At 42.7% G+C, this 144,179-nt stretch overlaps 3 protein-coding genes and 1 non-coding gene across 6 annotated transcripts in view; 2 read left to right on the top strand and 2 right to left on the bottom strand.

Annotated features, from left to right (window-relative positions):
* Positions 1–5,772: 5,772 nt before the first annotated feature.
* BST1 (bone marrow stromal cell antigen 1) lies at positions 5,773–19,839 on the bottom strand. The gene is made up of 8 exons (XM_032773940.2): positions 19,509–19,839; positions 14,719–14,848; positions 13,299–13,434; positions 12,658–12,740; positions 11,925–12,001; positions 8,304–8,396; positions 6,991–7,077; positions 5,773–5,845 (listed from the first exon to the last, which is right to left on the bottom strand). The coding sequence occupies exons 1-8, from the start codon at positions 19,685–19,687 to the stop codon at positions 5,782–5,784; spliced, it is 849 nt and encodes a 282-aa protein (XP_032629831.1). The 5' UTR covers positions 19,688–19,839; the 3' UTR covers positions 5,773–5,781.
* Positions 19,840–25,250: 5,411 nt separating this feature from the next.
* Positions 25,251–79,806, top strand: FBXL5 (F-box and leucine rich repeat protein 5). 2 transcript variants are annotated; one of them, XM_032773935.2, is made up of 11 exons: positions 25,251–25,566; positions 37,391–37,606; positions 41,299–41,394; positions 42,922–43,087; positions 46,523–46,705; positions 48,978–49,103; positions 56,587–56,735; positions 56,929–57,011; positions 65,809–66,531; positions 70,695–70,843; positions 78,689–79,806. In XM_032773935.2, the coding sequence occupies exons 1-11, from the start codon at positions 25,483–25,485 to the stop codon at positions 78,763–78,765; spliced, it is 2,052 nt and encodes a 683-aa protein (XP_032629826.1). In that variant the 5' UTR covers positions 25,251–25,482; the 3' UTR covers positions 78,766–79,806. The 2 variants fall into 2 exon arrangements, with proteins under 2 accessions (XP_032629826.1, XP_032629827.1); XM_032773936.2 differs by having other exon boundaries at positions 25,405–25,566; positions 56,590–56,735.
* On the top strand, positions 77,658–77,800 carry LOC116821069 (U4 spliceosomal RNA). The gene has a single exon (XR_004372817.1). It is a non-coding gene; the product is annotated as a U4 spliceosomal RNA (small nuclear RNA).
* A 26,725-nt stretch (positions 79,807–106,531) lies between the features above and the next one.
* Positions 106,532–144,179, bottom strand: part of CC2D2A (coiled-coil and C2 domain containing 2A) — a 143,414-nt gene continuing 105,766 nt past the window's right edge. Inside the window, exons 20-33 of one of the 2 annotated variants that reach the window (XM_032773944.2) lie at positions 140,305–140,410; positions 139,323–139,432; positions 139,076–139,172; positions 135,615–135,713; positions 128,937–129,113; positions 124,680–124,700; positions 123,136–123,339; positions 121,393–121,482; positions 118,602–118,715; positions 116,244–116,378; positions 112,369–112,491; positions 110,395–110,453; positions 109,658–109,835; positions 106,532–107,993 (exon numbers count right to left, since the gene is read on the bottom strand). In XM_032773944.2, the coding sequence (XP_032629835.2) occupies positions 107,805–107,993; positions 109,658–109,835; positions 110,395–110,453; positions 112,369–112,491; positions 116,244–116,378; positions 118,602–118,715; positions 121,393–121,482; positions 123,136–123,339; positions 124,680–124,700; positions 128,937–129,113; positions 135,615–135,713; positions 139,076–139,172; positions 139,323–139,432; positions 140,305–140,410 (1,702 nt within the window). In that variant the 3' untranslated portion in view covers positions 106,532–107,804. The remainder of the gene's footprint in view (positions 107,994–109,657; positions 109,836–110,394; positions 110,454–112,368; positions 112,492–116,243; positions 116,379–118,601; positions 118,716–121,392; positions 121,483–123,135; positions 123,340–124,679; positions 124,701–128,936; positions 129,114–135,614; positions 135,714–139,075; positions 139,173–139,322; positions 139,433–140,304; positions 140,411–144,179) is intronic. The other variant, XM_075066578.1, reaches the window with a different exon arrangement.

Consider the following 144,179-nt stretch of genomic DNA (forward strand, 5'->3'; position numbering starts at 1 on the left):
TCAGAATGCCTATGTGACAGGGATTTTGAGTGCAGAATAAAGCCACCTAAATCACTTTACCTGACCGCTGTGCTGAGGTTATTTCCTACACAACACTTAAATCATCTGTTCAGCTGCTTTATGGCACTGAGCCACTGTAAAAGAGGCTGCAGTAGAGCCTGTAATAAAGACCTGAATATCTAGTTTCAATGTTTATTCTTTAAGTGTAAAAATGTTAGTTGTGCTCTTGACTGGAATGTGTCTTTAATAGTGAAACAACAATTTCTGTACAAGCTATTTGTTGAATTAAATTATCAGCATATTTAATAATTGGGATCTATTCACAGAATTAACAATCTGGAAAGGTACTCAGAAAAAATTTCAAATAGCCTAGGCATTCAAACAAATCACAGTCAGCTTGGTGGATCTTCTGCAGGGGGGACAAGCTAAGATTACTGTTGCAGATTTTTAAGTTACTGCTCTATGGGGGTATCTTTTTGGTTTGATTTCTAATAAATAAATAAATTTTAAAAAAATTAACAGAGATATACCTATCTCCTAGAACTGGAAGGGACCCTGAAGGGTCATTGAGTCCAGCCCCCTGCCTTCACTAGCAGGACCAAGTACTGATTTTGCCCCAGATCCCTAAGTGGCCCCCTCAAGGACTGAATTCACAACCCTGGGTTTAGCAGGCCAATGCTCAAACCACTGAGCTATCCCTCCCCTCTCATTTTAGCCTACTCGTATCTCAAGTGGAACAGCAACTGGGCAGTCATCACCACTCAGCGTGTCATATGGGATGCCCTTGTTCCTAGTCATCACCAGTGGTGAGAGCTGTGGGGACTATGCAGTGATGTGGAGGAAGCCCATTGTGGTGGGCGTTGAAGCCAAGGGCACAGGCTGTGGTGAAGCTGCCACAGGTGTGGAACTCAGTGGTAGTAGCAAATATTCAAATGAGAACCTAGAAGGATAAAGCGGAGAAGGTTCCATGTGAACAGCAGTTGAGCATGTGTCAGGATTTCAGAATGATCACACACAGCTGAATATAAAAGAAGGTGTAGAAAGCTTAGGAAGGATGTAACAAGGAGGGAAGTAAGACCTATTCTTGCAAGGCAAATTAGTGGGAGTAGAGGCTCTCAGTAACATGCAGAATCAGGGCCAGCACAAAGAAGGTGTTAATACAGACATGTTCAGATACTGTGGTGATTGTGGTCATATAAGTATTGAGACAGATAGAAGGGAACAGGTGGCTGGTCTATGCTTGCAGTGACAGGTAGTACTGAAGAGATGGTATGCTCAGCCCTTAGGTGAAAAGAACAAGACACTAACTGTTTCCAAAAGGTTTCCTATCCAGATTTCCTCAGTTAAGGAATGTGCCCACAACACAAGACTTTGAATAATATGGTCTAAACCCATGAAGAAGAGAGAAATGACTGGAGGATAGCTAATGTGATGCCAGTTTTAAATAAAAGGCTCCAGAGGCAATCCTGGCAATTACAGGCCAGTAAGCCTAACTTCAGTACTAGGCAAATTGGTTGAAATTGTAGTAAAAAACAAAATTTTCAGACACAGAGATGAACTTGATATGATGGGGAAGAGTCAATGTGGTTTTTGTAAAGAGAAATCATGCCTCACCAATCTACTAGAATTCTTTGTGGGGGTTAACAAGCATGTGGACAAGGGTGATCCAAGGGATATAGCATACTTAAGACTTTCACCAAAGGCTCACCTCACCAAAGGCTCTTAAGCAAAGGAAGCAGTCATGGGATAAGAGAGAAGGTCCTCTCATGGATCAGTAACTGGTTAAAAGATAGGAAACAAAGGATAGGCATAAATGGTCAGTTTGCAGAATGGAGAGAGGTGGTGTACTCCCTGGGTCTGTACTGGGACCTGTACTGTTCAAAAAATAAAATATCCATAAATGATCTGTAAAAAGGTGTAAACAGTGAAATGGCAAAATCTGCAGATGATACAAAACTACTCAAGATAGTCAAGTCCAAAGCAGACTGGAAAGAGTTAAAGGGATCTCACAAAACTGAGTGACTGGGCAACAAAATCACAGATGAAATTCTATATTGATAAATGAAGTTCAACAAGGACAAGTGCAAAGTCCTGCACTTAGGACAGAAAAACCCCATGCACTGCACTGCTACAGGCTGGGGACTGTTTGGCTTAGTAGCAGTGCTGAAGAAAAGGATCTTGGGGTTACGGTAGATGGAAAGTTGAACATGAGCCTACAGTGTGCTCTTGTAGCCAAAAAGGCTAATAGCATACTGGGCTGTATTAGTAGGAGTGTTGCCAGCATGATCGAGGGATATAATGATTATTCCCTCTCATTCGCATGTGAGGGACCGCAATCTGGAATATTGTGTCCAAGTTTATTGGGACGCACACTACAAAAGGAAGTGGCATGAGGATCCAGCGGAGCAACAATGATTAGAGGACTAGAGCACATGACTTTGAGAGATGACTGAGGAACTGGGCTTATTTAGCTGCAGAGAGAAGACTAGGGGGATTGTGATAGACCTCAATCACTTGAAGGGATGCTCCAAGGAGGAGGGACTAGCTGTCTTCAGTGGTGAGGAGACAGAACAAGGAGCAATGGTTTGAGTTGCAGCTGCGGAAGTCGAGGCTGGGATATCTAGAAAAAACTTTCTAGACTAGGAGAGTGTGAAGTATTGGAAATGCAGAGTTACCTAGGGAGGTGATAGAATCTCCATCTTTAGAGCTATTTAAAGTCCGGCTAGACCGCACCCTGGCTGGGATTATTTAGGGAAAATGGTCCTGCCTTTAGCAGGGGGTTGGACTAGATGACCTCGTGAGGTCCCTTCCAACCTTTTGATTCTATGATTCTATGAAATGCAAAGTAATGCACATTGGAAAACATAATCCCAACTATACATATAAATGATGGGGTCTAAATTAGCTGTTACCACTCAAGAAAGAGATCTTGGAGTCATCGTGGATAGTTCTCTGAAAACATCCACTCAATATGCAACGGCAGTAAAAAAAGTGAACAGAATGTTGGGAATCATTAGGAAAGGGATAGATAACAAGACAGAAAATATCGTATTGCTTCCATATAAATCCATGGTAAGCCCACATCTTGACTACTGCATGCAGATGTGGTCTCCCCATCTCAAAAAAGATATATTAGAATTGGAAAAGGTACAGAAAAGGGCAACATAAATTATTAGAGGTATGGACCAGCTTCTATCTGAGGAGAAATTAATAAGACTGGGACCTTTCTGCTTGGAAGAGAGATGACTAAGAGGAGATATGATAGAGGTCTTTAAAATCATGACTGCTGTGGAGAAATTAAATAAGGAAGTGTTATTTATTTCTTCTCTTAACACAAGAACCAGGGCCGCCCAAAGAACTCAGGGGGCCTGGGGTCTTCGGCGGCGGGGGGCCCCCGCTTCGTTGGTAATTCGGTGGCGGGGGGGGTACTTCTGCTCCGGGACCCGCCACTGATGTGCCCCAAAGACCCGCGGTGGGGCCCCCCCACCGCCGAATTACCGCCGAAGCAGGACCCGCCGCTGAAGTGCAGCCAGGTCTTCGGCGGAAATTCGGCAGCAGGGGATCCCCACAACGGGTCTTCGGGGCACTTTGGCAGCGGGTCTCGCTTCAACAAAAATTCGGCGATGGGGGGGTCACGGAAGGACCCCACCCCACTGCCGAAGACCCGGAAGGGAAGAAGTTCCAGGGGCCTAGGGCCTGCGAGAGTTTTTTGGGGCCCCCGGAGCGAGTGAAGGCCCCCACTCCAGGAGCCCCGAAAAACTCTTGTGGAGGCCCCTGTGGGGCCCAGGACCCGGGGAAATTGCTCCACTTGCCCCCCTTTCTGGGCGGCCCTGACAAGAACTAAGGGTCACCAAATGAAATTAACAGGCAGCAGGTTTAAAGCAAACAAAAGGAAGTATTTGCTCACACAACCCATAGTCAACCTGTGGAACTCTACCAGATGTTGTGAAGGCCACGACTATAACAGAGTTAAAAAAAGAACTAGATAAGTTCATGGGAGATAAGTCCATTAATGGCTATTAGCCACGATAGGCAGGGATGCAAAACCATCTCAGAAGAGTCCCTAGAATCTGTTTGCCAGAAGGTGGGAATAGGCAATGGGATGGATCAGTTGAGCTTGTTTTGTTCATTCCCTCTGAAGCACCTGGCATTGGCACCGTCAAAAGACAGGATACTAGGCTAGATGGACCACTGGTCTGACCCAGTCTAGCAATTCTTAAATCATCCATTAAGAACTCAGAGCATCCAAAAGAAAAGCCCTGTTAAGCTCAGATTTCTCCAGCTAGCTAATATTGTCAGTTTGTTCAGAAAATTACTGGCTTTTTGGGGCTGTGGGTTTCACAAGTTGGGTAGAGACTGACAATCACAATTTATTTTCCACTTAGGAGCAAAAACTTTGGCAATCACTCAGAGAATAAGAAATCCATTTCTTTTAAATTACATCAGCTCATACGATATTACAACCCTATACAGCAATAAATAAATGTCTCTGTAAGCTTGGAACAGGTTGGTTTCATGATCTGGTTCCTCAATACAATCTGCTCAGATTGATGTGAGCATTTGCTGTCTCTCAAATGCTGTTTTCACATACTCAGTGGTTGGTGCCAGGACATAATTTTGGATGATGGAACCAAAGGGAACACTCTTGCGACTGTCACATGCCGAGACAGGGAAAAGCTATCCAACAGAGAACACTGCTGGAGCAGAACACCACTACCAGTTTCTCTAAGAAACAGGAGCTTTAAATATGAATCTTATATCAAAGGCACGTGGAAGCACTATCCCTGCAATCTCATGCGTATCCTTCTCTTCCTTGTGCTGAGTGAAGTGCTCTTGGAATACCTATTCAGTGCAGGAGAGGGTAGAGTGTGCCCAACCCAGAAGCAATAGCATTCTTCTGCTGCCTGATGGTGGGAGAGCCATGTGATGTTGAACACTAGATGATCCTATGTACTCTGTGCTTGATGCACAAACCCAATTTCTGTATATTATATATTTGTTCTAGGCCAATGGATTATCACTACAAAATATAGGTCACTTAGGAGATATGGCCTTCTTAATCACCTGAGCTCAAATTCAGCACTAGATATTTGTTTTTTTCCTTTCAACCTCAGGAGTTTCTGTGTTGGGGAACATTTTTGTAGTTAATACAAAGAATTCTTCTCCCCACCCCTTGGGTTAAATTTATCTATGATGTACTTTGCTAGACTTACAGCAAAGATGAATGTGTCTACTTATGCTTAAGTTTCCATATGTTTCTCATAAAAGTGTATTGGTGAAATATAAGATCTCTGAATGTTTGGATATGAATACTGTTAACTTTCAATTCCCAATTTCAAGGAGGTACATTGTACATAATTGGACAGGTGCTGTTATTTAGATTTGCAGTCTTATATTTGATTTATGATCTCAATTTTATTGGAGAAAGTTAGAAATGCAAAATTTGCTTTCCATGAACAATGAGTATTTGCAAGAGATACTTGATTCTATGCTCATGCAATCAGTGGATAGCAATATACCATGTGGTCTGTGTGTTCAATCAAAACTAATCAACACTGCTTTAATTATGAATATCAGATACTTGCAACTAAGTATTTTGTGCACAATTTATAGAGCAGGAATTGTTTCTTGAATAATTTCAAAATAATATCTTTCAATACAGCTGTCATGGACAAATTGCAATCAGTAGGACAGGTGAAATCTGTTGAATAAATTATTTGTGAATTATTCATTTGGCTCTAATGGCGTAGAAATTGGATTGATTTTATTTACCATGTTTACTTACAAAACAATGGAACAATCAGAGTGATTAAGATAATCCAGGCACTTTAACAGCAGTACAGATCTGTAATGAAATTATTTTATTTAGCATCACTCAGTAAGAAAACTAAGCAAAATAAAAGAAGAAGTGAAACAAATTGAATGATGTTATAAAATGAAAAGATGCACAATTTGGATGCCTAAACCTTCCCTTTTTAATGGTATTTAATTTAGAATGAAGCTCTGGGTATCACAGTAAGTACAGCTACCATAAGTAATTCTGCAGACATGAGAAGGGAATATTAACGTATAACTGTTGTTCAGATTTTAATTTCCTGTTTGAGCTGATAGCTCTAAGTGGAAGGGACCATGCCGTCTTCTGTGTCTGATACTGAGTGAGGACACTGTTGCATTTAATAACAAAATTACAAACTGTATGATTGCCATATCAATGGAGGCAGGGCCGGTGCAAGGATGTTTGGCGCCCTAGGCAAAACTTCTATCTTGCACCCTCCCCTCCTTCCCCCCGCCCTGAGGTACCCCCCCATGCACAAAGAAGGGGTTAATACAGACATGTTCAGATACTGTGGTGAACCACCCCCCCTTCGCTCTGAGGCACACGACCCCCCCCACTCGCCCAGCCCCGCCCCAGCTCACCCCTGCTCCATGCACAAGCACGAGCACCCCGAGCACGCCATGGCTGCTTCACTTCTCCCGCCTCCCAGGCTTGCAGCACCACTCAGCTTAGGTGCCACAAGCCTGGGAGGCGGAAGAAGTGAAGCAGCCATGGGGTGCTCAGGGAGGAGGCGGGGCAGGGGTGAGCTGGGGTGAGGAGTTCCCCTGCGTGCCACCCCCGCCCCCCTTACTTGCTGCAGGTGGCCCTCCCCGCGCTTCCCTGCCCCAGCTCCCTCTGCCTAAGTACCGGCAGCGACCGGGGCGGCCGAAGATCCGGCCGCTGCAGTCGCTGCCGAAGAAAATGGTGCCCCCCAAATCCTAGCACCCTAGGCGACCGCCTAGGTTGCCTAAATGGTTGCACTGGCCCTGAATGGAGGTGTCCTGAGATGGCTGAGGAAGGTGGCATTATCACTTCCAGAAGTCAATTTCTTACTAAAGCTACACCATAGTATATTAGTGAGTCTGCAGTATGGGAATACTCATGGGTAGAAGTAGGTTAAAATTTCTGAAAAACCCTAGCAAATACCTCATATTTATTAAAGAAATTCCACTTACTTGTAATTGTCAATGCAGGTGATGTCATAACCCATGGTTTTGAGTCGTTCTTCTAATATTTGTACACTGCCTCTCCCACAGGAATCCCTGTAAAAAGAGATTTGTTAACAAAGTCTTTTATTAGTTAACTGTTTATTTTGCTAATTTCAATTTAGTGTCAATTGCTATGGCAGCTAGGGCTTTAATTGCAGAACCTTAATGTTCTACAACTAGAGCAGATTTTTTAAGGGAATATAATAGTAGTTTATAGGAGAATTTCAGCAAGCTGGCTAGACTGGTATCTTGCAGCCAAACAGCAATTCCCTAGAAAAACAAGTCTACCACCAGCTGCCTGTTGGACTAATACAAATATAGGGGGCCTGATTCTCCAGTACGTTGTATGTTGTACACTCATTTATACCTGTGCAATGTGGATGTAAAATGCTACCAAATCAGAATTCACCATACACTTGCATCAGTGGCAGTGTTTTATATTTACTGCACAACAACTGGAACTTTGGCCACAGCCCCTTTGGACTCCACAGGCTGTACTTGAGTCCTTCCTCAATCACTTAGAACCCCTGCTGTTGGACATGAACATTCAGATCTAAACTCCAATAACGAGTGCTTCCCTGACCACCTTAACTCCTGTGGCTGGATAAAAATTTACTTCAATTAACTAACAAAACAGTAATGGCTGATCAGGAGTTTTGGTCCAAATAAGCTTCTTGAAAAGTGCTGATGAATATTTAAATCTCCCAGGATTGCAGAATCAGGCTGGAAATCTCCCAAGTTCAGGCTCTCAGAACTACTAGTAGTTCTTGTTGTTGGATTGATCACAAGTACTATGAGAAGAGACCTTCTTATGGCATTTCACCACTTTCTAATTTCCAGAACCATGGACTGTAGAGAGGTGTAAAACTGAAAAATAATGCACTGGGGACACTGAAAAGACATTTTTCAAATCTCAGAGTTTGATCTGGGATTTAGATAGTTCTTATTTAGTCTAACCTGTATTCGCCTTGCCCTCACTTAAGCCTTCTTCCATAACATCATCTTACACAGACCTACTGACTCAGCAGATTTAGGGCTTTACATTATTTTTGATTGTGCCTAATTCTGGTCACATCAACTTTATATTTTAAAAAGACTGTACACCCTCCAAGGAAGGCACTGTAGTTTCTTTTGTGTTTGGAATGCAACAAACACATTTTGAGTGTTACTGAAACGTAATAATAATAGAGAAAAATAAAGTGAAAGCTGTAAAACAGATTCAAAACAGGAAAAACAAGATTAGGGTTTGGTTTATTTTTTTTTAAAGACCTATAACTTACAAGTCAGGTCCCCCAATGTCATCCATGACCCAGATTTCAATTCGTGCAATTCTGTCTTTTTGGAAGTTAGGCACTTCATAGTCTGCAAAAAAACTGGTTAAAGAAAACAAATATTTAAAAGAACATAGAACAGAAAAGATCTTTCTCCTTCTCAGTAACCAGGGCTATGATTCTGTTCCCATTGATTTCAATGGGAGAGCTGGGTCCAGGTCATTTGTACCTATTGTTTCTTTTGGGCTCATTATCAGAGATAGAACCAAGATACAAAATTCTGATTCCAATTTTGAGTATTCCCAAAGTTTATGGGTGTATGGATCCTAAGTTTGTTTTACTGATTGTTGCTCTTAGCAGGATGGAGCAGGAATAAAACCCTATTAATAAAGATGTGAGTGGAATAAGGATTTAAAATGCAGCACTTATAACAAACCGCTAGGTATTTAGTAAAAAACAAAAGCAAAAAACCCTACAAGAGCAGCCTTTCTTCAGGCACAGCATGGGATTTGTTTTTTAAAATAGAAGGAAGAGTAACAACCACAAGACAAATATATTAGTAGATATAAAATCACAGCAGTAAGTCAAAAGGGTATAAAATAACTAGCATGGGAACAACTAAGACCATAGGGGTTTTGGGGTTTTTTTTTTTTTTTTTTTTTAAATCTGTCCATTCTGACATTTGGAAGAATCCTCCATAGGCAGGTTTGTTGTTTGTTAAATACTGTAATATCCAAAAGTCCAGGTATAGGAGGGCCAAATTCTCTGCTGAAATAATTCCACTGAAGTCAACGGAGTTACACCAACTGATCTCACATCTGACCAGGAGTATGTAAATAGTGAAATATTAAACCAGATTTTCCGTTTTACATATAATCAGCCTTACTGCTGCAAGGTTAAGGTCTATTGTTTTAGGGAGTGATTTATCAGAGCAGTTTGAGTCATTAAGATGGGATCATTTTTTACTGGCAAAGAGTAGAGGACGTTATCTGTATTTATGTTGTGTGACTTTCCTGTCATAAGTTCTGAGAACTTTTGTACCAGAAAAAAGGTCTTCTATATTCTTGTGTCTAAGTCTTTGTGACTGCCAGTTGTACTATCGAAGGCATATCCAAAAATAATTTCAATTAAACTGATGATGGTCTAATGAAAAAAAGTCTTTAAATAGAATAATAAAACCAAAAAGTGTGAGTTTAGAGGTCTCCAAATCTAGTGGAGGGTGTCAAATCAAAAGGAACCATTTAACATATTGCATTAAAATGTGTTCTAAGGCATCGCTCTTAAAAAAACAAAACAAAAATTTATAAATTAAAGATTTGGACCTGATTTTGAATGAAGTCTCATCCGAGCTTTCTTGTTCATGCATGTAATTATGCTAGGGCAAATAATGATGGGTGCAGTTATGTGCAGGAGAAACTGATGTAACTTAGATCATATAAGTTAGATGTCTAATTGCTTGATATAAAGGCAGCTGAATGATAATGTGTTGTGCCTGCGTAACTCTGCCAAAAAAAAAAAATTACCTGTGACTATTTGCATCTACAGTTGTTTTTTGAAAATCTGGCCCACTGTCTTTTGAAATATAGTTTGTCTTGACAGAAGAGAGCAAGGATTCTACAGGAATTTTTTTGAAGTATTTTGATTTCTATACTATACCAGCTATATAGCCTAGAACAGAAGAAATTTTAGGCCACAATAGACCACTATGATTATCTTATCTGAAATCCTGCAGAATACAGATCACAGCATTTCACATAGTAATTCCTGCAGTGGAGAGAATTATTTTTACATACTACATAAGTGAACACTATTACACTCAATGACCTGTGGTTGAACTCCTGCATATCTTTTAGAAAGACATTCAGTATTGATTAAAGACTGCAAGCAATGAAGATTTTGCTTCTTTCCTTGATAGTCTGTTCCAAAGGTTAAACTGAGAGTATTATGTTGGACAAGAATGGCTGTTTTAATCACTATTAAATTAATCACAACATACTGTTTCAAAAAGAAATAGATTTAATTTGGGCCAAGGGAAGTCACCTGCTCTAATCATCATTCAAATATGAGCTGTATTCCCTGTGCCAAACTATAGAATCAGACTGTCACTTGGACCTCAGAATTTGCTAAAACATCTCTCTATTTATCAAAAGTCTCTATTCCTTTTCCTCATGATTTGTGAATTACCTAATATTGGAGAGCAAATGAATCAGGCCTTGTGTATAGCAACACAAGCAGCTACTTGGCACCTGTTGTTTTTTTTTGTGGAGTCTCCCTGTGTTTTGTTTTCTCATTTAGGCCTAACTAAGCAAAGAACTTAAGCTTTGTCAAGTTCCACTTCAGTGAAAAATAAACAAGTGTGTAAAAGTTAAGCATGTGCTTTGCTGAACTGACATCTTGACAAGTGTGGCATTCCATCTCCAGGGAATCAATGGTCCCAGAGAGTCAAAGCTGTTAATGTGACTGTTACTTTACAGCATCAAGAGTTCTAAACAGGATTTGGGATTCCAAGGATAGATATCTCAGCCCGCTTAGTCTCATGGCAACAGTCATCTTTAAAAACCTTTAAAAACAAAAAAGGGGAGAAAAAATAGTAAAGATAGAAAATCCAGTTCCTGTCTTTGATGCTGACTCTTGCTAGCCATCTCACTGTTGGAGAAACACAAATGCAGCACACAATCTTATCAGCCACTTGGAGACTTGGCAAACTTGTACCAGAATAGGGCTGTTTAAGGCATTACTTTTAGCTACCTTGATGGTCACAGCTTCAGAAGAGTGTGGCAAAAGATGCATTTGTCTTGGCTGCTAACCTAGACTCTTTTTAAACAGAAGGCAAAAAGAGAGAAATAGGAAAGAGAAGGCGAGGAAGGAAAAAAAACACTTGAGGGAGGAGAGGAGAGCAAGAAACCAAGTTTCACATTCCATGTGGTGTTCAGGGTTTAGCGGAAATTGATGAAGTTGCTGAAGTATCTAATATGGGTCTCTCTCTGTTCTGGTCAGGTCAGGACAGCGCTCTCTGATCAGGGTGATGCAGGCCCAATAGTGTAACAGTAGATTCCTGGGATCTCATGAGACAATGGGGGTGGCAGCCATGATAGTTGAACTTTCTCCTTTCAGTCTACATGTCCTCTTGCATTTTGATCTCTTTCTCCCAAAGTCTCCTTTAAGGACCGTAAAAGGGGGTGATGGGTGGAATCACCCTTCTATGTCATTATTTTGTCTTCCAGTTAGGCCTACTTTCTGACACGGCAATTTTCATCCATTAATTTCTGATTTCATTCTTCTCTTATTTACTCATCATAATCTCAATACAGTCCTTGGGTGGTATCAGTAGACGTTTTTGTTTGGACTAATTCAGTGTTTTTGCTTTTATAAACAATGTTGTATTACAGTCGAGTTTTACTTCTGTTGCCTTTGACAAATTAGAATACAGGACTCTGCACAACCAAGCACCCAAGGGTTTTGTAAAATTTTACTCCAGGTCTAGTTAAAAAAAAAAAAAATTGGCTTTGAGGCCACAGACTTCTGAAAATTATTCACTTCCACATCTTTGTGTGGTACAATAGCCGAATGTTGATTTTTTTCTCAATCAAACCCTAAAATATTAACACAATATTATTTTATTTCTCTTACCCTTTGACTGGATAGGCACCCCCTATCGCAGAACCATTCAGCATAACGTATATTACCCCAGAGCTCTGCTTTGCATACTGCAATAGATAACAGAAGATTATTCTCTATAATATCCCCTGTAGATTTTTATATACAGATTGGTGCTTTAGCTAAACAGTCAGGGCCAGTGGCAGGGCCATAAGTGAAAATGCCCAAGTTGCAAAACCACCATCAAAACTGGTTCCCTAGCTGGCAGTTGCAGTAGAGAGGACTAGAACTTAATGGCTATAAAAGGTGATCTGTCTTCTCAACCCTAGAAGTGGTCCCTCCACGGCAAGGTTGGTGCAAGAGGCTTCACATGGTCTGTGCTCCAAGTCAAATCACTGAGCTGGGGGATGCAGGCCAATCAGCACCTGTCCCTACAGCTGGCCAATAGGTGCCATAGACTATAAGGGGGGGTGTAGGGGAAGAGGGAGGAGCTGCACAGTATCCCTCATCGAGTGTCTCCCTCTCTTGCTGCTGGAGCTGTCCTCTTTCACTTCTTCCAACCACTGAGGTGGGTGAGTAGGTGGCATTTTGAACACACCTTATGTTTTTCCTCCTTACATCACACCTTTAAGTTCTAGTCAATACAAGGCCTTAAGGGTATGCCTATGCTAGAGGTAAAAACTCCAGAAAAAAATCTTTTTGGCCCTACTAAAGCTTTCTGAACTATCCATGGACATGCTTAATGAATGTAAACTGTATGATTTACAGTGATTGATGCAATCTTCCAGAAAGATTCTACTGCATTATTTTCACACTCTTCTGTGTTAGGGCAGGAATCATAATTAAATCCTGTGGGAAGAAACACAGTGCTCATTATTAAAGATATGATGACAGGTAGGAAAAGAAAATCCAAAGTGGCTTTAAAATATATATTATATGTGTTTTTTGTTCTAGGTTCTGCATGGTTGGAGAACCAATAGGATATACATCAATGACAGTGCTGCACCATTTCTCTCCTCCTTTTCACTAGCCTTTACATTTTGTACAAACAATGACATGCTATGGTCTCAAAGCACAGTCTGTGGAAACTGCTCTAACTCATGTCATGAAACTGGTCTGGTGCACAGAAAACCCCAGGATCCGGGAAATGAAAAGGTGATGTAAATCCACCATTGCAACACCTCCCTCCAAATTTCAGAGTGTATGCTTCAACTGCAGCTAAAGTGTAAATGTCTATACAGTACAAGCCAGTAGAGAATCAGGACACTCACCCACATAACCAGGAGTAACTCCCTTGAAGTATGAGAGCAGAATCAGACCCATATCTCCAATACAAGCAATCACTATCTTTTTAGCCCCACCATGAATTTATAACAAACTTTTTATTATTATCATTTCTTGTCTGACCAGTATCGTTTGCTTGTCCACACCAGTTCAGGAAATCTCCAAATGAACCAATTAAAGTATCACACAAAGGCAAGTAGCGACGAGTTCTATCAGAATAGCTGGTGACCAGCAGATGGTTATTTTCCCAGAACAGAGACTAAGGAAAGAAAACAAAACAAAAAAACTGTCTTTTGGATGTGTGTGCATGATGCAATCACTGTTGCGTGGCTGGGAAAACATTTTAAATCCTGTTTTGAAATTATTTCTAAATATTTCAGAATCTCACAGATGGCTTGTTCTAATCAAACTAATATCAATTATATACTTCAACTATTAAAATTATAGGGACAAAGTTTGCACTCACAATAGTGTAAATCTGGCATAACTTGACAGTGGATTTTTGGGGGGGGATTTACATCACCGTGAGAACAGAGCTTGAGCCATAAAAAGACTCAAGGCCTCTAGAATTTGCTTGACTTGAGCTGACAGGTTTAGGAAAAGTTAGGCATATAGACACTAAGAACCTGTGTATATGGAGACTTAGTGTGCAGCAAGCCAGGGTGTGAAACTACAGTGCACTAAGTGACCATGTGGACCCTGCTGCCATGCACTGAAAGTAGCACTATGGAACTTCTAGTGTGTGGCGGCAGGGTCCACATGACCACTTTGTGTGTGGCAGGCTGGCATGCTGTAGATTTACTCCCCAACTTGCTGCGCACAAGTTGCCATGCAGACAAGCCCTAAATACAAGTAAAATAAAACTAAGGTCTGATCTACATTATAAAGTTAGATTGGCTTAACTACATGCCTTGTGCAATGTAATTGTCGACCTAAGCCCTGATGCAGACACCAATAAATTGTGGGAAAATTCTTCTGTTGACCTAGCTATTGCTTCTCAGAGAGGTGGATTTACTACAGCAATAGAAGAACCTCTCCTGTCCTTGTAATTTCTATACCACAGTGGTGCAGCTGTGCCACTGTAGGGTTTCTAGTATAAACATACCCTTTGCAATGGTGACATTGAAATTAGAGAGCTCACTTGACAGAGCTGAATTAAGATATTTACTCTTAAACATGCATAAGATAGGTTTTGAGGTTGGTTTAATTAAAGTGCTTTGAGGGCTTTTATACATTTTCAGCTGTTTAACTGGACACATACTTATCTGTAATAGTGCTGACCAGCTTAAAATCGTAATTATTTGGCTGCAAGTTCAGTATTGTAGCAACTAATTCTAAACCATATTACATCGCTCTGACACTTCATTGCTGTAGGATCAAGGACTAAAACACTTGTTCTCAACCTTTTGGTCTGCAACCCACAAAGTGGTCAGAAAATCATTGCATGGTCCACCATATCAAATCTGGTCAATTTTGGAATGCTAAGTCAGGGGAGACATGATAGCTGATCATTAACATACAGTTGATCATTAACATACAGTACCTTGTTAGGTGGAATTGTGTGCAGTGCCAAGTTAATAAATAACTCATAGTCTGATGGTAAAATGTTGCAAGGATCCTTATTAATAAAAGCCTTTTTGAAAGCTTCCCATATCTCTGTACAGTTCTTCTCACTGTAATAATTAAAACAAACGGTAATATTATTTTGCCATGGCAGACCAGCAATATGTGCTTTGTTCACAACCTCCCACAATCCCCAAAAGGAAATAAAACTAAGATTATTAAAGTGGGAGGAAGTTTGTGATAAACTAATGAAATCATTAGCCCATCAACTAGTATCTAAAACATGAGAATTTGGACTAGGATTATTCAGCTAGACTTTTACAATAATTCAGCAAATACCATGGATGGCATAGTATTCATAATGAGACTTGCTATGCAGTTCTGTAGAGCTGGGATTTATTACTTAGAAATGTTCTAACCCCACAAGAAGCATTTGTAGCAGAGTTTGGCCACAGCGATCAAAATCTCTAAGTGACCCTATATTACAACTGAAACATAGGATTCAAGGAGCTCATTATCCCTTTTTCTGCTAGATCAAAGACCCCTCTACTATAAGAAATCGCTTCCCTATGTAGGTACTTGTAGACTATAATCAAGTCACCACTTAACATCTTCACTGACTTCAACAGGAATTTAAGTTTAGAAGTAAATGCCTGAACAATTCATTTACTGCATATTTTTCTTTTCATTGCTTGTTATCTCATGTTTGAGCAGCATGTAATACAAAATCAAAAGTATTATTCTGCTCCCCTACTGAAGATATTTTAATTAGCAAATACTTGTTGAAACTATGGAGTTGGGTGGAGACAGCACATAGATAAGGGTGATTCCTGGCAAACTTAATACAGACAGCAACAAGTTATACAGGATTTATTTTGTAGTAGTCAGCTAAAGAATGAGAAGTAATCTACACTGCTAGCCAATGGAATGTATAGAACCATGTGTATATGTATTACAGAAGTGTGTGTATGCATGAATATAGCATTTGCTTGTTAGAAACCTCCATTATAGTGACATGAGACTTTCAGTATAATCCCTTATTTTCACACGTTCATAACGTTCCAAAAAATTCTCCTTTTTTGGCTGAAATTTTTCCATGCTTGGTCTTAATCTGAAGGTAATTTGTGTAAATGTTTGAGCAAAATCTATACATCCATTTATGAGTTATGTGAGAATGGAAAAAAATGAGGCAGAGCAGAGGCAGGGGCTTTGGGGAAAGAGGTGGGGTCGGGGCTTTGAGGAAGGGGTGGAGTGGGAGCAGGGCTGGGGCACAGCAGGTGTGGGAAGAGGCAGGGCCATAGGGAAGAGGCGGAGCAGGCGCTGGAGCAGCACTCAGCTGCGTAGAGCACCAGGAAATCTGACGCCCCAAATTTCCTGGTGCCTGACGCTGCTGCATATGGATAGGGACGGCCTGTCATTATGGCTCTATAGGATGGAATATCATTTAAATTACATTTAAAAAAACCCTACATTAAAAGAATGTTAAGGTTACAAAGTCAAGCACTCAAAAAATGCCTGTGTAATTTTAATTCAGCCCCTTTGTGCATACGCATTATGATAAAATCTTATCTGTTTTTTTCCTACTCTTTTTTTTCCACAGGGCCTCTGCCTTATTAGTACACAGGCTGGATGATGCTCTGGGAATGAATCAGAGCTTTGTAGTAAATGAAGCTGTTGCCTGTAGGACCCCTGCCTAATGTGATACATAAATTGGGAGTTGCGTACTGCTGGAGATTACAGGAAGAGAAAGGATGGTCTATTTAAAGAAGCTGAATGCCACAGAGGAGAATTAGATTCGATACTGACTGTGCCACAGAGTTACTATGTGATGCTGGGCACCCTTAATTCTGGCATTTCCTCACTTTTGAGTGCTTGATTTGCACCTTAATATTGTTTTAATGTCATTCTGGGATACATATATGTATATATTTTGTGGGGGGGGGGGGATCCAAGACACTAAGACAGCATTACAGATAACATAAGTCTGTTAAAGTTGCAGTTCATAAAATATAACATTTCAATGTGCAGTTTCATAAAACATTGTTCAAAAATGTTTACCAGACTAGTTTTAATCAGATGGGGTAAAATTTTCAAAAGTGCCTTAGTCCCACTCGCACTATGTTAACTCTAATTTTTTAAATATAATTTGGTGGATATGAAAAGGAAGAGGAGAGAAGATTGAAGATTCAGTAGGGGCAATTAGTCATTTGAAACTCAAATTAAACAAAGTCTTAAACTTCTGAAAAGTTTTATTAGAAGACTGACTATTGCTACAGAAAAAAAGCCCAAATATACAGTATTAGCATTCATTAAGGCCCAAGACAGAGGGCACAGAACTCTACCCATGCAGTAAACTAAATTCTACTTTTATTAATACCTATGAATAGCATGAAATCAAAAGGTCATATCACAACACAATGTAGTTCTATAGTTGATACACTGCACTGCAACACTAACCAAAATCTAGATTATGGCACATTTCTCATTTTGTTCAGTTAACAGCATTCATTATCAATTAAAGAAATAACAAGCTCAACCTAGGCAAAAGTTTCTTATTGCATTACTCGGATAAGTTATTCTATCTGTTTTCCAGCAGGCTGCAGAGGCTTTCAAATTACAACCTTGGAATCTGTGTCTCTTAAAGAATTCTCAGCTGGATATTAAGGTAGAAATTCTTAGATGTTACTACGTCCAGGCATTTAATACCAAGAGTAGTTGCAGGTACAAGATGAAGTAGCTGGCTGATACAAGATTGGATCCTCCAGTTCTTAAAATTGGTCTTGGGTATTAGGTGCATGGGTTTTTCCCTCTGGATTCAGTCTTGGATTGTGAAACCAATGGGCAACAGCTTATGTCCTAAATAATTCTCTTAAGGTACAAAGAATTTTCTCTGACTTGGGGGTAATTCTACCTCTTGCTAAACTGCATTGTTACTTCTCAGCTTCTGCTGAACAAGGTCTGAGAAGAATATTTAACTTTCACCTGTAATAATCTTTTGTAAATGCAGACTAGCTGGTCCAGTTACTAGATTTATAAGACTACAATACAGGCCCACCCAAGAAAGTAACAGAACGCCACTAGCTGTCACCTACAGCCCCCAACTAAAACCTCTCCAGTGCATCGTCAGGGATCTACAACCTATCCTGAAGGATGATCCCTCACTCTCACAGACCTTGGGAGACAGGCCAATCCTCACTTACAAACAGCCCCCCAACCTGAAACAAATACTCACCAGCTACTACACACCACACAACAAAAACACCAACCCAGGAACCAAATCCTGCTACAATCCCCAGTGCCATCTCTGTCCACATATCTATTCAAGGCACACCATCATAGGACCTAATCACATCAGCCATGCCATCCGGGGCTCATTCACCTGCACATCTACCAATGTGATATAAGCCATCATGTGCCATGTATATTGGCCAAACCGGACAGTCTCTATGCAAAAGAATATATGGACACAAATCTGACATCAGGAATCATAACATTCAAAAACTGGTAGGAGAACACTTCAATCTCTCTGGTCACTCGATAACAGACCTCAAAGTCACAATTCTTCAACAAAAAAATTTCACAGACAGACTCCAACATGAAGCTGCAGAACTAGAATTAATTTGCAAACTAGATATCATCAGATTAGGCCTGAATAAAGACTGGGAGTGGTTGGGTCATTACAAAACCTAAACTTAATTGCCCCAATACTAATTTCTCCCTACCTTTACTCACACCTTCTTGTCAACTGTCTGTAATGGGCCAATTTCTCCTTCCTTGGTATCCTGCTGTTAATTGATTTATCTCCTTAGACTGACTTAACACTTGGTAAAGCAACCCACATCCTTTCACGTATTATACCTGTTCCTGTATCTTTTACTTCATACATCTGATGAAGTGGGTTCTAGCTCACAACAGCTTAAGCACAAATAAATTTGTTAGTCCCTAAGGTGCCACAAGGACTCCTAGATTTAAAGCTATTACTCTTTGTCACATTGTTTCTTTCTTCTAGAAATCTCTCTTAGTCTCTTTCCAGAAGCCTTCTGCTCTAATCTCCTTGGAACTAGCTTTTTGTTCCCCACCCTTCCTAGAAAATGTTACATTATTCAGAACAGATGAGTGTCTTAGAACAACAAGAGACTTGTTTTTTTGTCAGAAAGGTGCATAAGCTTTGTTTTAATCTAAACATTCCAGTCAATACCTAATTTTTTGCAGGGTGAGCTCAGAATCTTAGTCTTTATTTAAAATATGTAAAATTGGGTCACACCAATTTCAGCTAAAATCCTATTTAAGTCTCATCTCACCAGTTCCAACATTTTCACCATTGTTATTCATATGGGTCCACAAGTCTATTGTATCATTCACTGGAACTAGAATTTAGGGTTAATGTAATACAGTTAAAGTTACTATGAGAAACATGTCAATACGGCCAGGTTTTGGCTATCAAAAATTCACGTTACAACATAAAGCACAAGAGCGTTAAATTAAATATCCCATCCCTTTGACTTTTTTCATTAAGGTCCCTAAAGTATAAAAGAAAAGATCAGCTAAAACTTGAAGAATTCCTGACAATACTGCTCACTCCTCCCCTGCCACAGTCTCTTTAATATATTTATTTTTATCAGATTTCTTAAAAATGAATTTTGGATTTCTCAACTACAAACCTGTTGGGTTCAATAGGACTACTCCTATGATTAAGACTGTCGTATCAGGCCCATGATTTGTAAAACCATTAAAGTGTGGAGACTGATTCAGAAAGAGAAAAGTACTTACCCAATACTTGGATTCACAATTCTAATATATTCATAACACCTTCCAATTACAATGCTCTCCAGGTTAGGTGTGGTACCTTCACCTTTCCATTTCTTCTTCCCATCTATTTCTGTGGGTTTAACGTAGTCTTTACTGAAAAGAAGACCTACTAACAGAGACAAGAAGAAGCTTTTCATCATGAAATTTTGAGAACCAAAGTCATAAAGAAACAAAATAATCAAATGTCCAAATGGAAAAGAGAAGACTGCAGTTTTATGTCTGTGTATCAATATACGCTGTGGACCTGCACTTAAATGATTCTAGGTGCAGAGTCAGATAGAAAATGAACTTTACTGTGAAATGCAACAGCTTCCTGGAACTAGTGCAGGGCTAAAAGTCCTTAAAAAATCCAGCTTGTAAAACTATTTGTACTATTGCCATCTTGTGACTATTAGATAATATTACATCCCCTCTAAACATATCACTAATGTACCATTAACAAAACTTCAGATTTGCTGAATACTCATTGCAATCCTACAATATACTGAACATGGCAATTTGCTGTAATGAAAATATTTTAATACTGTTTAATTTCAAACAGTGTTACACTTCTTACATACCTTTTTCTACTGACTGCACAATTTGCTGAAATAACAATGTCAAGAATAAACAGAGAGACAAGATGAGTGAGGTAATATGTTTTATTAGTCCAATTTCTGTTGGTGAAAGAGACAAACTTCTGTCCCGAAGAAGTGCTCTGTGTAGCTCAAAAGCTTGTGTCATTCACCAACAGAAGTTGGACCAATTAAAGATATTACCTCACTTACCTTGTCTCTAATATCCTGTGACCAACATGGCTACAACAACACTGCAAAGGGGGAACTGCAAAGGAACACACAACAATTAAAGGACTAACTTCATAACAAGAGTTAACACATCCTAACTCTCAGATGGTCTTACAACACAATCAGTATAGGCGACATAAGTATTGTCATATCTTTTCATTTCTCCATGGATTTTGGCAACAAAACTTGTGTTCTGATAAGACAAATTATAAAGTATTCCTGGTGAAGAAAACTGCCTTGTGGTCTGTTATCAATTGTACTCAGAATCAGATGGATTAAACTTAACTTCCTGTGTATTGAACAAATTGATTTACATATACATATACATTCATTCTCCACCCACTGTCTGCCCTGGATAAGATCTTGGCCAGATCCTCAGCAGATGTAAATCAGCGTAGCTCCATTGTCAGTTTTCTTTCCTCTACGTATTGATGGAAATGCTCACAACTGTGTCATTTGCCTGTGGATGTGAACACTTGGGATATATACCATTGGTTTCCTTTCTTGTAATGGCACATACCTAAATCCTCACTGAACACCTGAACTGTTAACCCTCTAGTTATATGCTTGTGCTAGTAAGTTAATTGATTCATTTTGATGAAGATAGTTCCTGTTAATCATCTTTCTTTAGGAGAACTCTTGGTGGGGCCAAGGTTTTCCACAAATTGTGGTAGAAACTTGGCAAGGTGATTTGCCATCCCCGATATATTTCCAGGTAAGCATGATTCTCCAGTAGCTTTACCTCAGAAATGGATGCCACTTTTTTGCACTGTTGGTCTTGATAAACTCCTGAGACAAAGTAATCCATATACTGTACTTCAGCTGGTCTTATGATGCATTTGTCCAGATTTCACTTGACTCCTTTTCCCTAGATCTCTGAAGCATGGCTTCAAACATCAATATAGTATCCACAATGGCTGCAAGTGCCCCAAGCCTGGCTTAGACTCAAAGGGTAAAATCCTGGTTGCATTGAAGTCAATGGGAATTTTGCTATTTACTTCAGTGGAACCAGGATTTCACTCACTTTTAAGGCCAGAATGAACCATTGCGATATCTGGTCCAGAAGTGGCCAATCTGAGCCTGAGAAGGAGCCAGAATTTACCAATGTACATTGCCAAAGAGCCACAGTAATACGTGAGCAGCCCCCCAGCAGCTCCCACCACTTGCTTCCAGCAGCTCCCACCCACTGGCAGCCCAACCAACGAGTGCCTCCCCACACCTCCCAATCAGCTGTTTTGTGGTGTGCAGGAGTCTCTGAAGGGGAAGCGTGAGGGTTTGGCAGGCTCAGGGGAGGGAGTAGGGGGCAGGGCCTGTGGCAAAACCAGGGGTTGAGCAGTGAGCATCCCCCTGGCACATTAGAAAGTTGGTACCGCTAGCTCCAGCCCTGGAGTTGGTGCCTATGCAAGGAGCTGCATATTAACTTCTGAAGAGCCGCATGTGGCTCTGGAGCCACAGGTTGGCCACCCCTGATCTAGTGTGACCTCCTGCATAACACAGGCCATAAAACTTCACTAAGTGATTCTTGTATCATACCCATAAACACTTGTAAAACTAGAGCATATCTTTTGGACAGATATCCACTCTTGATGTAAAAACTTCAAGTGATGGTGATTCCACCAAATCCTTGCATGTTGTTCTAATGGTTAATTACCCTCACAGTTAAAGAAATTGTGCCCTATTTCTAGTCTATCTAGCTTCAGCCTCCAGCCACAAGATCTCATTATGCCTTTTTCTGCGAGATTTAAGTTACCTCTGAATCCTTTCTTTAAACAATTTAATAGATTGAGCTTCTTTAGGCTCTCATTGTTAGGTATTTGCTCTTAACGCCACTGCATCATGTTGCATTGGTTATCCACCAGGACTTCTAGACCCTTTGTAAAATACAGTCCCCATACTGTAAGAGTGCTGTATGTTCATTGTTGCCAGAAGTATGACCTTGCATTTGACTGTATTAAAAAGTACATTGTTGAAGTACAACTTACCAAGTGATCTAGATCAGTGTTTCTCAACCTTTTTGATATTAGGGATCAGCTTGCTGTCTTCCTAAACCAGTGGTGTCTAATCTTTTTATGCACAAGATCACTTTTAGAATTTAAGTGCAACTCAGGATCTACCCCGCCCCGTCCCGGCTCACTCCATCCTCCCTCTCTCTGTCACTCGCTCTCCCCTACCCTCACTCACTTGAACCAGGCTGAGGCAGGGGTTGGAGTTGAGGAGGGGGTGAGGATGAGGGCTCAGGACTGGGCCCGAGGGATTTGGAGTGTGAGAGGGGACTTGGGGTTGAGTATGGGATAGGGGGGTTGGGTGCAGGAGAGGATGAGGGGTGCAAGCTCTGGGAGGGAGTTTGGGTGCAGGCGGGGGCTCCGGGCTGGGGCACAGTGTCAGGGTGCAGGAGGAGGTGTGGGCTCTGGGAGGGAGTTTGGGTGCAGGCAGGAGCTCTGGGCTGGGGCAGAATCTTGGGTTGCAGGAGGGGGTATGGGGTGTTGGCTCTCGGAGATTGGGTGCAGGCAGGGGCTCTGGGCTGGGGTAGAGTGGGGTGCAGGAGAGGATATGGGGTGTTGACTCCAGGAGGGGGCTCAGGACTGGGGTGTGGGCCCCTGCCAGGAGGCAGTTATCTCCGACAGCTCCTGGTTGATGGTGCAGTGGGGCTTCTGCTAAGACAGGTTCTCTCCCTACACTGACCCCATGCCACTCCCGGAAGGGCCCAATGCACCCCTGTGGTGTGGGGGTACATGGCTTCGGGTGCTGCTCCTGCCTGCAAGCACCACCCGCACAGCTCCCACTGGCTGCAGTTCCCCGTTCCTGGTCAATGGGAGCTGCGGGGGTGGTGCTTGCAAGCAGGAGCAGCATGCGGAGACCTCTGCCCCTACTCCTGGGGGGCATGCTGGCCACTTCTGGGAGTGGCGTTGGGCAAGGGCAGGCAGGGAACCTGCCTTAGTGGCAGCTCCACTACACCACCAGAGATAGCCACTGACAGGTTGGTGACCACTGTTCTAAACTCTATCTGGAATATCTCAGGGAACATTGTCAGTCCATGGACCAGTTATTGAGAAACACTGATCGAGATCATTCTGTACATCTGATCTGACCTTATTAATCTCTCCACCATTTTTTGTGTTATCTGCTCATTTGCCAACAATGGTTTTATATTTTCTTCCAATTCATCTATAATGATGGTGGCTAGCACTGGGATCTCACTAGAAGCACTGCAGTTGGATGATGACTCCACATTCATAGTTACTTTTTGAGATCTGTCAGCCATTTTTAATACATTTAATATATGCTGCATTGATTTTGTGTAGCGCTAAATTTTTTATCAGTGTTGCACAGTACTACGTCAAACGTCTTTACAGAAGTCTAAGGATATTACGTCAACACAGTTCCCAAAGTGTAAGCTATTGCATCTCTACCTCCTCTGTTGGGTATTAAATATGATTAGTATTCTGCTTGCTTTGTCCAGTATTAGGTGGCATAGAAATACTGAAAAGCTGTTGGGCTGGGGTCTGCATTGGATCCCTCACTCCAGTTTAGGAAAAAGGATTGTCCCCTCCAATCACACTGTGCATGTCCTCTACATTCATCTCTTGTATTCAGGTATTGGTAACCATGGTATCACACCCAATTTAATAAGGCAGCCTCTAAGCTTTCACCCAGTTGAACGAGACTTTACAAAATAATGCCCCATCCAACTGACAGAGATTGTAAATTGAGTGGCCTGGGGGTGGGGTGGGGGTGTCAGGCTCATGTACCAGGCCATGAAGGACTGGATTCAGCTATATGATGAGTGCCTTCCACTCCCATTGAGTATCTCCCAAAACATTTCAGAAGTGGCCACTTAACATATAAGATAGTACATTTGACTCCTGCAATTGATTCTGCATAAACTTCAGGGCTGTGTGGGCCTCCTTGATGTCAGCAGTGCAGAGAGGGGAGCTGCTGTTCCCAATGTCAGCTAAACTTACTAACACTTATGCACTTAATTGAGCGCCAGATATTGATTTGATCAGTTCCCCTGAGCCTCTCCTGCACTAGCTGTGGGGCAAGCCAGGGCAGCAACCCCTGCATGGTGCGCCACGGGATCTATGGGGTGGGAACAGGTGAATCCCCTGAAATCCAATGCTCTAACCCTTTGCCCCTCTATGGGGATAAGGGCTGGCTGGAGATGGGGGGGCCACAGCCCAGAGGCAGGCATGGGGCTGGGAGCCCAGCGAGGGGGCACAGGCTGCAGGAGGCCCAGAGATGGGAGTGGGGCTGGCAGCCCAGCAAAGGGGCACAGCCTGCAGGCAGCCTGGGGCTAGGGGCACAGGCTGCAGGCAGCCTGCAGGAAGGAGTGGGGCTGGCAGCCCAGCAAGGGGGCACAGGCTGCAGGTAGCCCAGGGGTAGGGGCACAGGATGGAGGCAGCCCGGAGTGGGAGTGGGGTTCGCAGCTCAGCGAGGGGGCACAGGCTGCAGGTAGCCTGGGAGTGGGGTCACAGGCTGCAGGCAGCCCAGCGAGGGGGCACAGGCGGCAGGCAGCCCGGGGCTGGGGGCACAGGATGCAGGCACTCCGGAGGTGGGAGTAGGGCTGGCAGCTCAGCGAGGGGCATAGGCTGCAGGCAGCCCGGGGATGGGAGTGGGTCTGGCAACCCAACGAAGGAGCACAGGCTGCAGATAGCCCGGGAGTGGGGCTGGCAGCCCGGTGGTGGGGACACAGGCTGCAGCTAGCCCGGGGGTGGGCGCACATACTCCAGGCAGCCGGGAGGTGCGGGCACAGGCTGCAGGCAGCCCGGGGGTGGGGGCACATACTCCAGGCAGCCCGAGGGTGGGAGTGGGGGTGGCAGCCAGGTGCGTTACCACGCCCCACCGTTAGCTCTTTGCGGAGCGTGCAGCTGACTGGCCCGGACCGGAAGCAGGGAAGTCAGCGCGGGGCCGCGCCCCCACTCCCGCCCCCTCGGAAACAGCCAGTCAGCAGTCTGCGAACAGCTCGCGCACGCCGGGAAGCGCTACTGCGGCCGTTGCGGCAGGCGCGAGTCAGGTAGCCCCTGTCACGTGACGGGGGGCAAGGGCTGCTCCCTGAGCGGCCTCGGCGGGTTGGGGCATGCGCAGAGCGGTTGTCGCTGCCGCGTCTAGTGCTGCTCGCGCTGGGCACAGCGAGTCTCTATGGGGAGAACATGGCTCCTTTCCCCGACGAGGTGGATGTCTTCACGGCTCCGCACTGGCGGATGAAGCAGCTGGTTGGGCTCTACTGCGACAAGGTACCGGGCGGGAAGCGCGGGGAGCCCGCGGCCGGAGTGGGGTGGGACCTACACGCCCCCTGGGGAGGATTTACTGACTGCGCAGCTGTCACCGCCCCTCCCCCCCGGGATAGGGCAGGGCCATGCGGCCCTCGCGGGCTGCCGAGCACCTAGCGCGGGCCCGATCCCCGCGCAGCAGCCGCTGCTTCTTGCGCCAGCCCCGCGAGCTCGACAACTTCCGCCTGCCTCAGCAGCCGTAACTGCGTCTGCTTCCCGCCCGCCCCCGCTCTTCCCGGCAGCGGGGCTGTCTTGCTGGCTGCGGGGTGTCCCCGTCCTCCTCCCGCACCACCTCTCTCCTCCCTAGTGTGCGTTTCCCAGCCCCCGAGAGCCCCCAGCAAGGCTCTGCGGATTTTTCCCAGTCGGAAGAACAGAGCTTTTTCTGGAGCCTCCCACCACTCTTATTTTATAATCTGAGGTGACATACAGACTAGGGTTCCCATTTGGGAGTTGGGGCTACAGGGCTCTGTGCAGGTATCAGGGTCCCATGCCAGGATCCACTGCAGGATTAGGGTCTGTTTGTGACATGTCTATGAAGTGAATTTCTCAGACATAAAAACGCCCACTGTTTACATTGAAAAGCTTGCAGTTTTGTAAATCCGAGGTTCCTAAACTGGTCTGCTCACCCAGTGGTGGCCTGCAGAGCAGCTGCTGGCATCGCTTGCTTGTAGTGTTGACTTTTCTCATTTGAAGTTGCAAAACTGCATTGATGGTCACTTTTAAGAATCCGTTAAATACTTTCTTAATGTTACTTCTCCATGTAAGTAACCATGTTATGTGGTCACAATTGATCTGCCTGTTGTGAGAGGCCAGTCTGGTGGTCTTTACTATTGCAGGTACAGGCATTGTGGAGAGGGGGGTCTGTGAGACAATCTCTAACATGTTCTCCATGCTATGAAAAAGTTTGAGAAACCATGACTGTAAAACACAGCCTTTGAGTGCTGTTGGCTTAGGCCTTAACACTTTAATATTAGTCTTGGAATGCTCTCACAATTTTATTAATGGACTTTTTCAACATTTTTACAAAGTTTTTACCAAATTAATCAGACTATCCTAAAAGCACACTGTAGTGATGCTGAACTGGTTGGATAGGAGTGTAGGTGGTCAAACACTGACAGTCTTGAATTCAACTATCCTGTCTTGTGAGTTTGCCTTCTAATTTTCCAACATTTTCATGCAATAAACCGTGGCGCAACTTTCACGAAATACATATGGGGGCAAATCTGGACTTACCATTTTAAGTGTTAGAAGAGAAGGAAAATATATAAGATTGTGTTCTCTTAGCCGTATTTCGGCTGCTGCTTTATCTGAATTCAACCTCTGACCTTTGTATTTGAGATCAGTCATGTTGGCTAGATGTGGAAAAGTTCCTAGCTGCTCTGAATTTTTTGCTTCTGCTCTTATGAGGTTACAGTTCTTTGTTAATCAGATCAAATCAGGCTTCGCTGTATGAATTATTCATAATTATTCTCAGGTTGTCTTCCATGTTCTGCCAGTCATGATAGTCAATTTTGATTCTTTTAGTTTTCACTAATTTTTGTTTACATTATATGTTAACCTGTACATTTTTAAATCTGTCTGGAGGAGCACATTAAAGATCAAAGCATCTTTCCATTTCTTTACATTGAGGGCAATTTATTAAGTTAGTGTCTTTACTTTTAGTTCTTATAACATGATCACAGGTTAATCTTTGCCGAATTTTGAGGTGAAAAATGCTCCTGACTGAAACTGAAATTGAAATGCTTCTGGAAGGCGTGGATCGGGGGTTTTCATGATTAAATTGTGGCTACATTTTTGTGTCCACACAAGCATTGAAAATATTTCACTATTAAGGTTCTCAAAATTATCAACATTCTGATCTTCTATTTCAAAGACAAACTTTTGTTGAATGACACACTTGATTGTGAAGAAACTGATTTTTTTTCTGCACTTAAGATGAGCCCAAATAATTTGTCTTGCTGCGTAACACCTCTTAACAATATTTTCATTTTACTTTAGAAAAATTCTTTCCATTATTTCAGTTCTCACTCATTTCCTTTCATTTCATTCAACTGTAGGCATGCTGAGTCAGAAACTCATGCAGTGATACTTGGTAATAACTGAACTCTAAGCAACATAATACACTGTTGATCAGCAGCTTTCACACTTAACTAGTTTTAGAATGAGAAACAACCACGAAGCAAATTCAGCACTGCTAAGATAGAAAAATAAAATGAGTTAGCTATATAGAATGATGTCCTTACAGAAGATTCTAGATTTAAGTAAATCAGGCCTCCTTACAATTTACAACTTCATTTACTATCCCTTCTTCAACATCCCAAGACTGTTGAATCCACTTACTAGCCATGCCCCTTACCATTGTCAGTGACTCCATTCACTCCTTTTCCTATCTTGGTTTGTGGACAATCCTACAACTTCTTGTTATGCATATTGGAAAATAACACTGATTTCATCATTTCTCTTGGATCTCTTTAGAATATTTTCATTCACACATGAAAATTGCAACCAGTTCCTAATATAAAAACCTTTCAAATGTGTTGTATTCATGTAAGTCAGAGGTCTATAAAACATGGGAGAAACCAGTGAACCTTACCATATCAGAATGTTTCAGAATCAGCCCCTTCTCTGGCTCCTCACAACCCTATCTCTTTCCACCCTCAAATCCTCCTAAGCAGCAACTGGTACCTCAGTTTTCTTCTCCCCCTCCCGCCGAAGCAGTCTAGCAGTAAATTTTTTTCTCACCTCTTTCGAGCCCCTTTTCCTCCCTATCATTTTCTGTCCTTCCAGACCACCTGCAGCTCTAGATTTTCCTCATCCCAGCAACAGCAGCCTCTTGTTTTCTCCTATAGTCACTCAGCAGTTTTCCCCCTGCCTTTTGCCTTCCCTGGCTCCAGCCTCAGCAGCTTTTCCTTCGCCCAGCCCCACTCTTAGCAGTTTTAGCTTTAGCAGGGTCTCCCTTCTTCCTTATCCACCCTATTCCAGTAGTAATGGCCTCATCACCATCTCTGCTTCTGCCACCAGTAATAGCAGGAGGAGAGGAGAGAAGAGAAGCTGTAAAGTCAGACGCTATTATTAGTGTCTTGCCGTATTTATTCAGGTATTATGCAATTATCCCACAACACACTGCATAATGTCTGAAATAATTCATTAAAGTCAGGGTTTACTTTGCAATTTGTTAGAATATCTTTTCAGTGTGTTTTTGCAGTTAATGTCTCCCAAAATGGGGGATTAAGCAAAAGTCGGGTATTTTCTCGATGTCCCCTTTCAACATGACTGTCTTGGAGACCCACATTAGGGAATTGTCTGACTGACAAAGGAAGACAGAAACATTCCTGCAGTTTCTGTAATGGTGAGTCACTGTAGCAGTGGAAACATGCCCTGGTACTGCTTTCTTTTCGCCCCTGATCCTCATCCTTCATACACATTTGATATAGAGCCTAAAAGCTTTGTAAATTATTAGATCTGCTAGTTCCTAGTGTAGTTCCTCCAGTGAAACTGTAGTGTGTAGACAAAGCTCAGGCATCTCAGTGGTACAAATAGCTGTCGTATGTTCACTATAGTTTCCAGTGGTAGAGCTGCACCTATTGAGAATTAGACCTTTGAAAAATCCTAGTGCAGACCCTTCCTAATAGTCTCTCATGCTGCTGAGAGAGGTACAAATATGAAACCAGAATGAGTTGCTGTGCTCTATTTTTCAGTGCAAGACTGCACCCAGTTGATAGTTAGTTTGCTTTGGGTAGTTCTGCCCAACAGCTGCATTGGCAAATAATGCAAAATATCCTTCTATAAAATCGGCAGACTTACTGAAATGTTTGTTTCCATCTCTGCTGTGCTCCCTCCAACCTTTGAAATTATCTGCATAATCATCAGCCTTTCTAAAACAAAAATGTCTGCCTTAATCTTTATTTGTTTAAATGTAGTGGCTTTTTATTAAACTTTACTGAAGCCTTTAATAGAATCACAGATCATTTGATAATTTTATGTGTAAGGGAGGATAGACTTATATCAGTTACAGGCTCTGAGATTGTGAGTTCTATTTAGCGTTCTGTCATGAACTTGGGACAAATCCTGTCCTGCATATCACAGTAGGCATAGCATAGGATGGGCTACTTTGACTTATGGTGGCTTGATGCATCTGAAACAGTTGGGAGTGTTAGGTGGATTAGCTGGTTCTCTTTCCATTCATCTGGCACCCCTATGCTTGGGAATGGGGAGGTAATATACTGTCTTAGAGCTCCAGTTATTTCTAATGACTGGTTAAAGTGGCTTTGCAGCCCCTGGAAGCTGAGCTACTATAAAGATTCAACCATGGAGCCCAGAAACAGGCCCTTGATGTGTGACCTTGAGCCTTGTCCTTATTCTGTTCCTCAGTTTCTTCATCTGTAAAATGGAAATAACAGTATTTAGCCACTACACAAGGTGGTTGTGAGGATAAATTCACTAATGCCTGTAAAGTGCTTTGAATTCCTTGGTGTTACATAAGCATTAACTGATGTTACATAAAATTAGAACATTGAGAATTATTGTATGTGTTAAAAATCATGGCTAGTTGATAGTCTAATGACTTCTAAGATTTAAGATACTGTTCTACAAAGAGAAATGGCATGTTAAAATTAGGCTTGGTAGAATTTGATTTTAATGGATAATTGTTTGGTAAACATCGATTTCAGCTGACACACTGAAAGTGACACGCCCCCTCCAAAACAAAACAAAAAAACCCAGCCCCCCAAACAGCTGATAACAGTGTGTGTACCTTCGGATTGGGTGGCGATGGTCATGGAAGGAACCCTCTGTAGTCTTGCTGTCACAGGAGTGAGGGCCATGACAGCAGAGTAGCAGAGGACTCTTTGCACGGCTGTGGGGCTGGTGAACCCTGCCTGGTACTGGCAGGCACAAGGTACTGGGGAGGCTACAGTTTCCTGGCCTAGCAGAGCAGAGACCTCTGGCCAGGACTGTGCAAGGAAGAGTCCTTGTTATCCTCAAGTTTATTCTCACGCTTTTTCTTCTTCCCCTCCCCTTTCTGCTATTGGGACTGGAAATAATAGATCTAAGGATATGTCTGTTATGGAGACTGTACTGGCAAAGCAACTCTGGCATAGCTCTGTAGTGGAGATGCATCCTATGCCAGCAGAAGCGGTTTTTCTGTTGCTGTGGGAACATCATGTCCCCAGAAGTTAGCTATGTTGACAGAAGCACGTGGGAGTATATTGGCCTAACTATGTCGGCTGGGGTGTTTTTTTTCACACCCTAACTGACGTAGCTGTGCAGATGTAATTTTCAAAGGGTACAGTAGGCTTGATTTATGCTTAAAATTTAGATCGACCTAGTTATGCCATTTAGATATGTGAAAAATTCACACTCTTGAATGCCATGGTTAAGCTGACGTAACCTCCAGTGTAGACATGTCTAGGTCGACAGAAGGGCTGGTCTACACTGAAAATTTACATCGGCATAGCTGTGTGTCTCAGGGCTGTGAAAAATCCACACCCCTCAGAAATGTAGCTATGCTCACCTAACCCCTGGTATAGACCGTGCTAGGTCAATGGAAGAGTTCTTCAGTTGACCTAGCTAACACCTCTCGGGGAGGTGGATTAGCTACAACAATGGGAGAATCTTATTCCTGGAGGAATTCTGTGCCAAAAAATTAAAAATTCTGCACACAATATTTTAAAATTCTGCATATTTTATCAGAATAACGCAATATAATCACACCAGTTTAAATTATTTTGGTAATTTATTTCAAAATACTTGTCCAGGTATGTTTGTAACAATATAGACAACAAAAAAGATTCAGGAAATGTTTTTTTGACATACAGATTGCTTACTGGGCATATTAATACAGAACTTTGAGCAATTAATTTAAACTGCAATATAGAAACATGTTTCCTGCACTGCCTCCAAAAGCAGTGTAAAGTAAGAGGGAATCAGGGGTAATCGAGGAGCTGAAGGAGAGGGAAGTAGTTGCTGGGAGTCTGGGTGTGAACTTTTAGGGTTGTTGGGTGTGGGAGGGAGAAGTAGGGAAGGTTGTGGGTTTTTTTGGAAGAGGGCGTGGAGCCTCCCCCATGCAGACACTGGCCAACCTGTAGCCCCTCTCATTCAGTCAGACACATCTGTCCCTGAACCTCCCTGTTCCCATGTGTCCCTGCACCCCACTCAGCTGCCCCTCCTGCCCCTGGCCCCATGTGTCCCTGTACCCCCACTCAGCGACACTGTACCTCCCTTCCCCCTGTCCACATATGTCATTGTACCCCCACTCAACCACTCTCTGCCCCCTCCCCATCACCAGGTGTTCCTGCACCCCTACTTAGCCAGCCACCCCCCTGCCCCGCTATATGGCCCTACACTCCCCTCCCTGTCCCCATGTGGCCCTGCACCTCTGCTCCCATTCATCCTTCACTCCAGTCTGCCCTACCAGCTTTCTGAACTCCAGTCTGTGACCACCCCCAGGAACCTCATGGGCCCCATGCTGTCTGTCCCTTCATGTCTTGTGCCTCCTGATATGGCTCCACAGTCAGGGTGCTGTGAGGAATGCAGCCACTTCTCTTCCCTATCAGCAGCTAGGTCTGCTCCTGCCAGGGAGCAGCTGTGCTCTGTTCTGGTGCCACAGCAGCCCCTTGTAGAGGAAAGGCATAACTACCGCACTTCTCCAGCTGAATGTATTTTCTGCTGAGGGGGAGGGGAGAGAATCTGTGCGGGACATTAATTCTGTGCATGCGCAGTGGCACAGAATTGTCCTGGGAGTAGACTCTCTCCTGTTGCTGTAGTGAGTGTCTACACTGAGACGTTACAGTGGCACAACTGCAGTGTAGCAGCTGTGCTGCTCATGCAGTTTAAGTGTGGACATACCTCTGTTCCCACTGCTCAGGGAGGTTGATTACCTGCATCAATGGAAGGAAATCTTTCTGTCAGTGTAGGAAGCATCTACACTATGGGGATTACTAGTTAAAGCTGCAGCTGTGCCACTGTAGTACCCAACAGTCTTACAGCATTGTGAATCAACTTGTGTACTTACCTGGCCTCCATCGCTATATCTGAATGCCTCTCAAATCTTAGATATGTATATGGTATTTATCCTTTCAATATCCCTGTAAGGTAGGGAAGTGCTATTATTCCTATTTTACAGATGGGGGAACTGAGGCACAACGATACTAAATGGCTTTCCCACAGGAGTTCTGTGGCAGAGTCAGAAAATGAACCTAGATTTCCTCAGCTACCATCCTAGACCAGTGCCTCAACCACAAGACCATCCTTCCTCTCTGGTGAGCTTATGCCATCACTACTATATTTTACTAACACATGACAACCAGAGTGTGAAATCGACTAGTCTGTCTTTGTCGTCCAAAATTAATGAAATGTTGAAAGCGTAAGGAAAATCATTATTTAAAAATCCACTTAATAAATTAAGGTGGTGGTAGAGGAATAGGTAAGGGAAAATTTTAAAATGAGTTCAGTGTTATTTCAACTTGGAGTGCTATACTCCTTGATCTAGGAGAAGTGTGGTTATTAGAGAGAGCTCAAGAAGGGGAGGCAGGAACTGCTTTATTCTAATCCTGGCTCTGCAACTGGCTTGCTGTGTATCCTTATACTTGATCTCACATCTCCCCCTCTCTGAAATAGGGATAAAAATTTCTTTACACTGGCATGCTACTAGGATTATCTTCTTAATTGTCCAGAGTCTTGATATGTAGAGAGCTATATGTATGCTAATTATTGATCTTACCACCATTGTTTTGCATTGAATCATCCTTCCAAGTGCCAAAAAAAGATGTGGTGGCTATATCCTAAGGAGAAACATAGCAGTTTTATTACAAAAGAAATTTTGTGTTCTAAGGGTCTTCCTTTGGTCCTGCCTTTTTGTCTGTTTTATTTAGATAGGCATAATCCAAAGACTGTCTTCTCCCAACCTTATCCTAAGATTGACTTTGATATCTAAATGAACTAGATCTCTTTCTGATGACTGGTTTGGAGAAATCCAAAGGTTTCTAGGGGTTTTGCCTCCTGTCCTGTGTACTGTCAGTTTTTGAACTAAACATATGTCTATACGCCAGCGAGGAGCAAGCCTCCCAGTCCAGGTAGATGGACTCACATGAGTGTGTGGTGTTCCCTCTAATTTTTCTCATGCATGTGCGGAATGAATTTTGTTATGTGCACCAGTATGGAGGTGATGTATGACACATCACCTCCATATTGGTGCACATAACAAAATTCATGTGGTGGGGCCGAGGGGTTCGGAGTGTGGGAAGGGACTCGTGGCTGGGGCAGGGAGTTGGGGGGTGAGGGCGTGAGGACTCTGGCTGGAAGTGCCAGCTCTGTGGTGGGGCTGGGATGAGAGCTTTGAGGGGCAGGTGGCCCCAGGGTTACAGTGGGGACAGAGGACTCTCTCCCCCCAGCTCTCCAAGTTCTCTCTCCCTGCAGCAGCACCTGGGTGGGGGGGGCGGGGCGGGAGAGGTCTCTCTTCACACTGCAGCAGTTCTGGGGCTGGGGTTGCAGGATAGGCACCGCTCTCCTGGCTGTGGCAGGCTCGGGGCTGGGCTGGACTGGGGCCAAGGGAGGGGTGCCTCTTCCCCCTGGCTGTGATAGGTTCAGGGCTGGGTTGGGGCTGGGGGAGGGGCACCTCATGCGGCAGCTTGTTCGAGGGTGGGGGAGAAGCATCTCTCCCTGCTGCAGCCTTGAGCACCTGCGCAGTGCGTAATAGACTGCTGCTGTGGCTGTACAGTTTAGAGGGAACTTAGATGTGCAGAGAGAGCACTAAAAATAGCGCTGTGGGGATTGGGGCTGGGTCTGGAGCACAGGAACTCTGAAGCCTGGGGGATCTCAAGTCTTTGCCACGGGTAAAATGTGGTATTGTATGTCTACCCCATGGCCAGAGTGAAAAGTCCTGAGACTACCATGGACTGAAGGAAATACTGCAGTAGACAGGGAGACTGATCCCTCCATCCCCTAATCTCAGAATTTTTCTAAAGAGAAAGGTTTCTAAAAATGAGATCTTGGCTCCTATTCGTATTTGGGGCAGCACCATGTAATGTAGAATGAAATGTATATGTCTCTGGTGTACATACACCTCCACCCTGATATAATGCGACCCAATATAACACAAATTTGGATATACGCCGGGGGATGAGGGCGCTGCTCACTCTGGCAGATCAAACCAAGTTCGGTATAATGCGGTTTCACCTATAACGCAGTAAGATTTTTTGGCTCCGGAGGACAGCTTTGTATCGAGGTAGAGGTGTATTTGTCCTTAATCTGTTCAGCTTCAATATATTAAGAGAGGTTTAACTTTAACTTTATCCTGTTGACTGCTTCTATTGAGGTTAGGTAAACTTTGAATAAGTGACAGAATCATTGTGCCCATTTGCACAGTACAGCTTGTAATGCAATGTAGACTGTGCTGACCTGGAGTTGCATAACTACTGTGCTTGTCAGCCATTCAACGTTTCACTTGCGTCACAAGTGGTTGCCAAGAAAGTGAAAATATGGCACTGGAAACGAGAATCACATACGTACCACTTCTACAGAATTTGAATTGCCTTGTAAATTATGGGAAAGATTGCATACATAAGAAATAACTATTAGTTTAGGTCTGGCAGTATCATCGTTATTGTTATACATGTAGGCTCCCCTCTTCCCATTTCTCATGATTAAGTAAATTAAAATATTTCTGTTATTGCTCTTTTCCCCTGAAAAGTCTATCTTTTGTTATCGGTGTCATGCAGGGACACGTGCTCAAGTCACATGCTGGATAATGCATTATTAAATCTAAATAAAACTTTATGCAGCATTATGATTGTATTTCCTTTTATGAATGTAAAATCTTCAGAAGTGTTATGACTAGCCTAGCAATTCTAACACAGCGCATATGCATATTTAGTATGTTGTACTGCTATGGTTATTCAGAGCTTCAGGATAACTTTTTTGGTTTGATAGCCATCAACACACTAGAAATCTTAACTATCAGCTCTAAATATTTGGTGTTACAAGCTTCAAGTCCTTCCAACTTACCGCATACTGACTGCCCAGAGGAATAAAAGCTCTTTCTGAAGTAGGTTCAAAGGACAAGCATGAAGAAGGCTCATCGGTGAGGTCTGGGGGAAATACTAGATGAAGGGCATAGATCGATTTCCTGGCTGCTAGGTAAGGAAAAAGTATAGGGATTTCTGCCAGGAATGCTGGCCCAGAGCCCTGGCTGATGGCTTATATCCGTCTCTGGCTAATAGATGTCCGATGTCCACACTAGTTGATTAAAGGGAGAAGAAACTATGTTGTCTTTTTTGTTGCTCCAAGGAGGAGTCAGGATCAGATACCCTTCCTCTTCCTTTTGCCTAGCAGCCAGGAGGATATATCTACCCATCTCCCAGCTTTTTTTTTTCCTTCATGGAAAGTAGCTCCCATGTACTCTTTATGTCATTATCTAAATCATTGAAAATATTGGACAGAGTTGGACCCAGAACCAATTTCTGCAGGACCCCACTCATTATGCCCTTCCAGCATGACGGTGAACCACTGATAACTACTCTCTGGGAACGATTTCCCAACCAGTTATGTGCTCACCTTATAGTAGCTCCATTTAGGTTGTATTTCCTTAGTTTATTTATGAGAAGATCATGTGTGACATTATTAAAAGTCTTCCTAAAGGCAAGATATACCACATCTGCCACTTCCCCCCCATCCACAAGGCTTTTACCCTGTCAAAGAAAGCTGTCAGGTCGGTTTGACATAATTTGTTCTTGACAAATCCATGCTGACTGTTATTTATCACCTTATCATCATCTAGGTGTTTGCAAATTGTTTGCTTAATTATTTGCTTCATTATATTGTTCAACTTCTTTAGTTTAGGTGTATCAGTATCATCTTATGTAATGGGTTATTTACCCACTGAATTTAAAGCTGGGATGAGGGATAAACAGTGCATATGAGTAGCGCCCTACCAAATTCATAGTTCATTTTGGTCAATTTCATGGTCCTAGGATTTTAAATATTGTAAATGTCATGATTTCAGCTATTTAAATCTGAAATGTCATGGTGGTGTAATTGTTTGTTTGGCTCCTGACTGAAAAAGATGGGGGAAAGGGGGGACACAAGGTTATTGTGTGTGGGAGGAGGGGTGTTGCAGTATTTCTACCCTTACTTCTGCACTGCTGCTGGCGGCAGTGCTGCCTTCAGAGCTGGGCAGCTGGAGAGCAGTGGCTGCTGGCTGGACTCCCAACCCTGAAGGCAGAGCCGCTGCCCGCAACAGCATAGAAGTAAGGATGGCCTGGTATGGTATTGCTACCTTTACTTCTGCGCTGCTGCCTGTGGAGCTCGGCCCTCGGTCAGCAGCCACCACTCTCTAGCCTCCCATCTCTGAAGGCAACAGTGCAGAAGTAAGGGTGGAATGGTATGGTATTGCCACCCTTCTGTGCTGCTGCTGGCATGGTGTTGCCTTCAGAACTGGGTGCCTGGCCAACAGCCACCGCTCTCCAGTTGCCTGCCTCTGAAGGCAGTGCAGAATTAAGAGTGGCAATACTGTGACCCCCTCCCTTAAAATAACCTGATGACTGCCTGCACCTCCATTTGGGTCAGGCCCCCCAATTTGAGAAACACCGATCTCTCTCCTGAAACCTGTATAGTATAAGGTAAAAGCACACAAAAAACCAGATTTCATGGGGTATGAAGCATTTGTCATGGCCATGAATCTGGTAGGGCCCTACATATGAGAAGTGGGAGTTGCATATACTACTTTAGACACTAACTTGAATTTCAAGAATTAAAAAAATCCAGAGGGACAATTAACCTATCTTTCTTCTAGCTTTCCAAGACCAACTTCTCCAACAACAATGATTTTCGGGCTCTTCTGCAATCACTGTATGCCACATTCAAGGAATTTAAAATGCATGAGCAGATTGAAAATGAATACATCATTGGCTTACTTCAGCAGCGCAGTCGGACTGTATATAACGTTCATTCGGACAACAAACTCTCGGAGATGCTTAGTCTTTTTGAGAAAGGGCTGAAGAGTGTAAAGGTAAACTGCCAAAAATAGGCTAAAAGAAGTACTTGTTTAGCCTTTAATTGTGTAATAAGGGAATCTTACTAAGATTAGTCATTGGTCTGCTTCTGCTTCATTTATTTGATGAGAAACTGTAGAAAACAAAATCTTGGCTTATACTTAAGCTTTCTTAGCATGTTACTACAACTTGATGGTCTCAGTAAGCAGAAACTGCAGTGCAAGTTTCATCTATTAGCATAGCTATTAGATCTTTTTCTCTCTCTTATTTTATATATATAACTTGAACATAAATTAGCTATCTTCCTCTATATATTAGACAGATAAAAGTTTAAAATGCTACAAAGCAAAATGCTACTGACACAATATTTTTGTTCTTGTAAAGAGAATAGTTATGAATACAGAGGAAAGCCTAGAAGATTACTAGTAAGTATTATATAGGAGAAATTTTGGAGACTTTCTTTGAAATCACAAAATTCAAACCTGAAAATTTAAAATGAGATTAATTTAACAGCTGTGTTACTTGATTAAATATACACTTTGGTTTCTGCTTACTGAGACCATAAATCTTTTCATAACATGCCCCAAAAGCCTGAGTAATCTAATTCTTTGTTTTCTAAAGATATACACATCTCTTGTATGGAGGTAATTACATTTATTATGGTCCTTTACTTCTCCTGCACTTGGCCCTCTAATCCATAGTGCCCGGGACTGCTACTAACATTCCAGTGCTGAGTAGCTGTAAATGATTGCCATCTTCTTGGTTTGTTTTCAAATCAACCTTTTGACAAATACTTTTTTATTCCAAATGTGGAATTTCCTCTGCTGTGCCCTTCTCTTTCTTCTTTTTGTTCACCTCACTTTTTGGAATGAAAACTTGGGTCTCTATTGATCATTTGAGATTCTAACTTGCCAAAGCAGATGCTCTGTAGTTAGGTTAAAAATGTTAACTTATCACTTTTGATCATGGTCACTAAATGTTGACCTGGACACTCGATCTCAGTAAAAGGAGTCAAGCAGACTATGTTTTTCTCTCATTTTGTGTTTTTGTTGCTACTGAGTGTCAGAAAAGTGAGAAACATATTTCTAGGGTTGTCATACTTAAGGAACTTCTTGTCCAATTCAGCTCACATTGTGTGGAAATAGTTTACTTTAGCCCCTGGCGTAACCTGCCAGTGGAGGCCAGTATGACACACTGTGAAGCTGGGATGGGGGAGGGTAGAATTGGGCTGATAGTGGAAACGCAGTGCATCTTGATGTTTAATCTGAGCTTGATCTATCTCTTACTTCTGAGCTTTGCCCATATAGGAAGTTGTTGTCAGACATATGTAACCTACGTGCTTTTTGCTACTGACTGCAGCTGGGCAAAAAACTTTTTTTTGATCATTGGCAGGTCTCAAAAATTGAAGGAAATTTTTTTTCAAGTGAACCCCAAACTTTTTTTTTGAGTTTTCAATTAATCAAAAAGTTGGAAAACTTCATTTCATGTAAAAACAAAAGAAAAAGCCCCCTTTGATACCAAGTGAAACATTTTGTTTAAATTTTGGGCACTTTTAACCATTTTTCAATAAAAGCAAATGTAATGAATGGCTAGATTCACAAAACAGAAGTGGGGATATCCACATTATACCCAATAGCCTGGTGGTTAGGGCACTCATGCAGGAGATGTACATTTGAAACCCTGCTCTGAAACTAGGACATGAACCCAGGTCTTTCACAACCTAGGTGAGTTCCGTACCCACCAGGCTATTAGCTATTGTGGTGTCATTCTTGCTCATTCTCTTGTGAAAGCAGTTCCACTTCATATCAATAATTAATCATGAACTGGTCCAATGAGAGAGAGAGAAAATGGATGTGAAACCTGGTGGTTTGGGCCCTCACTGGGGGGAACACCCAGGTTTCAGTCCCTGCTCCAGTGAATGTTTGTTTGTTTATACAACGTGAAATGGCTTCTGCTGGGGAGACTCTGAAGGACCTACCCAGAATAGCCAATAGTCTGGGGGCTAGGGAATTAACCTGGGATGTTGTAAACCTGGCTTCAAATCCCTGCTTCAGGATCCCAGGTGAGTGTCCTAGCCACTGGGTCTGAGGGCACCAGGACAGTTTTGTGACTCTAGCCTGACATTTTGGAAACAATTTGCTGAAATTAACATGACAAAGTGAGGAAATAACCATTTAACAACCAACCCCCATCTTCATCTTCTTGCTTCTCAGATATTGTCATCAATTTTTACTGGCTTCTCATGTAGAAAACTAACCTTAAAGGAGAAATGGGAATTTTGGGACAATTTTGGTAAATACTTTCCCAGGGCTTTTTGATCTGGTTTGAATTAAACAGGTTGGACTGCACTTGTGTTTTTCTCTGCTGTATTGTTGTGTTAACTTTGAATAGATACATTTGTTTGTAGAAAGCAGTTTTAAGAAAAGATTTCAGCATGTTTCTTCTTCTGCATTAGTTATTTTTTTTGTATCTGAGCCCATGACCACATTACTGATATTGGCTATCATACACAGTACTGGAAATTTCTCAGTCCACCTATTGAGTATTATAGCTCAACAGAATAAGGATATTAGCCTTGCATTGTTTACTTTTCATTTTCAACACAGGAAAAAAACACCAAACTGTACTCAAAAAAAAAAAAAAAAAAAAATTAATGATGCAAGGTTGAGTTACTGTCTCCTTCCTGTACTATTGCAAAATTCACTGTAAAGAATTTCCTTCTCTGTCACAATCTGGACAGACTCCAGATTCTTATTACGGGAATACAGAAAGGGTAACATTCATAGATGAGAAAGGTCAGTTAGCAAATAAGCCACAACATTTAAAGTAAAGTATTTATTTTAAAAACTGACTCTTTCAAAATAAGTTTTTATATGGCGCATTTAGTTAGAAACTACAAGTTGTTATTTAACTGGGATATTCAGTTAATTCATGTAGAGTTTATATATTTAAAATACAAAGCTAAGCTAGTATATAACTTGTGCAGAACTTCCCATCCAAATTATTTAGATTAAATTTATTAATTTAAACTTTTTTGGTGTGGCAGATTGGTAGGCTTTAATCTACGACAGTCTTAATACTTACATGTAAATCTTGCAATTACTTTAGAGTGGAAGTCAGATAATTCATGTGATAATAAAGTAGACTAGAATTACAATAAAGTATTTGTTAATTTGACTAGTGATGGATTATCGACTTATTATGAATTATTGATGTGAAATATCAAAGAAGTGAACAAACAAGATTTAAAAAAAAAAAAGGATGCTTCATCACAGAACGTACTTTATTATGTTGACTAATGTAGTTTTATTTGTGGTACTTCATAGCATAGTGTACTGTATTTTTTAAATAATTGAATTGTTAATATGAACATATAGCATCTCTGAGAAATGTTGTGATCTGTTCTTTAGGATTTGTAGACCTGGGGTTAGCAAGATTATGCTGTTTCTGACTGATGACATAATGCATTTTAGATTGTAGCAGAAGAAATAAACTACACCTTTTTTAGTGCAGAAGACATCTATGAGAGTAAGAAATACGCAAATGATCTCTATACTAAAAGTTTAACCATTTTTTGTATGTTCTAAAAATTAACACAACCACTTCTGGAAAGGCAGAATCTTGAGAGCTGTGGGAGATATGGATATAATTTTCAGTTCTTAAACCCTATGGAGAGCTTTTCTGGTTAAATCATACTTTTTGTTTTCAGAATGAATACGAACAGCTAAACTATGCTAAACAGCTGAAAGAGAGGTTGGAAGCCTTCACCAGGGATTTCCTTCCTCACATGAAAGAGGAGGAGGAGGTATGTAGAACTTCTCTTAAAGCTAAACCAGTTTTCTTCTCTGAATGTTTGTTTGGAACTGCTGGTCTTCCGGTCCTGAGAATCAAAGAAGAGGTCTGTGTAAGCTTGAAAGCTTGTGTCTCTTACCAGTAGAAGTTGGTCCAAGAAAAGAGATTACTTCACTCATTTTGTCTCTCTAATATTTATTAAATAATTTAAAATTCCAGGTATAGTGACATGACTAGCCTTTTTGATAAGAAGTATTTACACTGAGTAAATTGTACAAGATTTCACCCTAATTTTGGATTAGAAATGAATATGACATCTATTATAGACGTTCAAAGCACACTTGCTTTTTATCTTATGGCTGATTTGATGTATAGGTTGCCTCTGAGCTTCACTAGTAAATGGAACATGGAATTTTAAAGATATTTGAACAGTTTGTTTCCATAATTTAAACTTTCAGTATAAAATTATGGGAATAATGAGTAATGCATATGGACTGTTTTAATTTGATAGTTTTTCTAGGTATTCATACCATGACTGTGGTATCTTAGGAATGCATTCTTTCTATGTTTAAAAAAATATGCCTTTTTTCTTAAGGAAATCCTTTAAATGTATTGAGAATATTATTTCATACAATGTGTATTTTTCTTAAATTTTAAACATAATGTCCAATTATTTTAAAATAGCTTCTCCAAAAAAAAGATCTAATAAAACTGGCCGAAGATCTACAAACGTTAAAAGCAAAACCAAAAAATGTTTGAAGTTATAAACCAGTGGCCTATGAATTAAACAGTTTCTCTCAAGCTGCTGCATATATTTGACATATACAGACTGGCATTGCCAGTCTGATTCTGTTTTATGTGTTTCCAAAAATTGGGAAGCATCCTTGGAGAGAGTAAAGCCTCCCAAATCTGCTCAAGAGAGAAGACCTCTCATGTATTATTATTAGTAATACTTCTACGTGAGGATCTTAATAATATTGTCTGAGTTAAACACACATTCTTAGCTCCATTTAATATATGGGGAAACCGAAGAAACAAGACAGGTCTACACTAGAAATTTAGGCCAACCCAGCTATGTCGCTCAGAAAAATCCACAACCTTGTGCAACATAGTTAAGCTGGCCTAAATCCCCATGTAGACAGCACAAAGTCCACAGAAGAATTCTTCCATCGACCTAGCTGCTGCTGCTGCCTCCTGAGGAGGTGGATTACCTGCACGGATGGGAGAACTCCCTCCTGGTGAAATAGGTAGTTGTCTACACTGAAGCACTACAATGGTACCACTGTAGCATTTTAAGTTTAGACAAGCCCACAATGATTTTACTTGCCCAAGGCCATGCAATCAGATGTTTGCAGATTTAGGATTAGAATTCTGGAATTTCAGATTCCTCACCTGGCATTCATTACTGTGCATCATGTTGTTCCTTTTGTAACTCCTGTTGTAAACATTAAATTAGATAAGTTTCATATATATATCATTTTAAACACGTGGCAGCAGTGTGGGATTTTTGGTTGTGGATAACTGGCATTTATTGGTTTAGGTTTTTCAGCCCATGTTGATGGAATATTTTACTTACGAAGAATTGAAGGATATTAAAAAGAAAGTTATTGATCAACACTGCTCACAGAAGGAAGCTGCAGAACTTGTTAGAGGTCTTAGCCTTTGGAATCATCTGAAGAGCTCTGTGGATGAGAAAACAGATCAAGGTGAACCATTTTTGATTAAACCAAATGCAATTTTAAATTTGCAAGTATAATCCACTGAAATCACTCTAGTGAAGAGTTGTCACTGTATATTTGCTGAATGCTTTTACTTAGAAAATGGTGTCTTTCTTCAAAATTGCAGTGATGTGTTGGGAAGAATATTGCTGTTTTTAGAAGTTTCAATGTGGGTGTGTATTCAAGCATATCTCGTTCTTCCCCTGGTAATGCTCTGTCCAAATTATAGCAAACATGCGGAGTCTGGTGTTTAACTTTTAATTTCATGCTTCAGTTTCAGATTGTATTGTCTGTTTCCAGACCCTGCCTTCACTGCCTGAAGGCAGGGTCTGGAGGTTTCTCAGCTGATATCCTCAAGAGAGCAGAAGAGTTAAGTCAGCTGACATTATCCCAAGTAATAGAACTCCCCCTTGGTCTTCCTTGTCCAAGGAGCCAGAAGGGGAGGATAAGCAGAGAAGGAGAAGGTCAGAAAAATGTTTCTGCAAGATGAATGACTGAATACAGTGTAATTTCATCCTCACTTTTAGAATGAAATTTGGACAGTTCTGAAACACCACCTTTTCATTTATAAAATTTAGTATAGGATGGTTCACTTGATAAGGGCCAGTAGCTCGTTTAATCTGAATGTTGGAGCATCAATAAAATTTTCAATGTAAAAAATACTCATAGCTGAAAAGGTAGCCTAGTCAGCTTAGTAGGAGCCTTGTGTTTTTCTACAACACCAGGAATATTGTAATGGGATAGTAGATACAGCACATCCTCATGAAACTGACTACCAAGGATAAAGAAGGTACTGTTCCTACTTAAGTTAGTTCATGAAAATCTAACAAACTTGAATTGAAGACTGTAATCCAAACAGTGACAAGTTTTGAGACTTCCTTTGAACCACTAAACTGATCAATTTCTTCTTTATAGGCCCAGCTGACACAGAATAAAATCATGTATTAGAATGCAAAATACATCTTGGTCTCTGACCAATCTGATATGGCAGACACACAGCCTGCTGGAATTAGCTCCTGCCATCTCTACCCCCAGTTCCCACTCCGTTAATAAGACTTCTACAACTTTCCTATCCTCAGTTTAGTCAGCTTTGGTATTAAAGTGTATTTGTGGGGGAAGCATATGTGAAGTTATGTGATTTTTTTTTTTGAAGGAAGCATATGAATTCCAGCCATTTTAAAAAATGGGAGAAGGTATCCATTGCTGCTGATTGTTTCTTGTGCACTGCTACTTTCTTTTGAGATAAAGCAAAATATATATATTTCATCTGAGGAAGATTTGCTGAATAACAAACACCTTATATTAGACAATCAAGTGAACCTGTGCATGATTGCATTTTCCTTTCCTGCCAGAGAAATGGCAAACAGGACATTTTTTTGGACAAAATCTCTGTCTTGTCCTGCACTTACTTTGGAAGCTTCTCAACACAAGAAACGAGACTTTGCCCCTCTCTGAATAGGCATGTAAAACAGCATGGCTTGATTTTCATTTTGACAGTTTTCTGGGATACCATTTGTCTGAAGTCTTGTGTGCACTTGAGGCTTGAAGCTCAGCTCCAGGCATACAAATAAATTGGTGTTCCCAAAGGGACCAAGATACTAAATGTGGAACCCTGCAGGGTGATCTCCCTTATTGTGCAGTCTTTATGGGAAGCTCTGATCTTAGCCTCATCAAATATGTCTTCTAGATATACAAATTGTTTTATGGGAATAAGTTGGAAATTTGGGTAGCTTGTAGAATATGAATGTAATTTAGAAAAGCCTAACTTCGATGACATCAGCAATTCCTGTGGTGAATTGATCAGTTCCGTGGATCACTTCCATAGTAATGTCTTTGGATGTCCAATTGTCCAGATAAGAAAACACATGCATTCCTATTCAGTATTAAATGAAATACAGTATATTCAAGCAGTTGCTAAATGTTTGCAAGCCAACATCATGAATTGAGGGTACTATTTCTGTGCTTACTTAATTAGAAATCTGGGATACAACCCGAGACTGGGCTCGATCCTGATGTGTAAGAATCCATAAGGGTCAGAAGTTGTAGCCTGCTTCCAGTCTCTGGAAGCAAGTCACTGACCACTGGAAAAATCACTTTGACTTTTTCTTTCGTAACGAACTAGTGTCTCTGATACTCAGAATGGTAAAGTAGTTGAACTGGTTTTGAATCTGGTCTATGAGAATTCACTGTTTTCACATTCTGGAAGCACACATTCTGGACTCCATTATAACACACTTACCTTTGGAGAAAATCTTATTCTTTGGAAGTAATGGGAAAGAATAGCATTGCCTCTATGGTTCTGGTGTCTGAAAGACCTATATAAGGTGAGTATCACCTTCCCTTTCTGACTAGAGCTAAGGAGTAGAAGAAAAAAAGACAAATATTTAGCCTTCAAATCATTTGTACCACTTCTCATAGTCTTTCTTTGTTATGAATGTTCATTTTAAAAATCTGATTCCTTACTGATTGAATTTTTCACACTACTGCTTACAGAAATTCCACAGACTTTACCCAGCCAGTAGAAACTATTTCTCGATATATTTATTTTGTAGCATCTAGTGGTTATGTACAAATTATTTTAAACAATACTTTACATAAATTCACCCACAATGAGGTATATTAAAGCTACTGCTTGTTTGTTGGGAACGAACAGAATCTAAAAACAAAATATGATACCTGTGCTTTAGAGCACTTTGTAAGACACTTACTTGGTTTTGTTTGTTAGTCCTGATTGTTCAGAAGTTTAAAAAGGTATTACCTACACTAGGTAGTTGCACTCAGAAGAGATGGGGAGCCAAGTGCAAAGATTTGAGGCTTGAAGCATAGAGGATGTGCTTGTGTTAGCTTACCCCAGTCAAGAAGGCTGAGTGCTTGGTGGTAATAAAAACATAATCCTCATTGGACTGGACTAGTTGCAGCTTCCTTGCTAGCTGCAGATGAGAAAAGTCCCTGGAGCAGCCATGGTTTGTGTTTTGGCAAAGTCAGGCATACGTGCTGTTAAAAGGTGCAAATCCTGCTTCTGCCTATTTCGATAAGTTTTCACTACCACAAAGTATTGCTTCCATTCCACCTGGCTTGAGTAGCATTCAGATCCCTTTCTTGGACAGACTTTGGAAATGAAATTAGGCTGTACAATCTGTACAGGAAATGGTAGGCGTTGAACTGAATTATTGTGATCTTCAGTGGCATTTATAGCATAGAATGTTTAAAAAACACACCTGCTCCCCCCTAGTGTCTCTGAATATTTTTATATGAAATATTCTTTTAGCTCTTATTACCAAACGAATTGAATGTTTTCTTGTGTTAGCTTTAATGCATTTTATCATTGCATCACCTTGGGAAAAAATGAGTCCAGTCATTGTCACTTAACTGCAGAAGCATACGCTGATACCCCTTTATTAACACATACATTTTATATTTCAGAAACTGAAGTGACAGGGCATACCACAAATATTACCCATCTTCCTCCTGAAGTAATGCTGACCATTTTCAGTTACCTTAACGCTCAGGAGTTGTGTCGATGTAGTCAAGTAAGCACTAAGTGGTCTCAACTGGTTAAAACTGGATCTCTTTGGAAACACCTTTACCCTGTTCAGTGGGCCAGAGGTAGGTGATTGAATTTTTCAGCTGTTTTGAAAACATTTCAGGGATCTGATTTTGGAGATTGCAAAATATAATAGTATTTTGTGTAACTAATCTAGATTAACTGAGAGTAGGTGCCCCATTTGGTCATGGTGGTATTACACAGCTTAATTTGATGTGATAGAAGTTGATTTTGATAGACAGAACAACTACAAGCTTAGTTTAATGTTTTATTTTTTGGTAGTGACGAAAAGTCAGTATATACAAGAATGGACCCAAGTTAAATGAAACAGTATTATGCTAACCCATACATGACCTAACAATTATGTTAATTGGTAATACATCTTAGTAATCAGAAATAAGGTTAGTATATAGTGTTCTCTGTTCTTGTGTTCTAAATGGTGATCGTGTGGCTGCTTTAATAGTTTTATTGCAGTGGATTCAGAGAAATTGTATAGCAAAAGTGAAATATTTCATATTTTTATTACGTTGCAGGCTTTTCTTGTACAGACAAAGTTTTTAGAGGCTCTTTACGTATTGCAAGACTCCCATAAAGGGTACAAGCCACAGAAGCAACAAAACCCCTGTTCCTTTGCAGATAGCTATGTGGTAATCTAGCCGTCCAGTCCCAGACCTGGACTTTAGTGTCCACCAGTCTGGTCCTGTCCCAAACCTGGACTTTTGCGTCCAAAGTTTGGGGGCTTACCTGAAACTCCCCCAAGCTCACTACCAGCTTGGATATTCTCGCTGCCACCAGATCAGGAATTAATCTATGGGGCCTGATCCCCCCTTTCCTCCCTCTGGTGTCCCCAACCCTCCCTTGGTGGGACACCCAGATTCCCAATCCCTTGGATGCTAAAAGCAGGGAAAATAACCCCTTCCCCCTCCTTATCAGGCTTGCCTCGCGGCTAACCTGTGTGACCCAAGAAACCAGCTTTTCTGCTTCCCTCAGGACAATGGAGATGCAAAATACCCACAGCTGGGCTCTGCCACCCCCCTTGCTCCAGGAATGAGGGAAAAACTGTAACCACCAGAGAACAGAGAGAATTCTTCGTCTCTTTCCCCGTAGTCTGCTCTTTCCCTGGACCCAAATAGGAAAATAGCCCACAGCCTGGCTTTTCCCTTTGCCTCCCTAGGAAAAGAACTTTCACAAGGTTTAACAAGAAAACTTTATAGAAAAAAAGAAAGAAAATATAAAACAATCATCTTGCATTAAGAAACTCAATACAGGCTCTTGCTTATAAGAAAATATAAAGAAACAGTCTGATTTAAAAGATAGCCCAATTAAACCAGCACAACAAATTAACATACAGGTAAATACACCCCAAAGACCATCATAGCTGAATTACTTTGCGGTTCCTGGGTACTTACAGATGTTTAGAAGAAGTATTAGGAGAGAATTAGAAGAAGACTTGTTTCCTCATAGCTAAGAAAACAACAAAGACCCCGGGTATACAAATTCCCGCCCCTGACTTTAAACAATCCAGTTCTCTGATTGGTCCTCTGGTCAGGTGTTCGGTTACCCTTTTCAGGTAAAAGAAACTTAACCCTTACCTACCTATCCATTTATGACAAGCTACAATCGGCATGTCACTGTTTCCCCACAATTAGTAAGAGAAACATCATATCCAACTGGTTGTCCATTGGGAAGAAGCTTGTTTTCTACACAACTGAGTCATGTGTGCAGTGTATAATTGAAAACTCATGAACTATAGCTGTTGGAAGTGTTTTTATTCCAAACTGATCAACTTCTGACCAAGTGACATGACCAATAAATTGTGAAGATTTCATATTAGAAAGGAATTTTGTTTGTTTCATGCAGGTTTTTTTGCTTAGTAAATCAATTGTTGGTTACACTAATTGTTAAATTAACTGTGTATATGTAAATATACTTATTTTGTTATAGATTTTAGAAACAGGAAATCAAAAATTTTTTCAATGAGGCGCACTGTTATTTCAGTTCTACTTTGCATTTTCATACTGGACCCTAGTGGGGAAATATGAAAAATAGAGAGTCCTCATTAAGAAATAGAACAATAGTTAGCCTAATGAGATATTGAAATTGTCTCAGAAATTCTAAATGCTTTTGAACATTCACTTTAAATACATATACATTTCCTGATGCTTGTAATATAACAGTCCAATTCAATTTCAGTTGAAGAAAACAGAAAATCTTTCACTTATATCATTGGATTGTAACCCAATATATAACACACAATTGCAGGAGTTTTCAGTTATAAAGATCAAATGTTTCCTACAGTGCTTTTTCATTTATTTCCTTTTTTTGGCTGAGTAGGTGACTGGTACAGTGGTCCTGCAGCTGACCTTGATACTGAACCTGATGAGGAGTGGGTGAAAAATAGAAAAGATGAAAGTCGTGCTTTTCAGGAATGGGATGAAGATGCTGACATAGATGAATCTGGTAGGCAAAATATAATCTAGAATAAATTGCTATGCAAAATTCCTTTTCAGCTTTTCATGATGAAGATGCAAAACCCCTCAGATTTAATCATATAGCTATAATTTTATACAGAGGCAAATGTAGATACTTCTGTTGTCAGTAGCTACTGATGTGGTGCTCTGCTCTTGTTCGATGATGATAACTGTTGGCTGCGTGTGTGTTCCCTCTGTGTGCTGCCTGGCTCTGCGCAGATAGCTGACACAGCAAACCCTGAGAGAACCCCCAAAAACCACAGACTCTAGTAAGGTGTGAAGGAACCCGAGCCAGGTTTATTGTCAAACGAAGCACAGTAATAGTTTCCTATAGACTGTACAGGACATACTATGAATATGTGCCCCCTGACAATGGACACAGCTCAGTCAGTGGCGGGACACTCCACTGCCCCCTAGGCTGGACAAAGATGCGCATTCCGGGACCTACTTTTATACAGTTACAGGACAGATTACTCATCCCTACTAACGTACTGAGGTACAGCCCCTTGGCTCATTAGGGTGCTGTCTCCCACTTTGTTTCAGTCAAACAGATCTATCCATCATGCTGTCCTCTTTGACTCTGCACATGCCTGTTCCTTGTTATGGCTGTGAAGTGTCCAGGTGCCATCTTGGCACAAGTTCCTCTTATTAGCACTTATATGTGAATGCACCTGCTTCTAACAACCTTCTTCTCTCCAACTTCTGTGAGTGAGGCCTGCCTCTGGCTCACAGCCCAGCTTTTGCTTAGCAATGCCTGGAAGTACTTTGGTTCAGGCCTCAGGCCTCAGACTGGCCCTCTGACACAAGAGTTTGTTTCAGGGCTTCATCTTACTACAACTTCCTTTTGAAAAACAGTTTTATCTTAATTGATTTTAGTACATACATTACAATTATGAATAAATGAAGAAACACTTAATCTGGAATGTGTACTTTTACCTTGGGCTAGCAGAAAATACTTTGAATTTGGACAGTTTCAACTAACTACTGTAGAATTAAGATTAAACTAATATAATTAGAAGAACACAGACGCACTGGCTCTTGAGCAGTTAGTTGATGTCCTCTACATATTACGTGGATATAAAATGTTTCCAAATATGGTACTACTTTTTGTTAGGCAACCACACTTTTGTTTACTAAAGCAAAGCAGAAGCAAGCAGTCACCCTAACCAATGTCTCATAATTTCAATATCTGTGAAGCATGCAAAACACAGCACACACAAACTTTGTTTGTCCACAATTTAATGATAGCTTCAACATCTTACCTTATTTGTGTTACTAAGGCTTGGATGAATTATGCGTCTATCTCTGTTTTGGCTATCCCATTTCCAGCTCTGTACTCAGTTCAGCATGAACTGAACATTGTGGAAGGGCAGTACCATGTTTTTTTTCAGTCTGGTCTGTTTGTCAGAAATTCCCCATCTTGAAGACATATTCAGTAGTGTGTGTCCAATTGGTATGTGAGTTCCAAGATAAAATTGACTTTAAAAGTATGTTGCTATTTTCAAGTTTTTAATCTCAGAATCCTGTTAGATATAAAGGTGCTCTTGGATGCCCAGTTGACTTCAGTAATGCGCAATAGTTTTCCTTTCTCTACTATTGGCCCAGAGGCTGCAATTTTGTCTCTTTGTAAACCAGGTCCAGTAACCTTGCCATTGTAACTTGTAACTAATTACTGCAACATCTTCTACACAGAGTTCCAATGGAAAAAGTAATTGGCAGCTTCAGCTAGTACAGAATGCTGTATTATTCTTTGGAATGAGGTGACCATTATGACCAAATAACATTCTGTATTCTGAATTTTACCAGTTTGTGTCTATGTACCTTTTGAATTTTTGGTAGCAACCTGTAAAACCCTAAATGGTGCAGAATCTGAAAGAAACTTCCTTCTTCCTGAGCAATGTTGTAATAGCTTTCTGTTGGGTTGGTTGCTCTTGTTCGTGTCTGGGGTTTCTCTCTGTAGGACAGCTAGCAAGATAGACCACTAGAAAACTGCACCTCTGGAACCTGCTTCCCAGAGTTGAGCAAATTTTAAAGTGCATCCTCAGACGTGTTACGTTAAACTTTTCATTTACATTCACGTTCTTTTAGGCACAAGATATGTAGATGTTTTAAACCTCAGTGGTTCTTTGAGTAGTGTCCCTATGGATGCTCCATTGCAAATGTGTCTGTCCCCCTGTGCTGGTGATCAGAGAACTTGTAGCAGTGTCCTTTGTGCCTGTGCATGTGCTTTCTCTCATGCTGTGCCATGAGGCTAGCCAGCCTGTGCGGGCTAACCATCCTCAGTTCCTTCTCAACCGCCCTGGCTAGCGACATAGCTATTAGCAGTGCGTTAAGTTCTTCTGTTTGCAGTTTGCAATTGGTTTTCCCCAGTTCTAGTTGTAGTTCTAGTTGTTATTTCTTTGTTCGTTTCTCCAACCCTTCAAAAAAATTAAAAAACCCACAAACCATCCAAACCCCTTTATTTTTCGTCCCCTCTTCCCCCCCTGGGGGCCTGTTCCCCTTAGTGGGGTATGCCCGTCTCCCTGGGTTTCCAGGAAATGCCACACTTGCAACGAGGCGATCCGTTGCAGATAAGAGCACTCAGTTTATTTGCTGCCTTGGTGAGGATCACATACAGCAAAAGTGCACCTTCAGCCAGTAGCTCTGGCTGGGATCCTGCAAGAACAGAGAGCTCCACCAGAAAATTATCTTCCTGGAGGCAGCTCTGTGACCTCAGTCTCCTGACAGACATGAGTCTTCCCCATAACTTTCAACTTCTAAGGGAAGTGGGTCAAAGAAACAGGCTGGGGACTCCTCTCCTCTTGTGAGTCCTTCAAGAAGAGGGCAGGGAAGTTCCCTAAGTGAGCGTATTGATAGCTGCAAATTATCTCTCTTTTGCTCGGTATCCACAGCAGCACCAGTACAGGGCTACACCATATGACGGCAACTGGTAACGCCTTCATCCCTTTGGCAGGACGGCATATTCCTCTGCCATCTTGCAGTTCTATGTCGCCAACTAGCAGGCAGTCGTGGCCAAATATAACTACGCAAATTATAACAAACTCAATGACTTTACTGACAAATTACCCAAGGCACATCAGGAATCCTTTAAAGGCATCATACAAGAGGGACAATTAGTAGCAAAAAACAAAGCTACAATTGGTCCGTAGTACCACCGACACAGCCGCTAGGCCCATCTCCACAGTGGTGGTGATGCGATGGACATCCATGATTCCACTTGTTGGGGTTCCCGAAAGAGGTGCAGTCCACTGTGGAAGATCTTCCTTTTGAGGGGATGAAGCACTTCGCTGAAAAGACCAACGCCTCCTTTCATACCTTAGGCTACCATTCCAGGGCTACCCTCAGGTCACTGGGAATCTATACATTGGGGCAAAAGGGGCGTTTTAGTCTCCAGTCTCAGCACAGACCATATGTGGCTCAATATCAGCCTCATAACCATTATGAAATGCAGAGGAAGAAAGGGAAATTCCTGAAGTGCAAACTGTCTGGTCCGCAAACTTTGTCCTCACTCCCTGCATCTAAACACCACATTTGACAGGCAGGTCGAAGTGCCATGAGACCCCTCCCCGCAACTGACACAACCAACTGTGATTGTATACCCATTTGGCCACTGATTGGCAATGTTCTGCACTGCCTAGGAACATATAATGTCGGACTGATGAGTTCTAGAGATCGTCCAATCTGGGTACTCCATTCATTTCAGCTCCATAGCCCCTCCACAACCCCCTTTCCCATCCCTCATCAGGGACCCTTCTCATGAGAGTTTGAGGACAGGAGATAAATCATCTCCTCCAGTTAGTAGCCATAGAACTGGTACCTCAGTGTCTGTGAGGCAAGGAGTTCTACTCTCATTACTTCCTAATTCCCTGAAGAAAGGGAAGTTGGAGACAGCCTTCCAAGGGGAGCAGTGGAGACAAAAGACTTATCTGGCTTCAAGACAAAGCTTGATAAGTTTATGGAGGGGATGGTATGTTGGGATAGCCTAATTTTGGCAATTAATTGATCTTTGACTATTAGCAGTAAATATGCCAAATGGCCTGTGATGAGATGTTAGATGGGGTGGATCTGAGTTACTACAGAGAATTCTTTCCTGGGTGTGTGTCTGATGAGTCTTGCTCACATGCTCAAGGGTTAGCTGGTTGCCATATTTGGGGTTAGGAAGGAATTTTCCTCCAGGGCAGATTGGCAGAGGCCTTGTGGGTTTTTTGCCTTCCTCTGCAGTGTGGGGCACGGGTCACATACTGGAGGATTCTCTACATCTTGAAGTCTTTAAATCATGATTTGAGGACTTCAGTAGCTCAGATATAGGTTAGGGGTTTGTTACAGGAGTGGGTGGGTGAGATTCTGTGGCCTGCATTGTGCAGGAGGTCAGACTAGGTGATCATAATGGTCCCTTCTGATCCTAAAGTCTATGATACTGGACCTCAGAGCTCTCAACAAGTTTGTCAAGGCTCAGACGTTCAAAATGATCACCTTATTGACTGTCATTCCAAGATTGGAACAGAGAGACTAGTTTTTGGCCCTCAATGTCTAGGACGCCTCTCAATTCACATCTCAATCCTACCAGCTCATAGATGATTTCTTAGGTTCACTCTGGGACATGACCATTATCGATACAGAGTCCTTCCCTCTGGGCTGTCATCAGCCCTGAGAGTATTTTCCGAAGTGTTCTCAGTGGTAGCCACTCGCCTATGCTCGCAAGGGATAATGATTTACCCATACCTAGATGACTTTCTCCTCAGAGTCTGATCTCTCCAGGAGGCCCACAAAGCTGTCAACATTACAATACACTTGTTCACAGAACTGAGTTTACAGGTCAAGACCCAGAAGTCAACCCTCACCCCAGTGCAATGCCTGGAATTCATTGGGGCCAACCTAGACGCCATACAGGCCAAAGCCCTCCTACCTCACCACTGGTTCCTATCCCTGGCTCTGCTCATAGACGCCATACAATACTGTCCAGATTCTGACCAGACTCTGCCTCCAACTCATGGGTCACATGGCAGCAGGCACAGCAGTGATACCACATGCGTTGCCTCCAACTATGGTTCAGTTTGGTTTAAAGACAGGACAAACCCCTGTCACTCCCCACCGGTATCAAAAATTCCTTAAACTGGTGGAAGGACCTGACGTGTCAGGGATCCCCTTCTCCCACACGTCACCATTGTTAGTTCTTACCACGAAGCATCACTCCTAAGGAAGGTTGCACATTTAAATGGCATCATGATCCAAGGCAAATGGTCACCTTTGGAGATGTCTCTGCACATCAGTCCCCTCAAACTGAGAGCTGTCAGCATGTCTTTGCCCATTTCTTCCCGCTGATCACAGGATCACATACAAAGATCCTACAGACAACATAGCCATAGCAACTGGGAGTGCTGGGGATAGTTCACCCTCTCTGTGCATGGAGGCAATGAGACTATGGAAATGGTGCATCTCTCACAAAGTCACTTTGTCTGTGACTTACCTCCTGGGTATGCAGAACTTGATAATGAACAACCTCAGTCACAAATTCCTGCACGATGACAAGTGGGAGACTCACTTGTCAGTACTCCATGACTTGTTATACAATGGGGAACACTATTCATAGACCTGTTCACCACTTACCAGAACAGGACGTGTCCATGCTACTGCTACAGGGCAGGGATGGAACAGCACTCTCTGGGTGGTGCTTTTCTTCTCCCCTGGGACAACACCTTCTTTTATGCTTTTCCTCCATTTCCTCGTCTGCTGAAGGTCCTGCTAAAAATAAAAAGGGATGGAGCTAACATTATCCTGATTGCTCCTACTTGGCCGAGACAGACCTGTTGCCTTTATCTGACACAGCTCGCAACATGCCTGCCAATCTCTGTCCTGACCTTTCCACACCAGCTCTCACAAGCTGAAGGGCGTACCATATGCCAACAGGGAGATTCTCTGCCTCAAAGCATGGCTTCGGCTTGATTCCAAGACCTAGAAGTGTCTTTTGCAAAGGTAGTACAATAGGTTCAATTACACAGCAGAAAGTCCTCCACACGAGGTACTTGCCTGCAGAAATGGTCTAGGTTTCAGATTTGGTGCATGTCCTAACAGATCTCTCCAACATCAGCAACTCTTCCACATGTTCTAGAATATGCTCTGACCCTTAAAAGTCAGAATTATCCCTAAACTCTCTTAGGGTCTATCTAGCAGCTATTACAGCCTTTCACCATCCTGTAGAGGGATATTCTGTGCTGTCATCATACCCCACCACTAAAAGATTCATTAAGGGTATAAAAAACGTCTTCCCTCAACTTTGACTCCCTACCTCCATGTGGGACCTAAACCTGGTACTGAAAGGGCTGACTAGGCCCCCCCTTTGAACCCATGGCCACCTGTTCACTAACCTACCTATCAATGAAAAAAGCTGGCCTGATAGCAGTTACTTCAGCCAAAAGGATAGGAGATCCAGGTCTGATGGCGCATCCTCCTTCCACAGTTTCCTTTCCAGACAAGATTACAGTCAGGCCACAACCAAAATTCATTCCTCAGGTAACCTCTCCGTTTCACATGAACCAATCAATTCACCTTTGAATCTTCTACGCCAAGTCTCACCAAGATGATAAGGAGATTAACTACATACCCCACATGCTAGGAGAACCCTGGCCTTCTACCTTGATAGATAAATGCCTTCAGGCAGTCCCCTAGACTTTCCTCTCTGTGTCAGGAAGATCCAGGAGCTCAGCAATATCAGCCCAAAGATTCTCTATGTGGGTCTTGAAATGCATCAGACAGTGCTCCCAAATTCATAACGTGACCCCCACCTCCTAGATTGATCTGTACACATTCCACAAGATCAATCTCCTCATCTGTTGCCTTCTTCAAGGATGTCACTATCTCAGAGATCTGCAGAGCGTCAAAATGGGACATGGAGAACACTATGCAATCGCTGGAGAGAGTGTCTCCGATGCCATACTCTGCTCCACAGTACTGTCATCTTTAACTGACCCGACTCTGAAGTCCCAGTCCTCCAGAAGGGGTACTACTTGAGTCACTTACAGTGGAACATCCATAGGGACACTACTTGAAGAAGTTGTTACTCACCTTGTGCAGTAACAATGGTTCTTTAAGATGTGTGTCCCTACAGTTGTCCACAAACCACCCTCCTCCCCTCTACTTTGGCATTCTCTTTTATGACTCTGTGGTAGAGAAGGAACTTAGGATGGTTAGCCCACGTGTGCTGACTAACCTTGTGGCACAGCACGAGGAGAGACAGCGCATATGCTGGCCTAATGGACACTGCTACGAAATTCTCCAATCAGCAGCACAGAGATGCAGACACACCTACAGTGGAGTACCCATGCGGGAGACAACTTGAAGAACCATCATTGCTGCATGAGGTAGGTAACTTTTTTTTTGTAAATCTTGTATTTAATGTGATATGGGGAGAAGAACTCTATAAATCTCTCTAAATACATTATAAAGACTTAGTTTTCTTTTTGGTTTATTTTCAGAAGAGGCTGCAGAAGAATCACTTGCAATTAACATAGCACAGATGGAAAAGCATTTACTCCATGGCTTAATTCATAATGTTCTCCCACATGTAGGCACTTCAGTGAAAACACTAGTACTGGCCTACAGTTCTGCAGTTTCTAACAAAATGGTATGTATCCTCAGCACTAATACATTTGAGTGTGCAGGCTATAATTAGTAATAATATATAATTGGTGTGCTTGAGTCCGTATTGTCAGTGAAGTTGAATTGCAACTCAAATGAGTGTTCATTTGGATGTTGGCTGAGAGACTCTCTTTAATTGTCTACGTTATTTGCATTTTCTTTTTCATTTCCTTTGCTAGGTTAGACAGTTCTTGGAACTTTGTCCTAACTTGGAACATCTGGATCTCACTCAAACTGATATTTCAGACTCTGCATTTGAAAGGTTAGTTATTTGCTTTTGAAAACTTTGTATCTATAGCTTTTCCAGTAACAAAACAACCACCAAACCTAGAGCAATACAGTGACTAGTATAGTAATTATACATAGAACTTGCATTCATCCATAACCAACAATCAAACTACAGCAACATTAATATTCTACTTAATATGGCAGGCAAAACTTATAACTGTGGAATGGAACATTTTGAAAAGACTTCAAATGTTTCAGTATTGCACATAACCCCAGTGAGTTGCAACCCTTGCATAATAATGTTAACACTTAATGAATGTAATCCATACTTACTACTACTACTTTGAGCGCTAGACTGGGTATTTGCTGTGGGTGCGGATGCGTACCTTGTGCCCGTGACTGGAAATTCTTGAAAAACAGCAGCTGTTTGCGAATGTGCCCTCGCTGCTTCCATGATCCCAACCAAGAGCGTTTTGGGGCCGTGCAGGCCAATAGCTTCTCGAGTTCCATTCTACCACTTGCAGTCTGGAATGGAACCATTCTTTGTCTGTAACCTTTCCAACTTTCCTGCTTGATGATCGGTTCCTTAAATAAATTTTAAATAGTTTTGTAGGTATTTTATATTTAGATAGGTAGCTGTAGTGATAGTTTGAGGGTAGTGAGTTCCTCTCCCTTCGTTCCCCCACCATTTGGTACACCTATTATGCCCAATGTTCTAGATTTCATAGCCTGGCTGGCCTGCCCCCGTGGGTTCCCACTGAGTGACCTACACGAGAGCTGTCTGTAATGCCTTGGGGAAGCACAGATCCCCTCAGGTATGACATCTGCCATGCCTTTCCTCAGTGTACTAGGTAGTGTCAGGAATTCAGACTTGTAGGTGCCTTATGGAGTTCTCTGTGAGGCCCTGTTTGGACCTGGGGCTCTCCTGCTCCACATCTACCGTATCTGAACCTCCAGGTAGCATCCCTCCAGAACCGCAGCCCTTCAATTAAGTCTTTCAAGAAATCTAAGGACGCCACTAAACGGTGGTATGAAGAAGGCCAGGGTAAACACCCTCAGAAGAAGAGGAATAAATCACTTCAGAAATCCTCCAAAAAGAGATTTATTTCTCCCTTTCCTCAGACACCATCTGATGCCCCAGAAAGGGTACATCGAGACCTTGCAGGGAGCAGAGGCCATTATCAACAATACTGAGAGGTACCAATGCCTTGAAATTGTGTGCTGAATGGGCAGGACCAATCCAACACCGCACAGAAGCAGAAAGGACTGTTTGCCCTCTGCATTGTTAGCACCAATCCAGCAGAAATCTGCTGCTTCAAAGAAAGCATTGGCAGATCCAACCAGGATGCATGCCACCTCTTCTCTGGTGAGATCCCAGTATACTCTGCTTGAAGATCTGGCATTCTGTGTGTATCCAGAATCTCTGATCCTCTTAGACCGATTCTGCTGAGAGATGTCCCAACACTATCAACTCAACATTTGCCAATCCCCAGCTCCAGCCATCAGGCAGAGGCTCCAGCACTGTCAATGTACTATTCATCGGCTCATGTCTGTAGCTTGTCAGGGTTTGGTTACATACCTATTGGCTTGGCTACAAGAGCCTGACAACCCCTACTTGTCAGATGAAAATGATCCAGTACTCATGGTTCCCCTGATATAATCCAGTTAAGAGCTATCATCCCTAACAGGACTTCTGAAGTCTTCCGGATGTCTTCGTAAACCACAATATTGCTGTGGGACCAATAGTACCCCACATAGGGCCCACTTTCATGCCTTTATGATCCTGTCCACTGACCTTGTTGGGGCTCTTGGGATTAATATCATGTGCCAGCATATGAGGATCCTGGATATTACTGCCAACAATAGCCCAAGTTCCTATAGAAGCACTTGTTAAGTAGGAACAGTGGGAACCACTGGATCCCTTGGCAGTGCATTCTTCATCCTCCCAGATGAGGCAGTGACACCAGCTTTTCCCTTGCCACCAGATGATTACAGGCAGTCCCATGACCTCCTGAAGAGGCCAGCTTAATCTTTTAAGGTTCCACTACAGTTGATTCAGGATCTTACCCAAAAATTCCTGGATTTTCTCCAAGCTATGGCTTCCTCTAAGGTGGTGTGCCCCATCAACAAGGTCGTATTGGAGCTTTGTAAAATGTTTTGGCACATACCTGGTACTTGTGCCCTGCCCCTGAACAGGGCTTAAAAGAAATACTTTGTTCATTTCTAAGGGAGCAGAATATTTGTTTTCCCACCTTTAATACCAACTCCTTAGTGGTACAGGCTGTCATGGAGCGAAGCGCGCTGCACTGGCCCGGTTCCACCCCTCTTGACAGAGATACCAAGAGGTATCTCTTTAGCAGAAAGAACTTTTAGTTGGCTAGCTTACTATTCCACATAGCAAATTACTAGGCATTGATGTCCAAGTACGACTTCATGAATTACAATAAGCTGTTGAAATTCTCTAAATTGCTGAAGGTATTTAGGTTCCAATTCCAGGCCATCCTGGATGAGAGAAATCTGGTTCCAAAATTGACCTTCCAGGCATTTCTCAATGCAGTGGATATTGCATCATGTTGCATACCTGCCTTGGTGGTTATGAGATGGGCTTCAGGTTGCAGTCCTTGAGACTTCCCTAAAATGTTCAGATGATGGTACAGGATTTTTCCTTTGCGGTAACAGTCTTTTGAGTGAAAAGATAGAGAAGTCACTGCACACTCACAAGGACTTTTGCGCTATCCTCTGCTTTTTGGGGATCTATACCTTGGCACCCCTTAGGAAATATTCCAGGTTGCCGTTTCTGGTTACCACAGACCACCTCAGTCATTTTTCTGTCAAGGGATCTAGGAACCCCTTGGAAAATGACAGAGGCTCCATTGTGGAAGACGCTCTACACCACCGCCCTCCTCTCTTCAGTCCCAACTGCCTACCAAGAAGGCATTTTGATGGGGTGCTTGAGAGCCACCAACTAGTCTCCATACCGCCTGTTATTCCCACCCCTTTTGGTGGATGCCTGGCCTGTTTCCTCCTGATGTGGCACCTTATCACATAGGACAAATGGATTTTGGACATCATCTCAACTGGCTACATCCTAGAATGCTGCCCCCCTCCTCATCCCTTTTCAAGAACTCCTCTCGTGCATCTGAAGAAGTGAGGTTTTTTACCCACAAAAGCTTATGCCCAAGTAAATCTGTTAGTATTTAAGGTACCACCTCACTCCTTGTTGTTTTTGCTCTCATGAGGATTCTCAAACAAGAGTGGGACTCCCTAATTCAGTTGGGCACAAGACATCCTGTGCCCACTTCTCACAAGGAGAAGGGCTTTTGCTCAAGATACTTCCTCACCTCCAAAAAGAACAGGGGCTGGAGACCCATCCTGGACCAAACAACTAAATGTCTGCTTCATTCAGTGACACCCCCGGCCTCAATAATCTCCACAAACAAAGGTGAACAGATTGTTGCCGTCTATCTGAAAGATGCATATTTTCATTTGGATATTCGCCCAGTTCGCAGGAGATTTCTTCATTTCACTGTAGGCCCAGAATACTTTCAGTACAGAGTGTTCCCCTTTGGCCTATTGGTGGTCCTGAGAGTTTTTGTGAAGGTACTTTATAGTGTTGGGTGTGTACCTCCACAAACGAGTTGGCCCAATATTTCCCTACCTGGATGATTGTCTGCTCATGGGTTGGTTGTATCAGGAAGTGCAAGTAAGACACTTCACTTGAACTATCTTATGCGTTAGAGCTTCAAGTAAATTCAGAAAATCCGTGTACTCTTTCCCCCTCCCTCACAAATTATGGAATTTATTGGAATGAAATTGAACTCAATTGTGGCAAGGGCCTACATACCTCAGGACTGATTCCTTGTAATGAGGGACCTGGTCGCCAACTTCATCTCAGCCCTCAGATGATGGCCTGTTCTTGCTTAGGTCTCTGGGTTTGGCTGAGGTTGGTCAGTAGGGACTCTTTTGGCAAGAAGGTCTTGCTCCCCTGGAACGTGTTGCCATTACTCATTTGGTGAGGGACCAAGAATACAGTGTGCATTGGGTCCTCTTTGTTTCCAGACCACCTACAAAGACATTCATCATGGATATCTCTCTTCTGGGATGGGAAGCACACTTATTCAACCAGACAGTTTGGCATTCCTGGTTCCTGTAGGAATCTAGGCTACATATCAATCTTCTTGAGCTTCAGGTGGTACACGAAACATGCAAGATGTTCCTACCTTATTTGGTTTGCTCATATCCAGGGAAGCTCAGACATGACCATTGTCTATTATATAAACAAACAGGGCGGATCAAGATCCATCCTAGTCTGCTAACAGGGGGTCCAACTCTGGAATTGGTGTATCCCTCATCAGATTACCCTCTCAGCAGTACTTATTGTCGGTGCAATGAACTCCCTTGTGGACAGCCTCAGCAGGTGTTTCCACAGGGATCACAGGTGGGAGCTCCACCCATCAGTAGCGCTGTGCATCTTTCATTAATGAGGTGTCCCATCCTGGGAGCTTTTTGCAATTCAGTGGAATGAAAAGGGCTTTACAGATTTGCTCCAGAGTGGCTCTGGACCTCAGCTCCAGAGGGGATGCCTTCCTAGTGTGGTGGTTGACCTGCTGATGTACTGCTTTCCTACCATCCTCTTACAACTCTGTGTCCTCAGGAAAATCAGGCTGGACAGAGTAGCAGTGATCCTGATATCTTCCTGGTGCCTGAGACCGTTCTGGTTCACCACCATCCTGCAATTGGCCTCATGCCTGTGCATTCACGTACAACTGTTCCCAGACCTACTGTCTCAGAAAAATGGCAGCATCAGCCACTTCCACCTTCACCTCAGCTTCTATCTATCTGGTGGCATAGTTTTTGGATGGCCAATTCACAGGATCATAGAATCATAGAATATCAGGGTTGGAAGGGACATCAGGAGGTCATCTAGTCCAATTGCCTGTTCAGAGCAGGACCAATCCACCACAAATGTCCAATCCATCCTTAACAATAGCAAGAGATTCTTCCTGTGGAGTGATCAGCACCGCTTAAAATCTTGAGGAATCAGGAATCCATATAATCCTGGAATATCTTCTTTCGCTGAAGACAGCAGGTCTGTCCATCAGTTCTATAAGTGTATGTTTGGTGGCTATTTATATGTTCTTTCTATTCGTACTCCCCACTACTGTGAAGTTCCTGTAAGGTATCATAAGGACATTCCTTCTGGTATTTAAAGCAGCTCAGACCTGGGACCTGAAACTCATCCTCACTTGTGAGTCCCCATTTGACTCTTGCTGCCTACTAGGAGGAAAGGATTAGAGTTCAAAATGATCTTGACAAACTGGATAAATGGTCTGATTTAAGTAGGATGAAATTAAAGAAGAACAAATGTTAAGTATTGCATTTAGGAAGGAATGATCAGTCCCCACAAATACAAAATGTGAAATGACTGTCTAGGAAGGAGTACTGCAGAAAAGGTTCTGAGGGGGAGGAGAGATGTTATAGTGGATCACAAACTAAATATGGGTCAACAATATAATACTTTTGCAAAAAAAAAATAAATAAACATCATTCTGGGATGTATTAGCAGGAGTGTTGTAAGCAAGTCATGAGAAATAATTCTTCTGCTCTACTCAGCACTGATAATGCCTTAACTGGAGTATTATGTCCAGTTATAGACAAATTGGAGAAAGTCCAGAGAAGAGCAACAAAAATATCTAAAGGTCTACAAAACATGACCTATGAGGAAAGATTGAACAAATTGGGTTTGTTTAGTCTGGAGAAGCGAAAACTGCGGGGGAGACATAAGTCTTCAAGTACGTAAAAGGTTATTATAAAGAGACAGGTGATAAATTGTTCTGAGCCACTGAGGACAGGGCAAGAAGTAATGGGCTTAAATTACAGCAAGGGGAGATCTAGGTTAGACATTAGGAAAACTTCCTGTCAGGGTAATTAAGCACTGGAGCAAATTACCTAGGGAGGTTGTGGAGTCTCAGTCCCTGGAGGTTTTTTAAGAACAGGTTGGACAAACATCTGTCAGGGATGGTCTGGATAGTACTGAGTCCTGTCTCAGTGCAGGGGACTGGAATAGATGACCTGTCAAGGTCCCACTCAGTCTTTACATATCTATGAAGATTGCCTTCCTGATGGTGATTACCTTTGCTAGGAGAATAGGTGAGCTTGAGGCCCTTCTGACAGATCCTCCATGCATGGTCTTTCACAGAGATAAAGTACCTTTGAGGTTGCATCCCAAGTTCATCTCTAAATTGCCGTCTGAATTTCATCTCATCTTCTGGTGTTCTGTCCCAAGTCTCTGCATAGCACAGGAGACAGATAGCTCCACTCACTGGATATATGCAGGACTCTAGTCTTATCCTTGCATGGGACAAGACCCTTTCTTTGAAGTCTCCAAGATTGTTCGTCACTATTGCCGAAAGAAAGAAAGGAGAAATTTTTCTTTTCCCAAAGACTTCCACAACTCCAACCTCCGTTTTTACGGTCTTATGGAAGCCCTACGACTTCAGGCTGTCAGAAGCCACTCGGCTAGACCACAAGCAGCTTTGGTGGCTTCCCTACAGGGAATTCCTGTCTCAGAAATATGTAGAGCAGCGACTTGGGGCTCCATTCATACTTTCACCAGGCATTATGCCCTAATGTAAGCTTTGGCTGAAGATATTTCCTTTGGTTCAGCGATCCTTCAGTCTGTGGTGCAGAATGTTTCCTGCAACCCTCCTCCTCAATGAGCACTTCTTAGGAGTCACCCTCAGTGAATAACCATAAGCACCAGCATTTAAAGAAGAAAGGAAGGTTGTGTACCGTATAGTAACTGGAGTTCTTTGAGATGTGTGTTCCCTATTGGTATTCACAACCTGCCCCCCTTCCCTTCTGCTTTAGTTCTCTTGTGATTCACAGTTGAGAAGGAACTGGAGAGGTGGTTGGTCTTCTCCGCCCCTTATACCCTCATTGGGAGGATGAGGAGGCATAGGGTGCAGCCGTGGACCAATGGACGCTTCTGTTGAAGAACTTCCGGTCCCGGGCGCATGGAGCTCATTTGCACCCACATTGAATACACATAGGGCCCACATATCTCAAAGAACTCAAGTTACTATAAGGTAAGTCTCCTTCCTTTTATGTAGTAGTCAAGAATGTCTCGGGTTTTCTCCCTGTAGCTCTAGAGCTGATATAGCCTGTAATGGTTAGCGCACTAATTGTAAGAGTTCAAATACTGCATTATGATCAGGTGTCATGGACCTCTTTGCTTGGATGGAGTTCTGTTGATTTCACTTTAACAGATGAGGCTGTAGAAGTTCCATTGGCGTCACTGGGACTTTGTTTGGATGCGGGTTCTGCACTAATAGATCCTGCTACAGTAGCGGACTGAAATTGCATGTTCTAACAGCATGTATGTCATAAGTGAGGGGCTAATGAAGGTTACAAGCTGTCAAAGTTGTGGTGGCGCATGTAACATCTGAGCAAAAGATTCCTTAGTGCAACATTTAAAGTCTGTTTCAAATGTCAAGCTGGTGGCAGTACTCTGTCACATGCTAAAAGATGTCATTGCTTCTTCAAGGCCATATCGAAGTTCCATGAGGGATGCTGGCCCTCTGGAAGTTATTCACTTGCAGAGCTTGTAACTCCTAAGAAATGTTATCAAGCATCTTATGAAAGTTACCGTCCCTGCCAAGGTACTTGGAAGGTTTCAACTAACATTTTTTACCTTTCCTAATTTTTAATTAGGAAACTATATTTGGAGTAGTCCCAAATGTGTTTTAGTACATCTAAATAAATTTGAACTTTCAGGGCTATTTATTTTTAGTTATGGGTGGGCAAAAAATAACATCTTTACTCTAAAAATGGAAAAAATAAGCACATCTTTAGAAGCCCATAATTCAAAAATGACTCTACTCCATTAATGTAAAAAAAAAAAAAAAAATCTTTTGCCTAAGAATAAGATGAGATTTCAGGCTAAAAGGTGTGGGATTTTTTGTTTTTATTGTCAAAAGACCAAATTGTTTCCAGTGCAAGCTCTAATCTTTCAACTTCAGTAATGGAGTCATATTGTGAAGCAAATATGCTACTAGAGCTCCTGGAATCCAAATAGCCTCTGTTTTAATACTTTAGTAAAGTGAAATGTGAGGAAATCGAGAGGAGGATATACATTAAATACACTAATACAAACAACAGCCAAACTTGAAAAACTGTAACAGTAGGAATTATATAAAGAACTATTAGTCTGAAAGACTTAAAAACAAGGGCCAAATTCCATATTTTTCCAATGGCAGAGTATAGTATCTTTTCCACCTTTGCCAGCTTGCTCAAGCCATTGTGTGATCTTGCAGTGTTCAACTTGCTTGGGAATTTCCAGTAGATTAGGACAGCGCTTTTGGCAACTATATATATAGTGAACAAGAACTGCTTCCGAGAATTGTTCAACCCAGAGATTTCCAGTAGCTTCACTTTGTCTTACAAATCATTTTGGAAATTTATTAAACAGTAGTTGTGGACCTCTGGTGGCTAAAATGTTGTAATTTTGCCACCCATATGTAGTGTTTTAAGTAACATTACTGAACATATTTCATTCCATGTTTCTTTAGATATCCTTACTCTCTTTAGGCATTTATAAAAGTACATCTCACTGTAGTATGAGTGCCAAATCATATTTTTAAATTATTAATGTTTTTCTTCTGTCTCTTCAGAGCTGAGGAACATGTAATATAAACACTTAATGAATTAATTTCAATACCTAACTTCTCTACAAAAGTCAGAAAACTACTTACCTGCCTATGTTTGTTCATTAAAAGCGTTTACAAACATAAATAGAATTGTGCGTTCAATGTATCCTTTTCTGATTTCAGTTGGTCGTGGGTTGGTTGTTGTCAGAGTCTTCGCCATCTGGATTTGTCTGGTTGTGAGAAAATCACAGATGTGGCTATGGAGAAGATTTCCATAGCATTGGGAATCCTATCAGCTCACAACAACAAAGGAGTTCTGAAAAGTTGCAGAAACCGAAGTGCAAAGACTGTATGGAGAAACAAAGATATTACCATGCAGTCCAACAGGAAGTACAGTTTGCATGATATAACTAATGAACCTCTTATCAAGGAAGAAGGTAGTGAGCACTATTGGACTAACCCTGTCAGCTCAGAAAGTTTCAGCTCTGCGTATGTCTGGATGCTAGATGCAGATGATCTGGCTGATATTGAAGATGCTGCTGTGGGGCGACGCAGAAATATTGAGGGACTTTGTGTGTTGGAACCAGCATCCAGTTTTAGTTGTTCAGCATCCTGTTACAATAAAGACATTGTTGGACTAAGGACTAGTGTCTGTTGGCAGCAGCATTGTTCGCCTACTGCCTTTACTTATTGCAGTCACTCATTTTGTTGTGCTGGGACAGCACTAAGAACTATACAAGCACTTCCAGAGTCCTCTGCACTGTGTAAAAAAGCAACAAGGACTAGACAGTCAGAGGGAAGAGACTTTGCATACTCTGGGAGTGAAAAATCAGACCAAGAGACTGCACGAGTTCTTCAGTTCCTCAGCCTGTCTGGATGTTATCAGATCACAGACCATGGTCTCAGGTAAGTAGCCATTTTTGAGCTCCTGCAGTCATTGAAGAGAACTTCCTAGCTTTTTCTTCCTTGAAAGCTATCAAATAGGATGAGGGCAACAGAGTCCTTTTACACAATGGTTTCAAATTAGGCTTGCAAGATGAGATCGTATGTCGTTCTTATAAAAATAAGAAACATTTTAAATTGTATTAATGCAAAGTGCTCCCTGTTCAGAGACATATAGGGACAGTTACATGATGACTGAATTTTAATAGCCTGATCGACATAACATTTTCCTGGTAGTGATTGCGGGAGAAATTTAAAGCTTAGCTTTTATGTAGTTACTTTTCATGTTTTATGGCTTAATTTAATTTTGGCTTTGTGGCACTTGTTCTAAAAATTAGTTTTTCCCTGGAAGAAAGAATTTTTGAATCCCCAGAAGATACGTTGTTTTATCTGTCTGAAGGTGCATCAACATTTTGTGGACAGGAGTTTTATATGGGTCTTGGAATCCAATCCTTAGAAGTATACACATCTTCAGCAAGAGATTCATGGCTGGTTCATGGGCTTACTGTGTGAAAACCTGAAAAGCTAGAGTAGTGTCTCCTTTAAAAATGTTCAGATACAGTATTGGACATAAACTGTATGTAAACAAGAACAAGTTGTGTGTGAGATGATATATACAGACGCCCCCCGACTTACGCAATCATTCTGTTCTGGAAAACTTTGCGTAACTCGAAAACGTATACCCATACATTATGTAAAAATTTCCGCAACTCGAAAATCCTATTTCTGGCTTATGGAACTTTTTCTGTAAGTGTGAATTTGTGTAAGTCAGGTCTTGTGTAACCTGGAGAGCATCTGTAATGCATAGCAAATGAATCTTGACATGGACATTAAGAACTTAATGCATTAACAGGTGTGTTGTAGACAAGACACGAGAAGTCATTCTTTTGCTCTACTCTGCGCTGGTTAGGCCTCAACGGAAGTATTGTGTCCAGTTCTGGGCACCGCATTTCAAGAAAGATATGGAGAAATTGGGAGGGTCCAGAGAAGAGCAACAAGAATGATTAAAGGTCTTGAGAACATGACCTATGAAGGAAGACTGAAAGAATTGGGTTTATTTAGTTTGGAAAAGCTCTTCCCATCCTTCCATTGACTAAGAGCAATGAGTGCTCCTCACCTCTTACAATCAGATCACTAGAGAGACAAGTTAAGTGAAGCAATATCCGTTATTGGACCAACTTCTCTTGATGAGAGAGATAAACCTTCAAACCACACAGGCTACCTCACCCACCTTCTTTGCTTTCTAATAAGCAACCAATACTGGAATAAATTGCCTAGGGAGGTTGTGGAATCTTCATCTCTGGAGATATTTAAGAGTAGGTTAGATAAATGTCTATCCGGGATGGTGTAGACAGTATTTGGTCCTGCCATGATGGCAGGGGACTGGATTCGATGACCCTCGAGGTCCCTTCCAGTCCTAGAGTCTATGAATCTATAAACTTGGTGCCTATGGTTTAGCGAAGACTAAAAAAAATCTCCTAAGACCTTCAGTATTTCCAGACTTATGAGCTGCTGCTGCTGCTGCTCTGTCTGAGTGGAGGACAGGATGGGAAAGGAGCTCTTTCTCTATTTTCATGAGGAACATCAAAACACATAAATAATTTAAACACAAACACGCCTTGCTTTGGAGAAGACGGAAAACCACTGATGCAGCAGAAAACTTTAAATCAGTCGCTTTTTTTAATAAGGTTTCTGCCATTTTTTGTTTTTGTCTGCACCAGAGCTGCACAACTCGTAAAGTGGTGAGGGCCATGTTACCCCAAAGAAAACAGCTGAGGGTCGAACCCCCAGCCCCGCCAACACCCCCCCCAGTGCTGCCAAGGCCCTCTGAAACACAACAACCCCCCAGCACTGCCCAGCCCCCCTGAAATACTCTTTCTCCGCCTCCCCGCAGCACCGCCTGCCCCGTGGAAACAAACTCTCCTTCCCCAGCGCTGCCCCACCAAAACAGCGGTATTGAACCTTGGTAATATGTTGTAACAGGCCCCTAAGGTAGTATAATTAAGGTAAAAGAAAAATGTCTTTTTGCTAGACAGAGAATAAGATCTTCCCCCAACTTTGTAATCAATTGCCCTGTTGAATGAAAGAGGTGTGACTGTGGAAGGCAGCACCTCCAGACAGCTGGAACCCTTGGAAAGGGGATGGGAGCCAGACCAGAGCAGTAGAACAGGTCAGCCACTGACTCCTCGCTCACCTCCTCAGTTCCCCCCCGTCCCCGGCTTGCCTCAGCCCCCGCCACTGCCTGCACGGTTGCCTCCTCAGCCCCCCTTCCCAGCTGCCAGCTCACCTGCCCCCCCGCCACTGCCTGCCCGCTCGCCTCTTCAGCCCCCCTTCCTCACCCGCCACTTATCGCACAGTGAGCCCACCTACTCACGCCCCGCGGGCTGCAGAGTGAGCCCACACGGGCCGCATGCGGCCCACTCTACATCATACTGCACATTTTAAAGATTTATTATAAAGTCATGCAAATACAGGTGTCATGATATAAAGTGTCACTCGAGTTTTAAAATTTTCCCATTGGCCTGATTTTCAGAAGTGTGAGCAACACCTTCCTCTCATTGGTTTCAGTTAGCATATAGATTCTTAAATACAGCATTAGGAATACAGGTTTTAAAACTGAGTGTATAAAGGTTCACATTAATAAGATAATTGAACACTACAACCTAAATGAATGTAGCATTAAAAATACACTGTTTAAAATAATTAAAAGTTGGGGTTGCAATAGTGACTTTAATTTAGTTTTATTGCGTATGTGTAATATTTTCTATTCTTGTTTAAAAACGTAAAATTTCAGTTTTTACAAAATTAAATTAAAAGGAGCACATATCATTTGCTCTATCTGCTCTGTCTGTCTTTGACCATATCACCATAAATGTGTGTATATTGAATTAAACATTTACACAATACCAATGATGGCACTGAATCAAAACCCTCTATCTTATTGTGCCTGGATTTAGGACAAGTTCAAATCTGGCCCTGAACTTTGCAGTGTGGTACTATTTGTGCACCAAACAAATGCTAGGGTGAATCTAATACACAGTGGCTAATTTTGTGGTTCTTATTCTGACAAAACATCCATTGAGTTCACTTCTTAAGTGCCTGTCATCCAATAACAAATTATAAAATAGCACAAAGATCAGCTTTGTTATAAAATGTGGAATCACCTGTTCTTAAAATCAAAAAGGTTTGTTTCTCAGGGAATAATGCCACGTTGTCTTATTAAAAACAGTACTTGAGTTAAGCTCAGACGTGCAGTTCTAAAGTTGTTGTCCTCTGTAAAAATGAGAGACTACACCAATGTTGAATGAAGGTTCTGTGTGCAAATCAATGGGTTCCGTAGAGGAACTTGACCTTTGTCTTGTGCAGCAAGAGGACCTGGTCACAATCTAAGTTAAACTTCTGGAAGTTACTGTCTGGGGATAAGAAATTGGGAACAGTTCCACAAGTTATGGAATTGAGCATCTCTGGCTAAAGTAATGTTTTTGGGGGATGTTGTTTGGCTCTGGGTTTTCTGAAAAAGTAAGGCTGACTTCTAGCCCCAACTGGGCAACTGGACAATTACTATCTGGATTGAGCCCTAACAGGAGTTCAGATGTTGGTGCAGCGCTGAATGAAGAATTTTGTTCTTGTCTGTGCGGGCTCTAATATTGTAAGGCAGAACTCCAGCCCACTCAGCCTGGTTGCTTGGACAGTCCAGAGCTTCCCTTTCAAAGGAAAAGAGTGGCAAAAAAGGGACCTGGAGTAAGGAGGAGAAAAAGGAAGCGCTGGTTTCTTGTTTGTCTTAAATAATAACTTTGCTTTAGCATCTGCAGTAGGCACTCCTTGTAATAAGCAGGGGAAGCTCAGGTAATAGTATTAATACTGAAGTAATCTCACCTAATTTAATACAAAATTGGCAAGTTCAAAGGCTGACCACTGCATTAACAACTCCTTTGATTTTTATAAAAAGAATACTTGAGCATTGACATAGGGTGTTAACATAGGGCATCACCTTCCCTTGTGTCAATGCTAACATTACTTGATTTTAGAAAATCATGAACTTGGCAACGCAGCTGAAATATCTGCGTTGACTGCAATCCAGTTCTTTGTTCTGTCTTAACATGTCTTGACTTTCTCTTTGATCATAGGGCGTTGACCCTGGGAGGAGGACTGCCGCATTTGGAACATCTTAATCTCTCGGGTTGTCTTACTATAACTGGTGTGGGCCTGCAGGATTTGGTTGCTGCATGTCCTTCTTTAAACGATGAACACTTTTACTACTGTGACAACATTAACGGTAATGTCATTTTGTAAAGTACATGATAACCTTTGGGGCTCAAGGTTTTGATTTGGAGAATTTTTTAAACTTTTTTTGCAGTATAACAGTGAGTTCTGTAGTTTATCAGGTTAGCCTTTGCCTCAGTTTCTTCTGTGTTTGTTACACTGGATTTTTAAAAATTTCAAATAGTTTGAGAGCATACCTATTGTATAGGTGAATATTACTTAAGGAAGCATATTTGTGATTCCTTGTATCTTGCATCTAAATTAAATGTAAGTAACAAAGGATGGAAATCTCTCTGTTTTATCGGTTATCCTCAGCACAATGAACACCCCCAAATAAATCCCCCCCAAATAAACCCCAAACCCTCAGTGGGATTCCTTTCTTATGGTAGTGACACTAGTCATGTGGGCCCATGAGACTAAAGCTAAGTGCTAGTAGCATGGAGGAGAGAGATCATGTTGATCAATGTGCAGAACAATCCATAATACTAGAGCACTGATGTATGTGTGTTCACACAGGGCATCTCCTTCCCTTGTGGTCAGTGCTAACTTTGTTTATGCTGAGATGCTTTGTAAGACCCACTTCCTTCTTTGTGGAAGATGTGATGCTAGCTTTGTGTTGTTTTTGCCCCTTTCTAGCTCACAGTGGTACCAAGATAGTAAATTAGGCTTTGTACAGCGAATTAGGTTCCAGCTTCACTTCAGAGAAACTTTATGGTTGGCTTGTAACTGAGTATAATTGAAGGGTTTGGGTTTCTCTGAGGGGAATGTTTGACTTTCCCATTTTTACTTTAGTTACCTTCATTGCCTGTTCTCAGCACTGACACCTGCATCCACTTCTGCTCTCTTTATGCTAATGAGGAGGCAGAGAAGGCACAGTGAATAGATAGATATAGGCTACCTTCAGTGACCCTATATACCTACTTGGATAGCACTGAGCGGTGCTGAACCTAGAGAACAGATGCAGATATTTTTATAAATTTAGTGTAGTAGAATGAGTGTCTTATGACTGTTTAAAAAAAAAAAAAGGCTTTTGTCATCTTCCCTGAACTGTTTGCAAATTATATATTGTAAAGATTTCTTCACCACTATTGTCTTTGTTAAATGTGGATTTTGAGGACTTGCTATAAAGGACAAATAGGTCCTTAGATAATACATAGAGGAGTATTTCACTTCTCTAAAATGTGAGCAGTTATGGTCTCAGAATGATAGATATATACTTGCTCAATCCTCTAACCCTCCTCTTGCTATTACCTTGGTTGGTGGGGCTAAACAAGGGTGGGAGGGAGGAATCTTGAGGATTAGATGAACTAGTGAGTGTGCTATATTATTTATATTTTGATAGCCCCCAAAAACTTCAGTCAGTCTTGAATCTCACTGTACCTGGTACAGTACAAATTCATATGAACTCATGATTCCTGTCCCTAATGGCTTGTACTCTGATATAGTCAAGATGCCACAAGTAAGTGTAACAAAAGAGGAGGGCAGGAGAGGTGACTGAGGGTAATATTGATGACATCACACAGTTATATAAGCTAACTGTGCATGATTTGATGGTTCTGAATTATTTAAATATTCTTTAAAAATCAACAGTCCCCACTGGCTCACTCTGTCTTTTGTATATGTAACTTCATCTGTATAGTGCTTTTCATCCTGAAGGCATGTTACTTTAGCTCTGAGGTGGAACTTGGCAGAGCTTTAACAGTAAGCAAAGCTAAACTGACAAGTTGAGGGTCTAATCCAACTTCCCTTGGAGTTGATGGAAAGATTACATTGACCTCAGCTCGAGTTGGATTGGGCCCTAATACTGGAGATGAAGTTAAATATTTTAACAAAATCCACTCTTGCTTGGTATTACAATACTTAACATTTTTATACTTGCGCTCTGCATCTCAGCTACTGCACCCTGTCTTTTCTCAGGCTTCCTCAGTGCTCTCATTGCTTTTCTGCATGGGATTCAGGATGCATCTGCTAAAATGATTTTCCTTGTCAGCTGTTCTGATCATGTCAGCCTCTCCCATTTAAATTCCTAAGTGATTTCCTGTTCTGCACAATGTCTTTTTCAAAGGCCTGTGCAAACCTGTCTTCTACATCTCTGAGGTAGTTGCTTATGTCATTCCCCTCTCTTTGCTCATTGTCAGTGATGCCAACCTTGATAATATTTTTACTTCAAGGTCCCAGAGACACAGACAAGGTTTTCATCTTGAGGCTAAAAGACCAAAAACATCAAGACACTTGATCACGGCCTTGGATAAGCCAAGAGACTACTCACACTTGATCTTAGCTCCTACACTTGATCTTAGCCGTAAGGCCGAGATGACTTGTTCATGTCGCTCTTTCCATGTCTTCTTCCACTTCCACCCCCTAATGTATTGAACACTTCCCCAAATCTAGTCTGCCAAGCCACAATAATCTCCAACTCCTCCCAGCCCATTAAGTCTTGGCTCTTTTATGCTGCCCACAAAAAAAAAATGTGTCTTATTCATTAAAAAAAACAAACAAACAAAAACCAAAAACCAAAAAACACTTCTTACTGTAGCACAGAGATGTACATGCCCAAGCTTCAGAAATTTTGCAGTCCTACTGCTCTAATGCTGGTCCTTACCCTCACTCACTGCATCATATCCAAAATTAGTTTCTGCCCTGAAGATCTTTATAATCTATGTCCTTCTGTTTGTTCTGTAAAGCATCCAGCATGTTTTTGGATGCTGTGTAAACAATTACTACGTCAGGGGTAATTTAGGGAGACAAAATGTAATTGCTCTTACTCTTAGGAGAGGGGTCATAGAATCTTTAATGATCTCCTATACCAGTGGTTCTTAACCTTTACAGATGACTGTACCCCTTTCAGGACTTTGATTTGTCTTGAGTTTTGAAGTTTCACCTCACTTAAAAACTACTTGTTTACAAAATCCGACATGAAAATACAAAATGTCACACCATACTATTACTGAAAAATTGCTTACTTTCTCATTTTTACCATATAATTATAAAATACATCAACTGGAATATAAAAATTGTACTTATATTTCAGTATATAGAGCAGTGTAAACAAGTCTTTGTATGAAATTTTAGTTTGTGCTTACTTCGCTAGTGCTTTTTATGTAGCCTGTTGTAAAATTAAGCAAATATCTGGATGACTTAATGTACCCCCTGGGAGACCTCTGCATCATACACCTGGTTGAGAACCACAGTCCTTAGCTGAGCATAATCAAGACCACAATCTTTTTACCCAGTGCAAGGGCTCAAAGAGTTAGCCATCATGTCCCAGCAGCATTCTCATTTGGATAATACATTCTTTCATTAAATCTGCTCCGCAGTTTGTTAGATATTGTATTCTTCATTTTAACAGTGTTGCAGTGTCCTACATTCCACTTCAGAGAGACTTGCGTTCTGTGATTGCTGAAGTTATTCTTATATGACTTTGATGTTTCTCAGAGTAACTGCAGGAAAATTAATAATTGGCAATAAACTAAACTGTTTGTTTAAAATAACTTCTCATCTGCATCATCTTAAATTTCTGTTGCTTTAATTTAGTAATACTCTGCACATATGTAGCACTATATTTCTAAGCACTGCACAGAGATTAAATAACTGTTCTCTGCATGTCTATAGATTGTTAGGTATTTCATACTTTCTCTTCTCATCATTTTATCATGGATTATTTTGGGGGAAGATGTGTTCTGGAATCATATTGGAAAAATCCTCATTCGCAGTCTATTTCAACACAAAAAATGGACTCTGTAGTATGGTATTTATCACATTGTGAATGATACAAACTTCTCTTTGTCATTTACGGCATTCAAAGGGCTTTACTTTCAATCACAACCTCTTTTCAGATGTGGTGCTGCCTGTCCACTGCAAGAGACTTTCACTCACTTGATTTGGGGGATCTTTGCAGAGGGCGCAGTGGATCAGTTCTGTAGATGTGTTGGGAGTTTTCAGATTCTCACTTTAAGACCTGGTCCACATGCAAATTTTGTATTGGTACAATTGCATCCATGCTAGTCCTAGGAGTTTATACCACTTCAGTTATACCAGAAAAAAAATTGTATGGTTAAATGGCAAGATTCAAGAGGCTATTTGAGCCAAACGGAGATCCTTCAGAAACTGGAAATCCAGCCTAAATTAAGCCAATAGAAAGGAACCTAAACTATGGCAGATAAAATGTAAGATTGAAATCAGGAAGGTAAAGATGGAATTTGAAGAGCAAGTAGCACACATACATGGTACTCATATAGTGAACCTAGTTAAAAAAACAAATAAACAAGATATTCTTTAAGTATATCAGACCCAGGAAGAATGGGAGAGAATCTGTGGATTCTTCTTCGACTGCTTGCTTATGATGATTCCATTCTAGGTGTGTGTGCACCCACATGCATGGCTTTTGGAGATTTTTGCCTTAGTGGTATCTGTAGGGTTGGCTGCAGTGCCCTCTTGAATGCCACGCCCATGCGTCAGGCCGGCCCTGTGCCCTCTCAATCCCTTCTTACTGCCCATGGTGGTTAGTTGGAGCACCTTTCTCTTGCCTCGCAAGGACTAGCTTCAGTCTTTGAGCCTAAAGGCTTTCTAAATAGTTTGGTTACAGTAGTTATTAAGTAGCGTAGTTAAAGATAGAGTCCCAGCGGAGACTTCGCCCCAGGCGGGGCATGCCCCAGTCTCTGGGTTTTAAGCCCTGCTCTGATTGTAACAGGCTTATGCCTGTTAGTGACCCCCATAGCAGCTGCCTCAAATGCTTGGGGGAATCACATGTGAAGGAGAAGTGTCATATCTGTAACAACTTTCGTCCCAGAACGCAAAGAGCGAGACATCCATTTGAGGACCCTCCTCGTGGAAGCTACTCTCCGCCTGGTGTCTGAGTCTCCCCAGCCAGACTCTGCCCTGAGCAGCTTGGCCTCAGCGTGCAGTGTCTGGACCCAGTTCGGGTCAACAGCCCACACCAGAGCCACATATCAGCAAAGAGTCAGTATAGGAGGACTGAGTAGATATAACTTAATTGGAATTTCAGCTGTTTCACTTTGTCAAAGACCTTCAATAAACTATGAAGTACTTATAGTGTTAGAGGGAAAATAACTGTTATTGATTAGGAAAGGGCTAAGAAACAGAATAGGAAAAAAGAGTTAATTTTCAGCATGGCTTAAGGTTAGTAGGGTACCTCAAGGTTACTGGGACCAGAGGTGGATTATGGTTTTGTGGGGCCCTAGGCCAGAGCAAGTAGGGGCCCCTCCCCACGCCTTCCACCTGCAGTCCCCCTCATTCTCCCCTCCCCCTAGTGCTCCTGCCAGGGAAATGGGATCAGGGCATAGAGGCTTTCCCTGCTCCCCAGTAGGAGCTCTGGGTGGGGTGTGCGGGCGCCCCGATTGCCCGGGGCCCTAGACCCAGGCCATGTTGCCCTAGTGGCTAATCCACCACTGACTGGGGCTAGTCTTGTTTTTAATATAGTTGCTAATGATTTGGAAAATAATGAGGTGGTAATATTTTCAGATGACACTATTTAAGTTAGTTAAGAATAGAGGAGATTTTGAGGAACTTCGGAGGGACTTAACAAAGCGAGGAGAATGGGGGAATGCAGCATCAGATGCAATTGTATTGACAAATGAAAGATAATGTACTTTGGAAGCAACACTTGGAACTCCTCATGTATTTGCTCGGTTTTAAATTAACTGTAACTACTTGGGTACAAAAGCAAGCAGTGTTAGTGTGCATGAAGAATAGGTTGGAAAACAATATTGAAAGTATACTAATGTCATTTTATAAACCAACGGTATGGTCTCACTTGGAATCCTGTGGTTCTGGTCACGTTCTTTCAGACAAAGTCTATCAGTAATGGTAGGGGTTCAGAGATTTTTCTAAAATGTGTGGTGTTGGGGTGGCCACAGACTTTACCTCTGGGCAGTGCCAGGAAAGCAATAGGTACATATTTTAAAGGTGCTGCTGCCCACAATATGTTCTCTTCTTCCTCCGACCAACTATCCAGAAGACACTTTGTTTCCCTCCTCCACTGCTAAAAGCTAGAGGGTCCCTTGCATTCAGCGCTTAAAACTCAAAGATCAAAATATGGCACAGTGATTAGAAAGCTGATCAGAAACATTTACTGTAAAATGGCACTTTGTCATTTTACCTTTTCAGCTCATTGTCTTCCCAGTGATACCTGTTGGTTGTTGATGAACACACACTTTTGTTTTCAGCACCGTGGAGCCAGTATCCTGCGGACATGTCACGTGGATTTTATTCTGCCTTATGCATGAATAAAAATGCTAGCTAAACTCTTTACTTCAGGTTCTTGCTTGTTTGTGTACAGTATGAAGCAGAAAACAGATTTCCAGACACCAGGTTTTGCTTTCAGTGCTGGAACCTGCAGAAATCATTTTACTTGGAAACTCATTACTTCTGACTTAAGTTACTGCTTGAGATCAAATGATGCCAGACCCACTCAAATGCTGTTGTCAGTGCATAACTTACCTGACTGTAATCATATTCTAACATGTATTAAAAATACATCTCGTGTTTTTGTTTGTATTTTCAGTGTATTGAGGGGAAGAGGTGGGTTGTTCTGGAGAGCTTTGCACAATCTCATACTATTTAAACTGAATGTGTGAGGTTGCATTATGTTGGAAGCCAGACTTAAGTGAATCTCAATGGAAAAACAATTGCACATGTCTCTGAAAGGGTAAAATAAAATAATACAGACATATCAGAGGAAATCCGGTAGTGTGAAAGGTAATGCAGTCAGATTACTTTCTGTGTTATATGCTATTTTTGATATTTTAATTTAAAGGTGTAACGGTAAGTGAAAGTAAGTGATGTTTGGTAGAATTTCAGTAGTAGTAAGCTTTGCGCAGTGGCAGTATCATAGCCAATGAGGTTAATCCGAGGCGTGATTATTGCTAGTTGAAAACTTCCCTATCTGAATTCACACAACTTCTGCCTGAGAGAAATACAAATGTATAACTTACGAACAAATGATGGCTTTTTTTGTGTGTGGGGATCAATCTGAAAATCCATTAAGATCCACAGTATTCCTGGTTTGCATTTTTTTTATTCTACAGTTTTTGTATGACTACATACGTTTTATATGCTAGCTGTAAGATTGTTTTTCCTTCAAAGTTGGGTAAAGTTACATTTCAGGTTTTTTAAGTTATTGATGTAGACCAGGGATATATTTTCAATTTATTTTTGCATTCTGACAGTGCCCTAGTTTTTTTTTTCTTTTAAAAAAATTTAAATAAACTAGCAAATAATCTTCTGTATGCTTTGTTTGGGGACAAATCATGATCTAACAGCGTCTTCCAAAGGGTGAAGATGCTTTCTGTATGATCTTGAATTTCGAGTGAGAATTCAGAGGCCTGGCTAATTATGGAAGCATTTCCCAGAAAAAGTTCCAGGCTAAAAACTGCATCCACATAAACAGAAGTAGTTTTGAAGAATGGGTGTGTATATAGTGCCACAAGGTTAACAAAGCTGCCTGAGTGATTTAAAAATGGGGGATAAATGTGCATTCTGAAAATATCCCACTCCTGACTGCTAGTTTTTGGCAGAATGGATATCATTAAAATTGCTGATCCATAAATTTTGCATATATCAGCCTGCAATTTGTGATCTCTGAATGTGTTATTTGGGTGGGACTAAGGCACTGGCCAAATTTATTTTGTGAAGATTTTCCAGTGGAAAATCCTAAGTATTCAGTGGGATGCATTTACGCAGGGATACTGATGAAGATTTTTTCAGAATTCTTCTATTCTAAACCTACATTCCTTGGTGCAAAATTAGCTAATTTGTAAATAACCAGGTTGCCAGGACAGTCCTAAAGGTGAACAAAACCCTGTTTTCCTCCTTTCACATTTGTTCTGTTTTTATGCAGGTCCTCATGCTGAAACCGCCAGTGGATGCCAGAACTTGCAGTGTGGTTTTCGGGCCTGCTGCCGCTCTGGTGAATGACCCTTGACTTCTGATCTTTCAGTCTACTTCATTTAGCTGAGCAGGCTTCCTTTCATGCACTTTACTTACAGTCCACATATTGTGTTAACAATCCCTTTTGGAGTGTGATTTATTCTACTAGCCCCACCCTCGCCCCACAACTTAAAATCTTAATTCTGAGTAAACTGTACAGTGTTGTAACAATCTCTCAAGTTTCATTTTGGTTTGAAAGGTGTTGGGTTTTATTTTACTTAATGTGTTGGGGACGGGGAAATGCTCATCAGATTTTTTTTCACAATGCCACTTTTCTCAAAGTTTGGCACTTATATTTTGTTCATTGGATGATTTTGTATTAAGTAAGTGGGACTTACTGTCTTTTTTATTTTTTCAAATACCCCAAGTACAATATAAAGCTTTGCAAATAATTTGAAATGTATTTTTTTGCATTTTGATGATGTACATCTTTAGATGTGTTGTTTCTTCCCATTTCCCCAAATCCTTCCTTTATTCTTCAAAATTAGGGAAAGATGCTCTTTCTTATAGCTTTTTTTTTTTTTTTTTTTTGATGGTGGAGGGTATTTGGGCTTGAAAAGTATATTTAAATAAAACATTCCCATTGACACCACAGTTTTACTTAGCATTTGAAATGTATATCATTTTAAAATGTAATGACAATGTACAGTGTTGGCAGGTCAAGGAATACTGCCCACTTTATGTAGTGGGCTCCACAAATCATTTATATATGTACTGTATTTACAGAGCAACCCCACGGGACCCCACATCATCTCCCATTATAAAACCTGTTAAGATGGTGAATTTTTGAAAGGGATTTTCAAATAATTAAATTTTTAACCATATGAACAAATGTAAAAATAAACAGAGCTTTGAGAATGTTGACGGTGATGAATAATCCACTTTGATTGGAATGCAGGGAATCCAACTGCTGACAAGTGTATGTTGGAGTGAGGTTAGGAACCAAATCTTCTGTTAGAAACAAGATCTATACATTTTTATTAATGTGTTACAGGAAAAGATAAAGCATTAATAAATACACTATCTTTATGTTCTGTATTTACTTACTGCGTGTTACTACTACCCAAGATTTGAAGGACGTTTTTCCCCTTCACCCACTCACCCAGTAGTTCAAATAAAGTGAACGGAGGTTACTTTGACTTCTTCATTAAAGTCATATGTTACATTGTTAAATGTAGGTAGGTGGAGTGATGATTTCATAATTCCTTGATGCTGGCAGGCAGAAATTCCCAAGGAGTCAGTGTATTTAGTGCAGGGGTTGGCAATCTTTCAGAAGTGGGGTGCCGAGTCTTCATTCATTCACTCTAATTTAAGGTTTCGCATGCCAGTAATACATTTTAACATTTTTAGAAGGTCTCTTTCTATAAGTCTATAATATATAACTAAACTGTTTTTGTTTGTAAAGTAAATGAAGCTTCTTAAATAAGGTTTTTAAAATGTTTAAAATTAAATTAAAATGCAAAGCCGCCCAGCCCAGTGACCAGGACCTGAGCAATGTGAGTGCCACTGAAAATCGGCTTGTGTGCTGCCTTTGGCACGTGTGCCATAGGTTGCCTACCCCATATCTAGTGGTTTGTACAGTCATGTTATAATCTAGATTGTGCTGCTGACTTGCAGTGTGAATTTCAGTAACTCATGGACCCTCCGTGTATCCCAATTTCCCCATCAGTTACTATAGGAGGAAGGTACTTACCGTCCTCAAGTGCTATGAGAGCCTTTGATAAAGATCCTGTACAAGTTCAAAAGGCCCACCATAGATTATAAATGATGATGAGGGAAGGGGGAAATGATTAGAACCATAGATGGCAGAAGTCTTGTACAATTGTAATGATTATGAATGAACAATTTTTGAAGTCTTCTCCTGCACACCTCTAACAACCAAAGAGGTTTCTTTGACTCCACCATAGCATGCACTTGGCTGGTGAAGGCTAGCAATGAAGCAATGGGTCTATTGCTGATTGAGATTGTCAATACTTTCTATTGGAGAGGGAGGGAAGAGCAGGTTATCAGCATCTTTAAGGAAGCTATTGGGACGCCTTTGTTCAAGAAACCTACCCTAGGCTGACAGCTTCTCTAATTATGTTGTTTATAGCCCTTTTGGCTGGCCAGGTTGCTGAATGTTTGGGTCCTCTAGCACTGCAGCCTGGTGTTTCCCTTCTGCAGTCAGTGGAAGTAGGGCAGGTGCTGTTGCATTCTGCATTGCCAGTGGTAGAGCTCATCACTCTCCACTTGGACACTGTCAGCTACTTTAGTACTTCCCCGGACGTTGGAGTCAACGCTGCTTCTGCCACTGGGAACAACAGAGTTATACTCTGTGCCATTGGCACCATTTCCACCATTGCCACTACTTCCTCCCTTGTTTTGGTCGTTGTGAGCCACACTGCTTACTCGCACTGCTTAGGGCTGGCTCCACCTTTATTCCTGGAAACTCGAGACTCCTTGGCGTTGAGGTTGGGATCTTCTTTCTCCTGCTCTCTGTCACCTGGCCCACATCAGGGACCGTTAATGGAGCACTGTGGGTCCAAGATTGGTACTCGTCTCATGGTCAGAATGGGGGCCCCTGGCCCAGTGCCTACTGGCCACCAATGCGCAATCCGTATGCCCAATGGCCTCCATGGAATCCATGGCGTGCTCCTTAGTCACAGAGGTGGTACTCTTCATTGTGCTCTAAGAGGAGATCACTGGGCAGGTCGATTGTGGGGACAGTTGATCCACTGCAGGTTCAGGCATCATTGAGCCTTGCCTTTGCAGAACCTCTGGAGTTGTTCTGTCCAGGTCTGCCAGTCCAGGAGTGGTATCTGGCCCTGGCACAGTTAACTGCCTCTTCATCTCCAGATGATTCAGCAGTGCCTCGTTCTTCCTCTCCTTCAGTGCCTGAGGACTTTAAAGGCCTACCAGGACCTTTTGTGGCATGTGGCTGCTTCCTTGGACCTTCAGTTAGAGTTTCTGCAGGAGTATCCTGCAGCCATCTGCCCTTGGGAGAGTCACCTTCCCTATTAATGATGTATTCCTAGAGCCAACAAAGGTTCTTTAGAGCATACTGGCTTTGGTGTCACCTACTGCATGGTGCTTGAAGAAACATTTTGTCGCCATGCAAAGATCTAAGGACTTTTACTCCCATCTAGCACCAAATTCCCTGGTTGTAACTCTCATGAACGAGGCAAGGCAGATTTAAGTCCACTCCTAAGGACAAGGACTCTAAAAGGATGCACTTAATGGGTAGGAAGATCTATACCTCCTCTTTCTTGCAAATGCAGATTGTGAAATGGCAGGCATTGTCCAAATATGACTTTGTGAATTGGACGTCTATGTCTTAAGTTTGCAGACCTGAAGCCTCCAGGGTGGAATTTTGGGCATTCATCACCAAAGGATGCTTGGTGGCAAAGGCATGGTTGAAGTCCATGCTAGATGTCGTGGACGCTTTGACCAGAGCAATGGCCTTGGTGCTGACTGACCAAGGACATCCTGAGGAGGACATCCTGGATGCAGAATTCAGGTTGCTGTTGATGTGCAGCAGGCTGTAGAGGATTTGCCCTTCAACAGCAGAGAGTTCTCATTAGAAGAGACAGATGAGACTCTGCACTCCTCAGATTTTAGGACTTCTCTATGTTCCTTTAGGGTTTACACACCAGCAGTGCAAAGGCACCACTATGGTGGTCAGCAGCAGCAATACTGTTCATAGTGCACCTTTGGGCAGCCTTCGCTCCCCCAAGACAGCAAGATTGCCCCAGAAAGGGACTTAGGTCCCAGAGGAGGAGACATTCAGGTCTTGGGTTTAACCATTCGACACATCCTTCTACTGTACTCCCAAGTGCCCATTTTGACTCCTTTGTCCAGAGCAGTGGTTCAGTCACCACAGCTTTTACTCCATCCCTTCAGTTCAGAGTCAGACTGACTCATTTTCACAATGCTTGGGGCTTATTGCCACCAACACCTTGGTCCTAAGCACCATTAGATCGGGCTGTGCGATCCAGTTCCTCTCAACCCCACCCTCCCCGTTCATCTTCAGACACCCCTTTCACAAGATACTGCTTTGCAAGCAGGTCTGCTCTCTACTGGCTTTGGTTCCTCCAGGACAGTGGGATCAAGTCTTCTATTCTGGTACTTTCTGGTTCCCAAATCTAAAGGAATGGTAACACCTATTCTCGACCTTCAGAGCCTCAACAAATGTATCAGATACATGAGGTTCCAAGTAGACGCTCTATCGATTATCCTCGCATTGTCTCAGAATAACTGGTTTGCTGTTCTGGGCTTTCAGGAAGCCTATTTTCATGTGGCAGTTTTCTGAGCCACAGAAAATTGCTCCAGTTCATTGTGGCTGAGCACCATTTTCAGTATATGGTGCTTACTTTCGACTTCTCTTCTGCCCTCCAGGTTTTTACATTATGCAGCATTCCTCAGAAAGAAGGGCGTCCCTATCTGGACAACAAGGGGCAGGTCCAGGGAGGAAATTTTCTCACATACACATTGCACTTACTTGACTGTCTAGGTCTTCTACTCAACACCAGGAAGTCAACTTTAGTTCTCACTCAGAAAATTGAGTTAATTGGGACCCGAATAGACTCTGAATTTGAGTGTGTGTGTTCTGGCAATTCATCACCTTTGCTTGGGTCTACAGTCTCAGCCTTTCATGACAAATTGGATGTGCCTGAGGTTCTTGGGCCACATGTTGGCTTGCATGCAGGTGGTCAAGTTTACGTCTTCGCCCCCTTCAGATGTGACTCAAGATAGTTTACCATCTGACTCTTAGCCCTTAGACAGATTGGTGGTTGTCTTCTGTTGATCCTGGACTCTTTGCAGTGGTGGACACTTCCAGAGGATGTATATTGGTCTGGCCCTTACCAACCAGATCTGTTGTCACTGACTCCTTCCTTATGGGCTGGGGAACGCATCTCGGGTCACTGAACGTTCAGGTTCAGTGGTTGGAGCAGGAGGCCTGACTGCATATCAGTGTGCTGGAGCTTCGGGCCATCTACGATGCCTATTACACCTTTCTGGACTGTGTTGGGCTCAGTGGTTCACGTACTTGTCAACAATACCACTGTAATGTATTATGTGAACAGGGAAGTGGGAGCATACTCCAAGGTGCTTTGCCAAGAGGCAGTCAGGTTGTACCAGGCCTGCTTTGAGGAGAATGTCACTCGGATAGCTAGTCACTTGCCCAGGGTTTAGAATAATCTCGTGGACCATCTCAGGAGGAATTTTCCCCTGAGTCAGGAGTGGTCCCTAAAGGCAAGTGTCCTGTGGGTCATCTTTGCACGTTGAGGCATTCCAATGATCGACTTGTTGGCTACAAGAGACAACAGGAAATGTCTTTTCTGCTCTTGAGGGGGCTTCAGTCCAGGCTCCCTGACCAATGTCCTCTGTATCAGCTGGCATTTGAGTCTCCTGTACACTTTTCCTTCAATCCCAATCATTCTACAGGTCATCCTCAAGCTGAAAGTGGATCGAGCTCATTGCCCTGGCCTGGTCGAGGCAGTGTTGGGTCTCTGATCTCGCGCTGTCAGTTCAGCCTCCTATATCCCTTCCTCTCTATCCCAGCCTGCTAACATGGAATCACACCTTGCATCCCGCACTTGGCTCCCTACATGTCACTGCATGGCTGCTTTGTGATTGAATGAGGAAGAGCGTTGTTTGGTGGCGGTTCAGCAGGTGAGACTCAATAGTAGAAAGCTGTCTACGAGAAAGGCCTATTTGGTGAAATGGAAATGGTTTTCGGTGTGGTTGTTGGCCTGTAGAGTTCGGCTGAAGCTGGCTTCTATCCAGGGCATGTTGGGGTACTTGCTGCATCTTCAGTCGTGGGGCCTTGCACTTGGATAATTGAGGGTGCATCTGGCAGTGATTTCAGCTTTTCATCCCCCACACTCTAGCAAGATTTTTAAAAGGGCTTGTCTCCATCCTCGGATCCGAGAGCTGGTTCCTCTATAGGAACTTAACAGGGTCCTAGGGGCCTTGATGGAACCTCTGTTTGACCCTCTGGCATTGTTCCTTTTCTCCTTTTGTGTCAGAATACTGCATTCCTTGTGGTGATAACATCTGCAGGGAGATTCAGAGAGTTGTAGGCTCTGATGGCAGAGCCTTCTTACACGCAGTTCTCCAAAGAGCAAGTGACTTTATGACTGCACCCCAAATTTTTGTCTACAGTGGTCTGTTTCGTTTGAACCAGGTGGCATATTTACCTGTGTTCTTTCCTAAGTCTCATTTATTTCTGGAGGAGCTGTTTCTCCATAGATGTCAGCACTAAAACGTTCCATGCTTTGCCCCATCTGTTTAAGTCATATGCTGATTGTATGAAGTGGCAAGTGGTCTCTTCATAAATGATTTCTAAGTGGATAACATCCTGTATCAAGGCCGCAAATGAAATAGCTTTGACTGCACCCTGTCAGCGGGTGTGAGCTCATTCTACGAGGGCGCAAGTTACGTTAATAGCATTCTTCAGTGACATCTCAACATTGAACATTTGTAGGGTTGCAACGTGATCTTGAATACATATATTTACAAACCATTATGTCATTACATCATCCAGAGCTGACACAAACTTTGGGAGGGCAGCCCTGCAATCCTTGTTTAGATAGACTCTGAGCCTCGCCACCTGTACGTATTGCTTGTGAGTCACCTAAGTGTAATAGACAGCTGCATCTGCTTAGAATCATAGAATATCAGGGTTGGAAGGGACCTACTTGAAGAAGAAGAAGAAGACGACGAAATGTTTACTTGCTGTAACTATGGTTCTTCGAGATGTGATGCAGATGTGTATTCCGCAGCCCACCCTCCAGCTCCTGAACTGTGGGGGGGTCAAGGCAGCGCCACCTCTTGCACATACTGCTAGGCAAAATTCTCTGGCTGCAGTGTGCTGGGTGCATACAAACCTAAGAATACATGTCTGCATCACATCTCAAAGAACCACAGTTACAGTAAGTAACAGTTTCTTTTGAACTGATTGGCTGGACCAGTTGGAGTTAGCCACAGTTACAGCATCCTGCTGCTTAGTGCTGTAGTCCCCTGCTGGGATGCTTCTGAGCCACAGCTCCCTCCACAGGCTCCAAGTGCAGAAAAGGGGCCTGAACCAGCTCCAGAGGGGAGACTGATCTGTGCTTCCCCTGCTTAGCAGCAGCTTCTTTTTCTTCTCCCCTCTGGAAGGATGTTCAGAGAAGCGATCTGAGGGTGACAGACTCACGACACACTCAGACCAATGGGATATGGAGGGAAGGAAGGTAGGTATACATGCGGGGAAACACATGCTTGGGGAAGAACCTTGTGTAGGGAAGTGGGCATGAGGTGGGACATAGGCTTGGAGAGGAGGATAGTGTGTGGTTTTTGCTTGTGAGGGTTGATGGGTGGGAGAGAGGGGAGTGAAAGGTGTTTGGGAGAACGAGGAAAAAGTTGGTGTTGAGCCTCATTGGTGGTGGGGGGTGTAGGAGGGAATTTATACTGTTGGGGTCCTTGAGAGATTTGCAGCTGGGAGGATCTTTGTCGTTCCTTTTCCCGGGATCCCTAAGCTTTGCTGGCAAAGTTACTGTACTCTGAGATGTTGGAGTTCATTTTGGGGCATCTCCTTTGATTTCAACTTAATGTAACTGGGTGTCATTGGAATAATTAAAAAGCACAATGTCACAGAGCAGCAATGCTTTCGAGAAGAAATGAACAAAAATAGGAGAGCGCCTGAGAACCATCTTGAAGGGTAGATATATCACGGATATTGCACACCAATAGGGAGTGGTAGTTTTTGGATATTAAATAGGTCTATAAATAATAGTAAGGATGAGATCAGAGGCCACACAATCCAGTGGATAGGGAATTGGACTGGGAGTTGGGGGCCTGGCTGTGCAACTGACCTGCTCTGTGGCACTTGGGTGAGTTATTTTGCCTTACTGTGCTTCTGTTTTCCCCCTCCTACCTGTTCTCAGTCATACCTATCCAGAATGTGCTCCTCAGGCCCAGGACACAGCACACACTGTATTTGTAAACTATCTAGCATAATAAGGCATTTATCTCAGTTGGAGCCTCTAAAGTCTTCTCTGTATAGTAATTTAGTGGCAAGCCAGGAGATAAATCTGCAGTGCTCAATGGTTCTCAACCCCCAGGAGTATGGGTACCCTAGGGTCTTCCATGTGGTACATCAACTCCATCTAGATATTTGCCTAGTTTTACAATGGACTACATAAAAAGCATAAAATTTCATACAGCCAATGGCTTGTTTATACTACTCTGTACTACACAGAAATGTAAGAACAATATTTATATTCTAGTTTTATTTCATAATTAGATGGTAAAAATGAGAAAGTGAGTAACTTTTCAGTAAGTGCGCTGTAACACTTTTTTTGTATTTTTATGTCTGGTTTTGTAAGCAAGTAGTTTTGGGGTATGCAAGATAAATCAGACTCCTGAAAGGGGTACACTAGTCTTGAAAGGTTGAGAACCACTGCTCTGGCTTACTGACGTGCACTGGAAGTCTCCTCCTGTACTTTGACCTACTGCTGTCGGCAGTAGGTCAGTGCATACTACAGAACTTCCAGCGTGAGGCAGTAGGGTCCAAACAGCGAGCTAGTGCACAGCAGACTAGAGCACCAAAGCTTTACACCCCAGCTTGCCATGCACTGAACTGCTGTCTAGAAGACTTCAGTTACTGCTGGGGGAGTTCTGTGCCACTGGGCACATGCATACTTAATAACCTGCACGTATTTTTAATTCTTTTGCGCAGAAAAATGTGTGCTGAAAAGTTGCTGCAGTTCCACCTTTTGCTGACCAGAGGGCGCTGTGGCGATAGATCATAGAAGTCGTTCCCAGCCAGCTAGGGAAGAGAGAGAACTAGCAGAGCCTTCTTCACAGTACCTGTAGGGCCAGGTCAGGAGATGGGGCTATGGGGAGACAGTGTGGTGGGGTCAGATGGGCTCATAAGGGCTAGCGGGGGAGAACAGAGTGGGGCAGGGGCTGAATGCGAGTGGAGGCGAAGGGCCACATGGTGATTGGGGGAATGGCTGAGTGGAGGCACAAAGATACATGAAAATGGGAAGGGGGTGCAAGGCACATGGGGATGGAGGGAGGGAGTGTCCGAGTAGGAGTGGAGGGACATGCGTACCTGACTGAATGGAAAAGGCTAGGAGTCAGCCAGGGTCTGCATGGGGTAAGCTCCCTAATAGTCTCCCCCCCCCCCCCCCCCCCCAAAAAAACAAAACCAAACCCTGTTTCATACTTTTCCTCTACCCATACCCAACAGCCATCCAAGTCCAGGCTCCTTCCCAGCAATTATTTCCCTCTCCCTCAGCTCCTCCATTTCCCCGACTCTCCCCAGCCTTTGCAGTGCTGTTGCGGGGTGCGGGAAATATGGTTCTGTATTGTAGTTTAAATGAATTATTATTCAGAGTTCTGTATTAATACGCCTAGTAAGGAATCTATTTGTCAAAAAACATTTTCTGAATCTGAATCTTGGTTGTCTGTATTGTTACAGACCTACTTGCTGACAGGTATTTTGAAATAAATGACCAAAAATAATCAAACCAGTTGTGATTATATTGTTGTTTTGATAAATAAAATATGCAGAATTTTACAGAATTTGAAAATACTGTGCGCAGAATTTTTAATTTTTTGTTGCAGAATTCCTCCAGGAGTAAACTTAGTGTTACTGCAGTACTTAGGCTATAAATATCACAAAAATATTTCTAACAAGAACTACAGGCTTATGGAATGCTTTCCTCTAGGGAAATGGTAGAAGGCCCATTGCTTGGTATATATCTACACAGGACAAAAACCAATATTTCAATGGACTGAGGAAGAAACTTCAAGAGCTAGCTTATTCTATAATTGTCCATTTTGGAGGTTCTTGTGCCTTCTCTGAAGCATCCATTATCAGTTGCTGGATATTGGGCCTGTTGGAGGATACTGGACAACGTAGCGATTCCTATGTTCTTACAATACTAGGAAAAAATCCTGTGTTGGCAGAGAGGTGGATTATCGCATCCCTGTCCTTTAGATTCTGTGATATCATCAGATAAAACTGCTGTACTTAGCTTCTTGACTGCCCTGGTTTGTTTATGATGAATGTGTGTTCTTGTTGATGTCTGGGTTCTTACCTCACTTCCTTTCATCTGTAGGTTTAATTACTAGTTTCTCTGTTATTCTTCATTACTGCTAGTTTAGCAGAAATATTAAAAAATGAATTCTCTAGTTCAGAAGGGATTATAATTTGAGTGTCTTTGTGTATTCCCACTTAGAGATTTTGTGCCATTTTGTGGTGCCTTGCAGTTAAACTTTCTTGTAGGCGTGTCAGCTAGAGCATTCTTACATCCTCGTCCCTCCCCTCAGCATCACCAATGTTCTGAGTGTGAGACTGTAAATGGGATGGAGCACTCTCAGCATCTCAGTCCCTTCCACAAACAGATGTGAACCTCTCTGGTTTTGCCGGAGCTGCTTCTTTTTTCTTAGACAGTGCTAGCTGTTAGTGATTCTTTTAATTTTTATATTACAATGGAATTGAAGAAATATTTAAAAGCCAGGATTTAAGATGATGTGCTTCCTGCCTGGCCATCTTTCTGGCATCCACCAACCACATGCAGTGCCTTAAGTGCCTGGGAGAAGGTGGTTTGCTGTCTGGGTGTTCAGTCTGCCAAACCTTTACTCGCAGAGCCTGTAAGGAGAGGGAGACTCACCTGAATGTCATCCTCCTGAAGGAATTCCTCAAGGCCAGACCCACTGGATCCAAACTGTAATGTGATCCACTGTCGAAGTCCAGTTTCACCTCCCTTGGGCTCCATCAGCAAAGAACCAAAGAGTTCCAATAGGCCACATTGCCTATTGGGACTGGATTAGTCCCTTATGATTCCATCTGTTAAGTCTCTGAGGCCCCACATGGCCAAACAGAAGGCCAAGTGGTAAGATACCATTGCCTTGGTTCTGGAGAAGAGGTTGAAAGCCAGTTTGTTCATCCTAGCCAGTACCGTACCTCATGCCTCACAGCTTTCTGATCCTGTAGCTGCAGGACCAGAGTTAACCTCAAAACCCTCTTCAGATCTAGAAGGATGTACTGCAGTACTGGGTCAGATCTGGGATCGTCAATACTGATCATCACGGCACCAAAGAGAGAGACACATAAGGACAAGGCAGCCACCATTAGCCTTGCCTGTGCATCAGAACTATGGTATCTGTCTGATTGGCACAAGGATGTTCACAGCCCCAAAATGCAGACCAGTTCCATTCTCAGCATTAGTAATAATGGAGATGGAGTTGAGTACAGCATTGCATCTGGTGTTGTCTCAGTTATTGTGTCTGCTGTTAGTTCCTGTTTTGGCTCCTGTGCCAATTCCAACTGCTGCTTCGGTTATAGAGAGTTCTGTCACCACGGCAGCCCAGGGTCACCTCTCTGTGCCACTGCAGGTGTCAGAGCCAAGTGTGAAATGCAAAAGTTCTAAGAGGAGACATGCTTCCCGAACTCTAGGGATCCTTTTCCTCATCACCTGTCAGGAAGAAAAGGATAAAAGGTGGGAGGGAACCTTTCAGAGTTCCTCCTATGCTGCCTCCTCCTAGGAGCCCTTTAGGGTCTCCATGAGGAGCCAATTCCTCACATCCGTCAGCAGATCTGTTGTTGTCCTGGGTTCACTGTCTCAGATCCAGACTTCCACCAAGAGTGAGAGAAAATGCAGAGACTAGTGGTGTCATTCAAGCCACGTTTTGGACTTCACACACGCAGCATGTTCCTGAACCCCAGTTGCTGTCCTGGGAGCCGTCACAGTTGACTACTTCAACTATTCTTCCTATGGATGAATCTTCATTTGCTAAGGTCCCAACATGCCAGAGACCCTCAGTTTCAGCTCTTCGGATTCTGCTGATGCTATAGGCAGTGAAGCCTGAAATTTTGCCCGAGGGAGAGGATGAAGCAGTTGCTCCGCTCTTTGAACAGGAGCAGACAGACACTGATTATGAACCAGTCCTATCACCCAACAAATATGGGGGGGGACTTCAGCCTCCTCTCTATACAAGGATGCCATGAGTTCCATGATCAGATGGACCTCAAAGTTTCCACCTTGAATCTACCTGTAGTGACTGTGGAAGAACCTTCTCAACCAGTATTCAATATCCTCAGTGCAATAACTGTGAGTAGGATAGTCCTACCCATGTTGGATAGATTGCTACAGTTGGGTAAATACATGTGATGCCATACTGCATCCTGTCCACCTTTCTCCAGAACGGTGAATAAACTGTTTCAGACAATCTTTAAAGTTTTTTCTTATTTTCACACTCATCTTGTGTGCAGTTCCTTGGTGGTAGCTGTTGCCAGCAGTAGGGCAAGATCTGGGCAGACAGAGTGAGCACCTGCCAATAAAGAGGGCAAAAAAAGATCAATTTGGGGAGAAAAGTGTTCTTTTCCTTGTCTTTCGCTAGTAGGATGGTGAATAACCAAGCGGTCGTGGCCCATTACCAGTTCTCTCTATGGGGAAAATGATGTTATTTTTATAAGACTTGCTAGACAACAGAAGAAAGTTGGCTAGTGCTATTTTAGTAGATGGTCAGAAGGTAGCTAAGCATTCTCTCAAAGCCTCCTTTGACACTTTGGCCTGGTCTACACTTGGGGGGGTGGGGGGGAATCGATCTAAGATATGCAACTTCAGTTACAAGAATAGCGTAGCTGAAGTCAATGTATCTTAGATCGACTTCACGTTCTCGAGGCATGGGATTGACGGCCGCCGCTCCCCCGTCAACTCCGCTTCCACCTCTTGTCCTGGTGGAGTTCCGGAGTTGACGGGGAGCATGTTCGGGGATCGATGATCGCGTCTAGACGAGACACGATACGTCGATCCCCGATAGATCGAGCACTATCTGCTGATCCTGTGTTAGTGTATACTATGATAGGAGGCACATATGGCTCCATTCCTCATCCTTAATTGTGGACACTAGCTTTATGTTAAAGGATCTCCCCTTTGAAGGGGAGGGACTATTTAGCAAAAAGATGAGTTGTTGGGAAAAATTGAAGATCGACTGCTCGTTCTTCGAGTTTAATTCCATCTGTAAGGAGGCCCTTCTCTACCTACTGCAATCTGAGTCAGTATGGCCTTTTAAACCCAGGTCTAAACCTAAACAACCTGCTTCATCATCACCATCCTCTTTGTGAGGCAACAAGATGATCTGGAATCAAGAACTGGTCAGTCAGGATTGATACACGCTTTTATTTGGAAACACGCTAGCCTACTTCATCAGCACATAGAGACAGATTACCTATGATCAATGGATCCTAGAGATCATTGAAAGGAGCTGTGGTATACAACTTGAAAGATTACTTCCCCTCCCCAGCACCCTCTACTCTTCCTTCTTCAGGAACAGCTCTCATGAAGTGACTCACAAGTGGAAATATTGCTTCTGATATGACCAGTCGGGGCAGTGCCTGAATACTTGTAGGGTCAGGGTTTTTACTCCTATTTTCTTGTGCAATGGGGTGTGCTCGGTATGTATTAGACTTACAGGACTTATTCAAGCATATTTGGAAGATTGGGTTCCATACGTTGACTCTAGCCACCGTAATCCCTTCTCTGTTCAGGCTGAGCAAGAATGGGGCTAGCTGTGCTGTGCGTAACCCTCGTCTGCTTGCTGTGCACACCGCTCAGGGAGGAGGAAGAGCGCAGAAGGAGAAAGGCCTTCGGGTTAGGCTGCGTGTGCCAGGCTTTCTTAACTGAAACAATCCCAAACTGGAGCTGTGCTGTAAGGAGCTACTCTCCTGTCCTTCTGTTACCCAGTCCACATGGGGACTCAGATCTAGCACTGCGAGCAAGAAACTGATCTGGACGCACAGCTAAGGTCAGGTTCTGCAACACCTTGGTGATCAGAAGGTTGCCTTCTCTCATGCTGGGCCCTGCTCCCTGATGTGCTGATGTAGCAGGGCATAGCAATGGTCTGTGTCTTTAACTAGCTGCTGCTGTTATTGAGACATTGGGTGTGAGGCAGCCCCTTCTGATGGCAGGGGTAGATCTCTCTTCTGCAGTGATGCTGCACTTTTTGGTTGCACCCCAGCCCCAACCCAGACAGGCTGGGTGGCCCACTGAAGTGAGTCAGGGTGGAGTTGGTTTGGGCAGGAAGCATCACCTGTCTGGGCTGGGGGCGGGGAGTGCAACCTGTGTAGTCTCTAAGGACTAGTTTGAGAACTGCTAATCTAAAGAACGTGTATTTTCATATATTGATTTACCAAAATCATAACAAGTACCTTCCATTTGTGGTGGCTGGATGCCATTTCAGTCCAACACGCTCCCACTGTCCCTCTCCACAGTTCCCAGTGTTTTTACGTTTGTCTTTGTGGTAGCGACTCACCTGAAGAATCAGGGTATTTTTGTGTACCTCTGTGTAGACTGGCTACTGAAGGCTGGTGTGTGCGAGGAACTGTTAAGCCATAGTGTGTTTACAACCAATCTCCACAGATCTTTGGGCTGAGGAGGAGGAGCAGCCGCCAAAGTCAATCTTGTATGTCCTGCACAAAGGGTCCCTTCATTGGCACCATACCAAAGTCAGTAGAGGGGAGAGTTTCTTGCCAGAAGATTTTTCAAAATGAGCCATTACCTAGTAAAGATTCACTGATGTCCCACTCAGAGAGTAAAGATCTTCCTGAGTCTCATGGGTCTTATGGCAGCCCCTGCCTACATGACTTTGCCTGTCTGAGAAAGAGAGATCCCACTTCTACAGGCCAAGCGGGGACAGTCTTCATTTGATCGCCATGTCTCAGAATATCATAGCTGCTCTAGACTGATGGTTAGTCAGAATGAATGCACTCGATGAGGTACTATTCAATCCCCATGCCCATCCTGGACAGTGACTTCAGACACATCATGCATGGTCCCTAAAGGATCAGTTGGTTCAGGCTATGTTTTCCAGCTGGGGTCAGCCAGATGTTCACAACAAAGTCCAACAAGAAGTGTTGCCTTTTCTGTTCTAGAGAAGGCAGAGACAGTTTGTGTCAGATGCCTTCCTTCTGGGCTGGGGGAAGGATCTGATGTGTACACTTTAGTGAGGAAGAGATGCAAGGATGAGTCTCATTGTCCAGGCTTGGCTACACCAGCATCTCCTGCAACTGTCTGTGGTCTCCAGGTATGTTGTTACAGCAGGAGGGCAGAAGCTTTCATCTGGACCCACATCTCTGCCTGATAGTGTGAGTGACCAGACTTCTCTTTGTCTGCTCTTGAAGAGGTCATGTACCTCATCCATGCAAGACATACTTGTTCATGCTAGAAAGTAGTCCACTAGAAACTTACCAGCTGAAGTGGTCCTGATTTCAGGCATGGATGAAGAGAAGTTCTTATTGCCTGTATTGGCTTCCTTTACTTGTGTTCTGAACTATTTATTTCACTTAAAGTATCAGGGATTATCTAACTGATCATTAAGTGTTTACTTGGCAGCCAGTTGTATATTACAAGCTTGTAGATGGTAGACTTGTTTGTTCATGGTTCAGTTAAGAGAGCCCATGCCTGCCTTGGGACCTTAACTCTGGTTTTGGCTATGTTGATGAAATCACCCTTCAAACCTGAGTGTTTGCTTTATCTCTCAGAATGACCTTCATTATTGCTGTCAGCAGGCAGGAGAATGAGTTAAGTACACACATGGCTGATCTCCCTTTCACAAGCACAATGTAGTTCTAAGAGCCAGTCCCAGATTCTTTCTTAAGGTGGTGTCTGATTTCCCTCCCCCCCCCCCAACTGCACTCTCATAAAGGGGAATCTGTCTTTCATAATTTGGATCCCAGAAGGGCTCTTGCCTCTTAGTTCTGACCATCTAAGTTTTTGTTAATCATTTCAGCTGTTTGTCTCTTATGTTAAGAATGACTTGTGAGAGTATTGCTTGTTCTGTGTCTCTGGATTTGCTGCGGTGGAAGAAACTGAAGGGGTAAGGGTACTCTTCCCCATTTGTAGCCTTGCCCTCAGAACATAAGTGAGAGGCGGAGGCCAAAGAAGTGCTCAAGTTGCCTCTGCCAGAAGAAGGTGCTAGTGCAGGGCACCACACCATAGGTGGGATGTGCAGAGCCATTTCTAAGAACAGGTAAGTAACCCTCATTTTGTAATGATGATGATGGCATTAAAAAAACCCTGTAGGAGTGGAGATGGCAAAATGAGATTCAAGTTTTTTTGTAACAGCCCTAACTTTGTAATCATGATTCTTCTTCGAGTGATTGCTCATATCCATTCCAGTAGGTATGCGCGTGCCGCGTGCATGTTCGTCAAAGACTTTTACCCTAGCAACACTCGGTGGGCTGGCAGGGCGCCCCCTGAAGTGGCGCCGCTATGGCGCCGGATATATACCCCTGCCGGCCCGCCGCTCCTCAGTTCCTTCTTCGCCTGTGTCGGTCGTTGGAACTGTGGAGCGCAGTCTAACTGTTTCTCCACCTCCCTAGCAATTCACTCTTTCTCTTGAATTTTGTATATAGTTGAACTTTTAACAGTAGTTAGTAGTTAGTTATCGTTCTATTAGTTAGTTTTTTGTAGATAGTTAGAAGGGATCGGGGGTTAGCCCTTCCCCTACCCTGGTACCCGGCATCATGCCCGATCACCGGCTTCAAACCGTGCGCGGCCTGTCCATAGGCCGATGCCCACAGGAGACCCGCACGACTCCTGCCTTAAGTGCTTGGGCGAATCTCATCTAACGGACAAGTGCCGGATCTGTAAGGCGTTCAAGCCCCCGAACTAAAAAGGAGCGGGACGTTCGCCTGAAACAGTTACTGATGGAGGCAGCGCTAAACGGTCCTCCATCCTCGGGCACCGATCTGCGGCAACCGGGACAAGCACCTCCTCGGCACCGCAACGCACACCTTCCGCGAAGACGCCGAGTCACCAATCTCCGGCACCAGCTTCTGCCCGGCACACGCGCGCTCTCGCCTTGGGCAAGAAGCGCAAGCCTCCTGCGGCCGGCTATATCCACACCGCAGTCAGAGCGCTTAGCCAAACCGGACCGCCCGGCACTACCATCTGCTGCGGGCACGACGTCCGCCGCACTGTTGATTCCGGCCTCGAAGAGCCGTCGAGTCCGGTGCCTACCAGCTCCCGGCATGTGCCGCGGTTGAGCTCATCGATGCCCTCCACCCGGAGGCGTTCTCCGCAGCACGAGACCTGATCGCCCTAACGGAGCCTGAGCTGCCTCGACCCCGGCACCCCGCGTGCGGGTCCCCCAGTCTATAGGCAAGCCGGCCCTTCTACAACCTTGTTCGGCCCGGCACCATGGAACTTCGTCGTTCCAGGTCCCAATCCAGGACCGGTCCAGGTCCCACAGACGCTCACGTCTCGCCATCGATCCCGGTCCCGCGGCCTCGCTCGCAAGTCCCAGTACCGTTCCCATCAAGGTACCGGTCGTACTCGCGGTACCGCTCGAGATCCCGGTCACCGTCCAGGCATTACCGCACCGCTCCAGATCTCGGCACCCACTCGTGCACCGTACTTCCCACAGCCGATCTCGCACGGCGACTCTCGGCGCCGGTCGACCCTCGGCACCGCGCTGGTCGTAGGTCCCGGTCGCGCTCTCGCACTGTCAGGACTCCCGGTGCCGCTCCCGGCACCGCATAGGGACGGTTCCAGTGGCTGCAGAGACCTGCATCACGGCTCTCCCCCTCCATGGCCATCTCGTCAGCCGTCGATCTCCTCCATGCCGAGACGGCATCATACGGAGAGTCGGACAACCAGCAAGGGTCTCATCAGTGGCCCTTTTGGACCCCCGTGGGCTTATCACCAGGGCCAAGGTGGCCACCATCCGCCGCCGCACTCCGTCCCCTCCGAACATCGGGCACCGGAGTCCACGGTGAGCAGACCCCCTCCAGCGGGGACCGAGCGCTCCCCTGCCCAGGGCTTGGAAACAGCAAGAGCAGCCCCAGGACATCCGCACGACCAGGAGTCTCTCCAAGACCCTTTGGTCCCTGGGGTCTCTTCCTCCTCTTCCCCGGATGAGGCAGTGGCGGGGGACGGCAACATCTGACCGCCCCCAATCGACCTTAGGTCTCACCAGGACCTCCTCCGCCGCGTGGCTCTCAACATAAACTTACCCGTGGAGGGGTTCCTGAAGTGGATGACCCAGTAGTCAGCAATTCTTTCGACAGAGGCCCCAACGAGGGTGGCGCTCCCCTTTATCCGCTCCATACAGGCTCGGGCAGTACAATCTGGCAAACCCCCGCATCGGTACCAACACTACAGCCAAAAAAAAAGGGGATTCCGGACAGAGCGCAAATATATGGGGAAACCCGTCGAAAGGTTATGAATACCTTTATGTACACCCTCTCCTTGTCTCGTTGGTGGTCCAATCCGTCAACGAACGGGAGACGCGCATGGCCAACAAGCTCCTGCGCCCAAATCGAGGGAGGCCAGGCGCATGGATTGTTAGGCAGGAAAAACTACTCTGCGGGAGGCCTCCAGCTCAGGGTGGCGAATCAGCAAGCCCTCTCTGAGTAGATACAATTTTAACACCTGGAGGCGGTAGGCAAATTCGTAGAGCTTGTCCACAGGACTCCCGCCAAGAGTTCTCAGCTCTCCTGGAGGAAAGGGAAAAAAGGTTGCAAGACCTCCCTCCAGGCCTCACTGGATGCCGCTGACTCGGCCGCTAGAACTCTCGCCTCTGGGGTCGCTATGAGGCGCATATCGTGGCTGCAAGCGTCAGGTCTACCACCGGAGCTGCAGTATAAACAATACAGGGACCTACCCTTTTGACAGTCAGGGTCTGTTCTCCAGAAGACATAGACCTCGCCTCCAAAGTCTGAAGGACAATCGCGTGATCATGTGTTCGCTGGGAATGCACACGCCGCAGACTCAGAGGCGGATCCTTCCGACCCAACCCCAGCGACCCTACCCCACAACTCGACCGAGACAGGGACTTCTCCAGGAGGAGAGGCCGGACCTCTCGTAGACGCCCAGTCTGGCCCTCAAGGGGTAACAACTCCGGTCCCACTAAAACCACCGGCGGGACGCGAAGCCAAACTTTTGAAGGTGCGCCCGAGAGCACTGTACCAGTTTCCTCCCAGGATCCCATTCAGTTCGCCAACCGCCTCGCTGCATTCTTCCCTGCAAGGTCTCAGTTAACATCGGACCGCTGGGTCCTCAACACGGTGGAATGTGGCTACCGTCTTCAGTTTGTTTCGACCCCGCCTTCCCACTCTCTCTCCTCGTCCCTTTTCAGGGACCCCTCTCACGAGCAGCTCCTCCTGCAGGAAGTTTCGAGGCTCCTTGCGCTGGGAGCCATAGAGGAGGTTCCAGAGCTATTAAGGGGCAGAGGATTCTATTCCAGATACTTTTTAATCCCCGAGGCGAAAGGGGGTCTTCGGCCCATTCTGGACCTGCGAGCTCTGAACAAGTTCATCAAGAAGCTCAAGTTCCGCATGGTGTCCCTGGGGAACATCATCCCTTCCCTGGATCCAGGAGATTGGTACGCTGCTCTCGACATGAGGGACGCATATTTCCATATTGCAATTTACCCACCGCACAGAAGGTTTCTTCGCTTTGTGGTAAATCGTCATCACTACCAATTTGCGGTCCTTCCCTTCGGCCTCTCCTCGGCCCCTCGGGTATTTACGAAGTGTATGGCGGTAGTCGCCGCCCACCTCCGTCGAATTCATGTTTTCCCATATCTCGACGACTGGCTGATTTGAGGGACTTCCGAGGCTCAGGTTACCGCTCATGTAAATATCATCAAAGACCTGTTCTCAGGTCTAGGTCTGATCATCAATCTAGACAAATCCATTCTACTTCCTACCCAGAGGATAGCATTCATAGGGGCGATGCTGGACTGCACTCTTGCAACAGCCAGCTTGCCCCCACAGAGGTTCCAATCTATAGTCTCCCTCATTCGGGGACTACGAGCCTTCCCAACAACCTCTGTCCACACCGCCTTCACTCGGTCACATGGCTGCATGCACTTTCGTGACGAAGCACGCAAGACTACGCACGCGCCATCTTCAGACCCGGCTTGCCTTGGTCTACCGTCCATGCAGGGATGCCCTAGACATGATAATCACGATCCCGTCACACGTGCTGCTTCCTTTCTCCTGGGGGTCCAGAACACTCTCGCGGACCGCCGAGCTGGTCCTTCCTGGCCCACGAGTGGTCCATCCGTCAGGACATTCTGCTTTCTGTTTTCCGGAAGTGGGGCTTTCCCCAGATAGACCTATAGTCTCCCTCATTCGGGGACTACGAGCCTTCCCAACAACCTCTGTCCACACCGCCTTCACTCGGTCACATGGCTGCGTGCACTTTCATGACGAAGCACGCAAGACTACGCATGCACCCTCTTCAGACCCGGCTTGCCTCAGTCTACCGTCCATGCAGGGATGCCCTAGACATGATAATCACGATCCCGTCACACGTGGTAGCTTCCTTTCTCCTGGGGGTCCAGGACACTCTTGCGGACCGCCGAGCTGGTCCTTCCTGGCCCACGAGTGGTCCATCTGTCAGGACATTCTGCTTTCTGTTTTCCGGAAGTGGGGCTTTCCCCAGATAGACCTCTTTGCCTCCAAGGAGAACAGGAAGTGCCAGGTGTTCTGCTCTCTACAGGGTCGCTCCCCGGGCTCTCTTTCGGACGCGTTCCTCATTCCCTGGAAAGGGGGTCTACTCTATGCCTTTCCACCCTTTCCTTTAGTCCACGAGGTCGCTCAAGTCCGCAGGCCAGCCAGCTGATCCTAATTGCTCCGCATGCGAGGCAGCACTGGTACACCCTTGCCTGCTCGACCGTGTCCCTAGCGTCTCCGATACCACTACACTCTGCCCAGATCTTATAACGCAGGACTTCAGCAGGCTTCACACCTGCGACCTTCAGTCCCTGCCACCTAACAGCGTGTGTTACTGTCTGGTTAACCAATCTGAGCGCCGCTGCTTCAGCCAGCACTCCACAGGTCCTCTTGGGGAGCAGGAAACCTTCACGGGGCGACATATCTTGCCCAAGTGAAGCGGTCTCTTAATTGGTGACACAGCGTTCCCTTGTTTCCTGAAGCCGTTTCGTTCCTGTGGTCTTGGACTATTTATTGTTACCTCAAGGAGCAAGCTGAGCACTCTCCTCAAGTAAGGTATCTAGCCGCAATCTCACCTTCCATCCCGGAGGAGTCGGGCCAGTTCCACCTTTTCTCACCCGATAGTCTCAAGATTCCTTAGGATTGGAGAGACTCTACCCCCGGTTTAAGCTCCTTCCCCTTCCTGGTTATTCTCCAACCTTGTGCCTGTCTAGACTCACGGCCCTCCCTTCCAGCATTAGCCACTTGCTCGTTCTCTACCTGTCCGGGAAGACGCTCCTGGTTCACTATCACCTCAGTCAGACGCGTTTCTGAGCTCCGTGCTTCGGTGGTAGACCCCCCATACACTATCTTTCACAAAGAATTAAGTTGCAGCTACGACCACACCTGGCTTTCCTCGCAAGGTGGCTCTGCCCTTCCATATAACAAGACATTTTTTCTACCGGTCGTCTTCCCGAAGCCGCATGGCATCGCGCAGGGACCAGCAGCTACATACCTTGGTGTTCCGCGCCCTCGCCTTTACATCCAGAGGACTAATCCTTTAGACGCTGGCCCCAGCTTTTATAGCAGTGGCCGGAGGTAATGAAAGGTATGCCGCCATTTCTTCCCAGAGGCTCTATCATGGGTGCAGTCCTTTTTATCCGACGTTGCTATGACTTGGCCCTCACGTCCCAACTGGCCACCTCACCACCACTCTACCTCTCGGCTCAAGCCTGCTTCCACCGATTCCTGGCCCCACGTTCCCATCGCAGGAGATATGCCGGGCAGCTACCTGTCGTTTTCCGTGCATATCTTTACATCTCCTACGCCGGTGAGTTTGAGCAAGTCAGAACGATGCCGCCTTATGGCCTCAGCGATCTTAATTCGCAACGTCTCGCTTGTCCGACCCCACCGTCTAGGTAAAGCTTGGGAATCACCTACTGGAATGGATATGAGCCAATCCTCGAAGCAAGAAAAGAAGAAAAGAATAGTACTCACCTTTGTAACTGTTGTTCTTCGAGATGTGTTGCTTCATATCCATTCCACCCCGCCCTCTCCCACTGCGAGTAAGCGGCAATGAAGGAACTGAGGAGCGGCGGGCCGGCAGGGGTATATATCCGGCGCCATAGTGGCGCCACTCCAAGGGGCGCCCTGCCGGCCCACTGAGTGTTGCTAGGGTAAAGGTCTCCGACGAACATGCACACGGCGCGTGCACACCTACTGGAATGGATATGAGCAACACATCTCGAAGAACAACAGTTACAAAGGTGAGTAACCGTCTTTTTTTATTTCTTGTGTGCAATGACAGCTGAAGACTTCATCTTTGCTCACGGTAAAGTGACTTAAAGAGCTTGGAATGTTCGTAGAAAGATACTTCTCAATTAGCTTTTATTATGAAACACAATGCTAGAAAAGACAGAAATAAAAAAAGCAACATACACATAGAAAAGAACTATCATAGATACAAATTAATACACAGATCACTCCTGAAAGAGGTGCTTGTCATAAGAAAGTTACAGCAGAAATCTCTCTGCAGTTGCCATTTTTTGTGAGAAAGATACCATAATTCTGTGTTTAGCAGTAACTTTTATATATAAAACAACTATTAAAAAGACAAACATGTTGGCTCTTTTCTAGCTTGAGACAATTCTTCAGGTGCCAAGAGGGCCTGATTCTTTCACAAACTAATACAATTAACTCAATGGAGCCAGGGTACTGTAAGTCTAGAATGTTCACTAGTCTCTGTCACAGAGTCACTGGGCCAAGGCTCTGGAATTACTCTATACAAAGTCAGTCAGGACTGTGGTGTAGCAGGCCTCCTCTCTCTCAGCATATTATCACCAGGGCCCCTTACACAACTTTGACCTTCCTGGGTGTGACCTTGGTGCACTCAACATCCCCCTCCTCCCCTTTGCTTCATGCTGTGCATCCCCTTGGGTGGAGCTCCTGCTGAAGCTAGAGAGCTCTGCACCCCAATTCCTGTAGACAACAGTGACTCTCAGCTAACATGTAGAACAGAAGGTTTATTAGTGGACAGGAACATACATAGCATAGAACAGAGCTTGCTATCTTAGAAATCAGTGACTCAGCCAAGTCCATCAGTGCCTTTCTGGAAGCCTGGTCTCAATGGCCTGGACTTCTGTTCCAGTCCCTGAAGCAGACTGCCTCTGCCACTCCTGTTGTTCCTCCTTGTCTTTATCCTGCTTCCTGGGCAAAAGGTGTCACCTAGTCACAGCCCCCTCCTGGGTCTCAGGTTATAAAGGGCACTGCCATAGCATAGGTGCAGAGTGCTGGGCAGCCTCACTTGCCCCAAGGGCCTGAGCAAGCCTCACTTCCTACTACTGAAATATTGGTGCAGTACATGGAAACTGAGGTACACGTGGTATTAGTATATGACAGTGATGGGGGTGATTATGGAGCTCAAGTGGGGCATGATTCTCTGGTAGGGACCCTGCCCTTCCAGTAAAGGCCTGGACCTGTTTCTTAAGTGGGGGAGCAGGCCAATTGCTGATAACCTCCACATTGGCTGGCTCTGGCTTTAGGCAGCTACTTGCCATGTGGCTCGGGTATGAGACCTCTACCATCCCCACCTGTACTTGCTAGCTTTTATAGTCAGTCAGTCCTGCATCCTGAAGCTGGTCCAGCGTGTCTTTAAGCTGGGACACATCTGGCTAAAAACACATATCAATATACATTAGGGCAAAATTCTCCATTCTCCTGAGTAACTGGTACACAATGTGCTTGAACGGTGTAGATGCCCTCCCCGCCCCCGTTTAGGCCAAAAGGTAGGACCAAGAACTCTCATAGCTCCAGTGGGATGATAAAAGCAGATTTCAGCCTGGCACCTGGATCCAAAGTCACTTGCTGGTGAGATAACACCACCTCCCCCCGCCCCCCCCCAATGTGCCTAAGGGGTCATCAGGCCTAGGCATGAGGTTTGTATCAAACTTGGTGATGGGATTAAGCTTGCAGTAGTCCACACAAAACCAGATTGATCCATCTTTGGGATCCAACACCTTAGGAGAGGCCCAAGGGCTGGAGGAGTCCCTAAAGCCAGCATGTCCTTGACCTCTTGGTTCTGGGCTGTTTTCCCTATGACCCAGAATGGTGAGCATCTTACAGGAGGGTGAGCTCCTGTCTCCACTCAGGACAGCCACGTTAATGATCTCAGGCCTGTTGGGGAACAGCTATTGGTAGGAATGCAGCACTTCTCTGATCTCTGCCTGCTGGGTAAGGGCTAGCTGGTGAGAGAAGGGAATTGATCCCAGTGATAGGCCAGCCTGTCTCAAGGAATAGATCCACAAAGAGATCATTTTCCTATTCCTCCCACTGGTCAGTACCAAATTCTCCTAGTCAAAGTAAGGCTTCATCATGCTGACATGGTATACCTGGTGGCTGAGAGTCCTGTTAGACAATGCCACCACATAGTGCACATAATTCAGCCGCTTGATGATCTTAAAGGGCCCAGTCCAGGCAGTTTGTTCTTTACAATGGGAATGAGAACCATCACCTGGTCCCCAGTGGCATAGGAGTGGGGCATACGCGGAGTGGTTGTGTCAGACCTTCTCCTTCCCTTAGGCCCTGGTCAAGCCCATGAGGTCAGCAAGCTTTTCCTGGAAAATCAGGACATGCTCCACCACTGATTCGCCATCAGGGGAGGCCTTCCTCTTCCCAGTCATCCCTCATCAAGTCCAAGGGGTCCCTAACTCTCCCATACAGCAATTCATAAGGCGAGAACCCTCTAGATTCCTGGGGCACTGCCCAGTACACGAACAGCAAGTGGGGTAAATACTTACCCCAAGCCTGCAGGTGCTGGCTCATAAAAGTCTTCATCAGCTTCAGAGGCCCACTGAATCTCTCCCTCAGCCCGCTGGACTGAGGATGCCAAAGCCCAGGTGTGTTAGACCCCACCCCTCTCCCATAAGTACCAGAGCACGGTTGACATGCAATGGGAACCTTGGTCTGTAAGGAACAACTTGGGGAACCCCCCCCTCTGCTGAAAATGGTCAGCAGCACATCTACCACAGTGTCTGCCTCTGCATAGCGAGTAGCAAAAATCTACCATCACCAGAATGTTTTTTTCCTCCATCCAAGTCACCTTGCTGAGGGCCCCACTGTGTCCACAGCCACCTTCTGAAAAAGCTCCTCTATGATGGGCAGGGGCCTCAAAGGTGCTTTTCTGTTGTCCTGGGTCTTTCTTACCCACCTCTGGCAGGGGATGCAGGACCTGCAGTACTGCTGGACAGCATCAAAGCCTCCAGGCCAGTAAAAGTTCTGTAGCAGCCTCTGTCTGGTGCCCCACGAGGGACATCATGGGCCAGATACGGTAGCCTAGGGTGGTACTTCTGGGTGCCCTACAAGCTGTCTCCTGATCCCCCGCTGTTCCACTTCCCCTGGGAGAACCCATTCCCGGTACAGGAATCCCTTCTCCCAGCGGAATCTTTCCCAGCAGCTTTCTGCAGTTAATAAGTTCCCTCAGCTTCTCTAAGGAGGGATCCTGCTGCAGCTTGACCTGGAATTCAGCGGCTGGGAAGGGATGGGGACCAGCTCTCTCTCACTAGCTGGGCCTGAGGCCACAGCCCCACCACGTCCTGTCCCTGGTGGCTCCCTTCCTGCCAGGGTAGGGCCATGCAGCTCCTGTGGGATACCCTCCCCACTGCCAGCGCAGATTGCCCCACTGGTTCTGGCTACGGGTAATGACTAGGGCCACCTGACCAATCTGTCAGGTCACCCGCCACAACACCTCAGCTGGTGCCTGCTGGTGCACCCCCATATCTTTGCCCCCCCCCCCATTTCAGACATACCCTCACCCCGGGTACCTTAAATAGGGACCCGCCTACATCCATCAGGCTCAGGTAGGTGTTGGGACCACTTGGTCTGGGGTCACCCCCCAGTGACCCCAGTACTGGCCACCCCCCTAGGGCCAGGCCAGTACTACCTGAGTGCCCATGTCCCAATACCCAGTGACCTGCTGCCCAGCCCTGTGCAGGGAAAGGAGGCTTTTGCTCCTCAGGGGCCATCCTGCACCACCCCTGTAAATTGAAAACTTTGAATCCAGAGCATCAAGCCTCCCTGAGGAGCTGGCTGGGGAGACACCTCACTCTTGGGCCATTTCCAGCCCCCCCTCTGGCTGGGCTCCCACCCAGTTAACCCTCTGAGGGCGCGGTTTGCTCATCCTGTCCCTGACCTTTTGGCACCAGGTCCATCTGTTGCCCTTCTGCCCACATTAATTACACTTCATGTCCCATTAGTCCTCTGGAGACAGTTGGTCAGCTCTGGTACTGGCTGTGCCTCTCAGGAAGGATTTAGCCAAGTCCTATTTCTGGGGAGCCCCTGGGTGATTCTCCCTCTGTACTGATGTGGGCCCATCACCCTGGGATTCCATTCCATAGCAGCAACCCTGTGTGGTGCAGGTCCTTCGACTGCTCGTCCACCAGCCACATCCTCAGGTCGGGGGACAGAGTTCATATAGTCACTCCAGCCCCACCAGTTCAATCACGCCTCCTTGGTCTGGGCCCCGGCCCCAGTCACCCACTTGGGTATATTCCCTCATCAGGGTGGCCAGTTCCAGATAGGTCATCCTCTGGGTCTTTGCATGCTCCAGAACCTTTTCCTGTACACCTTGGGGGTCAGCTCAAACCTGCATAGCAGAGCTTGTTTGAACAGTTCATAGTCTCCTGCTTCCACCCCATCCCTATGGCCTTGGGACCCAGTAATAGGGTGAGATGCCGAAGCCTGTCTGCAGGGTCAACCTGGTCCACATTGCAGGCCTTCTCAAAGGCAGTGAGGAAGACATCTATATCATCCCCCTTCCTTAAACTGAGGCAGCACTTTTATATCAGAGTTCCCTGGGGGCTTAGCTACCCTGGGCCCATCCCCACGCACCATGGTAGGAGTCTCTCTGCTGCTCAGCTCCGCCATCACCAATTCAGGCTGCCTCTGTCTCTCACGGTCCTCCGGTTCCTTCTCATGGTTCTCCAGCTCTTTCAGTTCCAGTTCCATTTCCAACTCTAACCGTCTCAGCTCCACCAACGGGGAACCTACCCCTGCTCGTCGGGTACGTAGATGCTGGGATTGCCTGGCTGCTTTCAGCGCCTCCCAGCGGCCCTGGTTGGGTTGGTGGCTGGGGTGACCCCTGAGGCTGCCTGGCTGCTCCCAGCCTGTCTCATGGCCCCAGCTGGGTCAGGAACCAGCTCCTTAGAGTGATCATTCTCCAACTAAGCAATTAGTTGTGTCTTGGTGAATCTTCCAGTTCACTGCCCTCTCCCTCAGCACAGCTCTAGTGTTCTTAAGGAGATGGTTATAAGCCATCCTTTCGCAGTTCTCAAGTTGCCAGGGACTCACAGGGTGATGCTCTTGCAGCTCCCCACTGTCCCTGGGAGAACTCCTTTAGTACAACAGCACTTTTCAGGAGTCCATTCTCTCTCAGGGTTAAGCCGTAGGCTCCTCCATCGCCTGAAACCACACTTCTCTGAGCCGCCAACATGCCTGTGTCTCACTAATCCCTCTGTTTTACTGCTCCCCAGTCACTTACTGCAGAATGCTTTGTCCATGGGGTGCAGCTCATCCCACCTCTGCCACCTATTGTCATGGAGCCAATGCTCTGGAACTACTCCATACGAAGCCAGTCAGGACTGTGGTGTAGCAGGCCTCCTCTCTCTGAGCATATTGTCACCAGGGCAAGAAGCTTACACAGCTTTGACCTTCTTGGGTCTGACCTCAGAGCATTCAGCATCCCCTTCCTCCCATGTGCTTCCCGCAGCGTCTCGGGTGAGGCTCCTGGGGAAGCCAGAGGGCCCTGCACCCCAACTCCTGCAGTCAGCAGTGACTCTCAACCAGCATGTAGAACAGAAGGTTTATTAGTTGACAGGAACACAGCATAGACCAGAGCTTGCTATCACAGAAATCAGTGACTTTTAGCCAAGTCCATCTTGGGAAGTCCTGAGCCAGACAGTCTGGACTCCTCCTCTTTCAGGTGGCCCAACTTCTAGTGAGCTGACCTCTGACACAACAGCAGCTGCTCCTCCTCCTCCTCTTTATCCTGCTTCCTGGGCAAAAAGGTGTCACCTGGTCGCAACCCCTCCCAGGTCTCAGGTTACAAAGGCCACTGCCATAGCATAGGTGCAGACTGCTGGGCAGCCTCACCTGCCCCGAGGGCCTCAGCAAAAACCACACACCGAATTCTCACCACCGAAATATTGGTACAGTACACAGGAAAAAACTGAGGCACACACAATATTAGTATATGACAGTAAGACACATAGGGTGACCAGACAGCAAGTGTGAAAAATCGGGATGGGGGTGGGGGGTAATCGGGGCCTATATAAGAAAAAGACCCCAAAATAGGGACTATCCCTATAAAATCGGGACATCTGGTCACCCTAGACTCACATGTAACATCACAAGATGAATAAAACCCCACTTCGTCACAGTCTCTTGACTGAAGTAACTTCACTGGACATAGCATAGCCGTGTTAGTCTGGATCTGTAAAAGCAGCAAAGAGTCCTGTGGCACCTTATAGACTAACAGATGTTTTGGAGCTGGACAGAGTTTCGGAACCATCAACACAGGATGCATACAGGTTGGTGTCAGCTGAAAGTGGGTAGGCAGAGTTCCTCCTTTAGGTGTTTTATCCAAGCTGCTGAGGCCATGCCTGGATGGGAGGGAGGGGTGAAGCTATGTCTACAATTAACATTTTGGGGAGAAATCTCCCACCCCAACAGCAGCTCGGAAAGTACCAGTGCTGGGAGGCTTAGCGGGTATAGGCTGCCAGTGTCTACTGGCATTTTTACCCTCACAACTATGTACAAGCTGGAGAATGGCTCTGCTCCATACATAGTGTTTCATAGTATACAGAGGCAAAAGCCAGCACATAATGCACATAATCTCTTTGTAGGCAAAAAGTCAAGGACTGAAAAACGCCTCAGAATCTCTACAAAGGCAATATCCAGAATACTATTATGCTTTTCATCTTCACTGTTAGGGGCTGTGAACAATACTCCAAACAATTCCCTTATGTACAATTGGAGACAATGTTTTTTTACACTAAAGCGTTTCTCTGATTGGGAGTTGCTGTCTCATTGAGTGCCTTTATTCCAGTCTAAACTTTTATCTATTACGAACAAGTGAAGCAATGTAAATCCACACAGAGAGAACATTTTTGGGATAAGCATGGACGTATACTGCTAGAGCAAATTCTGCATTTGAAACATCGATGGTATGGACTCCAGTACTATGCACAGCTTCTATTAAAGGTTTCACTTCAGAAAATGGCATATGAATAGGAAATCCAGAAACCTGAGGAATTTAAGGAAAAAAATCATTAGCGATAGTGACTGTTTCTCTTTCATTAGTTGAGGTATAGAATCAGACTATAAAGAGCTTTACACCAGGTACAGAAAGTAAAAAACGCTACAGCAATTATGGCTACTACCTGTAATTTCACAGTGGATGCAAGTTCAGCTTTTCTTTTAAGAGCACTTATTATTAGACTGAGGCGAGATTATTACATGCTGAATAACCTGCCTACTTCATATTAAAATTAATGCCCCTTCTCCAACTTTAAACTATGTTTAAGCAATGCACCACTTCCTCAATGGATGTTTAATTCCTGTCAGCCCTTTGGCCCTACTCCAAGACTGGCCCACTGCCTCTCTACTGTGGCCAACCATCTGCACCTGCTGTCTTCTAGAGAACCAATCAGTTAGTGGTGATGGCTTGTCCCTGAGCCCTACTTGTCTGCTGCTGTCCCGCACTCCAGCTACAGCATCCCCAAACTGTACAACAACTGCAGGGTCCATTTCTAATTCACTATGCCACCTCCACAGCTGCCAACTGAATATGGTACAATATGATTGAAAGCAATAAAAGCAACAGTGCATATTGGCAACCAGCAGAGCCCTGCACTGCACTAACAGGAACCCTGAACCAGCAGCACTGGTTAGTCTCACAGACCTGTCAAATGAAATGATTTGTCCACTGGTTATCATGCGTCTGAAGTTACAAGATGTCGGGGCCAGATGATTTCTCCCTGCACAGCTGCTAGAGCAGAGTGCACGTGGGTACGGTGATCCTGAGCTGAGAGGGTGGGAATGCTGTCTCTGCAGCGTTTGTACCCATTTGCTGGTACTGTACAGAAGTTCCTTTGTCAGAGCTCTCAGATGTTGGAGCTTGGAGGGGTGCATGCTGGGGTAGAGTCACACTGTCATTGTAACCGAGAAGTTGACAGTGCTGCAGTCAGCCATCTTGTATGTTCAGCCACTGCCATTTGAAAACCAGACATCACATACCTACAAATAATGTTTAGGACCCTGAGAGGCAAGACCCTGCAGCTGCATGCTTGCAGTTCTGCTATCAAAATGGAAGGACGGTTTGGACAGCCAACCATAGGTTTAGATGCCTCTGACATTTTATTATTGTTATGACAAGAAACACTTTGCTAATAAGAATAACAAATTGTTATTGGCTGTTATAGGAAAACTGTTAGCCTATTAGGGGCTATTATGAGTTATGTGCTTTGTTTAAAAAACTATCAGAAGTTTAGTGAGAAACTGCTTTGGAGCAGTCTGAGGAAGCTCTTTGGGCAAAATTCCCCTTTGGCAAAACAAAACAAAGGGCCCCCCAAAGCCTGGCTAATAATCACTCAAAACCATTTCAAACTTGAATAAATATAAATTTTCCAGAGCAGTGGAAAAAATCTCAACTTCAGCTCTAGGAGAACAGAACTGCCTAAATTCATTTGGGCTGGTTAGGTTGGTTAGGCTTTTTTTGCTGCCTTCTAAAGCGTTTACTATTGGCTGGTCTTGTACCAAAGACCTAGCACCATATGATAATTCTTTGGATACTAGGTGACTCTGTTAATTAAACATCAGGGATTTGATTTACTAATGTTTAATACTGGACTGTGAGGAACATCTACTAGTTTCATTACATAAGCTCTACATGGACGTTCATTATAGTACCCTGTAATCTCCCAGCTGTTTTTGCAGTTCTGCCTGGTGGTCCTCTTCTACAGCTTTTCCTTGGAACTGTTCCAGGAGAGGCAGGAAATGACGGAGCGTGGAGGTACAGTATCTGTTCCAACGAGTTAGATGCCTTGGCCTCCACTCCATAATCTTCTCTTTCAGTATCTTTTCGATCCTGCAGTAAAATATAGCTACTTGTTATAATTACCTTACTGGTTGACTGTTCAGGGTGTGATTCTGGCTTCACAATTTTGGATGACTCACTCAGAAAACAGAACTCAACCTTATTTTTCTAGACACGCTACCCAGGCTGTAGAAAGCACTGGGGTAGTAAGTTCCCCACTGTTCCCAAAGCAGTTCAAAGATAAACACAACAGCAGTAATGCCACAGTGTTCTGATTTACAGGAAACTCTCCAAAAATCACATGCTGGAGGACTGATTTTTAAGATCTCCGTGTGGCACTTGAACTTTTAATTCTTATTCTTACAATATACAGATACAGTGAAGGGAGAGCCCACTCCTGGCTAAAAGGATCAAAAAGCCACTCTGAGCATGCTTGATGGAGTGCCCGAGAAGTAGTTACACTTTTCCATTTCCAGCTCCTTACACTCTAGACTGGATGAGAAAGGTCACTGAATGTTCCATTCTTTGGTGGTGAATCAGGCTGTGGAGCTGCTGCTGCTGCTCACAGTGTTTAGTGGAGTTAGAGACACATTTATAGAGGGAAAGTTACCTGCCCTGCAGTTCTAATGCAGCAGCCTTGTCTATATGCTGGTAAATTAATTCTTCAGGCTAATAAAAAAAAAAAAGAATTGATTAAACATTACTTGGAATATAAGACTTCTTGTTATCAAAGATGAAAACACAGGACCACACTCTCCTCTCATGTGGGTTCACACCAGTTATTCCTGATTAACAACGGCGTGAATGAGATCAAAATTAGGCCCATAGTGTTTCACAATGTACTACATGACGACAGAAAAATGAATGACTGAAAAACAACATTTGGAAGTTAGAATTTTGTACACAAAGTTATTCTGTCCCTTCTGACAGTAGGTGTCAACCATGGATGTTTGCATGCTTGATTAGATAAAGAGTGCGCGCTTGGGGTCGGACGTGGCCTGTTCATATTTTAAAGACAAATTTGACATTTTCCTTAGATTTCAGAGGCTATATTATTTGGATTTCACTTGCGACTCAGCTAACAGAGAAATGTCACAAATCATATTTGGCTTCACACCTTATGTGAGTGTTTTCAGGACAAGAGAGATTCATCCATTCTGAATGAAACTAGATCAGTTATAAAATACTGTCACTTGATACATTGTCCTGTAGAGTCCTGAGGGAATATGGCACTAAAGTATAAAATATTGTGCACAGAATTTTTAAAAATTCTGCATATTTTATTTGTCAATATATAAATGTGGAGGTTCCAGCATGGCAGTAGGGAGCACAGGCCACTGGCTGCACAGAGGTGGGAGAGCACCAGCCATCCTCCCCTGGACATGGACTCAGCAGTGAGGCTGCACCGACCGTGACACGGTGCAAGGGCCAGGCCTGCCCCAGAAACACCCTGGGGTCCTGCTCCTCTGGGCCAGTTGCATCAACATAGCAAGCAAGAGAGACAAAGTCTTACAGGCATCCCCAGCCCTGGTCTGCTCTCAGTTGTGGGGTGAGAGGGTTCAGTGTGGGGCAATTTGGATGCGGGGAAGATCTGGATGTGCAGGCTTGTTGGGCAGGGGCGGGGGCGGGGTTCCAGGTGCAGGAGGAATGGGACTCTTTAGGGGGGTTCAGCAGGGGAGAGTCTGAGTGCGGAGGGAGTCAGTGGGGGGGTGGGTCTGGGTGCAGCTGGTTGGGGCTCAGTGGGATGGGCAAGGGCTGGGGAGCTCATTATGGTGGAGGTTCAAGTGAGTGGGGATGATTGGGGGATGGTCTGGGCGCCAGGGTTGGGGTCCAGATGTAGGGGGTGAGGCTTTGCAGAATGGGTGCAGGGGGCTCGGTGACAGGGTTCTGGGTTCACCAGGGGGTCTGGGTATGCGGGGGATCCAGCTGCATGGGACTTGGACTTCCCATACAGTGACCCCTCCCCCCCATGGCTGAGGAGCAATGGGGACAGCAAGCTGGGTGTGTGTGTGCAGGTTTCTGGGAATGGGTCTGATTCTGCTCCAGTTCTGGCTGTTCCTTGCATCTTCCTCTGCTCCAATCCAGCTGGCACTAGCAGCTAAGCCTGGCACAGGGTAAGTGCCACAGGCCAGGGCGTCCCCATCCCACAGTGATTTACCTCTATGGCAGCTGCTCCAGGTGCCTGAAACTACGCACCCACATTGCTGGGAAGGGGCACGTGACCACTTTTGCAGTTTCCCTTTGTTTCCCTGTCAGAAGTCATTTTTGTGCAAGGAAGCAAAGAAATCTGCAGGGGACATGAATTCTATGTGTGCAAAATGGCCCAAAATTCACCCAGGAGTAAGTCTGTAAAGACCTAATTATTACAGAGTTGGCTTGCTGAACTAACGTAACAATAATAATAATAATTATAATGATAACAATAAGTAGCTTACCCTTAAAGTGCAAGATAAAGACTTACACTCTAAATGAGAGAAAACCTGCATATGGTGAATGAAGATTTCGTGTCAAACCTTCCATCCCTTAAAATATTCTAGTAATTGTTTTAAACTACAAAATGAATCTTAAGTAGGTACAATAATACCTGAACACTTGAGAGACCAGGGTATGGTAAGCTTTGTGAAAAGAAAGATTTCCAAAATTTGGGTTTGCTGATGTCAAAATTTATCCTCACTGGGGAATCATATTGTTGGATATTAAACCAGATCTAAAAGAGAAGAACTTCGTTAACAGCAACAGCTTACACTATGTATCATATCTTTTCAATGCAAAGGTAAAACACAGGTCATCGCTACATTCCAGAGCTACAGTAGGATTTACCCATATAAATTCACATGAAACAAGAGCCTTCCTGTATATTCAATCTCACCTCAAGTCTCTTTACAAAGAATCTGATATGTTAATATACTGCATGTAATTGCAATCTATTACAGCTGATTTAAGGCTGCACAGTTAACAAAAATCACAAATGTTTAACATGAAATACATGGCTTTCAATGCAAGATGTAACTATCAGAAAGGTATCACTGGGATGCCTTTTCATTATTATATAAATGATTTAGAACCTTAAATTTTCTCATTCACCCTTTGTTTTTAAATTTTAAAAGGTTAAAAATGAAGAGACCATATGATATAATACACAAAACTTCAAACAGCTGACTTTTCTGATACATTTTCCAGATATTCTTATACAAGTTTGTTATGTTTTGGACTGTCTGCATGTGTGTGTTTTAGATTTTGCACTTTAATGATGTTTTAAGTATCATGTGCAGAAGCAATATTATAGGGACTTTTTAAACCTAGGAACATATGAATTGCCAGATTGAATCAGATCAGTATTTCATCTAATCCAGTATCTGCTCTCCATCATGTCCAACACTAGACACGTCAGTGTAGGTGCAAGAAGCCCTATAATGGAAAATTGCAGAATAATCTGTCTATAAATGAAGCCCATCGCTTACTGTCTGGCTTATATCCCTGGGTTTTTTAAGCAGGAAGATTTATATAATTTTTTTTTTATCATAGCTACTATAGCTGTGGGTGTTGATTCAGAAAAGATTATCCAGTCTTAGCCTCAGTGATGTACTGTAGCAATATATTCCACAAGTTAATTATATGCTGTATAAAACAACTATTTCCTTTTAACAGTTTTAAATTTGTTCCTTTTCAATTTCATTGACCATCCCCGTGTTTTTATATCATCAGAAAAGGTAAACGAGCATCTGCTACTAGACTATCCATTTATATAATGGCATTTTATTTTTCAATATAATTTTCTATCGCAATCCATATCTATCCCAGTATTTTATTTGTTGTTTGACCATTGTTGCACATTGAGCAGAGGTTCTCACTGAGCTGTTCATGACAATGCCCAACACCATGTAGGAACAGTTCCAGTTATTCCTTCCAGTGTGCATTACCTTAAATTTGTCAACACTGAATTTAATCTGCCAAAGTGCTGCAGAATCACCTCCCTATGTTAAGTCTTTCTGAAGTTCCTCAGTTTTCACTAGTCTCGACTAACCTAAATCATTCTGTGTAGGGCTGTCAAGTGATTAAAAAAATAAATTGTGTTTAATCACACGATTAATTGCACTGTTAATAACAGAATACCATTTATTTAAATATTTTTGGATGTTTTCTACATTTTCAAATATATTGATTTCAATTACAACACAGAATACAAATTGTACAGTGCTCACCTTATATTTATTTTTGATTACAAGTATTTGCACTGTAAAAAAAATAATATTTTTCAATTCACCTAATACAAGTACTGTAGTGCAATCCCTTTATCATGAAAGTTGAACTTATAAATGTAGAATTATGTACAAAAAATAGCTGCATTCAAAAATAAAACAATGTAAAATTTTAGAGCCTGCAACTCCACTGAGTCCTACTTCTTATTCAGCCAATTGCTAGACACATAAATTTGTTTACATTTTCAGGAGATAATGTTTCCTGCTTCTTGTTTACAATGTCACCTGAAGGTGAGAATAGGCTCTCTCATGACACTGTTGTAGCCGACATCACAAGATATTTATGTGCCAAATACGCTAAAGATTCATATGTCCCTACATGCTTCAACCACCATTCCAGGGGACATATCCATGCTGATGACAGGTTTTGCTTGATAATAATTCAAAGCAGTTGACACATGTTCATTTTCATCATCTGAGTCAGATGCCACTAGCAGAAGTTTGTTTTTCTTTTTTGGTGGTTTGGGTTCTGTATCAGAGGGGTAGCCGTGTTAGTCTAGATCTGTAAAAGCAGCAGAGAATCCTGTGGCACCTTATAGACTAACAGACGTTTTGGAGCAGGCACTTCAGATTCTTAAACCTTGGGTCAAGTGCTGTAGCTATCTATCTTTAGAAATCTCACATTGGTACCTTCTTTGCGTTTTGTCAAATCTGCAGTGAAAGTGTTCTTAAAATGAACAACATGTGCTGGGTCATCATCCGAGACTGCTATAACATGAAATATATGGCAGAATGCAGGTAAAACAGAGCAGGGACATACAATTCTCCCCCAAGGAGTTCAGTCACAAATTTAATTAACACATTTTTTTTTTAAAAGCATCATCAGCATGGAAGCATGTCCTCTGGAATGGTGGCCAAGCATGAAGGGGCATACGAATGTTTAGCATATCTGGCACGTAAATACCTTGCAATGCCAGCTACAAAAGTGCCATGCAAATGCCTGTTCTCACTTTCAGGTGACATTGTAAATAAGAAAGCAGGGCAGCATTATCTCCTGTAAATGTAAACAAACTTGTTTGTCTTAGCGATTGGCTGAACAAGAAGTAGGACTGAGTGGACTTGTAGGCTCTAAGTTTTACATTGTTTTGTTTTTGAACTGCAGTTATGTAACAAAAAAAATCTACATTTGTAAGTTGCACGTTCATGACAAAGAGATTGCACTACAGTACTTGTACGAGGTGAACTGAAAATACTATTTCTTTTGTTTATCATTTTTACAGTGCAAATATTTATAATAAAATATAATATACACTGATTTCAATTACAGAATACAATATATATGAAAATGTAGAAAAACATTCAAAATATTTAATAAATTTCTATTGGTATTTTATTAACAACGTGATTAATTTTTTTAATTAAATCCCAAAGATTTTTTAGTTAATTGCGTGAGTTAACCGTGATTAATCGACAGCTCTAATTTTGTGTCATCTGCCAATTTTGCCACCTCACTGTTCACATTGTAAAAAAAATCAATAACTATATTAAACATTATTCCTATATGGAACCATGGGGGCCCACTCTTAACTTTTTCCAATGGTGAAAATTGACGAATTCTACTCTCTGTCAATGTCTCAGACAATTTCCAATTTATCACAATACTTATCTTTCACCTCATGACTAGTCTTCTCAAAAGCCTCTCATGACGGACTTTGTCAAAAGCTTTCTGAAAGTCCTCCAAATAAATTGTTATTCTGTTCTCTGTTATCCATTATTTTGTTAACATATTTGAAAATTGAGTAGTTTACAAGTCACAATTTCGCTTCGCAGAGCATGCTGATTTGCCTCTACCACATGCTGCTCTTCCTGCTGTTTGTCACAAAGTTAAGCAAATACATCAAGCAAGAGTAGGTAAATTAAATCCTACAATGCACAGTTTTTAGTTGGTTGGGTTTTTTTGCTTGTGTATGCTATATTTATATAAGTATTTTATAATTTACGATCTGTTTAAACTAAAGTAAAAATCTGTTTTATACAACAGTTAAAGCAAAACTTTTTAAGTTGCCGGAAACATAATTCAAGAATGGCATAAATCACTATTTGATAACATGACTCACTAATATAAAGTGTATTGGCACTGATACAGGAACTCCTGATCCACTAGGAAACAAGACGTTAAGGGAGAGGATGACAAAGGTAAGCACCATTTTCTGTGTGTGCAACAGGGTGCGTGTGAGAGAGAGAAGTTGGAAACACTTACATTATCGAAGCTAATCAAACAGCCCACACTTTGCAATGGACAGAAAGTATCAAACTGTCCATAACAACGTCCATTACTGGGATTCCAAATCACATACTGATTTTGCTCCCAAGTTAATACATATGCAGTTGTCCCCTAGGAAGAAAAAGATTGAAAAACATTTTTGAAAAGTTCTGCTAAGATAATATGTAATGTATTGTATTTTATTTGAAAGGCCAGTATCACTTTATTATCGAAGCCACAGACAAATTGCGCAATTGAACTATTTTTCTCTAGCTGGTTGGAGTAGTTTTCTTCAAACAGCCAACTCATCCAATTCAACCACCATAACTAATGTTCAAATAACTCTAAACCGCTAAAGTGGTGCGCAGTTTTCCTTTGGCTTAAATCAGAATTGCACAAATAACCCTTCCATCCCAGCACTTTAAAAACTAAAATAAAGAAGACACTTTCCTCTACCTTTTCAAGTAAATGTAGTGCTGATTAAAGTTGTCATATTGAGAGCATAACAAACTGAAGTTCTCTGTTTAGCCAGAGAACAATCATGGCATACTCCACACTGCCCAGTTAGTGGGCCTGATCCTTGTGCAGGATGTCAGACTGAGAAACTAGTTAAGTCTCCACATTCACTCAAATTCCTAGCCTCCTTGCTGAGACTGTCAGCAGGACTTCTATTAATTCCCTAGGAACTGGTCTGAGACCAACCGATGCCACATAGGGTACTAATCGTCCTTCAGAGGAGTAATGTTTTTTGGTAAGTACCAATTTGGGCCTGATTTGAATGAGTCTTACACAAATACACAAAGAAGTGCAGAGCTGAGGCTCAAACAAAGCTTTATAGCATGTGTACTCCAGCATATAAAGTCACCAACTTTTAGGGGAACCCTACAATACCCTGAGCACAACACGGTAAATGATCAGGGAAGTTTTGGTATTAATTTCAACTGAGAGACTCTGCTCATAGTCTCTGTTACAGAGACAGCTTCAAGTAAGGATCAGTAAGCATCTTTTTATAAGTTATTTGAAAAAAAAATGTTTCTCCAGTACGTAAAAAGTAGGTCTGTATGAAAGACTAATTAACAGAGCAGCTGTGCTGCATATTGCCTGATGCACATTTGGCAACCCCATAGCATTCCCAGAGCCCTGCTGGAATTGCATGCATTCCAGCAGAGCTAAAGGGGCTTCTCTGCAATAATTCTACAACCCCACCAAGCACTACTGGGTGGCCTCTTTATGTTCTCTTTTACTACTCCCTGCTTCTGCTGGATCCCAGCCAGATTAACAGTCAGCAAGAACGGGGAAGTGCTGACAGCATCAACAAGACAAAGAGCAAGGCAAGGCAGGATGCGGGCATTTGCCATACCAATACCAGGCATCCCTCTGTTTTGCCACAAACCCCCCTCCCCTAGCATGCAGTCACATCCATAGACAGCTGCCCCAGATACCCCTCTCCTTTACCTTTCCAGCACCCACCTCTCTCTCTCACACAGAGCTGCCTTAAATATCTCTTTTGCTTATCCCAACAGCAATCCCTCATACACAGCTAGTTGCCCCACTTCCCGATGACCCATGAACCCTACCTGGACTTTCTGGGTTTCAGCCCTTTCCCTGGTAACATGGGCTGAATGTCCTGTTGGGGCTGTCATCACCAAGTTTTGACAAGATTAACGGGATTCTGAGTACTAGAATCTCTTCCTAATACTGCTATACTTGAGAACAAACTAAAGGAGTGAAATTCTGGGAATGGATTTCCCCAAACTCAGTTTTGTAGCTCTGCTTATGTTGAGGACCCATGTTCTATGCTAATCAGTCTGAGGGGAGAATGCCTGTAATCTTCCTTCAGGGAGGCCCTCTAGGGCAGTTATAGACAGTTTGGCCATTGGCCTTGAAACCCGCTAGTAGTGCTGGTTGCTTAGAAATCCGAGCACTTCAGTGGGACAAACATGACCCATGCTGCTGAAGGAATTTAACTGCTTTAAGAATTAGAGGCCCTGAATCTCCAGTTCCTTTTACTGGTGGAGACATTTATACCTATGCAAAGTGACTTCCAAGAGGATTTACAGGTGGACGACAATGGTGAATAAGGACAATGGATAGTTCCCACTACTCACACATGGAAGCATAGATCCAGGAGTGGGGATCTATAAGATTTATACTTAACTAATGGAGAAATAAGATCGTAGAATGCTTGATACCAGAACAGGGTTCCAGTGGCACCAATTACTTTAAAATCATTTCTTCAAGAGAAAATTCAATCCATTTCTTGGACAATAATAATTTTTTACTTGTTTATCTCTATTTATGTAAGCTTTTGGATATTATATTCACATTCAAATTAAACAAAACCTACCATCTTACCTCAGGAATAGAATTTCCAATTATCAGCCAAGCTTTTTTGCCCATAGAAAGAAAGTAATTACATAAAAGCACAGCATGCTCCTCCTCATCACCAGCCAGAAGATCAAGAAATTGCTGATTGAAAAACAAACACATTTTACTATTTACAAATAAATTGGGATATAGTTAATAATTCTGTTCCTAACTGAAACATTTAAGAAACTTTCCTAATACACTGCAGCCAAAATTCTCCACTCAGATTGCCATTGTTTCATATGAGTGAAGAATATGCAGTGGAGATCTGCAGAGTAGATTAGAGAATTTCACCATCAGAGTCAAATTCTGTCTACTGAGTGTCACTGCAGATTTCCAGAAAATGTTTTGAGATGCTATCAATATACTGCATGGCTAACCTATGATCCACAGAAATTCGATCACCCTCCAGATTCGTATATGTCTGCTTGTGATGGTGAATGCCCAATGGAAGTAAAGTTTGGTTTAAAAAAAAAGGGTATTTTTATAAAAAAAAACCTGAGTCCTTTGTTATAATCTAATAAGCATATTGAACGTAAATAATTCTGGCCTTGAGGCTTGCAGTTCCTCAGATGTGTAGCCCGTAGGGAATGGTCTATGTGCATCTGTTAGCTAACTCCATACACAGACAGCATGCAACGATAATGTGAACATAACACATTTCCTGGAGAATTTTGAGTCCATAAACCAATGAATGATTTAGAATGAGCAAGCCATGTTCAACTGTGACAGACCTAATCTTCCTCCAGTAATTTTCATGTTATTTCAAGGAAAACTGACCTTTGCTTTATACCACAATGTGAAAGTTTGAAAGGTGTGTGTGTGTGTGTGTGTGTGTATTATAACTATAGTTGAGTACTACTCAAGTGTGAACTATAATTAAAAAATAATATTAATGACAAGCTGGCATTGGAACATTTTACATTTCAAAGTTGCAACGCACCTTTAGAAAGTCTACTTCGGGGTGGCCAACCTGTGGCTCCGGAGCCACATGTGGCTCTTCAGAAGTTAATATGTGGCTCCTTATATAGGCACCGACTCCGGGGCTAGAGCTATAGGTGCCAAATTTCCAGTGTGTGTGTGGGGGTGCTCACTGCTCAACCCCTGGTTCTGCCACAGGCCCTGCCCCCACTCCACCCCTTCCTGCCTCCTTCCCCTGAGCCTGTCGTGCCCTCGCTCCTCCTCTCTCCCCCCCAGAACCTCCTGCATGCCACAAAACAGTTGATCAGGAGGTGCAAGGAGGGAGGGGAAGACGCTGATCGGTGGGGCTGCCGGTGGGTGGGAGGTGCTAGGAGCGGGGGTGGGGAAGCTGATGGGGGGGCTCCTGATGTATTACTGTGGAGTTCTTTGGCAATGTACATCGGTAAATTCTGGCTCCTTCTTAGACTCAGGTTGGCCACCCCTGGTCTACATCATGAGGTTCAGCAAAATACATATATTTTACTCAGTTCTTCCAAAAACAGTGTTAAGTATCCCAACATTCAAATGGCAAAAGAATTAACCTCTAACTCGTGGGCTTCATAAGAATGTTGGCTATTAAGTTTAGGACTGAACTGGAAGGAGGGCAGTGTGGAAAACCAGACAGTAGTCAGATAAAACGAGTACTACACTAAATCAAATGGTAAACTACAAAATGGGGAATAACTAGCTAGGTAGTAGTATGGCTGAAAAGGATCTGGGGGTTATGGTGAATCACAAATTGAATATGAGCCAAGAACGTGATGCAGTTGCAAAAGAGGCTAATATCATTCTGGGGATATATTAACACAAGTGTTGTATGTAAGACACAGGAGGTAATTGTCTGCTCTACTTAGCACTGGTGAGGCCCCAGCTTTGGGTGCCACATTTTAAGAAAGTTGTGGCTAAACTGGAGAGAGTTCAGAAGAGAGCTACAAAAATTATTAGAATACCTGACCTATGAGGAAAGGTTAAAAAAACCGGGTATGTTTAGTCTTGAGAAAAGAAGACTGAGGGGACTGGACCTGGTAAGTCTTCAAATATGTTAAGGGGCTGTTATAAACAGAATGGTCATCAATTATTCTTCATGTCTACTGAAGGTAGACTTAATCTGCAGCACGCAAAATCTAGATTAGATATTAGGAAAAATCTTTCTACCTGTAAGTATAGGTAAGTAGTGGAATACACTTCCAAGAGAGGTTGTGGAATCCCTATCACTGTCTAACCTGTTCTTTAAAACCTATAAACAGCTATCATGGAGATCAAGGTATACTTGGTCCTGCCTACTGTAAAATATTGATAAGGTAAAATTGAAATTGTCTCACAAAACCTTAAGAAAAAAGTTAATATTTGTAATTCTGCCATTGTTTTCTCTCCTAACAAAGTATGAGAGGCTGGTTGAATATGAGAGTGCAGCTGACATTACAGGCGGTACCCTTTTCCACACTAAGAAGAATTATGATGGTCCAGCTGAGTTAAGTGGAGAAAATACTGGACTTTATCATGTTTCCCCAATCCCACCTGTGATATTTTCTTTCCTTAATTTCATTGGGCACTTCTTAATTCCTCCTGAATGCAGAAATGGGAACTGCTTATGGTGTTCTTAGGTCCAATAGTTTACAGCCTACCAAGGTTAGAAACATTTTGGCTGATCTGTACAAATTATTTCAGGACAAGTGATTTTTTAAAACACTTTTTCTTCGATCTTTGACAAAGAATCATTTCATTCTCTGAAACCATTGACAATATTGAAAATGTAAATAACTAGAAGGAAAAATAACTCTCAACAGAAGAGGAACAAGAAATTCTAGCCTTTACTTACATCTGATGTACTCCATAAGTCACAGATTCCAGCAAATGACACACTATCTGGCAAGAAAGGAATCAAAGAAACATATCGAGCCACCAACTCCTACAAACAAAAATAAAGAAAGGAACATAGCCACATTCTCATTTACTATGTGGGATGAGAAAGATATTATTTTTATTAGTCCTAACTAGATTGGAAACTTACTGCTGTTCCCACTCAAGTCAACGGTAAAATACCCATTGACTTCACTTCAGCAGGAACAGGTCCCTTTTTGGGACTTTTATAAAGGCCTGAGCTGACTTTTTTGACTGGGAGTCAGATCAGAACCATAAACCATATGCACAGATTTTTGTTTCTTTAAAGTAAAACGTACATTTCAGTTTAATAATTTTTTGATAAGCTACTGAACATTTATTTCTAATATTTATAGATAATTAGATATACTGACAATAATTATTCTGAAGCATAAACTATATTTACAATTACATAGAGATCTAATAGCTATTTTGCTGTTACATTCCTCTTTGCCATTCATATGAATGGTTGCTGTTACATACTCATTCACAAATTCAAGGTTTCTAATACTGAGAACAACAATTTTGAAAACTGTTCTCCCAAGTTCCACTATTAGACCATGTCTAAGCTTTGGATGAGATTCAAGTCTTAGGCCATGTCCACAATAGGAAATCGGTGTTTTTAACACATGTGACAAGTACATCTTTTTCCTAGGGAAGAAAAAGCCTTAAGATGCATGATATATGTTGCCATAGAGCTTAAAAAAATGAAGCAGCAAGGCATTTGGCTCACTTTCGTGATTAATAAAAAATGCAAAGTTCATGGAAAGTTCTAATTTAATTCAGGATATATCTGACCTTGTTATTTTAAGGCTTTTATTACTGTTTTAACTCAAAATTTTTAAGTGAAATATATTTGGTACCACCCCAAATCCTACACTGATTTCAGATCGATTTAAAAGTAAAGTGATAGTTTTTACTCTGAATTATCTTGTTTTCAACAGTATGGATGAAAGCTTCACCTTCAGTTTGCAAATGGGCAACCATTTTTTGTTTATGCTGAAAAGGATCTGAGAACTCTCAGATCTTCCCTTAGGTCACAATCAAGCAATGACTTCCATACGACATCCTTAATGTTATGCACATGTTTAATGACTATGCCGAATCAGCACCTTACACCAACGGTAGGTTTATATTTCTGTTTCCCTCTTTTTTTTACAATATTTGTTTAATTTTTTCATCCATGCCCCTGCTACCTGCTATGACTTAGTTTCCCATTCATTGCAGAATTGCCATTGTTTAACTGCACATCCTAATTCACTGACGTATACACCTAATATTTGTACTGCAACTTTCTTACACAGAATGTTTGTTAAAGGTGGTGCTTTATTGGTCTCTCTTTATTTGTTTCTCTTTCATTTTCTTTTGTTCTTTGTCTTTTAAACATATTTAATTCTTATAGTACTTATTTACAGGCAAATTTACATCTGCCAGATTTTGAAATATGATAGGTTTTTATTTTGTCTTTTTCTAGCAGATGATGTTCAGCATCTTATTGTTCATTTACTTTGTACTACGAATATTCAATATTTCTTTACTTTGTATCCATAGATTTCCTCTCTTGCGATCTAAGTTTTTGTACAAACATAAAAAATAACACATATGCACACACATGTGCAGACACAGAGTCTTAAGTTTATGTCTTGTGAATTGAATTGTCTTTTCTAAATAAAATACTTACTGCTGCTGCCTGAGAATTATTAGGATGACCATTAAGGAGCTCCTGTGGTGGGTTCAGAGGTTTGATATATCTGGTAATAAAAACTGTTTTCCCATTTATGTCAACTACAGTTGTCAGGCATTGGCGGCTTGGAAACTTCAATGCACATTCAGCCTGATACTTCTCTGCTGCTTGGAGCAACTTCTCATCTTCTTGGGTATCAAACTTCAAAAGATAGTACAACTTGTATAAAAATACAGTTTTAAGCATAATTTGGACTTAATTCTCCACTACTTTGTAACCTGTGCAGTTATTTTACACCTACACAAAATGAATGCAAAGTGGATGTAAAATTCTGGTCTGATGATATTTCAAAAACTTACCATTCTCTTTACGCAGGTGTAAATTTAGCTGTAAGGTAGTGGAGAGTCAGCCTTTTTGTATCTACATTTTATATGCACTCCCACATACACACACACATATATATGTTGTACATAATAAGCATGATTGTACAGTCTTTACTCAGGTATTGAAAGTTCTGTGAAAGTTTTGCCTTGGTAAGGACTGTTGGAATGGATACATATCACCCAGTCATTCAACAGTGTATAACTATGATCCGACACTTCAAGGAACTCAGTCTTATTTATATTCGCAAAACAATAACTACATTAATACAACAATCAGGGTAAGTTCTCAAAATGTCTGTCAGGTTTATGATGCACAACTCCCACTGCCATTAATGGGAGTCACATGGCTAAACCACTGTGCAGTGCTCAAAACTGATACAAAAAATGGAGTAAGACATATTTATAAAAGCAAGTTATCCTTCTTGTTCAGGTTTGCCTAGCAACTAAAGATCTTAGCTGTGGTTTTCAAAAGCCCAAATTGAAAGTCAATGGAACATGTGCTTTTAAGTCACTTAAGTATTTTTAAAATTTTTTACCCTTCATCTATAAATGAATCTTGTTTTTTGTCCTAGGTACATACAATTTTATGGTTATTTTCTGATTTTTTTTAACTAAGGCCACTTTACACCACTCTGGCAGCATAAAGGACCTTAAAGCATCTATAAATATTTTACATTTTTTAAGGCGCCTGAATGTTCTTGAGTATTCAGGCCTTTAACTCAAAATAATGCATGGTTTTAAAACAACCCCTTCATTGTGTTATCCTGTTTCCCAAGCCTCCCTGAGTTGGGATTGCCATGCCGTGCTCAGTAACAAGCCATCCAAGCCAATGAAGAAGTCACCTCTCATGATGATCCTTCTCCCCCCAAAATGGTGACCACAATATGGAATTTGTGTAGTGATGCTTATAGTTTCAATTTTTAAATATAAAATAGTAATTTCTTGCAAAATATTATTAATTAAATGATACCACCAATCTAAGATACTATGTCAGCATAAAAGAGTTTGTATCTACATATAGTATATATATGGTCAAACACAGATGAAGAACTGCTGCCATTAAAGGTAATGGAAAAAGTTACAGAGCAAGGACAAAATGAATCCTAAACAGTAAACGGCAATATCTGTTGATTAATTTAAAAATCACATATGTTGTACCTTCTTAAGCATTTCATTCATCTATAGAGAGATTTAGGAAGGCCAAAAAGAAAGAAAAAGATAATAAATAAAAGAGAGGAAAATGTATTAAAAATCAAATTGAGAAGCTTAGAACAATCTACAGACATTTCAAGCTACTTAGCTACAGCAGGAAAGCACAGAAACATTAACAAAAGAGGGGAAATATTCAAGTATTTTTTTCATTTTATACTGGAAATTTCTATATTAAAGAGGATTAAAAGCAACAAAAGATATGGGGATTGTTTACAGCCTGATTTATGTACCCAAGATGCAGCTTTTAAATAGCCACTGCTGAAAGAGTAAGAAAAGGAAAAGCCATACCACTTTTGTAGTGAAGCAGATTTTCCTCTTACACACTGTATTAGGTTTAATTTCCATAAATGAATTTAGTGTTCATGAGAAAAGTGCTGGCAACTGAGTCCTGGAGACTGACGTCCCCAACTGATCCACAAAAAATGGGACCAGCACAGGGAATTCTAGTCAAATTTTCCCACACTACCCCATGAATGAGTCTCAACTATGACCTGGAGGGACTTCCAAGTACTACTTTAGATCTAACCCTTCAATCCTTGTTCTAAGTTTGACAATTATGCTGGTGATATGTGATGTGGATACCTGTTCACAAGGAACTGGACTCCACGCAATTTATATAGATTACCAAACAGCCACTGGCAATACCCCTCCCCACCCCCGTGCTGAACTGAGCTGGACGTGTAATGATAACCTCTAGGGCAGGACCCTCTAGTCACTGAAATCAACGAGCACTGGATCAGGCCCTACATCTCATTTGCAATACTTTGAGCTATGTAGCTCTCCTACATACACATTCTGTATATTAAACATTTGAAACATGCAGAAATTACACTACATTTAGGGGAGTCACTTTCAATACAAAATGCAATTGTGGTTCTTCTATTTGGTCAAGAAAGTCAGAAGACAAGCACATGAAAATGTATGAAGTTGGCATACTCTGTTGTACACAAAATTTAACAACAAAATGTGCACTGCATGCTATAGAATAATCTGCTGTTTAATTGGTTCCTTATGAGCCTCTTCCAACATTGTAGATTATTTTATTGTTTTCCATTTACTATCCCACTCTTTTAAAATTGGATTATATGAAACCATACAGAATGTTTGTTAAAGTAATAATCTAGTTTGAATCAGTTTAAATAACATTATAAATAGAAAAGCTTTTGTTTACTAGCTACTAGTTACAATATTTAAATTGTCTTAGATATTAAATAGACTCAAAGGCAGATGCAGTTGATTAAAGTCTAGCTCCGCTGAAGTCAATGGTAAAACTCCCACTGACTTCAGTGGGGCCAGAACTTCACCTCAAATACACAGCAAAAGTACTGGTGCAAGAAATTACTGAACCCCATTTGTCACACCCATCCTCTCTTTTTCTGCTATACTTAATTCTTCAAATATTACGAAACAGAAAATCTACACTGATCATTTCCATACCTCAGTAGCATTTCTCTCTTCTTGTATTAATTACAATACACTTTAGTAGCACAGAGTAATTATGCTACAATTCAGTTTTGATAACTAGTGACTGACACTGAGAAAAGGATTCTCACATTCTCTCTTGTCTATTTGTTCTCTGTCTGATAAAGTCTTTTCTGCATCTTCACAGTAGATGATATTTAATTCCCTTTCTAGCTCTGACCTCTGGCATTCTGACCATGGACAATTAGCTAATACTATATCTATAATCAAAGAAAACAAATGAAGTCAGTGAGAAGGACTTATCAAAAATGTAAACTTTTCTATTACGTAAAGTGAATATTAAGTCTATAACAATGTTATAAACACAGGGCCAACCTTTCAGAATTTCATGCATTCCCATCACTATTTTGGTACTTGGCCATGCAAATTAATATCTGCACAAAAAGTATTTTGGTACTATTTTGGCAGTTGGCCATGCAAATTAATATCTGCACAAAATTATAAAATTTGGCCACAGTTTTCTTTTAACAGAAATATCAAACTTCATAATTATATAGTCTATGATATTTCACAATGAACTCTAAATTTCATTTATGAAGAAATACCTTTAGACAGGAATTTATTTGAATTGTAACTATGTTTCATTCTAAAAAAATATCGGCGACAGGTCTATATATATATAAAAAAAGTCATTTGTTTTCCATAAAACTTACAACATTTCGCTCTGCAGTTAATTATTGTATATAGAATAGAACTGTGGAAGTGACCTGGTATATTAATGATGTGTCAAGGCTGTTGTGTAAATCTTTACAGCTTCATATATTAGTGCTAATTTGCCATGGCACTAAGCTAATTAACCCATTGAATTTACCCACGAAAGAACAAAATTACAAATCCTGTTTCCTTTTCTTTGTTTTTCATGGCATTACATTGGCACAATTCGCACAGTAGACTGGACTATGACCAGTACTGAACAAACAATATGAACTTATGAGACTGTAATTCCATAAGAAGGAGAGCAAAGTTTGCTTTAGTCGTTTATGCAATGATCAATGCTGTAAAAAATGAATTGTATTTCCAGAGTTCAAAATTTGCTTAGTTTTAATTTTGTATAATACATAGATATGATCCCCCCTCCCCAAATCCTCTTCATCTTCAAATAAACTGCTACTGGAGCAGTTAAGTCCAAAGCAAAATATGAGAAGCTGCTGTTTGTGCAGAAGCAACATGGATAAATCCCGACTGACTGTATCTCAGAGTATGTCTACACAGCAAAAGCTGTGCACAAAAAGCATACCCAAGCTAGGCTGAATCCAGCTAATGTGAATAACTGTAGCAGTGAAGACAGTGTATCGTGGGCAGTACATGCTCTTATGCACCTTAGGTATGTAGTCAGCTCACTAGCCCACTCTGAAGCCTATGCTGTGCTGTCTTACTGCCGTTGTTACCCCCACAAGCTGGATTTAAGCTAGTTTGGCCATGCCTGGATAGCTTTTCCTGTGTAGACATGCCCTGAGAATTAATTGCATAAGGGTACAAGAAGTGACGAGATTTTGGGAGAGGGGTTGTTTTTTGAACACAGGATTTTTCTGTTGCACAAGCATGTCCTTTTAGTTTGGTGAAGGAAGTAAAAGAACTAGGTCAAGAATGAAAAAAAACCTCCTACTTAGAAATATCTTCAAGAGATTTACAGGACAGGAGATGACAATGGCATAATATAATAACTAGTGAACAGTGAATAATGCAAGTTTTGAATTAATTTACTTTGCATCCCTTTTGTGTTCTCTTTCCCCAAATACTTGTGTGATCAAGGTTTACTAGGACGAATGCTTGTGGGAAGCAAATGTTAAGCTTGTATGTTCAAACAGTTATGGAATGTGAAAATTAAACTTATTTTTTAATGACCTTTTAACCAGAAAACTGATGAGTCACGCTCATCTAGGTGAGGAAAACATACAAAATCATCTGAAATATGTGTTCAATCTCAACTAAGCAAGACAGCTCAAATTATGATTAAGAAGCCAGAGACATTATAACACTTGCAAAAAATGGTATGTAATTATGAATAACAAAATACATAAGAGAAATCAGATCTGTTTGCACATAGTCTGTAAAGAGAAAAAGAGATTAAATTTATTAAATAAATTATACATCACAAATTGTTCACTCAGATCTACTATATAATGCACCTCCCAAGTTTGCCTGAGTGTTTGAGTATCCATTTATTAAAAATAACCCAATTCTGTTAAAGATAAATCAGAAAGCAAAGATTTCATTACAATTTAAAAACAAAATTGATTTAGCATTACTTTTAAACTATAAAAAGTGCATGCAAGTGCTCAGAAACACTAATACTGGTCAGTTACAAATTACTGAATCAAGTTTAATTCAAGTGCAGGTTTTCAAACTGTGGCTCGGTACCCCAAAGTGGGTCGCAACCCCATTTTAATGGGGTCACCAATGCCACCATTAGACTTGCTGGGACCCAGGGCTGAAGCTAAAGGCCGAACTCCACTCTTAGGGTGGTGGGGCTCAGGCTGCAGCCCCCTCTCCTCCTACTTGAGGCAGTGGAGCTCAATCTCTGCCACCCTTCCAGGGTCACGTAGAACTTTGTTGTCAGAAGGGGGTTGCAGTGCAATTATGTTTGAGAACTCCTGTTTCACTTTTATAGTGTAACTCAGTCAAGATCTGTATCCATGTTATATACCATATTAAAATTACTTATTTACATGCATATCAAGAATCATGGCACCAAAGCAAAATTTGGAAGTTGTTAGTTACCTTTTCTCGAACTGGATCTCCAGGAATAAGCTGTGGTTCAATAGTAATAAACACTGTTATGTAGGACCCCTCGCTCGGACTTCGGACAGAATCATAACCTCTCTCATTTCCTAGGTTCTTTTCTTTACTGTAGCCGAGGAGTACTGGAGGAATATCTATCTTAAATGTGCCATCAATCTATGAAGTAGACAGAGAAATATTAATCCATACATATCGATCATTCATGACCAATAATGATGATAATTTCAAAATTAAAAAAAAAAATGCTTCCTCAACTTTTAACATTCAAAAAGGCCGTGTCGCCAATGCCAACACTGCTCCTGGCTCCTCCATCTGCATCCAGACAGAGAACCCAACCATGGGTCCTTCTAGCCAAGTCCTGGCGTGGATTTGCAGAGACTGTTGTCTGCATTTTCTTGTCACAGAATATCAGGATGGGAAAACCATCCAGTGTTAGAGGTGCTCACTGGTAGAATCTCTCAGGAAGCAGGTGCGAGAGCTATAGGAGAAGGGTGAGGAGCATGCATGTAAGGAAGAATTAACTGAAAACGTGCCCTGGAGACCTCCACATTTGAGGAAGAAATCCAGCTGGAAAGGACTGAGATAGCAGTACCAGGGGATGAGGAAACTGCTGCTCTGCACAGGGAGGAACCTGGCTGCTCGACCCTGTTTCCAACCCACTGTCCACAGAGATAACCTTGTGCTGCATTGCCAACAAGAGATGAGGAATCTCCCCCAAGCAAGGAGGATCATGGCCACCACTCCTATGAAGAAACGTAGGGTAGTGATGGTAGGTGACTTCCTTCTAAGGAGGATGAAGGCATCCATCTGAAGGCCTGACCTGGCACCCTTGGAGGTGTGCTGCCTGCCAAGGGCCCATTATCCAAGACATTATGGAAGGACTGACAAGGATCATCCGCCCTTTGACTACCACTCCATCCTGCTCTTCCATGTGGGCAATAGTGATACTGCAAGGCATGATCCTGAGCAGATCAGAGGACTACAAGGACTCTAAGAGGGTGAAGGAATTGGGAGCACAGGTGGTATTCTCATCGATCCTTCCAGTCAAGGGTAGGGGCCTAGGCTGAGACAGACACGTCCTGGAGGTAGGTACATGGCTAAGTGAATGGTGTCACTAAGAAGGCTGCAGCTTCCCCAGCCAAGGGATCCTGTTCTGAGAAGAAGGACTGTTGAGTAGAGATGGGGGTCCACCTATCATAGAAGGGGAAGAGTATCTTTGGACATAGACTGGCTAACCTGTTGAAAGTCTCTGGATAAGAATAAAAGGAGTCAGAAAACAAGGGTGATGTCATGGTAGGGGTCTTCCATAGACTACCTAACCAAAAAGATGAGATGGATGAGGCTGTTTTTTAAACAACTAATAAAATCATCCAAAACCCAGAACGTGGTGGTGGTGGGGGACTTCAATTACTGAGACATGTGTTAGGAAAATAATACAGCGGGGCACAGATTTTCCAACAAGTACTTAGAATGTACTGGAGACAACTTTTTTTTTTTTTTAACAGAAGGTGGAGAAGCAACTAGCAGAGAGACTATTCTGGATTTGATTCTGACAAACAGAGAGGAACTAGTTGAGAATCTGAAGGTAGAAGGCAGCTTGGGTAAAAGTGATCGTGATTCTAAGGAATGGTAGCAGGGAAAACAGCAAAATAAAGATAACTAACTTCGAGAAGGCAGATTTTAGCAAATCAAAGAACTAGCAGGTAAGATCCCATGGGAAAAAAGAGTTCAGGAGAATTAGCAGTTTTTTAAAGAGACATTATTAATGGCATACAAGAGCAAACTATACCAATGCATAGGACAGCTAGGAAGTATGGTAAAAGGGCGCCCTAGCTTAACCAAGAGATCTTCAGTGACCTGCAGCTCAAACAAGAATCATACAAAAAGTAGAAACTATGTTAAATTACAGAGGATGAGTATAAAAAACAATATAAACATGAAGGAATAATTAGAAAGGTCAAGCCACAAAACAAGATTAAACTTGCTAGGGATGTAAAACGTAACAAGAAAGCGTTTTACAAATACACGAGAAGGCAGATGACGACCTAGGTCAGAGTAGTCCCATTATTCAATGAGAAGGGAAAGGCAATAACAGAAAGAGCAACAATGGCTGAAGTGTTAAATGTTTCAGTTTTCACCAAAAAAGTTAGCAGTGACTGGATGAGTAACATAGTGAACATCATTTTAAATGGAGTAGAATCTAAGATTAAAATAAGAAAAGAACAAGTTAAGAATTACTTAGAAATATTGGGTATCTTCACGTCAGCAGGGCTGGATGAAATATATCCGAGAATACTTAAGAAACTGTCTGAAGAGATCGCTGAGCCATTAGAGATTGTCTTTGAGAACTTGTGGAGGATGCGAAAGATACTTGACGACTGTAAAAAGACAAATATGGTACCTATCTGTAAAAACAGGAATAAGAACAACCCAAAGAATTACAGACCAGTCAACTTAATTTCAAGTGCCTAGAAAGACAATGGACCAAACAATCAAACAATCAACTGGTAAGCACGTAAAAGAAAATAAGTAACAGTCAACATGGATTTATCAAGAACAAATTATGCCAAACTAATTTAATATCCTTTGACAGAGCAACAAGTCTTGTGGATAGAGGGAAGCAGTAGATGTGGTATATCTCGAGTTTAGTAAGGCTTTTGATACTTCTCATAAACAAACTAGAAAAATATAGCCTAAATAAACCTAGTATAAGGTTAGTGCACAACTCGCTGGACAACCATACTCAAAGAGTAGCTATCAATGGTTCACAATCAAGCTGGAAGGACATATCGAGTGGGGTCCTTCAGGGATCTGTCCTGGATCTGGTTCTATTCAATATCTTTATAAGTTATTTGGATAATGGTATAGAGAGCATACTTTAAGTTTGCAAATGATACCAAGACGGGAAGGGTGTACATAAGGTTTGGAGAATAGGATTAGAAATCAAAATTATATTGACAAGCTGGAGAAATGGTCTAATTATAGACTCATAGACTTAAAGGTCAGAAGGGACCATTATGATCGTCTAGTCTGACCTCCTGGACAACCCAGGACACAGAATCTCACCTACCCACTTCTGTATCAAACCCCTGACCCAGTGGTTCTCAAACTAGGGCTGCCACTTGTTCAGGGAAAGCCCCTGGCGGGCCGGGCCAGTTTGTTTATCTGCCATGTCTGCAGATTTGGCTGATCGTGGCTTACACTAGCTGCGGTTTGCCACTCCAGGCCAATGAAGACTGCAGGAAGGGTGGCCAGGACGTCCCTCGGCCCGCACTGCTTCTTGCGGTCCCCATTGGCCCGGAGCGGCGAACCGCAGCCAGTGCTAGCCGCAATTGGCCGAACCTGTGGACACGGCAGGTAAACAAACCGGCCCGGCCCGCCAGGGGCTTTCCCTGAACAAGCGGTGGCCCTAGTTTGAGAACCACTGCCCTAACCTATGTCTGAGCTACTGAAGTCCTCAAATTGTGGTTTAAAGACTTAAAGGTGCAGAGAATCCTCCAGCAAGTGACCCATGCCCCTGCTGCAGAGGAAGGCAAAAAAACCCCAGGGACTCTTCTCATCTGCCCTGGAGGAAAATTCCTTCTGGACCCCAAATATGACGATCAGCTAAACCCTCAGCATGTGGGCAAGACTCACCAGACAGACACTCAGGAAAGAATTCTCTGTAGTAACTCGGATCCCACCCCATCTAACATCCCATCACAGGCTATTGGGCATATTGACTGCTAATAGTCAAAGATCAATTAATTGCCAAAATTAGGCTATAGCATCATATCATTCCCTCCATAAACTTATCAAGTTTAGTCTTGAAGCCAGAGATATCTTTTGCCCCACTGCTCCCCTTGGAAGGCTGTTCCAGAACTTCACTCCTCTGATGGCTAGAAACCTTCATCTAATTTTAAGTCTAAACTTCCTGATGGCCAGTTTATATCCATTTGTTCTTTTGTCCACATTGGTACTGAGCTTAAATAATTCTTCTCCCTCCCTGGTATTTATTCCTCTGATATATTTATATAGAGCAATCATATCTCCCCTCAGCCTTCTTTTGGTTAGGCTAAACAAGCCAAGCTCTTTGAGTTTCCTTTCACAAGACATGCAATCAAATAGGATGAAATTCAATAAGGGACAAATGAAAAGTTCTATACTTAAGAAGGAATAATCAATTGCACAAATACAAAATGGGAAATGACTGCTTAGGCTGGAGTACAAAAGATCTGGGGTTTATAGTGGACAAGTCAACAATTTAACGCTTGCAAAAAAAAAAGAGCAAACATCAATCTGGAATGTATTAGCAGGAATGTTGTAGGCAAGACAGAAGTAATTCTTTTATTCTACTCTGCACTGATTAGGCCTCAACTGGTGTACTGTAATCAGTTCTGAGCACTACTTTGGGAAAGATGTGGACAAATTGAAGAGAGTCCAGAGAAGAACAACAAAAATGATTAAAAGTCTAGAAAACATGACTTACGAGGGAAGACTGAAAAAAATGGGTTTGTTTAGTCTGGAGAAGAGAAGACTGAGGGGGACATGATAACAGTCTTCAAGTACATAAAAGGTTGTTATAAAGATGAGGGTGATAAATTGTTCTTACCCACTGATGACAGGAAAAGAAGTCATAGGCTTAAATTGCAGTAAGGGAGATGTAGGTTAGACATTAAGAAAAACTTTTTACTGTAAGGTGTGGTTAAGCACTGGGAAGAACTACCTAGGCAGACTGTGGGATCTACGTCATTAGAGGTTTTAAAGTACACAAAAACACATGTCAGGGATGGTCCTGATAATATTTAGTCCTTCCTCAATGCAGGGGATTGGACTAGATGACCTACCGAGGTCTCTTCAGTCCTACAAAAACTAGTATTTAAAATGATTGTGACAAAAATCTGACATCTCAAAAGACTGGTTACTTCCTTTATAACAACTGTGGCTCTTCTAGATGTTTCGTTCATGTGAACCCCACTCAAAGTGCGCATGCATCCCATGTGCATGAGATGAGATTCTTTTGGATAGTAGTGTCCATTGGTCCCACCTGAACCCTGAATGTTCTTTCACTCCACACACCTGAGAGCATAAAGGACAAAGTAGACCCAAATGTCCCGTAGTTCTTTCGCCATTACAGAATTCCAAAGCTAAAGGATTCTGGAGTAGCAGGGAAGGAAGGCAGGTCATGGGATCCACATGAATAAAACATTTTAAAGAATCACAGAAACTGTAAATAACTTTCTTTCTACTCTGAGTATTTGTTTATGGAGTAGCAGTCATTTCCCCAAGAAAGCGGCTGGCAGAAGTCCTATCAGAGATACGGCTTCAGCATTGCTGTACCAAACTGGGCATCAGATCTAGCAGCCCAAACCAGAGAGCAATCGTATAAACACGTGCACTTATCTCCATGTAGCTACCCTTCAAATCTCTGAGCACAGGAACATTCTTCAAGCATGCAGAAGTGGTAACTTTGGCGCTGGCTGACAGTGCGCTAACATGAGGGTAGTAATTTAGTTACCTCACAGAAAATCTTTATGCAATTAGACACCCATTTTGAGAGACTCTGGCTTGAAATGGCCAGTCTTCTAGATCTGTTCCCAAAGCCTAAAAAAAGTCTGAGTGACTTGAAAAAGGGTTTTGTTCTGTGGAAGTAGTAAAACAGTACCCTCAACACACCAATTGTGTGAAGTCAAGCCTCCAGTACTTGAGTGAGGTTTAGGGAAAAAGAGGAATGGACTTATGAAGGTGAAAGTCTGAAACTGCTTTAGGTAAGAACTTGGGGTAAGGTCTGCAATAGAAGTCTCTGGTGTAAGTCATGGATCTATATGTCAGCCTTGTAGAAGACCTTCATGATTTAAACTAGAATGTCCTGCACTTCAGAGGAGCAACTTCTGTCCATAATGCTCAGCCAGCTAACATCCATGCTGTCTGATGTAGGGATGAAGGATCCATGTGAAAGACCTGCCCCTGATCCTGGGAAATAATGCCTTGGAAGTGTGATTGGAGGCTGCATTGACAGGCACATCAGCTCCAAGTACCAAAATTGTCAAACCTATGCTGTTGTTATCAGTATTAGTAAGGTTTTGTTCTGTCTCACTTTTTTGAAGACTGTGGGGAGTAGCAGAATCAGTGGAAAACCATACATCAGGTCCTTCTTCCAAGGATTCAGGAATGCATCCAAAAGGAAACCCAGACTCATCCCTCCAATGAAGCAATACAGTTGGTACTTCTTGTTCATGCTAGTAGCACAAAGGTCTGCAGTGAGAAGTCCCACTTGAGTAAGATTTGATGGAAGACAGAATCTTTGAGAGCCCATTTGTGATTGATAGAGCACTTCCTGCTGAGACAATCTGATGAGTTTTTCTGAATGTTTGGTAAGTGTAGAGCTATGGAGTAACTTGATTCTGTATATACCAATCTCACAGATGAACTGCCTCCTGACAGAGAGGAGATGCTCTTGCTCCACCTTGTTTGTTGACAAAGGATTGTTGTATTGTCTTGTCAGGACTTACATGGTAGCTCCCTGGAGATATTAAATGCAAGATAAGACTCTTATATAACAGGTAGAGTTGAGAGGTAATGACATCAATGTTGTCAAAATTATAGGAGACAGATCAGATGTTCTACTACAGGCATCTTCCAAACTTATAATTCATACTCCAGTTTACTGATACTTACCCTTGTTTGAAAGTATATGGTAGAAAACGGAATCCGAACAGATCCCAGCCAATGTCTCTCAATACGAGTGTGGATTCCACTTCCTCTTTCACAATCATCCTAGAAAAAAATTGCAAAATAGGTATTATAACAATACAGTGTACACAAATTTACAAGCAGACTTCATTCCCTTTAAGTGTCTTAAACTTTCTCAATGGCTTAATCAAGTTATTAAAATTTCTAATTAGTAATAGATTTTTTTATTACATTTGTTACAAATACTGGTTAAACTATTAAGATAATAATTTGTTTCTTGAAGCATCCAAATGTGCTCGACACTGAGCAAACACAAAAGAAGGAATGGCCATTGCTACAATGAGCTTATGTTCTAAGGCCCTAGACTTGTAATGAGCCCTGTGAAAGAGGACCCCTGTGTCAGTACAGAACTGTATTAACTTTAGGGGGTTGCCTAAGCAAAGCACATTAAGCCCCAGTCCTGTAATAAAAAAGATTCAATTGTATTAAAAAAAAGCTTTCTGGACTGAGCAGTTGAGAAGATATGTGAATAATAAAACAGAAGAATGGATAGAGGAGATAACAAGAGACGTTGCTTTGTAGAACTGCACATTCATGTTCCCTTAAAAGTAAAATCACAGATTTACACTTGTTTAGACAGACAAATAACTAGCCCTGTGTGTATCTATAGAAGACTTGTATCAGGATGAATCGGTACAAAGGAGATACAGATCTGGGTACACACACACAACTGTGTTTGCAAAGTGTGTGTGCCAGGGCAGGTTTAGTGTGGGTCCCTGGGTTCATCAGCACTCACAGAAATAATGAAACAAAGAGTGCCAAACTTGAGTGGTATTGTGACCCTGTGTGCCAAGTTGCAAAGTCACTGACTCAAATTTGACCCTCCCTGGTGACAGTTGGACCAAACCTGAGCGGCACTGTGACCTTGTGCACCAGGTCACAATACATGGAGATGGCAGCCTGGCCCAACTCTGCAGGACAAGAGCTGCCGTTGGTGTGAGAGTGCAGGGTGAATTCACATTCAAGCACCCCTCCCCTTCTTTCCCAGGGCTTCACCCTGCACTAGGATAGAATTAGGGTTGCAGTGCCAAGGCAGAGGGTGCTGCTGTGGGTGGCAAGTGCTCCCCTTAACTACAAGTCAAAATCATGTCCAAGAAGAGTTTAGTATAGTGCCCTATTGAATCAGGAGGCTACATCCACCCCGAGTGCATGCATAGTTTTTTAATTGAAGATCAAGCATGTTAATTTTGGCCTTGATTTCCAACTTCTATAGAAGAACACGTTTTTGCTTATACAAAACAAGATACAAGTACTGTATATTAAACAGAGACGTATAATTAGCTATCTTCATGCACCCAATTTGTGTGTGCTCATCCAGTGATGTGGACATTTAAATGTCCAAGCCTACTTCAGAGGTGAAAATCTAGCTGTGATGGCGTATGCAAACCCCACAATGGGCTGGAAGGAGTTAAAGGACAGTATTGGGCCCAAGTAGCCCTGTCTCTCCAACCCTGAAGAGCATGCTCCAGTTGAAGAAGGGATTGAAAAGGGAGGAACTCAGCTCAGAAGGGGAATGGCTAGGGAGGAGGACAGACCTACCCAGAAGGTTCCTGACAAGGGCACCAGAGAAGCCTCCCTGAGGAACGTGAAACTATATGTTGAGCCTGGTTGGCACTGATTGTATGGCTACCTTTAATTTTTCTTTCCATCTTATCTGGGGCTGAAAGCTGGGAGACAAAAGCAGTAGTATGAAATGACCCAGGAGGGTAACTCAGAGGGCGCTTTGGGAGGCCAGATATTGTTGACTCTCCTAGAGCCCTGGGTTGGAGCCTGGTGGAGTGAGTGGGCCCAGGCTACCCTACCACTGCCTCCACTACAGCAGGGACTCGAGCCACCTGTACTCTTCACCATGTCTCTAAGTAAAGAAGAACCTGGACTGAAAGACTTAGAAGGGAGGGCATTTGGTACGCTAACCACTAGGCAACCTAACCCATCAAGGACACTATTACATTAGTTCTTAATAAATCTGTACTGAGCTAACATATGGGTTCATGTTGTCATTCAATGATTTCCATATCAAACATGATCAATATACAAGTAAAAAGATGATATTGTTCCAAATGTCAGCTCTGCAAATTCAGCCTGGGATCTGAAAGTCAAGCTGGGATCCTTCCTTCTCATGCTTCATCCCCTGCAATTAAAGTTTTGCAGACCAAATTCTTCCCTCTGTGACATTTGTGCTTTTAATATTTTTTGCCTGAGATTTTTTAAAAGTGCTGAGCATTGGCATCATTCTATTCCCACTGAATTCAGCAGAAAAACTCTGACTGATTTAAGTAGAAGCAGAATTAGGCCACAGCTGAGAGCTTTTGAAAATTCCATCTTAATTACTACCATTATTTGTTATTATTTATCTAGTGCCTAAAAATGAAAGGCACAATGCAAAACAAATAGAAAGACATAGATCCTGCCCCAAAGAACTTGCAATCTAGACTCAGACAAAACACACACACACACACACAAAAATCAAACAAACAACAAAGCACCAGATGTGGGGAATCCACCCCCTTCCGTGGGTTTAGACAAGTATAACTTGGAATTGGAATTTAGCAAATACTTCAGATAATGAACAAGAAGAAATAAAATCCAGTTTACTCTCCATTATCTATGTTGGCTCTACAGGAGCTTTTTAATGCTACCAGGATTAAAAAGCAGTAAAATCCTCATTTTGTCACTGAAGTCAGCGCATATTATTGACTACACACACAAGTTCAAACCTTAGGCAGCAGAAAACAGATTGAGTACCTGGACCGTGCACAGCACTGCTTTATTCAGGTGGAGTGACAATACAATGGAACACGGATTTTACAATCTAGACTGGACATAACATAGCTAGGAATGACAACAATGAGAAAAGGAAAGAAGCATGGGAGGATGAAGGATGTAACAGTGAAAGTTCATGACATGAATATGAGAGTATAATACATTAAATATAATATATTACAGTAGAACCCCTATTTTATGAACTAACTGGGGATGGAGGAGATCATAAATTCAAAAAGTTCATACCACTGATCATCTCAAAATTACAATAGGTTCAATGTATAGGTTGCATCATGGTGCAGCATGTTGCTTTCTTCTCATCCTTCAAACCACTTCAAAGCAATTTCAAATGCACTGAAGGCATTGGAATGCGAATGGATGTCGACTTGTTCTTCATCAACATCGTTTTTGTCATGAGATTTTTTCCCTCTCATCAGGAAAAATGGTTCAAATAACAGGTTGTTCATAAGACTAGTGTTCTATTCTATGATAATTTATATATATAATCTTATTGGTTACTCTTGTGATTATTTTTGGAGAAACAGACATAATATTCAGTGATGTTCTTAATATCAAAAACACTGACTTAAATGTCATAATGGTCCTTCAGACGCCAAGCTCACCTCTAAGACATCATAGAGTACTTCATCAAAAATGTTAATGAACACTTCATCCTTCACTGATTGCAAACTTGTGGTGCTGTAGTCACCATTAGGAGCTCTATCAAAATAAAATATTAGTGATTTACAAAGAATACAGCAAACCTGTACTATATTAAACTTTACATTCATTTACACACTCAAACAAGAATGTTATTCAAGGACATACTGTGAAGTTCAAAACCAATAACTTGTTTTCATTTACTCATACCTAAATGGAAGTTCAAGTTCCTCATTCCAGTTGGGGTTTGGCCCCTCTGCTGTTGTTGTCCTGCAGACTGTTCGCTGAAAAGAAACTTCTACAAAAGGATGAACTAAAACCTTCAAAATACAATTAAAATGAAAATAAAAATAGACAATTTGGCACAACATTTGTAAATTGTCAATTTTTCAACGTATGTAATAAAATGAAAATAATATATGAAAGATGTGTTAGATTGTTGACTTCTGTGACAAACACAAAATTCTGCATTTCCTGGGCTTCTAACATTTTAGGGTGTTGATTTTTTTTTTTTTTGTAACTCTAACATTCTTGAAAAGAAATATATAGTCAAACTACTGACGTGTCCACAGTCTTAAATTTCACCTTCAGATTTTTGTGTAGAATTAAGCCTGAATTAAAAAGGATCTATCAGACAGGTTCAAATTTAGCAACAGGCAAAGGCTGCTAGTTACCTGCTAATTCAAACAGATTATGTGACCCAATCAGCTCACTGAAAGATGTCCATTTGTGTCTTACTGTCTGTAATCAAAGAACAAAACTTGTCGATACTATCATGGTTCTCTCTGTATCTGGCCCTTCTTACTATCTGTTTCAGTTAAATTAATCTTTGACTAGAAATAACAAAACCCTAATATTATCTTTTTTAAAATGCCAGAAAGAGGAATTTATCTAGTGTCCAAAAGTGTGATAGGAGCCACACACAACTTTTTAAAAAAATCAAAACATTATAGTGTTTCTAAAAAAGGGCAACAAATGTAAAATTAAAACAAAAACAGAAGCAAGAACAGTAGGTCTCCATCCTCTCCCTTGAGGATGTTAAATTTGGCTTCCAGTTGCCATCGAAAATTTAGTCTCAATTTCAACTTCACTGATAATATGATCTAACCAGTCAATGTTACTGCTTAGAAGAAAGGGAAACAACCCTGTATGACCAAATTACCATTCAATTTATGTCAATATTATACTGTACCTGGTTGAAAGTCCAATCAATGCTGTGGGTTGGGCTCTGAGGTGATGGAGATGCTGCAAACATCTCATTAAAGGACCTTGAAGATCTGGATGGCTGTTGAAGTTTGCTAGGAAGAAAAATATATAACTGTGACAGAGAACATGCAAGAGCAAGTTATTTACCTTATAGTAACTGGAGGCTCTTCAAGATGTGTGATCCCTATGGGGGATCCACGTGCCCAATCAGAGAATTCTTGAAAGCAGTGTCCATAGATCTGCGCATGGACCCTCACTCTCCTCATGCCTCCAACGGAGGAGCTAAAGAGTGGAGTAGACCAACCACCTCTCCAGTTCCTTCTGTATCAGGAATCCTGATACATGATCTGAAGCAGAAAAGGAGGGCAGGAGTGGAATACACACAGGGACCACACATCTCAAATTAAGTAACTTTCTCTTCTCCTTCAAGTGCTGGTCCCCTGTGTGTATTCCACTGTGGATGACTGATGACAAGCAGTACTCAAGTAGGAGGAGGGTGGGAGGATGCAGGCAGCAGAGCCAGTTGAAGGACTACCATGCCAAAGGCTGCATCAGTGGAGTTCTGTACTAGAGCATAATGTCTCACAAACGTGCAGAAGGAACTCCATGTAGCTGCTTTGCAAATGTCAAGTAGAGGTATTTCTTGAAATTATTCCATTGATGTCACTTGTTCTTTTGTAGAATGAGCTCTCAACCCCATAAAGGGGAGGAAGATTACACAGCTGAAAGAGTAAGATAGAGAACAAGATCCATTTACAGATTCTTTGAGAGCATACAGGTTGACCTTGAACTCTTTCTGCTACAGCGATAAACAATCTAGGAGGTTTTCTGATTGGCTTTTACCTTTGCAGAAAAAGGTCTAAGGTTCATTGCATAGCAAAGGAATGAAGTCTCCTCTCTTCTTCAGATGCATTTAGTTTAATAAAAAACACAGGTAGGTGGATTGACTGGTTCAGGTGACACTCCAAAGCTACTTCGGGAGTGAACTTAAGATGTAAACATAATGAAACCTTGCCTCTATGGAACATGGTGTAAAGTGGATCTACCTTCAGTGCTCCAAGCTCATTCACCCTCCTGACTCAGGTGAAGGCTACCAGAAATGCAAGAGCTGACTGAAAGACCTGCTGTTTTGAGGGAAAGATGACAGTCCAGAATATGGGCAATATCCACAGATCTGGGAATCTAAGTTGCTGTTTTGCCCAGACAGAGAAATGCTTCCACTTGGCTAAGTAGCATTTTGTAGCGGAATCTTTTCTACTATTAGTAAGGATGCTTTGCACAGCTTCAGCAGATGAACATTCTGGAGCTGATGCCCATCCAAAAAACACACCCTGAGATGAAGTGCTTGAAGATTAAGAGGCTTGATTCTGCCTTTCCTTCTGGGTCAGGAGACAGGAAAAGGACTGAAAAGCTGATCAGCAACTGAGATGATGTGTGTAAGAAACTCAAGAATCAAAACAGTCTGGGCCACTTTGGCGTGGGGCGGGGGAAATGAGAGTGACTCGTGGCTTGTCCTGATGAATCTTCCGTAAGACCCAAAGTAGCAGTGCTAAGGAAAGCATAGTTCAGATGGTTTGACCATGGAAGAAGGAGAGCGTCGTCCTGAAAGTGACATCCTAGGGCTCCTCTGGAGCAGTGATGTTGCATTTTTGTTCACTTGAGAGGTGAACATGTCACTTGCGGGGGTTCCTCATAGAGCAAAAATACTGTTTACCATGGAGTTGTGTAACTCCTCACTTGTGGTCAACAGCAAAGCACATTTGATTCCCTGGAAGGCAAACTGTCAACAGGGTGATTTGATTGCTGATGCACTAATTCCATGAAGTGACTGCTTCTGAACACAGGGAAACGGGTCTTGCTCCTCCCTGCTTGTTAATGTAAAAGACTGTTATCATATTGTCTGACATTATGAGGACATGATGACCTTGAATAAATTGGAGAAAACTTTGTAAGCCTCTCAGACTGGCTGCAATTCCAGAACACTGATATGCATCTTGGTCTCTCAGGATGTCCAAGAGCCCTGTGCTGTGCAGCTATCCTTATGAGCTCCCCAGCCTAAAAGGGAGGCATCTGTAATGATCATCCTGTCTGGTTAGGGGAAAAGGAAGGGAATGCCCATGCATACCTAGCAGGGGATTCTTCCACCATAGTACAGACGATGTTACTTTGATGGGAACAGTTACTATGGCGTTCATGGTGAAAACACTGTTTGATGCCATGCTTGCAGACAAAGATGGAGTCTGGTGAATGGTGTGACATAAGTACATGAAGCCATATATCTCAGGAGAGACAGACAAGTTCTGACTGGTGTCTGAGGGTTGTTCATGACCTGATCTATGAGGTCATTTACCACCTGGAACCTATCCATTGGCACATAGGTCCTTGTCATGACAGAATTTAAGGACTCTCCAGTGAAGTCTAAAGTCTGCACTGGAGTGAGAACAGACTTTTACGAGTTTATGCTGATCTCTAGGGAAGATAAATTGAAGCACTGACAAAGTAGACTCTTAGGATTCTCGCTGTGCTTTGCAACGAGAAGCCAATCTTTGAGATGAGGAAGATGATGAAGCCATGATGCCTGATGCTACTGGAAAGACCTTGGTAAAGACTCTGAGGGCAGAAGCAAGGCTGAATGGGAGTTCTCTGTATTGAAAATGGTTGGAGCCCACTATGAGTATGAGAAAACGTCTGTGATTGGGGTAAATGTCTTTCATACTGAGAGCTGTAAACCACAAGCCTTCCCCCTTTTTTTTTAATTGATAGTTCTCACTTTTTAATTAAATACACCAAAGTCAAATACTTTATTCTGTTTGGCAGCTACAGCAAAAAAAAAATGCACTAAAACATAAGGTCTCCCCTTCCTAAACAGGTCCCTCAACAGGCAAACAATTACAGCAAGCATTTATACATTTATTACAAACAATAATAAGCAACAGCTGCATTTTGTTTATATATAGGTGTGGTAATAGCCTCCTGTCCCAGATCTGGACTTTAGCGTCCAAAATCTGGGGGCTTACCTGAAACTCCCCCAAGCTCACTACCAGCTTGGATATTCTCGCTGCCACCAACTAGGACAGGCAAACAATTACAGCAAGCATTTATACATTTATTACAAACAATAATAAGCAACAGCTGCATTTTGTTTATATATAGGTCATCCTAATATCTTGTTTTTCTCACTTAAACTCCAGTCTACATTTCGTATTATCTACACATTAACTACACAAAGTCAAACAACTTCTCACACAGCTCTTTTCTACTCGCCTCACACAATTCTTGCTTCTACAAATCTCACGTTATTAAAATTACAGTAACTTAACTCTTGCTAACAAAAACTGTCATGCATTAATATCCCCTACAAATCCCTGTCAGTTCTTTCTCTACTTCCACACAGGGATGGGATTATAGATACCAATGTGACTATGCGAAATTTCAGTTTGTGAATAAAGCAGTTGAGATGGCGGAGATCAAGGTTAGGTCTCCAGCTACCCTTCTTTTTGGGTACTAGGAAGTATGTTTCATAAAAACTCTTTCTTTAGTACTGAGCAAGTACTGGCTCTGTTGCTTCTCACTATAAGAGGGATTCTACTTCTCGTTTTAGAATCTCCTCACAAGAATGGCCCTAAGGGTCTCCCTGGTTTTGGAGGGGGCAGGGAGGTAAATTAAATTGCATAGCCAGAATGGATATTTAGTACCCCCTTGTCTGTTGTTATTGCACTTCAGATGTGGAAAAAGAGGGCTAGGCAACCCCCAAAGAGTATCTGGGAATCGACAGGTGGTGGCATCATTGGTTTGCAGCACTCAACCTCCCATCAAACATATCATTTACCTGGGTGCTGGGATTGGATTGATTATATTGCC

Source organism: Chelonoidis abingdonii, chromosome 5, assembly GCF_003597395.2.
Source record: "Chelonoidis abingdonii isolate Lonesome George chromosome 5, CheloAbing_2.0, whole genome shotgun sequence".
Lineage (NCBI taxonomy): Eukaryota > Metazoa > Chordata > Testudines > Testudinidae > Chelonoidis > Chelonoidis abingdonii.

What these genes read in the sequence shown, in the direction of transcription:
- BST1 (XM_032773940.2), bottom strand. Translation starts at nt 19,687, where the DNA reads ATGATGAAAAGCTTCTTCTTGTCTCTGTTAGTAGGTCTTCTTTTCAGT. An exon ending in GGAAGATTGCATCAATCACT is followed by an intron (nt 12,002 to 12,657) that starts GTAAATCATACA and finishes TATCTATTGCAG; the next exon opens with TATGCAAAGCAGAGCTCTGG. An exon ending in GACATTGGGGGACCTGACTT is followed by an intron (nt 7,078 to 8,303) that starts GTAAGTTATAGG and finishes CTCTTTTTACAG; the next exon opens with GGATTCCTGTGGGAGAGGCA.
- FBXL5 (XM_032773935.2), top strand. Translation starts at nt 25,483, where the DNA reads ATGGCTCCTTTCCCCGACGAGGTGGATGTCTTCACGGCTCCGCACTGG. An exon ending in ACATGAAAGAGGAGGAGGAG is followed by an intron (nt 41,395 to 42,921) that starts GTATGTAGAACT and finishes TTATTGGTTTAG; the next exon opens with GTTTTTCAGCCCATGTTGAT. An exon ending in GGATGAGAAAACAGATCAAG is followed by an intron (nt 43,088 to 46,522) that starts GTGAACCATTTT and finishes TTTATATTTCAG; the next exon opens with AAACTGAAGTGACAGGGCAT.